The sequence below is a fragment of the Dendrobates tinctorius genome, unplaced genomic scaffold, assembly GCF_039654945.1.
Source record: "Dendrobates tinctorius isolate UK_male_01 unplaced genomic scaffold, ASM3965494v1 ptg000215l, whole genome shotgun sequence".
Classification (NCBI taxonomy): Eukaryota; Metazoa; Chordata; class Amphibia; order Anura; family Dendrobatidae; genus Dendrobates; species Dendrobates tinctorius.
The window spans coordinates 5070919-5215097 of NW_027361882.1; the positions used below are offsets into that span (position 1 = coordinate 5070919).

The 144179-nt window shown below is 45.3% G+C and overlaps 1 protein-coding gene across 4 annotated transcripts; it reads right to left on the reverse strand.

Annotated features, from left to right (window-relative positions):
* Positions 1-27550: 27550 nt before the first annotated feature.
* On the reverse strand, positions 27551-121063 carry OPLAH (5-oxoprolinase, ATP-hydrolysing). 4 transcript variants are annotated; one of them, XM_073555056.1, is made up of 29 exons: positions 120870-121063; positions 115794-116042; positions 115545-115604; positions 96862-97052; positions 96579-96770; positions 96297-96411; positions 96051-96174; positions 95769-95964; positions 95526-95691; positions 83782-83920; positions 83579-83646; positions 83154-83419; positions 81769-81881; positions 81514-81684; positions 80182-80319; positions 76510-76648; positions 65951-66063; positions 61196-61347; positions 60947-61107; positions 50789-50890; positions 48048-48222; positions 46362-46546; positions 39849-39995; positions 38881-39015; positions 38117-38266; positions 34886-35043; positions 30273-30433; positions 28457-28554; positions 27551-27870 (listed from the first exon to the last, which is right to left on the reverse strand). In XM_073555056.1, exons 4-29 carry the CDS (start codon positions 97027-97029, stop codon positions 27721-27723), a joined length of 3882 nt encoding a protein of 1293 aa, XP_073411157.1. In that variant the 5' UTR covers positions 97030-97052; positions 115545-115604; positions 115794-116042; positions 120870-121063; the 3' UTR covers positions 27551-27720. The 4 variants fall into 4 exon arrangements, with proteins under 4 accessions (XP_073411157.1, XP_073411158.1, XP_073411159.1 ...); XM_073555057.1 differs by lacking the exon at positions 120870-121063 and adding an exon at positions 116860-116995; XM_073555058.1 differs by lacking the exon at positions 115545-115604.
* Between the last annotated feature and the right edge of the window lie 23116 nt (positions 121064-144179).

Consider the following 144179-nt stretch of genomic DNA (forward strand, 5'->3'; position numbering starts at 1 on the left):
TCATGTGACAGATCGCTGATCTGACACATCGCTGATCTGTCACAGCGATCTGTGGTCTGACACATGCAGTGCAGAAGGCTTCCTCATGCCTGCGCTTTGCAGGCATGAGCAAGCAGGCTCCCTGCAGGCCCCCGAAGGTCCCGCCGCGATATTGGATCCGGGGACCTGCAGGGAAGGAGGCCCCCGCAGCAGCGCTGCACATCGCGCTGCTGCGGGGGTCTCGGGGAAGCACGGAGGGAGCCCCCTCCCTGCGCGCTTCTCTCCTATGCCACCGGTACACTGCGATCATGTTTGATCGCAGTGTGCCAGGGGTTAATGTGTCGGGAGCGGTCCGTGACCACCGCTGACACACAGCTGATTATCACAGCTGACACCCGGCCACGATCAGCTGCGCTCCCCCCGTGAGTGCTGCTGATTGCGCTAGACTTACTATTCCGTCCTTGGGACTTAGGTCCCAGGTCACATGGACGGAATAGTACGTCTAATGTAGGAAAGGGGTTAATAGCAACCTCAACTGAGGACATATTGCATTGTTGTTTTAATTACTATAGCACATTATATACCTCTGGGGGTGATTTTGATGTTTTGGAATGTCTGGACTATTTGTCAGACATAAAATTCCCCACATTGGACTCAGCGGGCCCTTTTGGATGCTGATTTTACTATAGAAGAAATTTGAAGGTGCCAAAACTCATATAAGATCGTCACAAGATGGTATACCACCCCAGTGGTAACTCATACATGGTACCCCAACATACCCCCAGCCTGTTGGAGATGTAATAAAGATAAAGGGGTGTTCCCGCACATTTGGTGGTCATGTGATACTATTCCAAAACTGTCTAATCTTGTCAAAAACCCCACGGCCGAACCTCATCTTTCTGAACTGGTCTAGCGATATTTCACAGACCAAGTACAAATCACTACTCCTTATCTGCGGCCAAACTAATTATTCCCACAAAATGGCGCTCTCAGAGTAGCCCGAGCGTTGTTGATTGGCTCCAAAAAGTTGATCAGCTTTATTATGTAGAGGAAATTGGAGCTTTCACAAACTTCTCAAGAGACAGGTTTGGAGTAATATTGGAGCCATGGGTTCAGTATAGAGAATCGGATGAATACTTCAGGGTGATGAATCAGCAGTCTCACACGACTTCTGAATGAATCCACCCTAAAAACTAACAAGCATTAACCTCATGAAAGATTGTTACATAGGTCTCATGAAGCTGTAGGGCACTAACTGCCGATACCACTATCCACTCTTACATGGTGGCCTCCCCTACTTCCCCCCCTCCCCCCTTCCTTCATCTGATTTTCCTCACCCTACTTTCTCTATCTGTCTTTGTATCGATGTTATAATTTAAGATCTATAGGTGTGTACACATTGGGTTAGACTCCTTCCTTATAAAACAGTTGGAAAATGAAGACAAATTTTTGTGGAATGGAAGATTAATCACAGTAGAAGTTACAATCTTGACATGTACTGTGACGATCTAATGAAGGAGCTTTTGACAACATTTTATTGAAAAAACATGCACACCCTGTTATATAATACAAATAAACAATATAAAATTACATAACCCAATAAAAAGATGTTTAAAAGGAAAAAAAGAAATTGAAGGTGCCATGATGGATATGGCCTCTGGGAAGGCTCCTGGACCGGATGGGTTCCCTATTGAACTATATAGAAAGTAAAAGAAGTGGCGCTAACGTATATTTATAGAGGTGTTTCAGGGCATCTGGAGGGGGGGATGTATGCCGGGTTCTTTCTACGAAGCAAATATTATTCTTAAAATAGGGAAAGACCCCCTTGACTGTGGATCATATCGCCCCATATCACTGGTAAATGTTGATTATAACATTTTCACTAAGGTTCTGGCCACCAGATTGGTCAGAGTGTATGAGATCTAATATAACCGAGTTCAAACGTGCTTTTGCCAGGCATGAAACCACTCCTTTAATATTAGGCGAGTCCAGTCGGTGGTTCAGTATAGTTCTTTGGTGCCGGACAATTCTTGGGCTCTGGCGTCGTTAGATGCTGCTCAGGCCTTTGACTCCCATGAGTGGCCTTTCCTATTTGCATGTTTACAGACATATGGTTTCGAAGATAGATTTCAAAAATGGATTGGTGCAATTTATGCAAGTTCTAAAGCCCGTATAATTATAAACAACTCCATGTCGGAATCACTTTGCCTGTCTAGAGGGACACGACAGGGGTACCCCCTTTCGCCTGCCCTCTTTAATATTCGGAGAGGACCTTGCACGTATTGCCAATGCCTCAGTCGCAAGGGCAAAGGCATAAACTTAGCAGATCGTCTAGATACTATCGGCCTCTACGCCGATGATATGGTAAAATTTAACAAAGTCTCCTCCACGCCCTCCATAAATATCATCAATGGTATCGATCACATATGGTAAATATTTGGGTTTATACATTAACTGGGAGAAGTCTGCCTTGCTACCCCTTTCTCATAACCCGGGAGCCCACCTTGATACTTTATCTTCATTGCCTATAGTGTCACATTTTAAGTATCTAGGAATTAAGCTTTGAGTAAATGGAATTAGGCAGTAGACTATCAGGCATCCAAGAGTCACTTTGCCCACGCTGTGAGAATTTACTGCCCGCTGTTTTATTTGGAAATGAATAAGCCTGGCATCCTCCAATTTATTGCCTTTTATTCCGATTGGCGAAGTCCGTTTGGAGACAGATTAAAAAGGTGGTCCACTTTGGGGATATTGTAACCGAAATGCCATTATGGAATAATGCTTATTTCCCGGTATTTCTGAACCACCCATCCACTGACTTCTGGACTGTGCATGGTGTTTCCTCGATGAGAGATATATATGTAGATGGTGTCCTAATGTCCTTTGAACAAATTCAATCTAAAAATGATATCCCGAAGTCAAAATTTTTTCGTTACCTTCAGCTTAGATCAGCTATTCAGTCACATCTGCGTTCTGTGGGCGGGGTCCAGGCTATCTCATCTTTTCCTTTAATAGGAATCCTTAATTCGCAAGGGCCCCGGGGTCTCATTTCAGCTCTATACACTTATATGCTGTCAGTGGGAACCGGCTCTGCCTTGATAGCGGTTAGAGGGAGATGGGAGGGGGGGGTCTTATTCCTGATACTCAAGACGAGGATTGGGAGGAGGTTCTTCAGGCTTCGTATTGATCGATGGAGACACACCAATCGAAGATGATTCAATTATATATGATACACCAGTCATATTTAACCCCATCAAGCCTCTTCAGGATGGGTCGACTCCAGTCCTCGGATTGTTTGAGATGCCACTCAGCAGACTTTATTCATATGATGTGGAATTGTCCTATTATCCTCTCCTACTGGAATGAGGTAACATTTGTTACTGACTTCACTAGTACAAATCCCGATTCCCCCTTAGCTCGCTGGTCTGTTTATTCGGGGTGTTGGACTGGGAGATGTGGGGACACTGTTAGAAATTTCTTGAGGGAGACACTCTTTCTGGCTAGGAAGATGTTGTTGCATGGGTGGTGTACATCCTTCTCTCATACCATTCGATCAAAACGGTATAACTGAATTTACCAATTCAATCCATGCTGTATCAGAACCGGGGCTGTCCAGGGAAGTTTGATAAAATTAGGAGAGGAGTTCCACCTATCCCACTCACCATTCTAGTGTGTAGTTCTTCAGTACCACCATAAATACTATGGTTAAAATAGTTTACCTTATGGCATCAAATGGTTGCCAAACCTATCTATGTAGTATTAATAGAGTGTTAGTAGTAGTTATACGATAATTAGATAGTGTCATTTTGAGATGTATATTGCCAAATGGAGATCAACAAATAAGAACATTTTGTTTATTTGGTTTCTTAATACTGCAACAATATTTGGACTTGTGCATTTGTTCATATTGCGCTCATATGTATTACTTTGGCTGTATTCATGTGTATATATGTTTTATGGTTAATAAACGAATAAAAAAAACTAATGTAAATACATTAATTAATAATCCAGTAAAATATTATTTTCCTGATTGATTGTCTCTAGTGTTTGTATGGTTGTAGTGTGAATCTAAAAATGGCTATTTTGAGTCCATATTGAAATATACAGAATGCATTCAGACCATTACATAGCTGCATTTCTGGTCATACATTTAGAGATAGACAATGCTCACAGTGACACAATCTTGAGAACTGTTTAGTTATTGGCTGAAGCCCTTTTACCTCACAAACAGTTCTGTGTCTGCTTATTATTGTAAAACATGAAGGTTTACATAACCACCACAGACAGAGGTCAAATAATCTTTGTGGCTTTTATATTCTATGGGTTTATGGCCCATCGTCCGATGTATGACTGGTATCTCGGTTCATCTTATCTTGAAAGCTGGCTACTTGAAAAGCGGGGTGAAACCAGAGTTATATATAGTGCAAATCACTATATAAGTCCAGAGAAACATGACTGAGACAGAAGCAAAAACTGGGGTACCTGTACAGTGTGGTGATACCTGCATAATTGGGGACACACATGCAGTGTATTGACTCTCCCAGGGGTTCTCTCTTGGTGTTGCTTCTCATTCCAGACGGATGATGTTTTAAAAGCCTCCTGGTGATAGATGATGTGAGTATATGTACTTAAAATACATTTAATTAACTTTGTGTACACTTTTAACAGACAAATCATACTAGTCAGTCGTACTATTCCTTTAATTTTGTACTTTAAGGTTCGGATACAGCTTTAAAGAAGGCTACTACTTGCAATATAACGCAATTTTACTTTAGTGTTTAAAACTTGGCAATATATAATTGGCGTAGTCGGCAGAATGCGCAGAAGGCTCTTTTTTTGGTTTTATTAACAGGACTTCACTTTGTGATAGTGTGATATGGCGTAAAACACGCCTCACTTTAAGAAAAAGGTGACTGTGAGTGAGTCTCTTGAGATTCCATGCTGGGAACAGGCTCCCTGTCATATTTTGGCAACCAAGTGGTTGTCCCATGCTTCACCCAAACCAGCACTCTGCAAATTTCTGAAGGACGCTGAACCTGCTGATGTTGCATGTTTACAGAAAGTGGAAAAAGGTAAAGAGTTGAGCGTTGTTGGTAGGTGCGGATGGATATTGTTGTCTGCATATAGAAAACAGCATAAGGAAAGAATATGTATACAAAGGTACAGGAATTGGAAGAAGAGTTGTGTGAGGCCCAGAATGCACTGGTTATAGCACAATGTCAGAATAAGTTATTAATGGACAGATGTGATGGTTATCAGCATGTTGCATAAAAGGCTGCAGTATGTGTAGCAGAGTATAAGAACAGAAGGAGGAAAGGCAAGGCCAAAGTAGCTTTGGCCATAGCCAAACCAGGGATAGAGTGGAACCCGGATCAGTGGGATGGCGATGTCTGGATCGGTGATGTTTTCGGAGTCAGTTGAATTCCAGAGTCTGATGATGAACATTTCCATAGGAAAAGGGAAATTCATCATCCTCTTAACCCAGTGAAAGTTCATCCTATATATCGGAGACAGATTGTAGAGACAGCTACATGTAAACAGAATGAGAATGTGGTAGAAGATTAGTCAGCAGGAGCTTAATCATCTTCATGATCGTTTTTCTCAAAAGCCAAATGAATCCCTGCTAGTTTGGGCAGTCAGATTATGGGAGATCATGAAGTACAGGTGGATGGCCGAAAATTTGTCCAACTCCGTCATGAGGCTGTAGCGAAGGAGGCATTCTGTAACTTGATAATCCAGCAAACCATATGTGGTGTGGAGTATTGATGTTGTGGCTATGGCATTGCAGCATAAAGCATACTAATCTGAGCACAATCTTTCAACATAAATCATGGTTTTTCACTGGGTGGCCAGTCCGCCTCAGAGGCTAAAGGAGGAAGTCATGAAAAATACTATTTTAGCAAACAACTATGATGATTATATGCAAGTTGTAGCTGTTAGAAATCCAGCTTATAAACATATAATGATGACGCTAATGGTAAATCAGACTGGGAATACAATCGCCAATACATTGGAGATAATGTGACAGTTAAGGGATCTGGGATATTGGGGTCTTAAACAAAAGGGTAATTTTCCCTTTGAAGAGCAGCATTACGATGTCAAGTCATTACAATCCTAGATCCCGTATTACCCAGAAATTTATGTTTAGGGCCAAAATAAAGGATGGCGTCCACAGGGATAAAATAGATGGGATTGGTACTGACAAGATGCGGAAATTGTATCAAAAGAGAGGACTTACCGTATATACTCGAGTATAAGTCGACTCCCCCCCCCCCCCCCCTAATTTTGCCACAAAAAACTGGGAAAACTTATTGACTCGAGTATAAGCCTAGGGTGGGAAATGCTCCATACATTCCCCCATATGGTGTCCCCAGAAGAAGCTCCATAGATTATTCCCCCATATGCTGACCCCATAAGAAGCTCCAGATTATTCCCCCATATGCTGACCCCCATAAGAAGCTCCATAGATTGTTCCCCCATATGCTGACCCCAGAAGCTCCAGATTATTCCCCCATATGCTGACCCCAGAAGAAGCTCCAGATTATTCCCCCATATGCTGACCCCAGAAGAAGCTCCAGATTATTCCCCCATATGCTGCCCCCAGAAGAAGCTCCATAGATTGTTCCCCCATATGCTGACCCCAGAAGAAGCTCCAGATTATTCCCCCATATGTTGCCCCCAGAAGAAGCTCCATAGATTGTTCCCCCAGAAGAAGCTCCATAGATCGTTCCCCCATATGCTGACCCCAGAAGCTCCAGATTATTCCCCCATATGCTGACCCCAGAAGAAGCTCCAGATTATTCCCCCATATGCTGACCCCAGAAGAAGCTCCAGATTGTTCCCCCATATGCTGACCCCAGAAGAAGCTCCAGATTATTCCCCCATATGCTGCCCCCAGAAGAAGCTCCATAGATTGTTCCCCCAGAAGAAGCTCCATAGAGTGTTCCCCCATATGCTGCCCCCATGCTGCTTCTGCTGCATATAAAAATAAAAAAATTACATACTCACCTCTCCGTTGCTGGGTGTCAGGTGCCGGTGTCACTGCTGGCACCTGAGATACTCACGTGTCCTGCGTCCATGGCTGCTCACCGCTATCTGCCATGTCATCAGTCAGTGACGTTCAGACTGCAGGTGGCGCGGCGCGCACTAACCACGTCACCGTGCCCTCTGCTGTCTGAAGTCACTGACCAATGACAGACAGCAGCAAGCAGCCATGGATGCAGGACAGGTGAGCATCACTATACTTACCCGTCCTGACGCTGTGTCTTGAGCCCTCAGCTTCTCCCCGTGCTCTCTCTTCCTGCCTTCAGCGGTCATGTGGTACTGCTCAATAAAACTCATGAATATGCGCATATTCATGAGTTTTAATGAGCGGCACCACGTGACCGCTGAAGGCAGGAAGAGAGAGCACGGGGAGAAGCTGGGGGCTCAAGACACAGCGTCGGGACGGGCAAGTATGACCTGACACATTTTTTGGGCAATTTTTTGGGCTGAAAATTTCGGCTTATATTCGAGTATATACGGTAATTAAAAGTCAGATATTTCATATAATAAAAAGGTTACAATAAAAGATTCTGAATCTTCACAGCAGGGGTGAGATGGGGAGAGGGCCCACTCCCTTTTTGTCTCCGTCAAAGCTCACAGCATCGGGGATTGAGGGTCTTTACGCTGAAATGAAATCCTTGATACAGGAATTCAAAGCCCAATTGAAGGTGCTATCATTTTATCCTTCAAAGATGTCTTCATCTGAAATGGAGGATCAATGGGGAAAAAGGTAAGTTATTGATTTGCTGGCCACATCCCACTAATGGATGGATACCCCCACATAGATTTGGTAATTAGCTGAAAAATAAAAACAGCCAACTAGTTTTAAAGCTTTGGTAGATACAAGAGTGAAAGACAGTTTGATTTATGTAAATCCAGAACAGTTCAGTGGGTGCAAGGTTATAGTTACAGGATTAGGAGATTGGTGTGCTTGTGCCTACTACTACTGAATGGGACAAAGAGTTGTGGCAAGATATCTGGCCAATTGTACAAAGAATTAAAGTGACTGTGTTTAATGTTGATGCTTATTGTGCTTCAGGTACACTGGAAAGACTTTTCAACTTATTAGCAGATGAACATCCTAAAATATCAGTTACTGAATCCAGTTCAAAGACTGATACCACTGAGAGACTGCTCGGATTGACTCAGTGGGCACACCAGAAATATGGACACCTGGGAGAAATAGCTGCTTACCAGTGGGCACAGACCAGAGGGGTGCCCATCAGGTTAGATTTGATAAAGGATTTGGATCCTCCCATCTTTTCAATGATGGTGTAAAAATCAGGGGACAAAGGTCCTCCAGAACCTGCTGAAGTAATTGCTCATGGAGCAGATAATGTGCTGATAGTTATGAAACCAAAAGATGTGTGAACACGTCCCAACTGACAGGTGATATCTCCGAGAATAATATATAGATTTCTCCGATTAGATCAAAATCTGGAAATGGTGCATTGTTGCAGCCAGTGTCATGGTCCTTTCAACTTCTGCCACTACCCAAGAGAACTTCAGATGAAAAGCCGAGAGACCAACCATGGAAAATGGGGCTTTATGGAAAACCAAACAGAATCTATGGATTTACTTGGCACAGCTGATGAACACTACTAGTCCTGTTTGTACGGCTAAGACTACTTCTGCTACCAATATATAAGAAACTTGTCTGGTGGCGGTACCGGCCCCTTTACAGTTACAATTGATAGGGGTATCTGCTCAAGATGAAGACATAGAAGATGTGACTCAAAACTTCACATACAACAGTAATTTTTGCTATAATTTGTGCATGCATTGCTTTGTGTTGTTGTATATAGTGTACTAGAGGTGAATCTAGCTTTTCCTGCACCCGGCTCAAAGGATCAGGTTGGCGCGCCCCCACCCCCCACCATTTGAACCTTAACTCTATTGAAACTCTATTTGACCAAGCCATGCTACATTCCTGTTTTTTCCACAATGCTTTATTTAAACTAATCAACAATATAATGCTATGTATGTATATATGACACACTATACATGTATATAAGGTATTTTAACAAAACAATAACGTATACTAAACTAAGCTAGTCTGTGGGTAGGACTAAAACTGCTGGTGTACCTGTGAGGCTGCTGGTGGTATAATAAGAATTGCTATGTTTCACAATAGAACTGTCTACAAATTTAATTTTATGAGCTTTTTTGGCTGCAAAAGGTTTTATAATAAAGTTTTGAAGCCAGCTCATGCTCTATGGAAATAATGCTTAAGCTCGTCAGCCGTTGTTGTCCCATGACGCTCCGAAGATAGGTTTTCAGCAACTTTAGCTTGCTAAAGCTTCTTTCACTGGAAGCAACCGATACTGCTATAGTCAGGAAGATTTTCAGAGCCGTGGCTATATTGGGATAGGCTTCTTGTAGTCCATTCTTGTATATCTCGATAAGCAGACCTTCAGGTGTGGCAGTTTTCATGCTCGTGTTTAAATTCAATGCATGATGTTTAAAACTTTCCACTTCTGGAATTATTTCATCTTTATCAAGATCCTTCTGATATATCTGGGCTAATTTTCATGGCCTGCTCCTTGAGTTCTTCTGCTGTTAATGAGTGAAACTGAGGTCCAGAGAGAGAACCTAATGTATTGCTAAGCTTGTCTATTGCGTCAAATCGGGTTCTCATTTCAAAAATAGGATTTTTCTTTTAGAAATCAGTGACAAAATCAAATTTGTCTTCCGGTGACAACTGAACACAGTCATCTTCACATTGTTCATCAAACATCTTATTAATCTTTCGCTTCCTTATGTGTCTGAAGTGCGGATCAAGGCCTCACCTTTCTGCAATCTGTTTTGCTTCACTGATTGCATCAGCTGCGGCACTTGTTCTAGTTGACTCATTCATGGTCTCTTGACCTTGTTAATGCTTTGCAGACCTATCAATACTGATTTTTTTTCATTTTGTAGAAGTTTGTTGATGCGATCAATGTGACTTGGCACTTTATACCAAAAACAAGACCTGGCAACAAAATCAAACTTTTTGATATTGTGCATCAGAGAGCCAGCCTCAACCTTTGTCTCCATATTGGCTACTCTATTGGTTTTTTTGATCACATAAAGCATCAATGATTTTGCTTAGATGCATATAAATAGGTCTTACCGCTCCTAGCTTCGACGACCACCTGGTTTTGCTTAGTGACTCGAAGTTAAACTGTTCATGGTTCTGTAAAACGTCCCATCTAAAAGTGGAGGCAACAAAGAACAAAGACACTGTACTGTTCCAAAGTAAGTCTCTGCTGCTAGTGTGTCGCGAGATGCATTTACACCAACCAGATTTAGGGAATGAGAGGCACAGGGTACAAAATACGCTAGGTTATTTTCTTGAATCAATCGTGCCTTAACCCCTTTGTACTTTCCAGCTATATTTGCGCCTTTGTCATAGGATTGACCCCCCTGCAATTTTTAATATCTAAGCCATCTTTTTTTTATATTTTTTTAAATAATTTCAGTGAGAGTAAGTCCAGTTTTCTCAATCACAGTAAAAAAAAAAAAAAAAAGTCTATGAAGCTTTCTACGATTTCAGGGCCAGATTTTGTTATTTTGACATATCTAATCACTTCAGACATTTGTTCCAAATGGTTTGTCAGGTGTCACAGAAAAATACTTAGCAGGCAAAATAAGGGAACACATACTTAATGATGTTGTGGAGGCTATGATGTCTAAAAATTCATTTTGAATATTAGGTGAGAAATAGCTCACTTGTCCTTTCTTATAACGCTGCAAATGTTTCTCGTTATAACGACCCTCTACGTGAACAAGTTCAATTGCATTTAGACATTTTCCACTTTTAGGGTCTGCAAAATCAAGACCTTTATGTGAGCCTCGCAATGCACTTCCGTTCCTTGTCTTGCTGCTAAGTACATGATTACATTAACAATTACATGAACTTCCTTCCAGTTGTTTTCTTCCTTCAATATCTGCTCTTGAGGCCTCATTAGGTAAGGGTGGCATTGACAAAGAACTTCAAGCGTTTTCCATGAACAGAAACACATTTTATGGTGTAAAGAATTTTCATGTTCAGGAATTCTCTTGTTTAACCCTGCTATTCTGTTCGGACCTAATAAAAAGTGTATAGTGGTAACGGTCATTTTTGACCGGACCTAATAAATTAGCTAAAAATCAAGACTTTAAGTGTTTTAATTGAATAATTTTTGCAGTATTATATTGTATTTAAACCTGGTTGTTTATAAACAAATAAAAAGTAAGTTTTTCTTTGTTTTGACATGAAAAATGGAAAGGGTGGTTATTAATGGAGCACACTCGGACTGGGTCACGGTTAGCAGTGGGGTACCACAAGGGTCAGTTTTGGGCCCGCTTCTTTTTAACATATTTATTAATGACCTTGTAGGGGGCATAGAGAGTAGAATTTCAATATTTGCAGATGACACTAAACTCTGCAGGGTAATTACAGAGGAGGACAATTTTATATTACAGGAGGATTTATGTAAACTAGAAGTTTGGGCTGATAAATGGCAAATGAGCTTTAATTAGGAAAAATGTTCGTTCTACCCAAGTGCATGACCTTACAAGTTTTACAATTAAGCACATAATTATACAACACTGGGCAAAACAGTCACTGAAAAACCTGGGTGTATGGGTGGACGACAAACTCACATTTAGTGGCCAGAGTCAAGCAGCTGCTGCAAAGGCAAATAAAATAATGGGATGCATTAAAAGAGGCATAGATGCTCATGAGGAGAACATAATTTTACCTCTATATAAGTCACTAGTGCGACCACACTTAGAATACTGTGTACAGTTCTGGTCTCCGGTGTATAAGAAAGACATAGCTGAACTGGAGCGGGTGCAGAGAAGAGCGACCAAGGTTATTAGGGAACTAGGGGGTCTGCAATACCCAGACAGGTTATTACACTTGGGGTTATTTAGTTTGGAGAATCGAAGGCTTAGGGGTGATCTTATTACAATGTATAAATATATGCGGGGACAATACAAAGACCTTTCTAACGATCTTTTTACTCTTAGACCTGTGACGGGGACAAGGGGGCATCCTCTACGTCTGGAGGAAAGAAGGTTTAAGCATACTCACAGACGCGGATTCTTTACTGTAAGAGCAGTGAGGCTATGGAACTCTCTGCCATATGATGTTGTAATGAGTGATTCCCTACTAAAATTTAAGAAGGGACTGGATGCCTTTCTTGAAAAGTATAATATTACAGGGTATATACACTAGTCTCCTTAATATTGCGTTGATCCAGGGAGCTAGTCTGATTGCCGTATGTGGAGTCGGGAAGGAATTTTTTTCCCCAATGTGAAGCTTACTGTTGCCACATGGGGTTTTTTTGCCTTCCTCTGGATCAACATGTTAGGGCAAGTTAGGATAGGATATGGGTTGAACTAGATGGACTTAAAGTCTCCCTTCAACCTTAATAACTATGTTACTAAAACATTTAACATGGCTTTATTGGAATATTTATGCATATTTGCACATACAAAAATAATTATTTATCCAACTAAACTATAACATAATTACATTTAGTTTATTGTAATTAATTATTTTCCAAAACAACAATTAACATTTATCATTTTACATAAAAAAACTGAACTAAGTCACGCTCTTTGCAATTGTCACAGGTATAATTGCAATGTCTTTTGCATAAATATTTTTCACATCTGTAACATCACATTTGATTTGTGACTGCTTGATGTTGGACAGAAGTCACATTGTTTCCGTTTTAGGCTGCTCTCTCCAGCTGGACTGAAAATGAAACTGGATAGACTACTCTGAGCTCTTATCCTAAAGGGTGGGGGGTGTTTTATTTTATCTTATCAGTAGACAATTGCCATAGTAAAGGAAACACACTTTTCAGACAGAGTTTATTAGTACTCTTTCAGGTCAGCATTTCACAGAAATTAGATTAGGGAACACAAGTAAAAAAAGAGAATATGTTCATTTACAATATGAAATGTTGAGAACTGAATTGAACTATTTTACATGAACAGCAGGGTAAAAATATTTGGCACATTACAATACTGCTGATGGATTACCTTCCAGTATAGTTAGGAGAAAATGTATGCATGTGTAAATCTACGTGGACCAAAAGGACCTAAAATAAATTAATAGTAGTAGATGTAATATATAGTCCAAAATTAGATTATAGCTCCTTTATTTTACTCATAAAATGGCTGGAGATCACTATAAAAGGCTATCGGTCATTTTTGACCGAACAGTACAAGTGTATAAAAAATTGTGGAGCAAAAAGTAACCCAAAAAAAAAAAAAAAAAATAGTACCCATAGTAAGAACCCCTCAAATGAGGAAAAGTCAATCAACCACAAGTTTCAGAACCGCATCTTGAATATTTTAAAAAATATTACAGTTCAAAATCGGTCGTTTTTGACCAAACATAACAGCGGGGTTAATTTTTTCCATTGTGTCAAACCTTCCTCCTTTGACAAAAATGACCGTTTTGGTTCTGAATTTGGAAACATTCTACATGGTATGCAGTATGCAGCATTTTTTTAAGCGGCTGGATTCTAGCCAAGACCGGCGCACTTTGTCCATTTGGCAGCTGTTTAAAAAAAACAAACAATCTACTGTGAGTTTTCGTCCATCTCTTTAGCTATTACTGATGTCAGGTTCATGTGTTGCGTTTGTCCTCATGCTGGTAACAAAACACCTTTGTGTATCTGAAAATTTGCTTGGCCATGTTCCTAGGTCATAACAGACAATGTCAAAATTCGACTTGCCATGAGAAGACGAAATAGCATTCAGTTCTTCTAGAGAATGTGTCATACTGCTCCAACACTGCAGAGTGTCTACATCAAACCCGTCATCTTCAGTGGTTTCATCTGTAGTGGCATCTGCAGGCGGTCTTGTTTCATGCTCCACCACGGTATTCTCAACACTCACGTTTCCTCTAACATCTAAAATAAAGCAAACCTAAAAAAATAAACATAATAATGTGACTCATGACATGCAACTAACTACAAAAAAAAACAGAAGATAGGCGTGTGTATACACACATTATATTTTTCACATTGTTTTTTATTTAGCTATGACATAGAAAGTCAAGAGCGATAGAAAGTCAAGAGCGATAGAAAGTCAAGAGCGATTGAAAATAAAAACTATCGCTCTTGACTTTCTATCGCTCTTGACTTTCTATCTCCTTTGCTCTTTTTTTGGAATTCTGCTCCGGATGGTTTTTTGGACATCGGTATTAGTAGCAGACAATGTTTTTTGCTTTTGTTTACAGGACGGGGGAAAAAAATTGAATATCTGGTGTCATATAATGTATATATACATATACTATACTACTGCATACATATACTATAACAACATTCAGTGTAAAACTGAGAGAAGCAGGAAGAGAAGCTCATTGTCATGTGACAGTAACTAGAAAAATCGCATATGAGTGAAGTGGCCATGTGATAACTGATGAAACCAGCAAGCAGAGCTGAATCCTGACAGTGAGTATATTACACGCTGTTAAAATGAAGCCCTGTAGCCAATCCTATTATTATAGGGCTGAATTAGTCTGAGACTGTAGGATTCTGAATTCTCACGGCGCATGCACTGCACACTTTCCGGGTTCTCCCTGGCCAGTGCCAAGAGTGGACTATCATGTGAGCCAAAGTATGTGATTTGTATACTTCTGGTCAAACATGTCCTGTCCATCCTTGCTCAATTCATTTTTTTTGAGCGAGGCCATGCATTCCTAGTTGGCAAGTGACTGTATGTATGCAAATTGCATACTTGCGGGTTCATGATCTCCCACTTTCATCGCTGGCACCAGAGGATCGTGACAGCATGCACTACTACGTATAAGAATGCAGAAGTCAGCTTCTGTTTAGTGGCTGGAGACTTTTATCACAAAATTGAATAATCCCTTTAATGCTCCTAATATAAATAAAAACAGGAGTAAGGGCCCCGTCACATATAGCGACTCACCAGCGATCCCGACAGCGATATCAACATGTCATCGCTGGTGAGTCGCTACATGATCCCTGGTGAGCTGTCAAACAGGCAGCTTCACTAGCGATCAGCACCAGCGACGCCGAGCGTGCAGCATCGCTGTGTACTTTAGTTACCAACGCGCTGATGCAGGGAGCTGGTAACTAAGGTACACATCGGGTTTCTAAGGGACGTGCGTCATTTAGAAACCTGATGTGTACCTTAGTTACCAGCTAGTTAAATTTCTGCACCGCTTCTGCATCTCTTGCCAGGAAAAATGCAGTGGCAAAAATGCAAATTTTTGCTGCCTCTTGACCTGCATTTTTGAACAGCAATGAATACTATAGAGAGAGACATATTCGTTAAAGGGAATCTGTCACCTTATTTTTCCCCTATGAGATGCGTCCGCCATCAGGGGCATTCTGTAATGCTGTAGATTTTATCTTTCAGGTCACATCGGGGCATATCTACAGCATTACAGAATGCCCCTGATGGCGGACGCATCTCATAGGGGAAAAATTAGGTGACAGGGCCGTTTAGCACAGCTACAAAGGGAATCTGATTTCAATATAAAGTGGTGGTGCAACAAGTAGGATCCTAGTCCGTAGTCAGATATAAAGATACAATTTGTGATTTCCAGTGAAAAGATAAAAAGATTTTTTTTTTTTTAATGTACAGTACATACAGTATAGACGTTTCAGTCACAGTGCCCTTTATCACAGTACTGTAAGGAAATAAACAAAATGATCAAAAAAACTAAAGTATATACATAGCAAGAGCGATATCATGTTTGTCCCCGAGATATTATATGTAGCCGCAACTGATGTCTATGACATACCAGACATTAAGGCACATATATGAATGTATTTTTAATGGAAAAAGGTACCCATAAGACCAAGACAATGATGGAATGAATCATTCATTAAAATGCAAAATAGCATACCTATCTATGTATTGTACTGTTGTTGTTTACATAATACTCTAACAAAGAGCCAAGAAATGTGGGGTCCTGTGAGGTGAGAGATAAATATCTCCTGTTAGGAAAAGTGGACTGAGTCAATTGAATTGGAGATAACCGCTGTTAAGTCATGACAACCGGGCAAAAATGTCCTGAAAAGATAGTGGAGGAGTAAGTGCTTACCAGTCCAGTGAGTGTGCAGCGTGTGGGGCAATGACACGGCATCCACCGCAGGTCCGTAGCGCTGTAAGCAGCGTCTGCTGCATCTATAAAAAGAGGCCAAGATGGCGGCCGGAGAGGAAGAGTAAAACCGGATGTGACGTCTCAGTGTGCTCCAGTGTATCTTCCTGCCTGTGGACCGCATCAGGCCAGAGTGAGGAGTCCCGAGAGTGACGTTACTGTGTGTTTCACCGGAGCCATAAGCGTGTCACCGACAGGAAGTGTCCTTTGTAATAGAATGAAGATCCTCCACTGTTGTATTCTTGAAGGAGGAAGGGTAAAGTAATCCTAGGGATACAGACAGAGCGGCAGTGAATAATCCAGCCTTTATTAGGGGCACTATCATGCACAGACGGCTCTATAGTATTCTTTAGGGATACTGTGTTCAGAGGAGGGTGATTTACTCTCCATCCTTTTAACCACCATATCTGTCCTCAAAAAGAAAAAAGTTCTATGTTAAATACTCATCCATACTTTCCCTAGTTCACAATGTAAAAAAAAAAAAATTCTGCCCCCATAATGTCCTCAGATTTCTGCCCCCCTATAATGTCCTCAGATTTCTGCCCCCTTCCCCCATATATTCCTCATATTTCTCTACCAGAATCATAGAATCGTAGAGTTGGAAGGGACCTCCTGGGCCATCGGGTCCAACCCCCTGCTCAAAGCAGGATTCGCTAAATCATCCCAGTCAGATGTCTGTCCAGCCTCTGTTTGAAGACTTCCATTGAAGGAGAACTCACCACTTCTCGTGGCAGCCTGTTCCACTCATTGATCACTCTAACTGTCAAAAAGTTTTTTCTAATATCTAATCTGTGTCTCTTCCCATTCAGTTTCATCCCATTGCTTCTAGTCTTTCCTTGTGCAAATGAGAATAAAGTTGATCCTTCTACAATGTGACAGCCCTTTAGATATTTGTAGACAGCTATTAAGTCTCCTCTCAGTCTTCTCTTTTGCAAACTAAACATTCCCAAATCTTGCAACCTTTCCTCATAAGACAGGGTTTGCAGACCGGTCACCATTCTGGTCGCTCTTTTCTGAACTTGCTCCAGTTTGTTGATGTCTTTTTTAAAATGTGGTGCCCAAAACTGGACACAATATTCCAGATGAGGTCTGACTAAAGAGGAGTAGAGGGAAATAATGACTTCACGTGATCTAGACCGTATGCTTCTGTTAATACATCCTAGAATTGCATTTGCCTTTTTTGCTGCTGCATCACACTGTTGACTCATATTCAGTCTGTGATCTATTAGTATACCCAAGTCTTTTTCACATGTGCTGTCACTTAGCCCTATTCCTCCCATTCTATATATGCTTTTTTCATTTTTATTGCCCAGATGTAGTACTTTGCATTTCTCCCTGTTAAAAACCATTCTGTTAGTTGCTGCCCACTTCTCCAGTTTATTTAAATCTTTTTGAATCCTCTCTCTCTTCTCTAGTATTAGCTATCCCTCCTAGCTTTGTGTCATCAGCAAATTTAATCAGTTTACCCTCAATTCCTTCATCTAAATCGTTGATAAAGATGTTGAACAATACAGGGCCCAGGACAGAGCCCTGTGGTACCCCACTTGAGACATTCTTCCAACTGGATGTGCAGCCATTTACGACCACTCTTTGGGTCCGATCACTAAGCCAGTTATGAATCCACCTAACAGTTGCCTTGTCCATTCCATACTTAGTCATTTTTTCAATAAGGATTGTATGAGAGACTTTGTCAAATGCTTTGCTGAAGTCAAGATATACTATATCTACAGCATTTCCTTGATCCACCCAATCAGTGATACCAAATGCATCTGTCTGCACCCATCCATCCCCCTGGTCTTGCTCCTCACCTCACACACTGTTTTCAATTTACTCCCCCTGCTCCCTCCCTATCCATGTGTCTGCAGCCATCCCCCAATCTCACACATTCCCTTGCACTGACTCCATATGGCGTCCCCGACCCCAACCATCCCTTCCTAGCTCCCAGAGCATGTCCTTAAATTTCCACCATTAATCTTTGGTGTCTTCAGCTCCATTACCCTGTCTGGAGCTGGAGCACTTACCACCAACAGCAACGCTGCCTGTGCCCTGTGTCGTCGCCTCTGAAGAGCCGGCGAGTGACGTCAGCAGCGTGATCATATGACCTTATCACACTGCTGGCGTTTCACTGAGGCGGAAGTGCCGGTGGCCTTCAGGGCTTTTTTTTTTTTACATTGTGAACTAGGGAAAGTATGGATGAGTATTTAACATAGAACTTTTTTCTTTTTGAGGACAGATACTGTGTTCAGAGGAGGGTGATTTACTCTCCATCCTTTTAACCACCATATCCCTAAAGAATACTATAGAGCCGTCTGTGCATGATAGAGCGGCAGTGAATAATCCAGCCTTTATTAGGAGCACTGTCAGTTTGACAGCAGGCTCAGAGAACGGGAGAATCTCCGTGTGGGGGCGCACACCCTCGCAGAAATCTTCAACACCTCGATCTACACTCACCTCCCTCTTACAGACATAAGTTCCCTACACAATGCGGATGCCGCTGCCGCTCTATATAACACCACAATAGCTGTAGCTTTGGAATCAGTTGCCCCTCTCAAACATACCAAAACTCGCAAAATCAACAGACAGCCCTGGCACACCAGTCTGACCAAAGAACTCAGGCGGGCTTCCAGGGCTGCTGAGCGGAGATGGAAAAAATCCCACTCCAATGAGGACTTCATCACATTCAAACAGTTCCTCACTACTATCAAGGCCACACTCGCTACAGCAAAACAAACCTACTTCTCATCTCTCATATCCTCCCTGTCTCACAACCCTAAACAGTTATTCAACACCTTTAATTCTTTCCTCCGCCCCCCAGCACCTCCTCCCTCTCCACTCATCTCAGCTGAAGACTTTGCCTCATTTTTCAAGAAGATTGATAACATCAGAGACAGTTTTGGTCAACAACCCCCAGTGCCCTTCCTCCTACCTGCCCTGCCCTCCTCCCCCCAAAACCAACTTCTCCACCATTACAGAAGATCGACTCTCCACTCTACTCTCAAGATCACATCTCACTACCTGTGCACTTGACCCGATCCCATCCCACTTCATCCCAAACCTCACCACAGTCTTCATCCCAACCCTAACCCATCTCTTCAACCTATCACTAACAACTGGTGTTTTCCCCTCAAGCTATAAACATGCCTCAATCACACCTATCCTCAAAAAGCCCTCTCTTGACCCATCCTCTGTATCTAGCTATCGCTCTATATCACTTCTCCCCTATGCCTCAAAACAACTGGAACAACACATCCATCTTGAACTAACCTCCCACCTCTCTTCTTGCTCCCTCCTTGACCACTTGCAATCCGGCTTCCGGCCACACCACTCCACTGAAACTGCCCTAACTAAGGTCACCAATGACCTACTAGCCGCCAAGGCCAAGCAACACTACTCTGTCCTCCTCCTCCTGGACCTGTCCTCTGCCTTTGACACAGTGGACCATTCCCTATTACTACAGACCCTCTCATCTCTTGGTATCACAGACTTGGCCCTATCTTGGATTGCGTCATACCTAGCAGACCGGACATTCAGCATCTCTCATTCGCACACCACCTCCTCACCACGCCCCCTATCCGTCGGAGTCCCGTAATGTTCAGTCCTAGGGTGTTAGGGTCGGCGGAACGCACCAGATATAAATAATAGGAGGTGCGTTCGCCGCCCGGGGTCCACCGTGCGGTAGGTGACAAGACCGCTGCTGAGTAATGGCGGATGCACCGAAAGGTTAGGTACTGCGCTCGGGTTAACGTCACCCGAACGCTAAGTACGGCTCTGTTCACACACAGAGTCGCTAAAACAACAGAGTTGTATGAGGACGCTGGCCCTGTTTACTTCACAGGATACCCAGCGAATGACGCTGCAACCGCAGACGCCAAGAACGCTGCAACCGCAGCGCGGCAATAACTATCGCTGCTGAGCGACGGCACCGGAACGACCGAGCACCGTGGGACGCTAGTGTGTCGTGCAGGAGGCACAGTGGCGTGTAGCTGGCCACAACCTGGAGCTGACTACCCAACAATCTGTCACCTTTCGTAATAACAGAGGGAAGGGGTTTCAAATGAGTCAGTCACCAGTCCATGCATCCATTACCATACACACACAGCATAATATGCTACACTAGCGCATGGCCGAGCCGCCATGCGGGCTTTTTATAGCCATGCGCTTCCGGGACCTTCCAGTACTATAGGAAGGACCAATCAGATCCGACATAGGACCTGCACATGTGACCCCTGCTCTCCACTGAGAGGACAAGTTGTGGGCATGCCTAGTAGCACGGCATGAGGACTTAGCCTCGGGAGCAGTTCCCTGCAAAGCAGGTTGCGTCACCATTGCTGCACCAGAGGTGGCAGCAACATCCAGGCTCACAGAACGAGTCAGAGGGAGATGCCTGGCCAGCCGAGATTGCTGAGCAGGAGTCCGCGTGGTCGGAGAGGAATGGGAGACCGCAGGATGTCTGGCTCTGGATTCCCGCTGTGCAGTGCCAGGAATCCAACGCCTAACATAGGGCCCCTGCTCTTCTCCGTTTATACCTTCGGCCTCGGACAGCTCATAGAGAGGATACTGAAAGCCATGAGATTCTATGCTGATGACACACAGATCTACATCTCTAGTAGGGAGGTGATATCTGGTCCAAACAGAATCCCTCAATGTTTAGTAGGGAGGTGATAGCAGACAGATCTACATCTCTGGACCAGATATTTCATCCTTCTCCGCTAGATTTCTAAAACTTAATATGGACAAAACAGAATTTCATCATCTTTTGCCCATCTCACGTGACCCCCCCCAACAGACGTATCCATTAAAGTAAACTGCTGCCCACTCTCTCCAGTCCCACAAGCTCGCTGCCTTGGGGTTATCCTTGACACTGATCTCTCCTTCAAACCACATATCCTAGCCCTTTCCGCTTCCTGCTGACTTCAACTCAAAAATATTTCATTCCTCAACCAAGAATCTGCAAAAACCCTAGTCCATGCCCTCATCTCCCGCCTTGACTACTGCAACCTGCTGCTCTGTGGCCTCCCCTCTAACACACTCGCACCCCTCCAATCTATTCTTAACTCTGCTGCCCGACTAATCCACCTGTCCCCCCGCTATTCCCCGGCCTCTCCCCTCTGTCAATCCCTGCACTGGCTCCCCATTACCCAAAGACTCCAGTTCAAAACCCTAACCATGACATACAAAGCCATCCACAGCCTGAGTCCTCTGTACATTTGTGACCTAGTCTCCCGGTACTTACCTGCACGAAACCTCCGATCTTCACAAGATCTCCTTCTGTACGCTCCTCTTCCCACAATCGCATACAAGATTTTTCCCGCGCATCACCCCTACTCTGGAACTCTCTACCACAACATATCGGACTCTCGCCTACCATGGAAACCTTCAAAAAGAACTTGTAGGCTTGTCGGAAGAGGTAGGTCTTCAACTTGCAGTAGCCACCGATCCACCAAACCACTGTGCGACCAGCTCTACCCTAGCCTACTGTATCCTCACCCATCCCTTGTGGATTGTGAGCCCTTGCGGGCAGGGTCCTCTCTCAAACAGTACAAGTCACGACTGGTACAGTATAAGATTACTGTACTTGTATGTATTATGTATACTCCTCCTCACATGTAAAGCGCCATGGAATAAATGGCGCTATAATAATGCCACTGACAGGGGGCGTCATCGGGCCACCTGATGCAGCGGTCCAAGAAGGAGGCACCCTATCAGCTGCACCCAGGGCACATGCCCCAGCTGCCCTCCCCTGAATACGTCTCTGTAGTGTACACTTCCATTATTATCCTTAAGCCAATTATTCACTAACACTGTCCCATTAGGATATGGTACCTTGTATAAATAATGTATGGCTCATAATAGCCATTTTTATATACACACTACAAGCCACCCTTGGCTATTTTGAGTCCATATTGAAATTGACCAGAAATGCAGCTATGTAATGGTCTGAATGCATTCTGTCTAACATTTACAGACAGACCATGCTCATAGTGACACAATCTTGAGAACTGTTTCGTTATTGGCTGAAGCCCTTTTACCCCACAAACAGTTCTATGTTTCTGCTTGTTATTGTAAAACATGAAGGTTTATTTGACCTCTGTCTGTGGTGGTTATGTAATACTTGTGGCTTTTATATTCTAAGGGTTTATGGCCCATCTTCTGATGTATGACTGGTTTCACCCTGCCCTTCAAGTGGCCAGCTTTCAAGATAGGATGAACGGAGTTACCAGAGTTACACATAGTGCAAATCAGAGAAACATGACTGAGACAGAAGCAAAAACTGGGGTACATGTACAGCGTGTTCATACCTGCATAATTGGGGACGCCTGTGCAGTGTTGTGAATTTCCCAGGGGTTCTCTGTCTGGAATGGGAAGCAACACCAAGACAGATGATGTTTTAAAAGCCTCTTGGTGATGGATGATGTGAGTATATGTACTTAATCATTAAATGTATTTAATCGCTATATGTACTTAACATATGCATGTTAAAATATACAAAAGTGTGATCATACTTTAATTTTGTGCTTTAAAATAAAATTGCGTTATCACAAGCAGTAGCCGTCTTTAAAGCTGTATCGGAACCTTAGTGTTAAAAACTTGGCAATACATAAGTTCATACTCTTCATACGGTATATCAATAAAGAGCTTTGCCTTGTTACGTTTCTGTGTTCTGTTCCTTGTTCACACATCAATAGAACTTACAAAATAAGTCTGTATTATTTAGCGGCGCCACTTACTGATTTTCATACAGTGAAGGAATATAGTCATGGACCATGTGAATGGTTTCCCTGAACCCTACGGTGGACTATTTTCTATGGCTGATATCAGGGAGGGAAAATGTTCCTAAAGTCTGAACCCCAATACCTCTGTATGAAAGTTTAAATTTGAGGTCCATTTATGGTGTTATCTTGTTACCCCATTTACAAAAAATTTTAATACAGCAAAAAAGGTGCAGCAGTATTTTACCTGCCCAGGTCTCAGAACTAATGTACTATCAGGATGCAGCAAACCTATACAGTACAGATGGCAGCAACACAGGTGCAAAATACTGATGAAGCAACCGATCACAACTTACCAATTCATGGAGGGGTGATTGCTTAGTATTAGATTGCACAAAATCTGCTGTATAGAGTGCTGGTAACACAGGTCGTAAACCAGATAGTGTGCATTACCTATTACTGAGCAGCCCGCCTAATCTAATAGTATGGACATCACTAATAACAAAGTGCATCCCATGACGACACACCTCAGTTTACAAGGCCAAAAATGCTGGGCTTGGCTACACACTGATGCGGTGAACAACAAAGAACAAAAAACTCGATCCAAAGAAATTACCGTATATAAATATGCAAAAAATTATTTTATTAAATAAAAAGGTACAAGGAGAGGAAGAGTTCCACCAAATAGCACATGTAGAAATAGGGCGCTCACAAGGACCAAATACAAAGTATTAAGCTAAGTGCACACATACCGGAACTCTCGCGGAAATTACCGCGAGAATTCCGGAATTCCATTCCGCGGGAAAATCACATTTTAAATTCCAGCTATTTTCCCGTGGAAAAACTAGCATTTTGTAAGCGTATTTAGCTTGCAGAATGCTAGCGTTTTCCAAGCGATCTATAGCATCGCTTGGAGAACTGATTGACAGGTTGGTCACACGCGTCAAACATAGTGTTTGACAAGTATGACCAACTTTTTACTACTGAGGCCGCCTATGCAGCATCAGTAGTAAAAGATAAAATGCAAAAAAAAATAAAAAATGGTGTTATTCTTACCTTCCGACGTCCCGCGCAGCCGTTCCCAGTAATCCTTTGCGAAAATGCCCGCGATGACGTCAGTTCTCGTGGGATTGCGATGTCTCGCGGTAATTCGCGATGACCGCGAGACTTCGCGATCCCGCGAGAACGGACGTCATCGCGGGCATTTTCGCAAAGGATTACTGGGAACGAGAGCGTGGAGAGAAGCGGGAAGGCTGCGCGGGACGCCGGAAGGTAAGAATAACAATATTTTTTATTTTAAATTCTATTTTTACAGGGATATGGTACCCACAGCCCGGAGGACAGTCTCCTCTCCTCCGGACCGTGGGTACCATCCGCAATTGTTCTGCTTACTTTTTGCATGGTGTGCACAGCCACATGCGGGAAGTAAGCGGAACAATGCATTCCTATGGGTGCGGGATCGCCGCGATTCCGCAAAATTAATGAGCATGCTGCGGTTTTTACCGCGAAGCGATTCCGCTGCGGTAAAAACCGCAGCATTAGCACAGCATTGCGGAATCCCATAGGAATGCATGGGATGCTTATTTTTCGCGGCAAAATCGCGCGGTTAAAACCGCCGCGGAAACGCGAAAAAAACGCCACGTGTGAACTTAGCCTTAGAATGGCAAAGAGAATGTGTGCTAGTACACAGAATCAACACAGATATTGCACATTCCCCTTCTAGCCTATTAAATCAATATTAAACCCCCTACATCAAATATATCATTTTGAATTTTCATAAATTCATGCCATTACCTATTGGAGGGTCAAGAGTAAGTCCAGGAGGATGCTGATTTTGTAAGTTTGCCCACTGACATGAACAGTCTATAATTTTAAGGCCGGGATCACACCACCGTGTGTGATGTGAGAAACTCGCACGAGTCTGCTGCATCAACACCTGGCGCTACCGCCTGCACTCAGGACCGGAGCTGTGGCTACTTTATGCATTTTCATGCAGCCGCAGCTCCGGTCCTGAGTGCAGGCGGTAGCGCTGGGTGTCGATGCGAGAGACTTGTGCTAGTTTCTCGCATTACACATGGTAAGTGTGGATTATAGACTGTTCATGTCAGTGGGCAAAGTTACAAAATCAGCAAAGGGTCAAATACTTCTTTATACAGTGGGTGAAATAACTACTGTTAGAAAGTTGCTAATGTGTACACATGGCCACTAGATTACAACATTTCACACGAAGTAAAGTGCTGGTGCTTATAAAAAAAAAAAAAAAAAAGTCAAGTAACATCAATAAAAAAAAGCTACTCATCCCCAATGGTTTGTGTGCACCTAAATGACAAAAGTACCAGGGAACAGCCAAATGTGAGTAGTAATGTATCTGTATTGTGTGCAAATTGAGAGGAGCTCCTGCCTCCAGCCCCGACGCGCACATTTTGCCCAGCTTCTTCGGGGGGAGTGTCAAGGCAGAAAGCCCACCGGTTTAAAAAACCCAGCTTATCCAATAAAAAATAACGTAGGACGCTGCAAAATTACACAAAAAATGTTTTCCTTAGGTTCTAACTTGGAGATTCCCCTGTAGTTTTATTACTATGGTAGGAGATATCTTCACTATACAACACCGTGTGTCATATTAATCTCAAAATGACTGGAGAATGAACTCTCTCAGTAGCCAACATTTTGATTATAGGGATGGAACCAGAGGCGACAAATTCACCTCCAATGTGCCAAATTATCTCCAGACTGTGGTAATCCTCATCTACACCTACTAGGTTTTTAGGGCTTGAAATGTTAAATGTAATAATGTCCATGCAGGAGATTACAACTGTGAAGATCTGAGGAGGTGGGTTGTAAAAATCACCTAGGCAGGTTAATCATAGAATCGTAGAGTTGGAAGGGACCTCCTGGGCCATCTGGTCCAACCCCCTGCTCAAAGCAGGATTCGCTAAATCATCCCAGTCAGATGTCTGTCCAGCCTCTGTTTGAAGACTTCCATTGAAGGAGAACTCACCACTTCTCGTGGCAGCCTGTTCCACTCATTGATCACTCTGTCAAAAAGTTTTTTCTAATATCTAATCTGTGTCTCTAATGATGCAACTATTTGTTCCATATGTGCATGGTTTTACAACACGGCCAGGAAGATGGCCAAATACACAATGTCTTCAGGCCACAAGATCCTGGGGCCGGTAGCCCCACTACCCCCGTACCAGGTGATACTCACTGTCTCCCAACTTTTGGTTGGACCACAGATTTCGTATCTCCCGCCAGTATAGTCTGTAGTCACAGTGTGCTGTTTTCCATCTGGAGGAGCCTGCAATCGACGTCTATGTATCCAGGACCAACAATCGTTAAGAGAGTTTGAAATCCAGATGCCAAGTCCCTCAACCATAGCAGGGGTATCTAGCCCAGCTGGCAACCAATCTCCAAAATTCCATAGGCCATCCATCCACCTCAGCCTGGATCCTCTCTCTTCAAAGTCACTCCAACTGCCTGACTAAACATGCGGTGTCTATTTCATTTCCCCTTAAATGTTTGCTTTTAGCTCAAAGAATGAAGCATATTCCATAAGCCCATCACTGAAACTGCACGTGAGACCCCCTGTAGTGATGGCTCCCTGGCTCTACTATCCCCAGCCACACAATGGACCCAGTTGTTAGATGCACAGTGGCTTGAGATACAGATGACATTAATAGGAAGATTGATTTACATTTACCTTTGGCAATCTCCTATTTGGCTTTAGTTATAAGATCCAGCCTGCACACCTTCCTCTGCTTCCTGTCACTGAATGGAAACATTGATTCCTGAGGATGATCAGACGAGCAAGCAAACCACTAATAAAACACAGCAAGAAAATATCTAATAAAAAACAACATCGATGCAACCGGTGCTCTGTGCTGAAAAAGTCTGCAGCCCTTAGAGCAGTGGACTCCATTCTACGCGCGTTGGTCCAATAGTCTTTAGTCTGTTGAATGTTGTTGTGAGGAACTGGCCATAATCAGCGCAAAAAACTGCAACACACGATATCCTTGGTCATTGCTTAAATCTTCTATGGCTTTCTTACCTGGTTTACAAGGGTGACCTTTTCATAATTCATCTTTATAGGAGGTTTCTCCATATCACATCACTATCATTTCCTTACGGTCTTGTCCTTTTCTTTCCTCTATCTTGTTCATGTAAGCTAAAACAAGACACTCACCTGTTACCGTTGTGCAAAAGTCAGGCACAACTCTAAATGAAGCATTGGTTCAATCCATCGGCTGCAGCAATGCCCGTTATTCCCTGGACAGAAGAGGCCGGAAATTACAGATGAAACTATAGAAAATCCACGGGCTAAATTGAGCGCTGCCAAGGAGTAGGTAGTCCAGGCGGGTAAGAAATAGAATTTAGCCAAACTACACATTACGGAGTCGATCAGAATCCTTCATCAGGTCTTTGATTTATGTGAAAAAGCTTAACTTACATGAATAACAGATATTTTATTTTAAAATAATAAAGGAAATCTATTCCTATGGCTGTGCTTGTCGACTCTGTCCATTCCAGATGGACACTGGATGTTGTTTCATGTTGGTCTTTGCCGCCACCGTTTAACCAAGATCTACGTTTTCAATTAACGTTATTGAATCAAAGTCTATTGGTTCTTGTTCTCCATTTACTCTGAGTTTTTGTGTTCAATTTTTTTAGATCATATCAAGAAAATGAAAAATAATACTTTTCATAAATCACTCACTTGTTATTTTTTATTCATAGAATTCTAAGAAATAAAATTTAAACATCATATAATTTTATACGACAGTGGGAGTGCATTGTCTCAAAAAGCGCTACGACTGCATCCATCGGCCCAGTCGTGGATCTCAGAGTCTCAGGGGCTCCTGGAGTTATTCACACAGTCTCCTGAGCCATGCGGTAATCGAAGACACTTCCTCTCTCTGCAAAACTGCGACTTTGACTCTTTATAGGCACCTGTGCATTGTCTCCATCCTTGTGATCGCCGTACCCTCCTCCTCCAGGGGTATGAAGAGTGAATATGTCCTGGGTGAAAAAAACACAACATACAATCTATTTTTCCACCATAACAGACCAATGTCCCTGGGGTTGTGATGTAGAAGAAAAACATCTGATAGATTTCCTGGTATGTCTGTTATGCCAAGTACAGACCCCCCAAAGCTGATACATGATATGAGGGGTATCCTTTCTAATTTTGAGTCATAGCAATGTAAAACCACCTAATATAGAGAGTCAATACCAAAGGTGAGTCCTGAAGATCTGCAACAGGGCCCATGCCCACCATTGGGTAGAGCCTGTAGCGCCCACTCTAACCATGTGTGATCGAGTCAGCTCCATATAGAGCGTGGATGCAGCCAGTGTCACATCGTTTCAACCTTTAGATGTCATCAATTGGGACAGAAGCAATTAACAGGATGGAAACTATAGAAGGTGCCCATTTTGTCACCCATCATCCCCAGCAATATGATTGTGAGGTGCTGATAACATGGTCATGACAACCAGGGAGTTGCTGGAAACTTCTTTGTCTGACATGTTTGTACACCTGAAGTATAGTAGAGGGGGCAACATTAATGTGTAACTTCAAGCAAAGATTAATCCTTCATTCTCTTACCCCAGGTTCTAATGAAACCGACGTTTTCCCACCCAAGTTAATGTTTTTCCCTTCACGTCTATGCAAGAAGTTGAGCCCACGGGCACCAGGAGATCCACCTAGAATTAAAGTGATTGATACATTGTTAAAAGCAATTGCCGTCTGATTGTTTTGTAAGGTGTGGCTTCTTGTGGATGTGTAACAAATCTAAGGCCCAACGACTTCATATCTGCTGATTCTGAGTCAGCCAGCAATCTGTAATAGGGCTCAACAAATCACTTTTCCCCTAAAAGTTGAGGCTACCAGAAGCCAGACCAGCACCTGTCAGTTCTTTAGGTCAGTTTCACAGGATATGCCATGTACGGCTGTCACTAGATTCATGTTCTCCAAACCACATACAGCGTGAATCAGAGCCTTACTGCTCGATTTTGCTTCCAGGTATTTCTAAACGACGTGGCATTTCAGAGAAAACATACACTCCTCAACACTGAAACTTCAACACCAAGAAGGAAAAGTTGTGAAATTTTTTAGATCACAGGATTGATGGACGAGTTACTGATCTGCAAATGATGAAAAAATGGAAACACAATTTTCATAACATGTTGAGTTATTCCAATATAGAGTATGAGCCACGTACAGAAATTCCGGCACTTCCAGCCTCGGTTGCTATCACTAAGATTATTAATGGTCGTCTGATGAATGTTTTGCTGCACTGAATGCTCTTGAGTAAATCATCAAGATCTGCTGCTGGCATCTCCGGTGCATTTACTGACCAATGAAGTCCAGCTGTGCCCGATAAGAGAAAAGTCTGGAAATGATGCAGCGGTGGCACGTTTAGGCCACGTAGGCGGCTCATGGTGGCACAGGCAACATGAGGGCATATTCTGTCATGTTTAAGAACTGCTCAAGGGACTCTAAAGAAATGGCCGCACCACTGGTTACACGACCACATCAACGCAAAGCCGAGCTGTTAATGTATCCGGAAGGGAGACTAGAAAAGTCCAGTTACCCCACACCATAATCCCGGGATTAGTGTGACATTCCCTCGTAAAAGCTCCTTCATGGCATTGCCCACATGGTCTTCTCAGCTTAGAAGAAAGACGTGTAGTGATCCTTTTTGTACTGCAAGCAAAAGTGGATGTCACATATCGAGTGTAGGACATCACAAACAGTGTCTACACAAACCATCAGAAGGCAGTGAGCTACAAGCCAGATGTCCATCTACAGGCATCCATAGATCTCAAGTCACCCTGCTCCAAAGGCATCGTGCGGCAGAGCAACATGGCAAGGGAGGCTGGAATGGAGGCCTCTCCTCCTCAGCGACGAGCCTCAGGTGGCCTAAACGTGACACCATGGCCTGCAGCATCTCTGAACTGGTCTCTCATGAAGCACATTGCAGATGTCATAGGTCAGTGATTATACAGGAGCTGCCAGAACTTTCTTCAAGCAACCATAAAAAAACCTCAGTGATACAAGAGTTGGTGTGCCACGTGCCTGTGTATCTGCACAAAAACATACCCGATACTGAATAACTACAAATGTTTTGAAAATGTGGTTTCCAATTTTTCATACTTAGACATGTTAATTACATGCAATTGATCTAGTGATTTTTTATAATTATATGACTTTTCCTTCTTGGTGTTATGATTTCAATGTTGAGTGTACTTTGATAGCCATCCAGGGCACACAGGTTGAGACATGGCTGGTCCAATGACGGCTTCACCCCTCCTCGCTCCAGTTGATTGACCGGTGTCTGCCATGTATGTACTGACTCCACAGTTCTGCTTTTAGGCACAGTGACATTAGGCAGTATCATGAGGATGATCTATAATGTCACCTTGGATGCCGTATGGTCGGAACACTCTTCGTTCTGTGAGAACTGACAAGATGACGCATTCTCTGAACAGCAGCTCACGAACAACGCCGTCACCACCACAGAACCTTCCCTGACCACCGGAGCCCGGACGTAACTGGAAACGCTTCAGGACCACTGGGTACCTAAATAAAGAGGCACAGGAACAAACTGAACAAAACAGCTTAGCCCCAACGTTTGAGCCCCATCTCTGCTAGATCTATAATATAACGCGCTAAGCGTCACTCTGTCCGAAGGCTTTATTGACTGCGCAAGCGCGACGCGCCTCCAGCAGAACATGACAGCGCTAGAGCACAGGAAGAAGGGTGAGTATAAATGTTTGTTTTTTTTATGTGTGTAGTTTAATAGGGGTGAGGGGTACCATACATATCAGGATAAGGCGGGGAGGGGACCATGCATACCAGGAAAGGGGGGGTGAGAGGGACCATGCATACCAGGAAAGGGGGTGAGGGTGACCATGCATAACAGGAAAGGGGGGGTGAGGGGACCATGCATACCGGGATTGGGGGCGGTGAGAGGAGCATACATACCACGAAAGGGGGGTTAGGGGACCATGTATACCGGGATTGGGGGGTGAGAGGACCATGCATACCACAAAAGGAGGGTGAGGGGACCATGTATACCGGGATTGGGGGGTGAGAGGACCATGAATACCACGAAAGGGGGGTGAGGGGACCACGTATACCACGAAAGGGGGGTGAGGGGACCATGCATACCATGAAAGGGGGGTGAGGGGACCATGTATACCGGGATTGGGGGGTGAGAGGACCATGCATACCACGAAAGGAGGGTGAGGGGACCATGTATACCGGGATTGGGGGGTGAGAGGACCATGCATACCACGAAAGGGGGGTGAGGGGACCACGCATACCACGAAAGGGGGTAAGGGGACCATGCATACCACGAAAGGGGGGTGAGGGGACCATGTATACCGGGATTGGGGGGTGAGGGGACCATGCATACCAGGAAAAGGGGGTGAGGGTGACCATGCATACCAGGAAAGGGGAGTGAGGGGACCATGTTTACCACGAAAGGGGAGTGAGGGGACCATGCATACCACGAAAGGGGGGGTGAGGGGACCACGCATACCACGAAAGGGGGGGTGAGGGGACCACGCATACCACGAAAGGGGGGGTGAGGGGACCATGCATACCGGGATTGGGGGGGGTGAGAGGAGCATACATACCACGAAAGGGGGGTTAGGGGACCATGTATACCGGGATTGGGGGGTGAGAGGACCATGCATACCACGAAAGGGGGGTGAGGGGACCATGCATACAACGAAAGGGGGGTGAGAGGAGCATACATACCACGAAAGGGGGGTTAGGGGACCATGTATACCGGGATTGGGGGGTGAGAGGACCATGCATACCACGAAAGGGGGGTGAGGGGACCATGCATACCACGAAAGGGGGGTGAGGGGACCATGTATACCGGGATTGGGGGGTGAGAGGAGCAGGCATACCACGAATGGGCGGTGAGGGGACCATGTATACCGGGATTGGGGGGGTGAGAGGACCATGCTTACCACGAAAGGGGGGTGAGGGAACCATGCATACCACGAAAAGGGGTGAGGGGACCATGTATACCGGGATTGGGGGTGAGAGGACCATGCATACCACAAAAGGGGGGTGAGGGGACCATGCATACAAGGATGAGGAATAGGGTGCCATGCTTATCAGGATAAGGGGGGTGAGGGGACCATGCATACCACGAAAGGGGAGTGAGGGGACCATGCATACCACGAAAGGGGGGGTGAGGGGACCATGCATACCACGAAAGGGGGGTAAGGAGACCATGCATACCGGGATTGGGGGGGTGAGAGGAGCATACATATCACGAAAGGGGGGTGAGGGGACCATGTATACCGGGATTGGGGGGTGAGAGGACCATGCATACCACGAAAGGGGGGTGAGGGGACCATGCATACCACGAAAAGGGGGGTGAGGGGACCATGCATACCACGAAAAGGGGGGTGAGGGGACCATGCATACCACGAAAAGGGGGGTGAGGGGACCATGCATACCACGAAAAGGGGGGTGAGGGGACCATCTATATCGGGACTGGGGGTGAGAGGGCCATGCATACCACGAAAGGGGGGTGAGGGGACCATGCATACAAGGATGAGGAATAGGGAGGACCATGCTTACCAGGATTGGGGTGGGTGAGGGTACCATGCATACCAGGATAGGGGGTGAGGGTGACCATGCATACCAGGAAAGGGGAGTGAGGGGACCATGCATACAAGGATGAGGAATAGGGAGGACCATGCTTACCAGGATTGGGGAGGGTGAGGGTACCATGCATATCAGGATAGGGATGAGGGGTGCCATACACATCAGGATAGGAGGGGGGCAGCACATACCAGGATGGGAGACCATATACCAATAAAAATGCTCGCCACCCGGGCGTAGAAAGGGTTCATAGCTAGTTATAATATATTTTCCTGCATGAAATTAGTAATAATGTCGGTCTGACATTAATCCAAGTGGGCGTCTTCCCTGAATGTCATGTGCTGCAAAGCATTGTAGAAGGAAATTATCCCCCAAGGGAATAAAGAAATAAAAGTATCCATAACTTGAAAATAAAAAAATAGTTCAGAACCCCTTCCCCACAAAAACATTGGCAGAGATTATCTTATTTTATGGGAGGGAGCGTGGAGGGTGTCTCAAAAAAAAAAAAAAAGTTGCCCCCAAATTTTACCAATAATAATTTTCGATAGTGTCCCAACATTCCCTGATACATTTATGCTTTTTGTTCTGGCTTTCGTGGCTTCAGCTACTGTTCAAAAGTGATGGGTTTATTTTGGAAAGGTACTAAATTGTAATAAAAAAACAAACAAACAGTAAAACAAACGCCTTCACTGTATTCCTACACACTTGTACGCAGCTGAGCTATTTTTCCCCCCACAAACTTAAAAAAAAATAATGAAAAAAAAACAAAAGCAATTTTAGATTTTTAGATTTGCTTTATACTTTTTCCTCTACGAGAGTAAATAATTAGTAAAGTCTTATTATCTCAAAATGATGTCTTTGAGAAACAAAACGCGTCCTGCAAAATGAAAGCGACCCTACAGCTATATCAACAGATAAATTAAAAGGTTATGGCTAAAAAACAAAACATTTGCTTGGTACGTAACCCCTTGGCAAATACTAACTACATCTGCATTGGGTCCACACATATGGTGTAAGGCTCAGGAGCGGATATAGACAGATGAAGCTGCTGTTAACTATTTAACTGACTCTGTCAATCACTGATCGCTCTTATGTGTACACACACCAGGCCCTGTCGGGCTCCCAGTCATGCATTTGTGGAGGGCTGATGCTTGCAGTAGACCCCAGCTGCCATGTTAACCCATGTGCCATCTTGGCACACCTGTGACCGAGCTTCATAGGAGACCATAACGTCCTCTATATACTGCAAGACTACAGTACCACAGGATCGCAGGCTCAAGCCCCATAGGAAGATTAATAAGTGAAGCAAAAATTATAAAATAATTAATCGCCCCCTCCATCATTTTTCCAGTTTAAATTAAAAAAATAAACATATTTGGTATTGCCAGGTCTGTGAAAGTCCAATCAATTTTTCACTCACTCAGCTATTTAAATAAAACTATAAAAAATGGTACGATGTGCAAAAAGGAAAAATATAGATGTTATGGGTCCCAGATTGTGGAAAGAAAACTTAATTTTTTTTTATTTTTTTTTAATGAAGTTCTGACATTTGTTCATCCTCCTAAATATATTTAAAAAAAAAAACAAACACAGAAAACGAAAGGAAACCTTGCTATCATAATCATACTAGTGTGGAGAATCAGGTCACTGGGTGATTTTTCCCTACAATAAACATTGTAAAAACACAAAAACAAAACAACCTGCCATTCTGCCACTGTTCTTTGGGGGTTTTTTTTTTTTCACCGTTTCACCCCACTTGGAATTTTTCCCTATTTTTCTTTCAGCTAATATAGTAAAGTAAATGGTGTTCTTCAAAACTACAATGCGTTTCACAAAAAACTAAGCTCTCATACAGTGATGCTTACTAAAAAAAAATTATGCAACTAGGAAGAAGAGGAAAAAAAATGAAAACTAGATGTTGCAGTCTAAGGCTACTTTCACACTTGCGTTTTTTTGCGCACACAAAGGTATGAAAAAAACGCATCATGCGTTTGTGTGCGTTTTTTTGCGCATACATGCGCATTACAATGCGCACATATGTGCACCCATAGACTATAATGGGTGTTTTGCTGTAAAAAAAAACGCATGCGTTTTTTGGGGGCAAGTCGGATGCATTTTGTGCGCCCGAGCGCACACTACAAAAAACGCATGCGCATACAAAGCGTACAAACGCATGTGTATGCGCACCTATGCGCACCCATGTAAAAGACAGGGGAAAAAAACGCATGCTTTTTTTTTGCACAAAAAAACAGCGCAAAAAAAAAACGCAAGTGTGAAACCAGCCTAAAACCTGAGATACTGAATGGTTATTGTCAAAACACAGTTTTCTCACAATCCAAGAAAAACACTCTATAACGACTCCCAATATCAATATCTGGCCTCCATATACATTATTCCCCGTACCGTTTCTCCAGAATCTCCGGGTCTGTAATGCGCGTATTGGTCATGTGACTATGAATTCCACTTCTCCCATCCCAGTGTGGACCGGCCCCGGCACCGCCAGCCACTGTCTCATAGTATCCAATGTTCTGGTTACCAAATGTGATGTTGTTCATACAACCCTGAAGAAAAGGACTCCATTGTGATGATGGCACCGCAGAGACGTGCTGCTTCTTCATACATCATGGGGAATTTCGGTGGAGTGGTGAAAATATTTTGGGAATATTATCAATTACAGTGGCTTGTGAAAGTATTCACCCCTTTGGCATTTTACCTATTTTTTTTACATTACATCCCGTGTGTAAATATTTTTGTAATCCGATTTGTGTGTGATTCATCAGCAATAAATAGTCTAAGCTGCTGAAGAGAAAAAAATAAGGCATAAATTAAATGTAAGGAGCAAATAACTAAAAATTGGCATGTGCATATGTATTCACCTCTTTGGTAGGAAGCCCCTAAAAATTTTTGGTGCAAGCAATTCCCTTCATAAGTCACATGCTTAGTGACAGGAAGTTCCCGTGTGTACAATATAAGTGTCACATGTCTGTCACTATATACACTTTACCTTTTCTGAAAGGCCACATAGGCTGCAACACCATTAACAAGAGGCTCCACTAACCAAATACCGCCATGAAGATCAAAGAGATTTCCAAACAACCCCATAAAGGCCAAGGATTTCTCCAAACAAAACCATGAAGACCAAGGAGATCTCCAAACAACACCATGAAGACCAAGGAGATCTCCAAAAAACCACCATGAAGACCAAGGAGATCTCCAAACAAGTCAGGGTCAAAGTTGTTGAGAAGTACAAGTCAGTGTTGGGTTATAAAAAATATCCCTATCACTGATGATCACCGTAGCACCATCAAATCCATTATCATCAAATGGAAAGAACATGGTACCACACCAAACCTGCCAAGAGAGGCTGCCCACCAAAACCCTCAGCCCGGGCAAGAAGTGCATTAATCAGAAAGGCAGCACAGAGACCAAAGGTAACCCTGAAGGAGCTGCAGAGATCCCAAGCGGAGAGTGGGGTATCTGTCCATATGACCACAATAAACTGTACACTCCATAGGGGTGACCTTTATGGAAAAGTGGGCACAAAAAAACCTTTACTTACAAACAAAAGTTGTAAAAATCCTTTGAGTTTGCCAAAAGACTTATAGAAGACTCCACAAATGTATGGAGGAAGGTGCTGAGTTTAGATGAGACCAAATTTGAACTTTATGGCCAACAAGGTAAACGCTATGTCTGGTGCCAAACCAATAGAGCTCATCACTCCAAGAACACCATCCCCACAGTGAAATGTGGTGGTGGCAGCATCATGCTGTGGGGATGGATGTTTTTTTGGCAGCAGGCACAGAGAAAATGGTCCAAGTCGAGGGGAAGATGAATGGTTCGAAATATAGGGATATTCTTGAGCAAAATCTGTTTTAATCTGTCAGTGATTTGAGACTGGGATGGAGGTTCACCTTCCAACAAGACAATGACCCAAAATATTACTGCTAAAGCAACACTCCAGTGGTTTAGGGGGAAAAGTGTAACTGTTTTTGAGTGGCCTAGATAAAGCCCAGACCTTAATGCACTGGAGAATCTGTGGTCAGACTTGAAAATTGCTGTTTACCCGAGGAAACCATCTAACTTGAAGAAGCAATTTTGCCTTGAGGAATGGGCAAAAATTCCAGTGGCAAGATGTGGAAAGCTCACAGAGACTTATCCAAAGCGACTTGCAGCTGTAAGGAGGCTCTACAAAGTACTGACTTTAGGGGATGAATAGTTATGCACACTGAAGTTTTCAGTTACTTTGCCCCATTTGTTGTTTGCTTCACAAAAGAAAACAAAACCAAATGTTCTCAGGTGTCGGAATGTCCTTCACATGAACTGACGCAAACCCTCAACAGAAACAATCTAAAAAAAACAGTGAAATTCCAGGTTGTGAGGTAGCAAAATATGAAAAATGACAAATGTGGGGGGAGGGTTGAATACTTTTGAAAGCCACTGTATATTCATCCCCTGACCATACCAAGTCCCACCAAAAAAAGCAGTAAAAAGTTGTATATACTGTAAAAAGGTATCAGAATAAGACCCCTTACTCAGCTTCATCGACGGAAGATAAAGTTACGGGTCTAAGACAATTTTTTTTTCATGAAATTCAGAATTTTTTTTAAAGTTTAGTAAAATAAAACATAACAAATTTGGTATCGCCGTAATCGTACTGACCTGGAGAATTAGGATTCCAGGTCATTCCTATCACATAATAAACACCATTGAAATTAAACCCAAAAAACAAAAGGTGGAATTGTGTTTTTTACAGGGAATCTGTCACCCTTTTTTTTGGCTTGCAGCTGCCGGCATAGACATCGGGGGCTTATCTACAGCATTCTGTAGTGCATTCTGTAGTGCTGTAGATAAGCCTCCGATGTAACCTGAAAGATAAGAAAAACACGTTATATTATACTCACCGAGGGGTGGGCGGTCCGGTCCGGTGGGCGTTGCGGTTCGGTCCGACGCCTCCCTTCTTCATGCGATGACATCCTCTTCTCCCGTCCCGTAATGGCTGCGGCGCAAGCGCACTGCTCTGCCCTGTTGAGGGCAGACCAGAGTCTTGCAGTGCGCAGGCGTCGGGAGAGGTCCGGCGCCTGCGCACTGCAGAATTCTGCTCTGCCCTCAACAGGGCAGAGCAGTGCGCCTGCGCCGCAGCCATTACAGGACTGGAGAAGAGGACGTCATCGCATGAAGAAGGGAGGCGTCGGACCGGACCGCAACGCCCATCGGACCGGACCGCCCACCCCTCGGTGAGTATAATATAACGTGTTTTTCTTATCTTTCAGGTTACATCGGAGGCTTATCTACAGCACTACAGAATGCACTACAGAATGCTGTAGATAAGCCCCCGATGTCTATGCCGGCAGCTGCAAGCCGAAAAAAAGGGTGACAGATTCCCTTTAACCATGTTATCCCACTTGAAACTTTTTCAGGCCATTATATGGTATAGCGAATTTTGTTATTCAGAACTACAACTCGAGCCCTTATACAGCTATGTCAACAGAAAAATAAAGAAAAGTGGGGGCTCTTGGAAAAAAAAAAGCATAAAAAAAAGGAAAAATGGCTGTAGTGGGTTCTGGAGTCTGTGGGCCAGAGTACAAGGTCTGCACTTGCGGCATAATAGTCTGAATGAGTCCCAACCCATCTCACCTGTGAAGCCGCACAAACTTGAAAGGCCTTAAATATGACATCAACAATCCTCTGTGATGTCAGCACATTGCCCCCAACAACGGCAGCGTCCGGAGAGGGGTCCAGGATCGATCCTTTTGGGATAATGACTCGAATGGGCACCAGGCAACCCTTAAAAAATTCCAAAAATAAAAACAGTAAGAACCATATTTACTCCAGAAAAGACAATGAATCTGGGCCTAATTGTGACTTTTATGTTTGTGTCTTATACATTATTTTATCTGCACTTTTATGTGAACTCGTCACAAGATACAAGTTGCCAAAACTACAAGCAGCATGAATCATACACAACTGCAGGCAGGTATAATGCTCTCCGAAATTCTCCGGCGTTTCAGAGAAAAAAGGGTTAGACGATCCGAACTGGAGACCGTAACCGGAAATCAGACTGGTCTACTGCAGTGCTGTCCCCAGCTGGCTACTTCCAGCACCGCTCTAGGCGATTGAGGTTTCTCCCAATTCAAGAGACCGGTCAATGACCTGGAGTGGCGCAAGGAACCAAACCTGGACTGGACTTTTGTATATTTCGTCTGAAATGCTGGAAATATTCAAGGGAAAACGTTCCAAGCTGCAGCCGTGCGGCCGGGCCCCGAGTCATGCTGCCTGTGATTTTGGCAGCATAAATCATCCAACAACCCATGGATTGTGCGTGCTTCTGGGGAAAGCAGCCATGTCTGTCTAATCCATGACTTCTCGTTTATTCCACGTGGAGAGATGTCTCTGCTGACCTGGTTTAGAGGAATATCTTGGCCGACCATGCAGCGTAGACAGTAGATGAGGGCGGAGAGGGTGATGGCTCGCGGGGCATTACAGTTCCCAAAGACTTCATAACCGGAGTCCGTGAAATCAAAGAGCGCGCTTCCCTGCGACAAGTGGAGAACATTTACTGTAATTTCTCCTAAAATTTCTGATTTAAAAAAGAACAAAAATAAATAAAAAGATCTGAGCCCGAGAGACGTATAAAGGAATGACACAATATTAATCCGCACATGGAGCTACGCGGACCAAAACACCTGGGCACAAGAGGAGTCGGAGAAAAGATATTTTTTTAGACTTGTAAATAGTTATAAAGACATAAAAATCACCAGCTGCAAAAATATGTGAGAAAACTACATGATTTATGCTTAAATCGTTAGGTCGAACGTCCTTACGTTTGGCTAAAGAAATATAATTGAGTTGTATGTAAATTAGCGATGAGCGGATCAGGCAAAATAAAAAAAACAAACAAAACAAAACTTCTTATACCGACCTCATCGGTGACCTCTACAATCGCTCGAAACTGCGCTCCGGTCCGCCACCACAACTCCAGCCGAGGCGCCAATCTAAGCCAAGGTGTCCGGCTGCGAGCAGTGAACTCCAGGGCTGCTCTCGGCTGACAGAGGACCGGGGGCAGCCGCAGAGGTTTTCTTCTCTTTTTTTTTTCATTCTTTTTAACGTTTTGTTGCCATTTTACTGAATTTGCGCCAAGTGAATTACCAAAAAATAATATTCTCCAGAAAGCAGAGAATTGTAGAAGCCGAGTACAGTTCAGTCCCATCAAAAAAAGTGTCCATCTCTAGTATAAGTATATCAAAAAGCTCCGGATGCAGGGAAGACACAATCCGAGCCTCCTCTCCATCACTACCACCAGGTAATTATACCAAGTCTGGAGACTGACAAACTACAGCTAATTACAGAGCGATAGGTCAGGTTTTACCTCCTCTTTGTTAATCTTCACCTTCAGCTTGATAGGAGACCCGTCATCCATGTAATCTACTGACTCCACCTCTAGTGCTCCTGTCTGCTGCTCCCACCGATGAGCAAACTCCTTCAGCATGTCTCTCACTGCAACCTCTGCGTTAGCCTAAAGAAAAAGAAAGTGCATCACATCACTCCAAAAATGATAAAAATACCAAGAATGAGCAAAGAAAAAATAGCATCATACAATAATAGTTATATGTAGTATAATACTGCTCTTATGTGGAAGAATATATTCTTGTACATAGGAGCAGTATTATAGTAGTTATATTCTTGTACATAGGGGAGGTATTATAGTAGTTATATTCTTGTACATAGGGGCAGTATTATAGTAGTTATATTCTTGTACATAGGAGCAGTATTATAGTAGTTATATTCTTGTACATAGGGGACAGTATTATAGTAGTTATATTCTTGTACATAGGAGCAGTATTATAGTAGTTATATTCTTGTACATAGGGGACAGTATTATAGTAGTTATATTCTTGTACATAGGAGCAGTATTATAGTAGTTATATTCTTGTACATAGGAGCAGTATTATAGTAGTTATATTCTTGTACATAGGGGCAGTATTATAGTAGTTATATTCTTGTACATAGGAGCAGTATTATAGTAGTTATATTCTTGTACATAGGGGACAGTATTATAGTAGTTATATTCTTGTACATAGGAGCAGTATTATAGTAGTTATATTCTTGTACATAGGGGCAGTATTATAGTAGTTATATTCTTGTACATAGGGGCAGTATTATAGTAGTTATATTCTTGTACATAGGAGCAGTATTATAGTAGTTATATTCTTGTACATAGGAGCAGTATTATAGTAGTTATATTCTTGTACATAGGGGAGGTATTATAGTAGTTATATTCTTGTACATAGGGGCAGTATTATAGTAGTTATATTCTTGTACATAGGAGCAGTATTATAGTAGTTATATTCTTGTACATAGGGGCAGTATTATAGTAGTTATATTCTTGTACATAGGGGCAGTATTATAGTAGTTATATTCTTGTACATAGGAGCAGTATTATAGTAGTTATATTCTTGTACATAGGGGACAGTATTATAGTAGTTATATTCTTGTACATAGGAGCAGTATTATAGTAGTTATATTCTTGTACATAGGAGCAGTATTATAGTAGTTATATTCTTGTACATAGGGGACAGTATTATAGTAGTTATATTCTTGTACATAGGAGCAGTATTATAGTAGTTATATTCTTGTACATAGGGGAGGTATTATAGTAGTTATATTCTTGTATATAGGGGGAATTATTATAGTAGTTATATTCTTGTACATAGGGGGCAGTATTATAGTAGTTATATTCTTGTACATAGGGGCAGTATTATAGTAGTTATATTCTTGTACATAGGAGCAGTATTATAGTAGTTATACTCTTGTACATGGGGCAGTATTATAGTAGTTATACTCTTGTACAAAGGAGTATTATAGTAGTTATACTCTTGTACATAGGTGCAGTATTATAGTAGTTATATTCTTATACATAGGGGCAGTATTATAGTAGTTATATTCTTGTACATAGGAGCAGTATTATAGTAGTTATATTCTTGTACATAGGGGCAGTATTATAGTAGTTATATTCCTGTACATAGGGGGCAGTATTATAGTAGTTATATTCTTGTACATAGGAGCAGTATTATAGTAGTTATATTCTTGTACATTGGAGCAGTATTATAGTAGTTATATTCTTGTACATAGGAGCAGTATTATAGTAGTTATATTCTTATACATAGGGGCAGTATTATAGTAGTTATATTCTTGTACATAGGAGCAGTATTATAGTAGTTATATTCTTGTACATAGGGGAAGTATTATAGTAGTTATATTCCTGTACATAGGGGGCAATATTATAGTAGTTATATTGTTGTACATAGGGGGGAGTATTATAGTAGTTATATTCTTGTACATAGGGGACAGTATTATAGTAGTTATATTCTTGTACATAGGAGCAGTATTATAGCAGTTATATTCTTGTACATAGGGGCAGTATTATAGTAGTTATATTCTTGTACATAGGAGCAGTATTATAGCAGTTATATTCTTGTACATAGGGGCAGTATTATAGTAGTTATATTCCTGTACATAGGAGCAGTATTATAGTAGTTATATTCTTGTACATAGGAGCAGTATTATAGCAGTTATATTCTTGTACATAGGGGGCAGTATTATAGTAGTTATATTCTTGTACATAGGAGCAGTATTATAGTAGTTATATTCTTGTACATAGGAGCAGTATTATAGCAGTTATATTCTTGTACATAGGAGCAGTATTATAGTAGTTATATTCTTGTACATAGGAGGCAGTATTATAGTAGTTATATTCTTGTACATAGGGGCAGTATTATAGTAGTTATATTCCTGTACATAGGGGGCAGTATTATAGTAGTTATATTCTTGTACATAGGTGGCAGTATTATAGTAGTTATATTCTTGTACATAGGGGGCAGTATTATAGTAGTTATATTCTTGTACATAGGGACAGTATTATAGTAGTTATATTCTTGTACATAGGGGCAGTATTATAGTAGTAAATATTCCTGTACATAGGGGGCAGTATTATAGTAGTTATATTCTTGTACATAGGTGGCAGTATTATAGTAGTTATATTCTTGTACATAGGGGGCAGTATTATAGTAGTTATATTCTTGTACATAGGGACAGTATTATAGTAGTTATATTCTTCCACATAAGAGCAGTATTATAGTAGTTATATTCTTGTACATAGGAGCAGTATTATAGTAGTTATATTCTTGTATATAGGGGCAGTATTATAGTAGTTATATTCCTGTACATAGGGGGCAGTATTATAGTAGTTATATTCTTGTACATAGGGGGCAGTATTATAGTAGTTATATTCTTGTACATAGGGGGCAGTATTATAGTAGTTATATTCTTGTACATAGGAGCAGTATTATAGTAGTTATATTCTTGTACATAGGGGGTAGTATTATAGTAGTTATATTCTTGTACATAGGAGCAGCATTATAGTAGTTATATTCTTGTACATAGGGGGCAGTATTATACTAGTTAATTCTTGTACATAGGAGCAGTATTATAGTAGTTATATTCTTGTACATAGGGGGGCAGTATTATAGTAGTTATATTTTTGTACATAGGCGCAGTATTATGGTAGTTATATTCTTGTACATAGGGGGTAGTATTATAGTAGTTATATTCTTGTACATAGGGGCAGTATTATAGTAGTTATATTCTTGCACATAGGGGGCAGTCTTATAGTAGTTATATTCTTGTACATAGGAGCAGTCTTATAGTAGTTATATTCTTGTACATGGGGGCAGTATTATAGTAGTTATATTCTTGTACATAGGGGCAGTATTATAGTAGTTATATTCTTGTATATAGGGGCAGTATTATAGTAGTTATAATCTTATACATAGGAGCAGTATTATAGTAGTTATATTCTTGTACATAGGGGCAGTATTATAGTAGTTATATTCTTGTATGTAGGGGCAGTATTATAGTAGTTATAATCTTATACATAGGAGCAGTATTATAGTAGTTATATTCTTGTACATAGGGGGTAGTATTATAGTAGTTATATTCTTGTACATAGGGGCAGTATTATAGTAGCTATATTCTTGTACATAGGGGCAGTATTATAGTAGCTATATTCTTGTACATCGGGGGTAGTATTATAGTAGTTATATTCTTGTACATAGGGGCAGTATTATAGTAGTTATATTCTTGTACATAGGAGCAGTATTATAGTAGTTATATTCTTGTACATCGGGGGTAGTATTATAGTAGTTATATTCTTGTACATAGGGGCAGTATTATAGTAGTTATATTCTTGTACATAGGAGCAGTATTATAGTAGTTATATTCTTGTACATAGGAGCAGCATTATAGCAGTTATATTCTTGTACGTAGGAGCAGTATTATAGTAGTTATATTCTTGCACATAGGGGGCAGTATTATAGTAGTTATATTCTTGTATATAGGAGCAGTATTATAGTAGTTATATTCTTTTACATATGGGGCAATTTTATAGTAGTTATATTCTTGTACATAGGAGCTGTCACAGATGTGTCAGAGGCTGCAGACTGTGGCACTGCATCTGTCTGCATTAAGTCTAGGTCAGTGGTGGCGAACCTATGGCACGCATGCCAGAGGGGGGCATGCGCAGCATTTCCTCAGCACGAGCAGGTGGTGCTCTGTGCCAGGGGTAGGGTAGCAGCTCAGTTTGGCACTGCAGTGCACAGTGTAAACCCGCATGATTTCCCCTCCAGCCAGGCGTACATGTAGCAGCATCCGAAGTTGGAGACCGCACCAGCTGCACACAGGCGGGGCGGGAGAAGGCTGCGGGCAGGTGGCCAAGAGCTCCGGGGTGCACTTCATGTAGCATAGCAGGACCTTCGAGAATGATGTGGTGACCACCGAGGATAAGAAGAGCATCAGGTGCCTGGGAGATACATTCTGCAGCGCGCACGTAGACCACTGGTTGGCAGCAATCTGACCTGATCTGCCCTGGGATCTCACTACGAACCCTCTCCCTGCCTGGCACTTGGTTCTGCCTGTTACCCTCTGCTCTTCTCTATCTCTGCTCTTCCATCCTCTCCAAACTCTCTACTTTGCTTTCTGCTACCACGGTATCTCCTCTGCCTGCAGTCTGGTGCCTGTACTTTATTCCTGCTTTATATCTGGAGTCTGCTACCCCAGCTCCTGTCTGTACTTTGTTGCCCCTGCCTCCCCTCTGTTGCCTCTGCCAGCTCTGGTATCCCTACCTGCTCTATATTGCCTCTGCTGCTTTGATACCCCTGCCTGTTCTCTGATACTCCTGCCTGGTCTGTGTTGTCCCTGACTGCTCAGATACCCCTGCCTGTTCTTTATTGCCCATCTGTTCTCTGTTGCCCCTGCCTCTGTGATACGGCTGCTTGCTCTCTGTTGCCACTGCCTGCTCTCTGTTGCCCTTGCATGGTCTGTTGCCCTTGCCTGCTTTATGACATGCCTGCTTACTCTCTGTTACCTGCTCTCTTACCCCTGCCTGCTTTAGGACATGCCTGCTTACTCTGTTACCTGCTCTCTTACCCCTGCCTGCTTTATGACATGTCTGCTTACTCTGTTACCTGCTCTCTCTTACCCCTCCCTATTCTCTCTTACCCCTGCCTGCTCTCTGACATGCCTGCTTACTCTCTGTTACCTGCTCTCTCTTACCCCTGCCTGCTCTCTGTATGAGCTGTTCTTTTCTAAAGGAAAACTTCAGTATTTGGGTTAAATTGCCGTGTTGGCACTTTGCAATAAGTAAGTGGGTTTTGGGTTGATTTTGGGCACTTGGTCTCTAAAAGGTTCCCCATCATTGGTCTAGGTTGTTTGCTTTGCACACTGGTGGCCACCTCCCCTGTGCTAATGACCACACCTGTACCAGGGTGCTTATAACTCCCTACTTCCTGCTGGGAGGTGTGGGTGCTATTTCCTGTTTGCAGTTCTCTGTGGAGGCTTGGAGCTGTAGCAGTCTGCAAGTGTCCTCTGGGAGTTTGGAGAGCGTCGGGTGTCTCTCTGAGTCTACTACAGATAAGTGTCCCCCTTGTTGCACTTATCCTTGATATCTTTAGTGTTAGTGGGATTGGCTAGTGCTTATCCTGTCCTTCTCAGTGCAAGGCTTATTGCCAGGGTCACACAGGGATCAGGTATCCTGCTCTGCGATAGGTGTGGAACCTATATAGGGATGGTAGGACAGACAGGGTTATGTTAGATCAGTTCAGAGGGTCTCCACTTCCTCCTTCCCTAGTGTTTGGTTCCCTAATCCCTTTGTGTTGCACTTAGTCAGTCCTGCACTGTGTGTGACAGGAGCACTATTATAGTAGTTACAGTGGGTATGGAAAGTATTCAGACCCCTTTAAAATTTTTCAGTCTTTTTTGAATTTACCAAATGGCTGCAATGAAACAAAGTTCATTTTTTTCTCATTAATGGACACTCTGCACCCCATTTTTACTGAAAAAAAAAATGGAAATGTAGAAATGTTTGCAAATTTATTTAAAAAGAAAAACTGGAATATCACATGGTCATAAGTATTCAGCCCCTTTGCTCAGTATTGAATTGTTTTTATGCATTGCAAGCTCACATACCAGTGAGCTGCTTAGGAAGGACTGGGGCAAGAGAATAAATAAACCTTCTTTTCGACTGACGGAATACTATTTTTTTCTCCAGCTTTAGTCCTCCGTACGCAGTCAGCTGAGGAGAAGATATATTTCTTCTCCTGTTACCTCACCGGTATGTTCGCTTACATATATCTCCTCTGACAGTTGAGACAGAGGTGTCAAGAGTTGTGTTTCTTCAGACTGCACCCCATCCTGACACGTGAAAAGAGTGGGCTGTGTGAATTAAGTGATGGGGGTCATTTTATTATATTCTAGAACACCTTTAACAATAGGCAAGATATATAATTAGTGACTGGCAGTGCCCAATGCTCAGGGCTTTGAAACTGACCTGAATATGTGCCATGTATGCCTGTACCACTTCCAGACCGTAGATGTCAATTAGCTCATTCACCAACTGGATGCCCTTCTGATTCGCTGCTACCTGTGCTCGCAGGTCAGATAAATTATCATGGAGATTACGGGTTCCACTGCTGCCAGGTATTAGTCCTGGAGCCATCAGAGCCTCAGTGACCGCTGTCAGGACACACAGGTGCAATCAAAAAGAAATATTTTAATGGGACTAATGTACAATGGCGTAATAGGGCTAGAAAATCCCAAAAACCAACAATCTTGTAATTAAAGCAAATATTCACTCCAGAGCTGCACTCACTATTCTGCTGGTGCAGTCACTGTGTACATACATTACATTACTGATCCTGAGTTACATCCTGTATTATACTCCAGAGCTGCACTCACTATTCTGCTGGTGCAGTCACTGTGTACATATATTACATTACTGATCAGGGGTTACATTCTGTATTATACTCCAGAGCTGCACTCACTATTCTGCTGGTGCAGTCATTGTGTACATTCATTACCTTACTGATCCTGAGTTACCTCCTGTATTAAACCCCAGAGCTGCACTCACTATTCTGCTGGTGCAGTCACTGTGTACATACATTACATTACTGATCCTGAGTTACCCCAGAGCTGCACTCACTATTCTGCTGGTGCAGTCACTGTGTACATACATTACATTAGTGATCCTGAGTTACCCCAGAGCTGCACTCACTATTCTGCTGGTGCAGTCACTGTGTACATACATTACTGATCCTGAGTTACCCCAGAGCTGCACTCACTATTCTGCTGGTGCAGTCACTGTGTACATACATTACATTACTGATCCTGAGTTACATCCTGTATTATACTCCAGAGCTGCACTCACTATTCTGCTGGTGCAGTCACTGTGTACATACATTACATTACTGATCCTGAGTTACATCCTGTATTATTCTCCAGAGCTGCACTCACTATTCTGCTGGTGCAGTCACTGTGTACATTACATTACTGATCCTGAGTTACATCCTGTATTATACCCCAGAGCTGCACTGACTATTCTGCCCATGCACTCACTGTGTACATACATTACTGATCCTGAGTTACATCCTGTATTATACTCCAGAGCTGCACTCACTATTCTGCCCATGCACTCACTGTGTACATACATTACATTACAGTATTATAATCCAGACCGGATGAGCTGAATTATCCCAGCATTCCCCGCTAGTTCAGTTTTGCAGAGAGGTATCATTGAAGATTTTAACACAGGAATATATTAATAAAATAGAAAGCAAAATACGTTTTGCTGCTTTGATGTTCAGTAGATTTCCTATTAGATGTTTCTGTTACCTGATTGTTGATGATTTCTAATAGTAATCAGAACAATAATGAGTTCAGCTCTGAAGTTTAATACAGTAACGTACCGCAGCTATTTATTACATTTTAGATATAATATAGGTTGAGACGTAGCTTAAAAATTATATGAAAAAGGAAAATTCTAGCAGTTGCTGTTGTCAAATATCAACGCTCCGTAACGCGTGAAGACGTCGTCCTCTGACACCTTCTCATCGTATATAAGCAGCGGGGTGAATCACAGCTGCTACTGGGGGGTCTCAGATTTACAGTCAGGAGCATTGCTGCCTTACCCAATTTTGCGGGTTTTCCCAGGCCCCTCAGTTGTGTATCGCCCGCTCACCTTCTTCTTGGAATCTTCCTTCCTTCACAAGTTTGAAGGAAGTAAAGACAGCTCCTTCCTCCTTCAAGGTCTTGGAATGGGGTGGCATGGAGCCGGGGGTGATGCCTCCAATGTCAGCATGGTGGCCACGGGACGCCACAAAGAAAACTGGGAGAGGGGCTTCTACCCGGAAAACCTGCAAAAGATCGTGTGAAGACAATGAAAACCGTCACCCACAAAGTGATAACAGGTATTCTGTGATCGTGGGAAAGTGTCTCAGGGCTTCCCGGCTGCCATGTGGAGTCCTGGGCAAAAGTCTGAGGCGGGTGTGAGGAGAAATGCTGCAAAGTAAGAAGGTTTCACTACAGGAGTGCCAATAGCTTATACTTATCAGTATACAAATGCAGATCCCCTCAGTATCTGGTGACTGCCCGTCACCTCCATCATCAGTATCTGGTGACCCCCCGTCACCTCCATCATCAGTATCTGGTGACCACCCGTCACCTCCATCATCAGTATCTGGTGACCACCTGTCACCTCCATCATCAGTATCTGGTGACCACCTGTCACCTCCATCATCAGTATCTGGTGACCGTCCGTCACCTCCATCATCAGTATCTGGTGACCGTCCGTCACCTCTATCATCAGTATCTGGTGACCGCCCATCACCTCCATCATCAGTATCTGGTGACCACCCGTCACCTCCATCATCAGTATCTGGTGACCGCCCGTCTCCTCCATCATCAGTATCTGGTGACCGCCCGTCACCTCCATCATCAGTATCTGGTGACCGCCCGTCACCTCCATCATCAGTATCTGGTGACCGCCCGTCACCTCCATCATCAGTATCTGGTGACCGCCCGTCACCTCCATCATCAGTATGCTGCCGGTTGCCCAACCACCACTCCATTTATTCTCTATGAAGCTACCGGAAAAAACTGAGTGCAGGGAAGAAATAGAGAAGCAGTTGAGCATGCGCAGTGCGGCTCCAGGATAAACATGCTCCGTTTTGCGGCTCAGTATAGATCCCAGAGGTCGGACCCCCATCGATCAGCTACTTATCACCAGACAATCCCTTAAATATCACGTTATTATGGCAGTACCACATTTTTTTTTGTATGGAATTTTTCAAGTTGCAGGAGCTGAGCTCAATATAAAAACAGCAGATGCCGGCTGTGTTATGCTGCCGGCATCAGCCTCTAGCAGCAGAGCCCGGAGTTAGGTGCCGGCTGTGTTATGCTGCCGGCATCAGCCTCTGGCAGCAGAGACCGGAGTTAGGTGCCGGCTGTGTTATGCTGCCGGCATCAGCCTCTAGCAGCAGAGACCGGAGTTAGGTGCCAGCTGTGTTATGCTGCCGGCATCAGCCTCTAGCAGCAGAGACCGGGGTTAGGTGCCGGCTGTGTTATGCTGCCGGCATCATCCTCTAGCAGCAGAGACCGGAGTTAGGTGCCGGCTGTGTTATGCTGCCGGCATCAGCCTCTGGCAGCAGAGACCGGAGTTAGGTGCTGGCTGTGTTATGCTGCCGGCATCAGCCTCTAGCAGCAGAGACCGGGGTTAGGTGCCGGCTGTGTTATGCTGCCGGCATCAGCCTCTGGCAGCAGAGACCGGAGTTAGGTGCCGGCTGTGTTATGCTGCCGGCATCAGCCTCTAGCAGCAGAGACCGGAGTTAGGTGCCGGCTGTGTTATGCTGCCGGCATCAGCCTCTAGCAGCAGAGACCGGAGTTAGGTGCCAGCTGTGTTATGCTGCCGGCATCAGCCTCTAGCAGCAGAGACCGGAGTTAGGGGCCGGCTGTGTTATGCTGCCGGCATCAGTCTCTAGCAGCAGAGACCAGGGTTAGGTGCCGGCTGTGTTATGTTGCCGGCATCAGCCTCTAGCAGCAGAGACCGGGGTTAGGTGCCGGCTGTGTTATGTTGCCGGCATCAGCCTCTAGCAGCAGAGACCGGAGTTAGGTGCCAGCTGTGTTATGCTGCCGGCAACAGCCTCTGGCAGCAGAGACCGGAGTTAGGTGCCGGCTGTGTTATGCTGCCGGCATCAGCCTCTAGCAGCAGAGACCGGAGTTAGGTGCTGGCTGTGTTATGCTGCCGGCATCAGCCTCTAGCAGCAGAGACCGGGGTTAGGTGCCGGCTGTGTTATGCTGCCGGCATCAGCCTCTAGCAGCAGAGACCGGAGTTAGGTTCAATCACTGCTGTTTAGTTCCTTTAATGCTCTCAATCTTTTACAGCGGCATGAAGGGATGTGATCCTGGGCGAACCAATTGTGGCCCCCACCCTACACACGACATGATTGTACTGCGGGCGAAGGTTGTAGCCAGGGGCCCACCGTAGAGCCCCGTCTCCCCCATCTCTGGCCCCCTATGACTCTCGGACACCGACTGGGCGCTACAGATCATTAGCACTGTTCACTGCCATCCTGCATCATTGTGGAATAAAGAACAAGCGATTAGTTTGATAAAAATGACCTGGTAACAAACGGTGAATGTCGGAAAAATCTACCATAAAAGGGAAGTAGCTAATTATCATATGAAGCATAATATGACCGATGGGGGATACAATGCCAATAATACTCTGTAAATCAGCAAAGTTTATATTCAAGTGACTACACATGGGCTGTAGTACCAGACACGGCCACAATGTTACGTAAGGCGCTGTGCATGTAAAATGAATACAGGTAATAAAAAAATTCCCATATAAAAGACACAAAATGATACTGTGAGACTATAACATACGGACAAAGATAATGCCGGGGTTGTGTGGGCACTTACTGGTGTGATCACTGTCAGATCCGGCAGGTGACTGCCGCCGGCACATGGGTGATTGCTCAGAATTACGTCGCCTAATTTCAGATCATCTTGCAAGTTTTTAATCTAAAACCAAACAAAAAATGTAAAACTCATTTAGGCAAATCACAAAAAATATCCTGAATTGTGCAACAGATGGAAATAATCAGGGCGGTCCAGGACTGGATGCAGCAAAGAAAATCAGCACAATCCGAGAGCCACACAGCCACGGAGCAGTGTGTGTATTCTTCCTGGGATGGGTTGCATTTTATATATAAAAATCAATGTATGTGTGTGTATCACCAACCAATCACGAAGCATCTTTCATTTCACCAGAGCTGTTCAAAAGAAGCTAAGCTGTGATTGGTTGCAAGGAAAACTGTTGGTCATAGCAACCAATCACTAAGCATCTCTTATTTCACCAGAGCTGGTTAACAGTAGCTGAGCTGTGATTGGTTGCTATGCGCAAGTTTTCCCACTTGACAACACCTCAGCAGGCACTGACATGGTGGGAGAAATCTAGCATCCCCAGGAACATAAGCTCCAGCCATCGTCTGTGCCCCAGAAAGGAGCAGTGAGTACATGACAGAAATGAATCCCCCCCTCCCGTGTGGTATCATTAAGTGACACTCATGAATGTAGGAAAGTGCACATATTAAATGTCATGTGGATTTAATATTTTCTCACAGACACTTTTATGCATTATTGATGTGTTACTGTGCTCTGATGCTGAGGTTTTTTTAAAGTGCTACTTTCCCCACAATTCACCTGAATATACCCGTATAACACGTAATGCTTTTCCCATAACAACCCATTATATATGATACTGTACTGCATACAGATGCTGTCCATCCATGAGCAACTCAGCCGGACAAATTACAAGTTGACCTGGGATCTTAGTGAACCATGTTTCGGTGCAATTTCTCTATTCTACTTTTACTGGCTTTGACGGGATGATGTGGGATATTAGGTGTAGTAGTCCGGTGGCTCTGGCTGACGGGATGATGTGGGATATTAGGTGTAGTAGTCCGGTGGCTCTGGCTGACGGGATGATGTGGGATATTAGGGGTAGTAGTCCGGTGGCTCTGGCTGATGGGATGATGTGGGATATTAGGGGTAGTAGTCCGGTGGCTCTGGCTGATGGGATGATGTGGGATATTAGGGGTAGTAGTCCGGTGCCTCTGGCTGACGGGATGATGTGGGATATTAGGGGTAGTAGTCCGGTGGCTCTGGCTGACGGGATGATGTGGGATATTAGGGGTAGTAGTCCGGTGGCTCTGGCTGACGGGATGATGTGGGATATTAGGGGTAGTAGTCCGGTGGCTCTGGCTGACGGGATGATGTGGGATATTAGGGGTAGTAGTCCGGTAGTTCTGGCTGATGGGATGATGTGGGATATTAGGGGTAGTAGTCCGGTGCCTCTGGCTGACGGGATGATGTGGGATATTAGGGGTAGTAGTCCGGTGACTCTGGCTGACGGGATGATGTGGGATATTAGGGGTAGTAGTCCGGTGGCTCTGGCTGACGGGATGATGTGGGATATTAGGGGTAGTAGTCCGGTGCCTCTGGCTGACGGGATGATGTGGGATATTAGTGGTAGTAGTCCGGTGGCTCTGGCTGACGGGATGATGTGGGATATTAGGGGTAGTAGTCCGGTGGCTCTGGCTGACGGGATGATGTGGGATATTAGGGGTAGTAGTCCGGTGGCTCTGGCTGACGGGATGATGTGGGATATTAGGGGTAGTAGTCCGGTGCCTCTGGCTGACGGGATGATGTGGGATATTAGGGGTAGTAGTCCGGTGGCTCTGGCTGACGGGATGATGTGGGATATTAGGGGTAGTAGTCTGGTGGCTCTGGCGACGGGATGATGTGGGATATTAGGGGTAGTAGTCCGGTGGCTCTGGCTGACGGGATGATGTGGGATATTAGGGGTAGTAGTCTGGTGGCTCTGGCTGACGGGATGATGTGGGATATTAGGGGTAGTAGTCCGGTGGCTCTGGCTGACGGGATGATGTGGGATATTAGGGGTAGTAGTCTGGTGGCTCTGGCGACGGGATGATGTGGGATATTAGGGGTAGTAGTCCGGTGGCTCTGGCTGACGGGATGATGTGGGATATTAGGGGTAGTAGTCTGGTGGCTCTGGCGACGGGATGATGTGGGATATTAGTGGTAGTAGTCCGGTGGCTCTGGCTGACGGGAGGATGTAGGATATTAGGGGTAGTAGTCCGGTGGCTCTGGCTGATGGGAGGATGTGGGATATTAGTGGTAGTAGTCCGGTGGTTCTGGCTGACGGGAGGATGTGGGATATTAGGGGTAGTAGTCCGGTGGCTCTGGCTGACGGGAGGATGTGCGATATTAATGGTAGTAGTCCGGTGGCTCTGGCTGACGGGAGGATGTGGGATATTAGGGGTAGTAGTCCGGTGGCTCTGGCTGACGGGATGATGTGGGTTATTATGGGTAGTAGTCCGGTGGCTCTGGCTGACGGGAGGATGTGGGATATTAGGGGTAGTAGTCCGGTGGCTCTGGCTGATGGGATGATGTGGGATATTAGGAGTAGTAGTCCGGTGGCTCTGGCTGACGGGAGGATGTGGGATATTAGGGGTAGTAGTCCGGTGGCTCTGGCTGACGGGATGATGTTGGATATTAGTGGTAGTAGTCCGGTGGCTCTGGCTGACGGGATGATGTGGGATATTGGGGGTAGTAGTCCGGTGGCTCTGGCTGACGGGATGATGTGGGATATTGGGGGTAGTAGTCCGGTGGCTCTGGCTGACGGGATGATGTGGGATATTAGGGGTAGTAGTCCGGTGGGTTTGGCTGATGGGATGATGTGGGATATTAGTGGTAGTAGTCCGGTAGCTCTGGCTGACAGGATGATGTATGATATTAGGGGTAGTAGTCCGGTGGCTCTGGCTGATGGGATGATGTGGGATATTAGTGGTAGTAGTCCGGTAGCTCTGGCTGACGGGATGATGTGAGATATTAGGGGTAGTAGTCCGGTGGCTCTGGCTGATGGGATGATGTGGGATAGTCTTAGTTACTCACCGGTTAACGGTATTTTTCGGAGTCCATGGCAGCACCACCTGAGAGAGGGGATCCGCCCTTCTTAGGAACAGGAAAACCTACAGATACAAAAGGGCGGCACCTCTCCCACGCATCAGTTGGATTACAGAGTATAAAAAAGAGGACCTCCAAGGTTAATGCATAATTATATGTACAACAATATCAACACTTAAATCTTTATCACCCGTGGATATGTACAAAGGGAAGACGTGCACACCCAAATTAACTAAGGGAAGGGAATCTATGGGTGCTGTCATGGACTCCGAAAAATACCGTTAACCGGTGAGTAACTAAGACTTTATTCGGTCGTCCATGACAGCACCACCTGAGAGAATTACAGAGAGTAATCACTACTTTAGGGGGGGGACTACAGCCTGCAGAACCCTGATACCGAAGGAGAGGTCTGCAGAGGCACCCAAGTCTAGTCTATAATGACTATAAAAAGTGCTCGGAGAGGACCAAGTGGCCGCCTTACAAATCTGGTCGATGGAGACTTCCGATCTCTCGGCCCACGAGGTTGCCACGGCTCTGGTGGAATGCGCCTTCAATTTCTCTGGAGCTACTCTACCTTTTGAGGCATAAGCTAACAAGATTGCTTCTCTAATCCACCTGGCTAGTGTACTTTTGGACACCCTAAGACCTTTCCTAGGGCCTTGGTAGGAGACAAAGAGCATTGTCTTTCTTCCAGGGATCGGTAGCTGCTAGATACTCCAAGAGGCATCTCCTAACATCTAAAGTGTGTAGCTTCTCCTCTTTCTCATTAGTTGGTTTAGGGAGGAAGGATGGAAGGACTATTTCCTGCGACCTATGAAAGCTGGAGGCTACTTTTGGTAAATATGCTGGGTCGGGTCTAAGTATTACCCTATCCTCCTTTACCTGAAGAAAAGGTGGGCGCCTAGACAATGCCTGAATGTCGCTTACCCTACGGGCTGACGTTATGGCTATTAGGAAAGCTATTTTGAGGGACAGGCTCCTAATAGAGGCCAACGAGATGGGTTCAAATGGCGCTTCTGTCATAGCTGTGAGGACTAGGTTCAAATCCCATGGCGTGAGTCTATTCTTTACTATTGGTCTGGATCTACTCGTTGCTTTGATAAATCTTTTGACCCAATAATTAGCCGCGATGTTGCAGCTAAAGAGGGCCCCTAAGGCGGATACCTGTACTTTAAGGGTACTGGTGGAGAGACCCAAGTCCAGCCCTTTTTGTAAAAATTCCAAGATCTGGCCTATGGGGACGGAATCACCAGTATTTACATTTGAGCTTTCGAGGAACCTTTTCCAAATTCTGACGTAAATCTTAGTTGTCACTACTTTCCTACTTTTTAGTAGAGTGTCAATTAGGTCTGGAGAGAAGCCTTTACTTTCTAGCAGTGACCGCTCAAATTCCACGCCGTGAGATGTAGGCCAGCCACCTGAGGGTGGAAGACCGGGCCCTGGGACAGAAGGTCCGGGATGTCCGGGAGAACCCAAGGATCGTCTACCGACATGATCCTGAGGTTCGAAAACCATGCTCTTCTGGGCCAGAACGGGGCGATGACTATGACCCTTGCCCTGTCTTTCCTGATCTTCCTCAACACTAGAGGAAGTAGAGATAGGGGAGGAAAGGCGTAGGCTAGCCTGAAGTCCCATTTTATCAGAAGCGCATCTACTGCCAGAGGAGTCTCCCTGGGATTTAGGGGGCAAAACTGTGTCGTTTTCGAGTTCTCCTTGGTGGCGAATAGATCCACCTCTGGCTGACCCCATCTCTGCACAATCTGAACGAAAATGGAGGTGTTTAAGGCCCACTCTCCTTGTTTTAACAGATTGCCGCTTAGGAAATCTGCCGCGATGTTCTCTTTCCCTCTTATGTGAAGAGCCGTGAGAGATAAAAAATGACGCTCTGCTAGCTGGAACAATTGTCCTGCCACATTCATCAGAGTTCTGGATCGAGTTCCGCCTTGGTGGTTGATATAGGCCACGGCCACTCGATTGTCCGATAGAACTCGTACGTGATGGCCCTGTAGATACATAAGGAGCTCTTTAGCTGCGAGTACTACCGCTGTTAATTCTTTCAAATTAGAAGACATTTGTATCTGATCTCGTTCCCATAGGCCCTGGACCAGAATTTTTTTCCATATGTGCCCCCCAACCGGAAGGACTTGCATCCGTGGTGACCACGCGGGTAATGTTATACTCCCAAGGGACCCCTCTAGACAAGTTATTTCTTTCTAGCCACCATTCCAGGGACTTTATTGTGTTTCTAGATAAGGTCAGTCGACCTTCTAAGTTACCCCCCAGGATTCTCTGATACCATAAAACTTCGCCCTGTAGAGTTCTCGTATGAACTTGGGCCCACTGGACTGCGGGAATGCAGGATGAGAGGGAACCCAACAGGGACATGGCTTTCCTGAGGGACATGGAGGGGTTGTTGGAAGCGTTCAGGACCCGGCCATGCAGGTGCAGCAGCTTCTCTGGGGGCAGACGGCATTCCTGCTTTTTTGAATCTAGGGTTAGGCCTAGAAATTGTTGAATTTTTAATGGCTGAAACGGGATTTTTTGATATTAAGTATCCATCCCAACCGCTCTAGAGCCGCCGTTGTTTTCTGTAATTGTTCTAAACACTGCTCGGCTGAACTGCCTATTATAAGGAGGTCATCTAAATAGGGGACGACTAGAATGTTTAGCTCGCGTAGATGGGCCATCACTTCTGCCATCACTTTGGTGAATACTCGAGGCGCAACCGCCACCCCGAAGGGTAGGGCCGCGTACTGGAAGAGCTGGATTGACCCATCCAACTGAACCGCCAGTCTAAGGAAAGATTGGTGTGCTAGACCTATGGGTATATGATAGTAAGCGTCTTTCAGATCTAGGACCACCATGAAGCAGTTTTGAAACAGTATCTTTATTGCGGTGTTGATTGTTTCCATTTTAAATGGACGTACAACCAGGAATTTATTGAGGGCTTTGAGGTTAAATATAGCCCTAAATGAGTCGTCCGGTTTACGGACCAAGAACAGGGGGGAATAGAAGCCTTTCCCCCTCTCTTCCTCTGGAACTCTCGTCAGGACTTTTTTGTCCAGTAGCTCGAGGACCTCGGTCTCCAGGGCAGCTTGTTCTAGCGGGGAAGATTTGAGTGGAGTTACCTTGAACCGATCTTGGGGAACGCAGGCGAACTCTAGGTGCAGTCCTGTAGCTATCACCCCCAGTATCCAGCTGCTATTCGAGATTCTGGCCCAGGCCGGGTAGAAGGCAGATAATCTTCCTCCTACCGGAGCCACTAGTCATTGGGGCGGCTTCTTATTATCCCGTGATGGACCTTCTTGGCGCCCCCCTCCTCCATACATGAAGCCCGTACCTCTGGTTTTTTTGTTGTCCCATCTGTTCTGATCTCTGGCCTGTCTCTGCGGGAATACCCTTTCCTAGAAAAGGGACGTCTCCAGGATGTATTCGGCAGACTCGGAAATTTCTTTTTCTCATCCCCGGCCTTCTCTAACAGTTCGTCTAGGACGGGGCCGAACAAGTATTCCCCCTCACAGGGGATAGAACAGAGACTGGACCTGGCTTGGATATCTCCCGGCCAGCATTTTAACCAGAGGGCTCTTCGGGCCGAATTAGACAAACTTGCAGACCTAGCCGCCATTCTTACTGAGTCCGCCGAGGCATCTGCCAGAAAGGCAGCAGCATTCTGGATAATTGGTAGAGACTTACGGATGGAGGCTCGAGAGGTTCCATCCTTTAGCTGAGAGTCCAATTGATCCAGCCAGACCATCATGGATCTGGCTGCGCACGTGGCTGCTATTGCTGGCCTTAGGGCGCCTGCTGACATCTCCCATGTGCCCTTTAAAAAGGAATCTGCCTTTTTATCTAGGGGGTCTTTAAGGGAGGCCATATCGTCGAAGGGTATAGATGACTTTTTTGAGGCTTTAGCTACCGCTGCATCCAGCTTGGGGGCCTTATCCCATCGACTTACTATTGGGTCCTCAAAGGGGTATCTACGTTTGAAAGCGGGCGGCATAGAACCCCTTTTTTCCGTTTTTTTCCACTCCCTGTCAATCAGGCTCTGGACTTTTTCGTTTAGTGGAAAAGTCTTTTGTTTTCTGGGGTCTAGACCCCCGAACATAATGTCCTGAGCAGACAGTTCTGTCTTTTTTTCTTCTACCCCCATGGTTGACCTTATGGTTTTAATTAATTTATCCATTTGGTCCAAGAGAAAGCAGAACCGGCTGGAATCCTCTTCGGAAGAAGAAGAGGAGGCCGAGGACTCTGAGGAGATATCTTCCTTCCTAGGGCCGACTGAAGACTCTGAGCCTGAAACACTAGCTCGTCTTCTTTTAGAAGAACCTTCTTTTGATAGGGCTTTTATTTCAGTCCTGATTAATTGCCTCAGGTCTGTAGCGAAGCTTGGAGCTTCTTCTGCTACCTGTATAAATAGGAAAGAGTGTAAGAGTCTGATACTCCACTCACGTTCTACCCCTCATCTCCGTCCCTACCGTCTGTCTCACGCAAGACTGACACAATCTCTTGGGGTGGCCATCTGGTAAGGGGCAACTACAGAGGGCACATTCCTTGTGCTTCTGCTTCCCTGTGGCCTTCTTCCCCTGAGAATCAAACACATAAGGGGACACTGCATCAGGGTACATTCTCGCAGATCTCTTACCCTTGCAGATGAGGACAGGTACCGGATCATGGGGGGCTGCGGGAGGATCCTTTGACCTAGAGGAACTGCTGTGGCTCCGTCCACTTGAACGTCCCTCCTTCCTCTTAGGTTGGTCACTGGGGCGCTTTGCCACGGGCTGCACCTCTTGTGGGTCCATGGGGGCTTCTGTTGTGTCCATCACTGGGCCTCCAGAAGCACCTCAGCAGCGATGCCTTCTGTCTTAAGAAGGCTCCCCCTCCGGATTAGCAGGACTCTGTCCGGTGTTCGGGCCCCCCTTTGGACCGCTCCCCGCGATCCTCCCCCTCCCCTTTAGGTGCCCGGCCCCCTCAGGCGGCGGGCGCGCATCGGCGCGCGTTCACCACACCCGGAAGTCGCCGGCATCCGACTTCCGGTTTCGGCGCTAGGCCCCGCCCCCTTCGCCGCGTCACTTCCCCGCGCGGCAAGGGACTAGAACTGCGCCGCCGGCTCGGAACCGCCGCTCCCTTTGTGGGACACCGCCGGCGGCGCCCGCCCGAACGGACCGCACCCCCGGGGGAAGGAGACACAGGGGGACCCGCTTACCTCACCGGTCCCGTGGAGAAGGCGACCGCCGGACCCTGTCTCCGCCTGCTCTTACCACTGCCATGGAAATCCTACCCGGACCCACCGTGGCGCATCCAGGGCCCCCAGCGAGACCGAGGTAGGAGAACCCCCCGCTACCTGAGTCGGTCCGCTGGCCTGGGATTCGGTTATCCATGACGGACGATCTGTAGGGAGTTCTGTCCTTGTTAGGAACAGGAAACCAACTGATGCGTGGGAGAGGTGCCGCCCTTTTGTATCTGTAGGTTTTCCTGTTCCTAAGAAGGGCGGATCCCCTCTCTCAGGTGGTGCTGTCATGGACGACCGAATAATTAGTGGTAGTAGTCCGGTAGCTCTGGCTGACGGGATGATGTGGGATATTAGGGGTAGTAGTCCGGTGGCTCTGGCTGATGGGATGATGTGGGATAATAGTGGTAGTAGTCCGGTGGCTCTGGCTGATAGGATGATGTGGGATAATAGTGGTAGTAGTCCGGTGGCTATGGCTGACGGGATGATGTGGGATATTAGTGGTAGTAGTCCGGTAGCTCTGGCTGACGGGATGATGTGGGATATTAGGGGTAGTAGTCCGGTGGCTCTGGCTGATGGGATGATGTGGGATAATAGTGGTAGTAGTCCGGTGGCTCTGGCTGATGGGATGATGTGGGATAATAGTGGTAGTAGTCCGGTGGCTCTGGCTGATGGGATGATGTGGGATATTAGGGGTAGTAGTCCGGTGGCTATGGCTGACGGGATGATGTGGGATATTAGGGGTAGTAGTCCGGTGGCTCTGGCTGACGGGATGATGTGGGATATTAGGGGTGGTAGTCCAGTAGCTCTGGCTGACGGGATGATGTGGGATATAATAGTGAATGTGGCTATGCGGCGTGGGTGGGGCTATACACTCAGCTTCGCACACTAACTAACTGTAACCGTAGTTAGTTACTATGCCCGGGCAGCGCCGGGCTCTTCAGCTAGTTTTTATATAAAATTGAAGAGGTTGTCCACTGCTTTTACTCCGCTGACCTATCGTTGGAATAGGTCATAAATGATTGATTGGCTGGGGGACGACCCCCGACACTCCCACCGATCAGCTGTTATTGTCGGCGGCCTCCAGCTGGAAGTACTCACTTGCCGAGCTGCTCCGTCTACTTGTAGTGGCCGCGGCAGGATACTGCTCATGCGCCTCCTATTGATTTGAATCGGAGGTGGATGTATATTACCCTGCGGCGGCCAATACAAGTCGATGGACCAGCTCGACCAGTGAGTATTTCCGGCCGTAGGCTTCCACCACCGCTACCAGCTGATCGGCGGGCGTGCCAGGTGTCTGACCTCGAACGATCAGACATTGATGACCTATCCCAACAATACGTTGATGTAATAGTAGTGGACAGTCTCTTTAAGGTTTCTTTTTTGTTAGTTTTCCCACGTGGTATGCAGGATTTTATTCTGCTGGTTGTTACCAAAACGGCAAGTATAAAAAATAAAAACTACACATTTGTAGGTTCTACTGTTTTGTGTTCCAAAAAACAGAAGCTTTAGTTCATCAGTATAGAGTTTAGGCGCAAAACTTTTTGAAATCTTGAAAAAAATGTTGTGACCTTTGCCATCTCCGCTCATTCCTTTCTTTTAAAGTGGGAATCACCCAGTGGGAGGAACATGGCAGAAAAAAATTCATCACTTTGGGCAAAAAAAAAGCGACATAAATGACAACAAATGTACTGAGGTCGGTGCGTGGACTGCACTCCTTGTGGTGGTGCACGGCAGGTGGAAGATGTGTCATATTCATTTAGAGGAACATGCCTCTTGAATTTGGCAAATCTCACTCCAGTGCCCACTAGAACAAGATTGGCGTCCTGAGGAGCTGGGGAATAGATGCTAAGAAGCCTCACCTGAAATTGGACAGTTTCCTGCATCGCCCCTAAATGCACTGGAATATGGGGGGCATTAGACACCAAACCTCCATCAGGACCAAAGAGAGCACAAGAAAAGTCCAGGCGTTCCTTGATGTTGGTGGAGATGGCCGTTCTTTGAAGGATACGACCCATTTGTTCTACGCAGAAAGAGGGGGATGTCCGATTAATAACAGAATGGACGTAGGTCTTATATTCACGTAATAGGATACAATATAAGAGTCTGACCGGCAATGCTCATAAAGCGGTGGGAAAAGATGGACAACTGGATGGTGTCGAGGTCCGGTCCAATCGTTTTCGGTTTTCCGCTCCCTACAGCGATGTGGATGTCACCATACTCCATAATTGAGGCTGTGCAGTCAGGCTCCACCAACACAGTGCTAAAGATACAATCGTATGTTATATCCGGATCCAGAAGTTTAGCATTCAGTCATAGGCTGGATTTCATACTAGAAAGCACGTGAACACCAGATTTGCAGCCTTGAGCGGCCATGCATAGACTCCCCTTAGTACATCATTTGCCTTCCCTAGAGTCTCAGTGATGCACAGATATCTCAAAATGATCATTGGGGCTAGTAATTGTGGCCAAGTGGTCAACAGTAGCATCCAGTTCCTTTAGCCCTGAGGACTTCTCAAAAGGCTTTATACTTGTGCTCAATTTGGAGTAAGAAGTACAAGTTACTGTCCAGTTGATAATGATGACTAGTCATTCCAGATACATGTTGGAGGAGCTCCTCCGACACCGGCTCATGCCTCTACGGCTGGTGGACATGCCTCAAAATCAAGACTATATGGGAAGGCACATTCTCCTTATTCAACTTCATGACCTTTTCCACCTTGTCTGACAAACCTGCCGTTTCCTTCTTCTCCCTAATCTCAGGTTCCACATCTTGAAGAAAGAGGCATCTTTAGACGAAACCAAGCAGCCACCATGTAATGTTAGATATGAGTGACCCGAGTCTCCCTCCACTCTCCCAGATTAAACACTCAGAAGTAGTAGATATAATAGATCGGAGCCTCACGATTCCACATGGCTGCCCAGGATACTCTTCAGTAGCTCATGCTCTCAGTACCCTAAATGTGCTCATTCCCCTCTTACTGTTTTGTCCCCACCCAGCCTTGTGAGGGGTTCTTCACCTCGCTCCTTGGATTTCTTCCCCCTCTTTTCCTTATTCTACAAGTTCCTTGTGCTTCTTCCTGTTCTCCGTCTCTGCCTCTTCCTCCACATGTTGAGTTTGTAGCAGTGAATTTTTAATGTTCTCTTTTTACTTGGAAGTTCACAAGCACTCGTTGTGCACTTTAATAGCCAAATATGACTTACGTAATGGTCAGCTACGTGAAGACGGATATAACTATAACCCGCTTGTATTTTCCCTTCCCTATGTAAAAGCACGGTCCTTTTGCCCTCATCCCCCTCAACAATTTAAACCTGCTTTTAGTGCACATACCAGTTTAAAGGGCACCTGTCACCCCCTGCAGGCGTTTTTAAGTATAAGAGCCACCTTGTGCAGCACTAATGCTGCATTCTGCCAAGGTGGCTCTTTTATTTAGCGTCCCTTCCACCGCCGAAATAATCGTTTTTAAAATTGGTCAGACATACCTGATATTTGTCAGGGGGCAGGGCTTTCCCCCTCTGAAAGACACCTCACATACGTCAGTCGTGTCCAGCTTTTGAATTTGGTTCCGCCTCCTTAGCGCTCATTTCTTCTTCTCCTGCCTGCTGCACCGCTGCCATGCTTAGCTCCGCCCCTACTGGTCACATGGTGCTGATGTCATCACAAATCCTGCGTGCACCCACTGCTCTGGTGAGCTCCGCCCCTACTGGTCACATGGTGCTGACGTCATCACAGGTCCTGCATGCACCCACTGAAAGAATATTACAGCACAGGTGCAAGAAAAAGAAATGAACGTTGCACCTGCGCTGTAATATTCTTTCAGTGGGTGCATGCAGGACCTGTGATGACGTCAGCACCATGTGATCAGTAGGGGCGGAGCTAAGCAGGGCAGTGGTGCAGCAGGCAGGAGAAGAAGATATGAACGCTGAGGAGGCGGCGCCAAATTCAAAAGCTGGACATGACTGACGTATGTGAGGCGTCTCTTTCAGAGGGGGAAAGCCCTGCCCCCCTGACAAATATCAGGTATGTCGGACCAATTTTAAAACCAATTATTTCGGCGGTGGAAGGGGCGCTAAATAAAAGAGCCACCTTGGCAGAATGCAGCATTAGTGCTGCACAAGGTGGTTCTTTTACTTAAAAACACCTGCGGGGGTGACAGGTGCCCTTTAATACGTCCAGGAACTGTCACATTTTCTATAACTTGACATTCATTGCTTTTCAGAGGGCAGTTCCTCCTTATCAGAATTCTACCAGCACTACAGGTCCTGGAACTAAATTCCCCTCTCACTCTCCAGTAAGACTTGCTCCTGGCATTGTCCAATGACTTGCCGATCCAAAGAGAACCTGTCACTTACCATAAAGGCGCATTCAGACATTCATATAAAATCCATCAGAGATAGGACCGCAATGCGCGGACTGGCTGGAGATTCTTCTGACCGGAGCGGGACAGGAACATATATTTCTATGAAGCCGACATGCTCAGGATGGGAGACCCACCAACCAGTCTGTGCGTTGCAGTCTGATCTCCAACAGATTTATATATAGATGTCTGAATGAACCCTAAATGTCATTTTTTTATCTCTTGTAAATGCCGCAGTTCTCCGTTATCTGACATTGCTTATATTCTGTTCCTGCGCCCCATTTCTGAGATATTCCCCCTATTATTGAAAACCTCAAAAAGAGGAAAAAAATCCTCCAAAAAAAATCAGGAAAAAACCAGACAGGCCTAAATGCATCTGCACTAATATAGGGTGCAGCGGACCAAGTAAAATGGCAGCTGCACAGGTGTAATAATACCAAATGAGTCAGCCAGCCTACAATCAGGGATTGGCCTTACATGTATTGATATGTTTTTGTGCACTTTTTATTTTTTCCAGGGTGCAGTTGGGCCCAAATAGTTCTGCAAACTGTGGCCTCTGTTCACACTGGATGCATTCTAGTTGGCACTGGGCAGCCCCCTATATGGTGTTACTAAGAGGCTGTGAACCAGAAGCCCTGCATTCCCTGTGTGAACACTGCCACATGCGAATTATTTTTCTACACTTGTGTACTACATGGCCAATCCCTGATTGTAGGCTGGCTGACTCATTTGGTATTATTGCACCTGTGCAGCTGCCATTTTACTTGGTCCGCTGCACCCTGTATTAGTGCAGATGCATTTAGGCCTGTCTATATTCCCCCCTTCTTCCAGTATTCAAAAGTAGTATTTTTATCTAACTGGGTGTGGTCCTTAAGACTGACATCCTTTAGTGAGACAAGAACCTGCCCCCACATCCTGTAAACTGATAAGAGTATTTCTGTTACTAGAAACACATTACACTTGCCAACATATTTTTTTTTTACCCTTTTGGCTAGGTTTTTTCCTTATGCCTACATGTGGTTGGACCAACAGAAAGAAAAGACCAGCCCTCACTTCCTGTAAAGAGACAAAGATCCGCATTCACTTCCTGGAAAGAGACAGACCCACCCTCACTTCCTGGAAAGAGACAAAGACCCGCATTCACTTCCTGTAAAGAGACAAAGATCCGCATTCACTTCCAGGAAAGAGACAAAGATCCGAATTCACTTCCTGTAAAGAGACAAAGATTAGCCCCCACTTCCTGTAAAGAGACAAAAACCCGCATTCACTTCCTGGAAAGAGACAAACATCTGCATTCACTTCCTGTAAAGAGACAGACCCGCCATCACTTCCTGTAAAGAGACAAAGACCAGCCCCCACTTCCTGTAAAGAGACAAAGACCCACCCCCACTTCCTGTAAAGAAACAAAGACCCGCCCCCACTTCCTGTAAAGAGACAGACCCGCCCTCACTTCCTGTAAAGAGACAAGGACCCGCATTCACTTCCTGGAAAGAGACAAAGACCAGCCCTCACTTCCTGTAAAGAGACAGACCCGCATTCACTTCCTGGAAAGAGACAAAGATCCACATTCACATCCTGTAAAGAGACAGACCCGCCATCACTTCCTGTAAAGAGACAAAGACCAGCCCCCACTTCCTGTAACGAGACAAAGACCCACCCTCACTTCCTGTAAAGAGACAGACCCGCCCTCACTTCCTGTAAAGAGACAAATACCCACCCTCACTTCCTGTAAAGAGACAAAGACCCGCCCTCACTTCCTGTAAAGAGACAGACCCGCCCTCACTTCCTGTAAAGAAACAAAGACCCGCCCTCACTTTCGTTAAAGCGATAAAGACTCGCATTCACTTCCTGTAAAGAGACAGACCCGCCCTCATGTCCTGTTAAGAGACAAAAACCGGCCTACACTTCCTTTAAAAAGACAAAGACTCACCCCCACTTACTGTAATTTGGGTCAGTACTTCTGTTGCTAGAAATGGATTACACTTGCCAACAGGCAGTGAGCAGGATACATTAAGTAGTCGGCACTTTTGAATGATTTTTGTTGGGGTTAAGACAACATGGCTTCCAAATAAAATGACTTGCTGCTTGTCAAGTTGTCTGACCGTACAGAACACTGTGTCTAGGCCCTTGTACACATTTGACTATAGTTCAACAAACCGATTCTGGCCAGAATGGCATCTAATGTGGATGGGAGCTTCCTGGCAAATAATATCGGGGGAGGTAAGGATTGGGTAACTTGAATTTAAGCCTTTGTTCTGCAGGTAAATAAGCTGCTCACAGATGAGTCTGGCATTGGCTAGCTCGCCTCTCCCCATAGGAAACACATGAATGCACAGCATGGCTTTAATGTGTATGGATGGGAGGGGTTGGAAATGGTAACTGTTGGGAGAATACCACATAACGTGTGTGGGCACCATACGGCCCGCAGCCGCTCCAGCAGTGGAAGCCACTTTTTTTTTTATAAGCTCATATTACACTCATCCACTGACAGATATTACTGATCCATACCTGTTTTTATCAATAATAATGGCCGGTCCATCAATTGTGTGGTCACAGGATAGGTCCTCCAGAAGATACACACTGGTGTCCATGTATCCTTCTTCAAAATAGCATTTAGTGACCTGCGAGGAGGTTACAGATGAAAAAAGTAGAAATAAAGTGTCAGATTAAGAACAGAGAAGACGATTGCAATAAAAAAAAAAGACATCATTGGTTTGGGGGATGTGTGTCCATTGGGCGAGTGGAGTGGGCAAGGTGTGTGCGCAGATGTCCAGTGTGGATGTGGTAGGTTGTCTTCAGTTCGAGTGGCATGTGAGTGTGAAGTGTGGCCAGCAAACAAGTGGCAGAAGTGTGATATGTGATCAGAAGAGAGTTTTCTTCAACAGGTAGGTGGAGTGTGTCCAGCTGTTGATTGGCACGTGAGGGTAAAATGTGCCATGCGGGCGGGATGTGTCTGTGTTGGGTGGTGTGTGCACAATTATTCAATGGTTGAGTGGGACACGGGGGTCCAGTAATTGCACTGCATAGAAATTCACTGGCATGGGATTATTGGGTATATTGCATGTGTGTGACATGTATCTAGCGGATAGGTGACGTGTGTGTGACATGTATCTAGCGGATAGGTGACGTGTGTGTGACATGTATCTAGCGGATAGGTGACGTGTGTGTGACATGTATCTAGCGGATAGGTGACGTGTGTGTGACATGTATCTAGCGGATAGGCGACGTGTGTGTGACATGTATCTAGCGGATAGGCGACGTGTGTGTGACATGTATCTAGCGGATAGGTGACGTGTGTGTGTGACATGTATCTAGCGGATAGGTGACGTGTGTGTGACATGTATCTAGCGGATAGGTGACGTGTGTGTGACATGTATCTAGCGGATAGGTGACGTGTGTGTGTGACATGTATCTAGCGGATAGGTGACGTGTGTGTGTGACACATTTTGTATCTAGCGGATAGGTGACGTGTGTGTGTGACATGTATTTAACAGATAGGTGACGTGTGTGTGTGACATGTACCTAGCGGATAGATGACGTGTGTGTGACATGTGTCTAGCGGATAGGTGACGTGTGTGTGACATGTATCTAGCGGATAGGTGACGTGTGTGTGACATGTATCTAGCGGATAGGTGACGTGTGTGTGACATGTATCTAGCGGATAGATGACGTGTGTGTGTGACATGTATCTAGCGGATAGGTGACGTGTGTGTGTGACATGTATCTAGCGGATAGGTGACGTGTGTGTGTGACATGTATCTAGCGGATAGGTGACGTGTGTGTGTGACATGTATCTAGCGGATAGGTGACGTGTGTGTGACATGTATCTAGCGGATAGGTGACGTGTGTGTGTGACATGTATCTAGCGGATAGATGACGTGTGTGTGACATGTATCTAGCGGATAGGTGACGTGTGTGTGACATGTATCTAGCGGATAGATGACGTGTGTGTGACATGTATCTAGCGGATAGGTGACGTGTGTGTGTGTGTGAGACATGTATCTAGCGGATAGGTGACGTGTGTGTGTGACATGCATCTAGCGGATAGATGACGTGTGTGTGTGACATGTATCTAGCGGATAGGTGACGTGTGTGTGTGACATGTATCTAGCGGATAGGTGACGTGTGTGTGTGACATGTATCTAGCGGATAGGTGACGTGTGTGTGTGACATGTATCTAGCGGATAGGTGACGTGTGTGTGTGACATGTATCTAGCGGATAGGTGACGTGTGTGTGACATGTATCTAGCGGATAGGTGACGTGTGTGTGTGTGACATGCATCTAGCGGATAGGTGACGTGTGTGTGACATGTATCTAGCGGATAGGTGACGTGTGTGTGTGACATGTATCTAGCGGATAGGTGACGTGTGTGTGTGACATGTATCTAGCGGATAGATGACGTGTGTGTGTGTGACATGTATCTAGCGGATAGGTGACGTGTGTGTGACATGTATCTAGCGGATAGGTGACGTGTGTGTGTGACATGTATCTAGCGGATAGGTGACGTGTGTGTCTGTGTGTGACATGCATCTAGCGGATAGATGACGTGTGTGTGTGACATGTATCTAGCGGATAGGTGACGTGTGTGTGTGACATGTATCTAGCGGATAGGTGACGTGTGTGTGTGACATGTATCTAGCGGATAGGTGACGGGTGTGTGTGTGTGACATGCATCTAGCGGATAGGTGACGTGTGTGTGTGACATGTATCTAGCGGATAGGTGACGGGTGTGTGTGTGTGACATGCATCTAGCGGATAGGTGACGTGTGTGTGTGTGACATGTATCTAGCGGATAGGTGACGTGTGTGTGACACATTGTATCTAGCGGATAGGTGACGTGTGTGTGACATGTATCTAGCGGATAGGTGACGTGTGTGTGTGTGTGACATGTATCTAGCGGATAGGTGACGTGTGTGTGTGATACATTGTATCTAGCGGATAGGTGACGTGTGTGTGTGACATGTATCTAGCGGATAGGTGACGTGTGTGTGTGACACATTTTGTATCTAGCGGAAAGGTGACGTGTGTGTGACATGTATCTAGCGGATAGGTGACGTGTGTGTGTGACATGTATCTAGCGGATAGGTGACGTGTGTGTGTGTGTGACATGTATCTAGCGGATAGGTGACGTGTGTGTGACATGTCTCTAGCGGATAGGTGACGTGTGTGTCTGTGTGTGACATGCATCTAGCGGATAGATGACGTGTGTGTGTGACATGTATCTAGCGGATAGGTGACGTGTGTGTGTGACATGTATCTAGCGGATAGGTGACGTGTGTGTGACATGTATCTAGCGGATAGGTGACGTGTGTGTGTGTGTGACATTGTATCTAGCGGATAGGTGACGTGTGTGTGTGATACATTGTATCTAGCGGATAGGTGACGTGTGTGTGTGACATGTATCTAGCGGATAGGTGACGTGTGTGTGTGACACATTTTGTATCTAGCGGAAAGGTGACGTGTGTGTGACATGTATCTAGCGGATAGGTGACGTGTGTGTGTGACATGTATCTAGCGGATAGGTGACGTGTGTGTGTGACATGTATCTAGCGGATAGGTGACGTGTGTGTGTGTGTGACATGTATCTAGCGGATAGGTGACGTGTGTGACATGTCTCTAGCGGATAGGTGACGTGTGTGTCTGTGTGTGACATGCATCTAGCGGATAGATGACGTGTGTGTGTGACATGTATCTAGCGGATAGGTGACGTGTGTGTGTGACATGTATCTAGCGGATAGGTGACGTGTGTGTGTGACATGTATCTAGCGGATAGGTGACGGGTGTGTGTGTGTGACATGCATCTAGCGGATAGGTGACGTGTGTGTGTGACATGTATCTAGCGGATAGGTGACGTGTGTGTGACACATATTGTATCTAGCGGATAGGTGACGTGTGTGTGACATGTATCTAGCGGATAGGTGACGTGTGTGTGTGTGTGACATGTATCTAGCGGATAGGTGACGTGTGTGTGTGACACATTGTATCTAGCGGATAGGTGACGTGTGTGTGACATGTATCTAGCGGATAGGTGACGTGTGTGTGTGACACATTTTGTATCTAGCGGAAAGGTGACGTGTGTGTGACATGTATCTAGCGGATAGGTGACGTGTGTGTGTGACATGTATCTAGCGGATAGGTGACGTGTGTGTGTGTGTGACATGTATCTAGCGGATAGGTGACGTGTGTGTGACATGTCTCTAGCGGATAGGTGACGTGTGTGACATGTATCTAGCGGATAGGTGACGTGTGTGACATGTATCTAGCGGATAGGTGACGTGTGTGTGTGACATGTATCTAGCGGATAGGTGACGTGTGTGACATGTCTCTAGCGGATAGGTGACGTGTGTGACATGTATCTAGCGGATAGGTGACGTGTGTGTGACACATATTGTATCTAGCGGATAGGTGACGTGTGTGTGACATGTATCTAGCGGATAGGTGACGTGTGTGTGTGTGACACATTGTATCTAGCGGATAGGTGACGTGTGTGTGACATGTATCTAGCGGATAGGTGACGTGTGTGTGACATGTATCTAGCGGATAGGTGACGTGTGTGTGTGACATGTATCTAGCGGATAGGTGACGTGTGTGTGTGACATGTATCTAGCGGATAGGTGACGTGTGTGTGACATGCATCTAGCGGATAGATGACGTGTGTGTGTGACATGTATCTAGCGGATAGGTGACGTGTGTGTGACATGTATCTAGCGGATAGGTGACGTGTGTGTGTGACATGTATCTAGCGGATAGGTGACGTGTGTGTCTGTGTGTGACATGCATCTAGCGGATAGATGACGTGTGTGTGTGACATGTATCTAGCGGATAGGTGACGTGTGTGTGTGTGACACATTTTGTATCTAGCGGATAGGTGACGTGTGTGTGTGACATGTATCTAGCGGATAGGTGACGTGTGTGTGACATGTATCTAGCGGATAGGTGACGTGTGTGTGTGACATGTATCTAGCGGATAGGTGACGTGTGTGTGACACATATTGTATCTAGCGGATAGGTGACGTGTGTGTGTGACACATTTTGTATCTAGCGGATAGGTGACGTGTGTGTGTGACATGTATCTAGCGGATAGGTGACGTGTGTGTGTGACACATTTTGTATCTAGCGGATAGGTGACGTGTGTGTGTGACATGTATCTAGCGGATAGGTGACGTGTGTGTGTGACACATATTGTATCTAGCGGATAGGTGACGTGTGTGTGACATGTATCTAGCGGATAGGTGACGTGTGTGTGTGACACATTTTGTATCTAGCAGATAGGTGACGTGTGTGTGACATGTATCTAGCGGATAGGTGACGTGTGTGTGACATGTATCTAGCGGATAGGTGACGTGTGTGTGTGACATGTATCTAGCGGATAGGTGACGTGTGTGTGTGTATGACATGTATCTAGCGGATAGGTGACGTGTGTGTGTGACATACTGTATCTAGCGGATAGGTGACGTGTGTGTGACATGTATCTAGCGGATAGGTGACGTGTGTGTGTGACACATTTTGTATCTAGCGGATAGGTGACGTGTGTGTGACATGTATCTAGCGGATAGGTGACGTGTGTGTGTGACATGTCTCTAGCGGATAGGTGACGTGTGTGACATGTATCTAGCGGATAGGTGACGTGTGTGTGTGTGACATGTCTCTAGCGGATAGGTGACGTTTGTGACATGTATCTAGCGGATAGGTGACGTGTGTGTGACATGTATCTAGCGGATAGGTGACGTGTGTGTGACATGTATCTAGCGGATAGGTGACGTGTGTGTGACATGTATCTAGCGGATAGGTGACGTGTGTGTGACATGTATCTAGCGGATAGGTGACGTGTGTGTGACATGTATCTAGCGGATAGGTGACGTGTGTTTGACATGTATCTAGCGGATAGGTGACGTGTGTGTGACATGTATCTAGCGGATAGGTGATGTGTGTGTGTGACATGTATCTAGCGGATAGGTGACGTGTGTGTGTGTGACATGTATCTAGCGGATAGGTGACGTGTGTGTGTGACATGTATCTAGCGGATAGGTGACGTGTGTGTGTGTATGACATGTATCTAGCGGATAGGTGACGTGTGTGTGTGACATACTGTATCTAGCGGATAGGTGACGTGTGTGTGACATGTATCTAGCGGATAGGTGACGTGTGTGTGTGACACATTTTGTATCTAGCGGATAGGTGACGTGTGTGTGACATGTATCTAGCGGATAGGTGACGTGTGTGTGTGACATGTCTCTAGCGGATAGGTGACGTGTGTGACATGTATCTAGCGGATAGGTGACGTGTGTGTGTGTGACATGTCTCTAGCGGATAGGTGACGTTTGTGACATGTATCTAGCGGATAGGTGACGTGTGTGTGACATGTATCTAGCGGATAGGTGACGTGTGTGACATGTATCTAGCGGATAGGTGACGTGTGTGTGACATGTATCTAGCGGATAGGTGACGTGTGTGTGACATGTATCTAGCGGATAGGTGACGTGTGTTTGACATGTATCTAGCGGATAGGTGACGTGTGTGTGACATGTATCTAGCGGATAGGTGACATGTGTGTGACATGTATCTAGCGGATAGGTGACATGTGTGTGACATGTATCTAGCGGATAGGTGACGTGTGTGTGTGTGACATGTATCTAGCGGATAGGTGACATGTGTGTGACATGTATCTAGCGGATAGGTGACGTGTGTGTGTGACATGTATCTAGCGAATAGGTGACGTGTGTGTGTGACATGTATCTAGCGGATAGGTGACGTGTGTGTGACATGTATCTAGCGGATAGGTGACGTGTGTGTGACATGTATCTAGCGGATAGGTGACGTGTGTGTGACATGTATCTAGCGGATAGGTGACGTGTGTGTGACATGTATCTAGCGGATAGGTGACGTGTGTTTGACATGTATCTAGCGGATAGGTGACGTGTGTGTGACATGTATCTAGCGGATAGGTGATGTGTGTGTGTGACATGTATCTAGCGGATAGGTGACGTGTGTGTGTGTGACATGTATCTAGCGGATAGGTGACGTGTGTGTGTGACACATATTGTATCTAGCGGATAGGTGACGTGTGTGTGACATGTATCTAGCGGATAGGTGACGTGTGTGTGACACATTGTATCTAGCGGATAGATGACGTGTGTGTGTGACATGTATCTAGCGGATAGGTGACATGTGTGTGACATGTATCTAGCGGATAGGTGACGTGTGTGTGTGTGACATGTATCTAGCGGATAGGTGACGTGTGTGTGTGACATGTATCTAGCGGATAGGTGACGTGTGTGTGTGACATGTATCTAGCGAATAGGTGACGTGTGTGTGTGACATGTATCTAGCAGATAGGTGACGTGTGTGTGACACGTATCTAGCGGATAGGTGACGTGTGTGTGTGACATGTATCTAGCAGATAGGTGACGTGTGTGTGACATGTATCTAGCGGATAGGTGATGTGTGTGTGTGACATGTATCTAGCGGATAGGTGACGTGTGTGTGTGTGACATGTATCTAGCGGATAGGTGACGTGTGTGTGTGTGACATGTATCTAGCGGATAGGTGATGTGTGTGTGTGACATGTATCTAGCGGATAGGTGACGTGTGTGTGTGTGACATGTATCTAGCGGATAGGTGACGTGTGTGTGTGACACATATTGTATCTAGCGGATAGGTGACGTGTGTGACATGTATCTAGCGGATAGGTGACGTGTGTGTGACACATTGTATCTAGCGGATAGATGACGTGTGTGTGTGACATGTATCTAGCGGATAGGTGACGTGTGTGTGTGACATGTATCTAGCGGATAGGTGACATGTGTGTGTGTGACATGTATCTAGCGGATAGGTGACATGTGTGTGACATGTATCTAGCAGATAGGTGACGTGTGTGTGTGACATGTATCTAGCGAATAGGTGACGTGTGTGTGTGACATGTATCTAGCAGATAGGTGACGTGTGTGTGACACGTATCTAGCGGATAGGTGACGTGTGTGTGTGACATGTATCTAGCAGATAGGTGACGTGTGTGTGACATGTATCTAGCGGATAGATGACGTGTGTGTGTGTGACATGCATCTAGCGGATACGTGACGTGTGTGTGACATGTATCTAGCGGATAGGTGACGTGTGTGTGTGTGACATGCATCTAGCGGATAGGTGACGTGTGTGTGTGACATGTCTCTAGCGGATAGGTGACGTGTGTGTGACATGTATCTAGCGGATAGGTGACGTGTGTGTGTGACATGTATCTAGCGGATAGGTGACGTGTGTGTGACATGCATCTAGCGGATAGGTGACGTGTGTGTGTGACATGTATCTAGCGGATAGGTGACGTGTGTGTGACATGTACCTAGCGGATAGGTGACGTGTGTGTGACATGTATCTAGCGGATAGGTGACGTGTGTGTGACATGCATCTAGCGGATAGATGACGTGTGTGTGTGACATGTATCTAGCGGATAGGTGACGTGTGTGTGACATGCATCTAGCGGATAGGTGACGTGTGTGTGACATGTCTCTAGCGGATAGGTGACGTGTGTGTGACATGTACCTAGCGGATAGGTGACGTGTGTGTGACATGTACCTAGCGGATAGATGACGTGTGTGTGTGACATGTATCTAGCGGATAGGTGACGTGTGTGTGACATGTACCTAGCGGATAGGTGACGTGTGTGTGTGACATGCATCTAGCGGATAGATGACGTGTGTGTGTGACATGTATCTAGCGGATAGGTGACGTGTGTGTGACATGTACCTAGCGGATAGGTGACGTGTGTGTGTGACATGTATCTAGCGGATAGGTGATGTGTGTGTGACATGTACCTAGCGGATAGGTGACGTGTGTGTTACAATCTAAAGTCATGAATGTGTACTGAGCGTATCTCTGCCAAGTTAATCACAAGGTGAATCAGACAAGCGACCATTCACTTCTAATTAGCCTCCAAGTCTTTGTGGTTTTTGGAAATAAGGCAAGGGGGTATATATTGTGGAAAAAGGGCACATACACCGAGGGGAGAGGGCGTAGACTTTGAGGTAAGAGGACACAGGAATGGAGGATCGGTTGCTCATACGTTGAGAAGAGTGGGAGCATACACTAAGCGGAAGGGGGCACATACATTGAGGGGAGAGGGCACATACAGTGCCTTGCAAAAGTATTCGGCCCCCTGGAACTTTTCAACCTTTTCCCACATATCATGCTTCAAAGATACCAAATGTAAATTTTTGGTGAAGAATCAACAATCCATTTTCCCATCAATTTTAACCATCTTCTCTGTCCCTGCTGAAGAAAAACAGGCCCAAACCATGATGCTGCCACCACCATGTTTGACAGTGGGGATGGTGTGTTCAGGGTGATGAGCTGTGTTGCCTTTACGCCAAACATATTGTTTGGTATTGTTGCCAAAAAGTTCGATTTTGGTTTCATCTGACCAGAGCATCTTCTTCCACATGTTTGGTGTCTCCCAGGTGGCTTGTTGCAAACTTTAAACGACACTTTTTATGGATATCTTTGAGAAATGGCTTTCTTCTTGCCACTCTTCCATAAAGGCCAGATTTGTGCAGTGTACGACTGATTGTTGTCCTGTGGACAGACTGTCCCACCTCAGCTGTAGATCTCTGCAGTTCATCCAGAGTGATCATGGGCCTCTTGGCTGCATCTCTGATCAGTCTTCTCCTTGTTTGAGATGAAAGTTTAGAGGGACGGCCGGGTCTTGGTAGATTTGCAGTGGTATGATACTCCTTCCATTTCAATATGATTGCTTGCACAGTGCTCCTTGGAATGTTTAAAGTTTTGGAAATCATTTTGTATCCAAATCCGGCTTTAACCTTCTCCACAACAGTATCACGGTCCTGCCTGTTGTGTTCCTTGGTCTTCATGATGCTCTCTGTGCTTCAAACAGAACCCTGAGACTATCACAGAGCAGGTGCATTTATACGGAGACTTGATTACACACAGGTGGATTATATTTATCATCATTAGTCACTTAGGACAACATTGGATCATTCAGAGATCCACAATGAACTTCTGGAGTGAGTTTGCTGCACTGAAAGTAAAGGGGCTGAATAATATTGCACGCCCCACTTTTCAGTTTTTGCATTTCCACAAAAATTTAAAATAACTAATAAATTTCGTTCAACTTCACAATTGTGTCCCACTTGTTGTTGATTCTTCACCAAATATTTACATTTGGTATCTTTATGTTTGAAGCATGATGTGTGGGAAGAGGTTGAAAAGTTCCAGGGGGCCGAATACTTTCACAAAGCACTGTACACCGAGGGGAGAGGGCACGTGCCCCGAGGGGAGAGGGCACGTGCCCCGAGGGGAGAGGGCACGTGCCCCGAGGGGAGAGGGCACGTGCCCCGAGGAGAGAGGGCACGTGCCCCGAGGAGAGAGGGCACGTGCCCCGAGGAGAGAGGGCACGTGCCCCGAGGGGAGAGGGCACGTGCCCCGAGGGGAGAGGGCGAGGAGAGAGGGCACGTGCCCCGAGGGGAGAGGGCACGTGCCCCGAGGGGAGAGGGCGAGGGGAGAGGGCACGTGCACCGAGGGGAGAGGGCGAGGGGAGAGGGCACGTACACCGAGGGGAGAGGGCACGTGCACCGAGGGGAGAGGGCACGTGCACCGAGGGGAGAGGGCACGTGCACCGAGGGGAGAGGGCACGTGCACCGAGGGGAGAGGGCACGTGCACCGAGGAGAGAGGGCACGTGCACCGAGGAGAGAGGGCACGTGCACCGAGGAGAGAGGGCACGTGCACCGAGGAGAGAGGGCACGTGCACCGAGGGGAGAGGGCGAGGAGAGAGGGCACGTGCCCCGAGGGGAGAGGGCACGTGCCCCGAGGAGAGAGGGAGTAGACATTGAGGTAAGAGTACACATGAAAGGAGGATTGGTTGCAAGTGCGATGAGAACAGTGGGAGCATGCCTTGCCTGGTGAGAAGTGGGGGAGTATACACTAAGTAGAAGGGGTCACATACATTGAGCGGGCAGTGGAATATCGTACATGTAGGGACACATACAGTGAGTGGGGGGAGCAGACATAATCATATACTTCTATCACTTGGTAATGCCGCCTGCAGGAGTCACTCACAGTCTCCACACGAGCCGGCCGTCCACTGGGCACAATAGGAGTTTCGCAGCGGATGCCGGTGCTCCCAGTTCCACGCACACGGATGTCGTCCACCACAATATTCCGGGACGGGATGGTGAATCCGAACTCCTTCATATACCTGTCAAGGGTCACATTTATACTAACAAATCAAAAATATCACTGGTGGTGTGCGAGGGGGGTGGGCTTTTTTTCTAATTATTATGTTAACTATTTTACTCCCATCTTGTCTTTTTCATCCTTACATTTACTAGAAGAGAAGGCGATATCTTAAAAGGGGTGCAGACTTTCGCAATATTTTTTTTCAATGCATCTAAAACCAACACAAAAATGTCCCACAGATTTCCGTATATTCCGCATAGAGATGAGCGAATATTTCAATGTTCAGTTCAGCTCACGATCGCCGAATTTCCAATATTCGCTGATTTAATCATCGATTAAATCGCCGAATATAGCAGAACATGCAAACCACAAAAGCCGGTGTTTCCCAAACTGTGTGAGAGCGTGGGAAGACACCAGCATAGCGCTTCTGATTGGCGGTGAAATCATCCCCACCAGTCAGAAAGCTGCGGTTCCCATGTTGTAAGACAGCGTGAGCACTCAGCTGTGATCGAAGGTATAAAGCTTACCTCCGGTCACTGGTGTCAGCTGATGGGACTACAGCTCCCATCATCCGACACCTGCAGCTGCTAATAACAATGAGAGCAGGAGCGGAGGATGGGAGGATTTATTAGCTGCTCCTGCACTCTAAATAAAAAAAGGGTGCGGGTTCCCCTGTATTTTTGATAACCAGCCAGGCAAAACTCACAGCTGGGGCTGCAACCCTCAGCTGTCAGCTTCAGCAAGGCTGGTTATCAAGAATAGAGGGGTCCCCTCAAAAGCCGGCAATTCATGTGCCGCGATCAGCAAAATCACAGCGTGACAGGTTAGAATAGAAAGGATAGATATATATACTGTATATACACATAGAATGGATAGATATATAGATGTCAGTGGCACACACGTGTGTGTGTATCTATTTATACAATTGCCTTGTAATGTTTTCCTGTTCTGTCCAGATGTCACCGTATCCCAGAATTCCAAGTGGAGGAAGTTCACCGACCGCCATATTGGGACACCCAAGTGATGGTTGTCTCAATATGGAAACTGCTGCTGGTACCAACCTATTGCACAGTACCACCAGCGGAACACCGTCGCACCACACACACTCTCACCCTCATGCAGTCTCTTGGGCGGTACCACCAGCAGAACACCGTTGCACTGCGCCTGCATGAATTCAGTGCAGGCGCAGTGAATTATTCGGCTGATCCCGGCGGCAGATGCGCGACGTGTCTACAGGCAGAGGAAGCCGGTCACATTAAAGGAGTTTTTCCACGAACGAAAGTTCATTTTAAAAATTGTCTGTGTCTGACTGTGTACGGAGCATACCACATCTCCTGGGCAGGGGAGGAAGCAAAAGACAATACCGACATTACAGCAGGAGATCGCAGAGGAGACATTTTGTGAGGTAAAATATTTCACTGACTGCTGTAATGTCAGTATTGTCTTTTGCTTCCTCCCCTGCCCAGGAGCTGTGGTATGCTCCGTACACGGTCAGACACAGGGGTGAGAGAGACAGCACAGGGGGGAGACAGCTCAAACGGGACAGCACACGAGGGGAGAACACAGCACAGGAAGGAGAGAGACAGCAGACAAGGGGGAGAGCACATGGGGTAGACAGGTCAAAGAAGAGAGCACAGACGGGAGAAGTCAGCACATGGGGAAAGGGAGAGTGGATAGGTGGGTGAACACATGGGGGGAGAGATTCTCAACGCTACAAAGCCTGCCCCCATCGTGACATTACCGCCCTCCTGATGCGATAGCATCGGGCCTCCATGTAGTGTATATATGTGAAAAGCCAGCAATTCAGCAGCCACGGTAGTGTAAAATCACAGCAGGAGCCAACAGGATAGAAGAGATGGATTATACACAGTAAATACACATGGAATAGGTAGATATACAGATGTCTGCTAAAAATACAATCAGTACAGTGTGTGTGCAGCTCACTGTACTTGTATTTAATTACTAAAAGATTATATTTCTGAAAAAACTGATGTGGGCTCCCATGTAATTTTTGTAACCAGCAGAGGGAAAGCCAATGGCTGGGGTCCTATGTTTATAGCCTTGGAAGGGGGTAATACCCATGGAGCTTGCCAAGCTATTAATATCAGCTCACAACCGAATACTTAGCCTTTACTGGCTAATAAAATGGGGATCCCCCCAAAAACGTGACGACCCTTCCCCCTATATTTAATAACCAGCAATGGTTACTCATGCTACCACGAGTTTGAAAGCACAACCAACCTTCGAAAGTGACAGAAACATCAGCCAGAAAGCATTGGTACTGAGATGTGGTCTGTGGTCCCCACCTGCAGGACCACTCCTTTATTGAGGGTCTTGATAATTGCCGATAATTTCCATCTGTTGTCTATTCCATTTGTCAATCAGTGTTGCTTCCTAAGTGGACAGTTTGATGTCACAGAATTTTGATTTACTTGGAGTTAGATTCTGTTGTTTAAGTGTTCCCTTTATTTTTTGAGCAGTGTATATATGTCTAGTCTAACCTGTCACGCTGTGATGTTACTAAACGCGGCACACATATTGCCGGCTTTTATTAAATCTTTTACTGAATGTTGCCAACTTTACTTTTCCCGATTTTAAGAAAAATGTTCGTGTTACCGATCACGAATCCGAATGTACCATATTCGTGCCGAATTTATGTTTGGCGATCATCTTCCGAATATATTCGCTCATCTCTACTTCTCTCCCTCTTCTTCATAACTTAAGATACATTGGACGGGAAGACATAAATGGAGGGAATATCACGTAACAAAAGGATTTGTTTGCACAGGGTTGGTGTGAAGATTGCAGAGACGCATAACTCTGCATAACAGCTGCCGACACGTAACGAGAGGAGAGTTGACTTCTTGTTCATTTTTTGCAATGCATGTTGTTACGTGTTACGGAACCACTCAGCACCCAGAATATGTTGTGCAGTTATATGTATGTATAATAGGTTCCATGGGAGATGCATGTCCCTAATGCATCAGCCCACAGGCTGCGCCCAGCCGCCCCCCCCCCACCTTTGCTATTCCCACAGTAAACATCGGCAGGCTCCGGCCACCTGCGACTATTGTAATGTATGTCTGGCCTGCCGCTTTTCTATTGGCCTGCCCTCTGTATCTGTGTGATATATTCTGTGTCCTGTGAGTAAAGTGTTGTCAGACTGGAAATACGTGGAGAAGCAGTGATCTTTTATATGCGCCCATGTAACCAAGGAATTCCAGCCAGCGTCTTTCATTCAGACTCCAGCCAAAGCAGAGTGGACCTCCGGAAAAACGGGGTGGTACTGAAAGAGGTACCCGAGATAGGAAGACCCCGTTACACATGTGAATTATGGTGTCGCGTGGATACAAGTAGAAACTCAGCAAAACTCGACATGGTCCATGCAAGGTTATAAACGCAGCTCTGGATGTGACTGGAGGACATTATAATTATATTACTGGGGATAACTATGAGAGAAGGGAAGGACTTTCAATGTGAAGTTTGGCATTACGGGGACACAACAGAGAGGTCGCACATATATGTAGAATCCAATGAGTTTCCGGATTGTACCTGGCAGTGAAGGCCTCCTTGAAATCTCCCACACGGCAGGAGTTGGGGGTTCCAGGGTATCCTCTTGCGGAGCACATCAGTGCACAGTCAGTCCGCTCGTACCGCAGATGGAGGAAGGGCTCAGTGTCGATTTGTGACCTGTATGAGATGATATAAACACTGTATAAGCTGCAATTTCTGGGGTCCTCCTGATCCAAGAACCCCAAAGTGCGAGAAGCCTAAAATGTCACCGCTTTGCTTTTATTTTTATACGTGGCAAGAGCAGTGCCAAAGTCAGATCACAAGAGAAGCGGACGTAGAACAAGGGATGAGGACATTAAAGGTTAATCTAAAAAAAATAAAGTAGTTCTTTCCACTATGAATGGTGGATAAATTGCTGATCATTGGGGGTCCGACAGCTTGGATGCCCCCTGGTGATCCTTAGATGGGAGTTATGTATCCCTGAGAACATGTCAGGAATGGAGCAGAGAAGCCCATGCTCGGCCTCCGCTCCATTCACTGTCTATGGCACTGCCAGAAATAGTGGAGTGCTGTACTCAGCAGTCCCATAGACAATGGATGGAGCAGAGAATCAGCATGTGCACCTCCGATCTCTTCCTGACGGGGATGCAGAGCTCAGTTCTGGGGGTTCTAGAGCACTGATTTCAGGATCACTGGGGACTCCAGGGGTCCATTCCAGTTATTCCCTCGCCTATGGGTTGAGGGTAACTTTTGATTCTACAACTTTTCTAGACCACCAGAGAAAAAGGCACCAACCTCTCCAAGACAACAAGAGTGACCTAGATCACAGAGGATGGTGGCATTACATTTTCACCTGCTCTAGACCACCAGGTATGAAGAGATTGACTTACCTGCTGTTCTAGCCCATCAGGGGTGCAAGCACTGGCCTCTTTACTAACTGAGACCAGAGGGATGGTGACACTATCATCTCTTTTGCTCCAGACCACGAGGTATGGTGACATTACCTCCTCTGCTGCCCTAAACCATCCAGAAAGCTGGCACTAACAACTAAAGAGAACGGGACCATGAAGACTGGGACATTAGCCTCTACATTGCCTGGCATAAAATCAGGAATTAGGGGCCATGGAATGTAACGAGGGAAAGGTGTGCAGTATCCCACCACCAATAATGGAGGGACCGCTAACAAAAGGAGACGTCAGAAGATAAACCCCTGTACCATGGCGACTACCCCAGAAATACAGCAAGGACTGAAATACTTTACTTTTGTGGGTGGGGGTAACCTTGGGTGCATTGTAAAAACTGAGAAACATGGTAAATTTTACAACTAATACTTCAGTACCATGGACTAATATCTACGGCGCCATCAATTACCGGTGAAATCCTTGTTGCTGGAGGGATTCTATGCACTGCGTCTCCAGGGCTGCGATTCTCTCCTCCAAAAGCAGAAAGGAGTCTTTACTGTACAGCACAGAACACGGCTCCTGAGCCTCGTGTACCACATCTGCCAGCGCCATGCCGAATGCCGACAGAACGCCGCCGTATCTGGAAACAACCGACATAAAGTCCGGGGTCAAGAAACCAACTTATTGCATCTAGAGCAAGTAGGGAACAACACGAGCCGCTCACTTGTGGATAAACACGGTCTTCATGCCGAGGGAACGAGCGATAGCACAAGCGTGCTGCCCCCCGGCCCCTCCAAAACACGCCAGCACGTGACGAGATGTGTCGTGACCCTTGGCCTGTAGACACAGAGGATTCCAAAAGTAAAACTTGCTACATATTATTCGCAGATTTCGCAGGAACTTTTGTTCATTTTTGTTTTTTCACCATTTCTGGATACAATTTTTTTTTAATCTTTCTGCTAATATCACATTGCGGGCTTGTTGTTATATGAGGGATGAGCAGAAGCCTAAAATGCAACTATTTAATTTGCTATATAAAATGGTAAAAAAAAAACCCAAAATCGTCATGGATTGGAATGGTGAAGAAAAAACAAACAATTCCGACATTTTTAGAACATTCGCTGCGGCAACTTTCATTCTGCAGCTCAGTACGATCGCGACAAGACATTTACATCTTCATAGATTACTCTTTAAAATAATTATTATATCTAGATTTTATTTTCTGAGCCTTGCTTTCTGTGGCATGACACACAGGTTTCCTTGCTAGATGTGGAGTTTTGATTGTTTGCTTTTGTTTTTAGAATTGACCATAAAAGACAATTCTAATGTTTGGGTTTTTTTTTATGGTTTTTTTTTTCCAGATTTTTTTTACATGGCGACACCAAATAAGTACACCAGTTTTCACAGAATAGTAATGGAGTCGATTGGAACCTTTAAGCCGTGTTCACATCACGTTTTGAACTCACGTTAGTGGCTTCTGTCTGATGCCTGAAAAACTGGATGTGGATAAGAATGGTGACGCAGCCAATGACTTTAATGAAGCAGACGGCGTTATTTTCTGACCTCGTTTTCTGCAGTGTCCACCTCATCGAGGAGGGCAGCAAAGGGTGGATGACTGCGCTCAAAAAGGCAGACACTATGGAAAATGAGGCCAGACAACGCACAAAGTGACTTCGTATGCGGTTTCGCCTTATTACGCTTTTTCAGGGACTAAAGACGGAATCCCCGACAGAGTCACTAATAGGAGTTTAAAGCGTGATGTGAACATAGCCTTATGCTTTTATGTACACAGTAAATTAGTTTAGTTTTTTAAATTTTTTGTTTAGCTAGTTTTCATATTTTTTTTGACTCCCTTTTGGGGACTTGAACCTCACTTGTACAGCACACTGCAATGCCTGTGTATCACAGTGTGCTGTAAAGCTAACAATCCCCTATGAATCCCATGTGAAGAGGGGTGGACAGGCAATGGGCTGACAGAGGTAGCACAATTTCTTGGTCTAACCACGGTTGCAGCTGATGCAGCATCTAAGGGGTTAAACATCAGTGCTCGCTGAGATTAGAGGTTCACCTCTCATGAATACGGATATTACAGTCGCCATCAGTCCACACCTGAGTGAGTGATCGGATTGGGCGACACATGGCTTCGTTGGCGACTCGGATGAAACCCATGGCCACCTCCTCAACGCTAAGTGAAACTCCGCCCCCTTGTCGGCCATCCTGGAACTGGTTGATTTCCAAAGTGAGTTCCTTAAACATTCGTGTGGTGTCTTCCTTTGAGAGAGGCTGGTCCTCAGATGGACCGAAGATCCGGGGAAAGTAATCAGGTAGGACACGGCCTAGACAGAGGTTGGCGTCGGTTACCGTCAGGGGTCCCCCTAGAGAAGGACGGGTGTGTTTACTAACGGTTTAGGAAAGGGTCACGTAAATGTCTTGAAAGTTCCAAGTAATCAGGACATTTGGCCTTTGAATAGATACAAGAAATGATTCCAGTCGCTTCCATATATGACTGGAATCCCCATCCTAAAGCCCTTTACCCTTCCTGTAGCACGTGGGTCCAGGGTGGGCTCCTGCAGACTCCGGACCAACAACAAATAATCCCGATCTGAAAAACAGATCAGAGTCCACTATTATTATAACATTGGGTCAGATGAACGGCCGTGTGAACGAAGCTCTTCAGGTAAGGACGGGAGTCGCTGCGGTCCTCTAATGACTGGCACAAATGTCTCTCTACACCCACCTAAAGAAAAGCATAGAGCCCCCGCCAGCAGCCACGGTGTTCACATCCAGCTGCGGGGCCTGGATGCTGATTCCCGCGGTGGTGGCCTCAAACACATGTTCATACTCTCCAGCATAGCGGCTGACGTCTGTGGAGGTCCCTGGTAAGGAGAGAGGAGCGATGGTGAGAAGTATCTCTGATCTCCTAGTGCCCTACAGCAGCAGGTACTACAACCCTCAACACTGCAACTCCAAGAAGGAAAGTGGTGGAATGATGGAAATCACAGGATGGAGACATCACTGATCTGGAAATAATGAAAAGTGGAAACTAAGCTTTCAAAATCTCTCATTGTATTTAGTCTGGAGTATAAGCATCATGTGCAGAAATCTCCGCACTTATAGCCTCAGCTGCTGTCACCGAGGTTACATAATCCTGAGTTACATCCTGTATTATACCCCAGAGCTGCACTCACTATTCTGCTGGTGCAGTCACTGTGTACATACATTACTGATCCTGAGTTACATCCTGTATTACACCCCAGAGCTGCACTCACTATTCTGCTGGTGCAGTCACTGTGTACACACATTACATTACTGATCCTGAGTTACATCCTGTATTACACCCCAGAGCTGCACTCACTATTCTGCTGGTGCAGTCACTGTGTACTTACATTACATTACTGATCCTGAGTTACCTCCTGTATTATACCCCAGAGCTGCACTCACTATTCTGCTGGTGCAGTCACTGTGTACATACATTACATTACTGATCCTGAGTTACATCCTGTATTATACTCCAGAGCTGCACTCACTATTCTGCAGGTACAGTCACTGTGTACATACATTACTGATCCTGAGTTACCTCCAGTATTATACTCCATAGCTGCACTCACTATTCTGCTGGTGCAGTCACTGTGTACATACATTACATTACTGATCCTGAGTTACATCCTGTATTATACCCCAGGGCTGCACTCCCTATTCTGCTGGTGCAGTCACTGTGTACATACATTACTGATCCTGAGTTACATCCTGTATTATACCCCAGAGCTGCACTCACTATTCTGCTGGTGCACTCACTGAGTACATACATTACTGATCCTGAGTTACCTCCTGTATTATACCCCAGAGCTGCACTCACTATTCTGCTGGTGCAGTCACTGTGTACATACATTACTGATCCTGAGTTACCTCCAGTATTATACGCCATAGCTGCACTCACTATTCTGCTGGTGCAGTCACTGTGTACATACATTACATTACTGATCCTGAGTTACATCCTGTATTATACTCCAGAGCTGCACTCCCTATTCTGCTGGTGCAGTCATTGTGTACATACATTACATTACTGATCCTGAGTTACATCCTGTATTATACCCCAGAGCTGCACTCACTATTCTGCTGGTGCAGTCACTGTGTACATACATTACATTACTGATCCTGAGTTACATCCTGTATTATACTCCAGAGCTGCACTCACTATTCTGCTGGTGCAGTCACTATGTACATACATTACATTACTGATCCTGAGTTACATCCTGTATTATACCCCAGAGCTGCACTCACTATTCTGCTGGTGCAGTCACTGTGTACATACATTACATTACTGATCCTGTATTATACCCCAGAGCTGCACTCACTATTCTGCTGGTGTAGTCACTGTGTACATACATTACATTACTGAACCTGAGTTACATCCTGTATTATACTCCAGAGCTGCACTCACTATTCTGCTGGTGCAGTCACTGTGTACATACAATACTGATCCTGAGTTACATCCTGTATTATACCCCAGGGCTGCACTCCCTATTCAGCTGGTGCAGTCACTGTGTACATACATTACGTTACTGATCCTGAGTTACATCCTGTATTATACTCCAGAGCTGCACTCACTATTATGCTGGTGCAGTCACTGTGTACATACAATACTGATCCTGAGTTACATCCTGTATTATACCCCAGGGCTGCACTCCCTATTCAGCTGGTGCAGTCACTGTGTACATACATTACATTACTGATCCTGAGTTGCATCCTGTATTATACTCTAGAGCTGCTCTCACTATTCACTATTCTGTTGGTGCTGTCACTGTGTACATACATTACTGATCCTGAATTACCTCCTGTACTACACCCCAGAGCTGCACTCACTATTCTCCTGGTGCAGTCACTGTGTACATGCATCATATTACTGATCCTGAGTTACATCCTGTATTATACTCCAGAGCTGCACTCACTATTCTGCTGGTGCAGTCACTGTGTACATACATTACTGATCCTGAGTTCCATCCTGTATTATACTCCAGAGCTGCACTCACTATTCTGCTGGTGCAGTCACTGTGTACAAATATTACATTACTGATCCTGAGTTACATCCTGTATTATACTCCAGAGCTGCACTCACTATTCTGCTGGTGCAGTCACTGTGTACATACATTACTGTTCCTGAGTTACATCCTGTATTATACCCCAGAGCTGCACTCACTATTCTGCTGGTGCAGTCACTGTGTACTGTTATGAATGGGTCACCGAGGAGGAGAGCAGGCCCAGGCTAAGCCACAGAACACCAGAGAGGTTGGTGTGTTGTGAGTTCATTTTCCCCTTCGTCACTGGGGTCTGGTGAACTCCCTATTCTGGTGAAGGAAGGTAGTGAGCCTGATTATCAGGCACCTGAGTCTAATGAGGATGACTGGCTGAGTGGAGTCACGGACTGGATATAAGGCTGCCGATGCCCTTCTGCCCTGCGGGTGATTTCTCTGTGGACTTCTAGGACACCAGTCTGATTCCTGCTCCTCTCAAGCTAAGTTTTCTGTTTTGCCTGTTAAGCTTTTGGTTTTGTTTTTTGTTTTCCTTGCTTTTCTGTATTCTGCCATTCCCTGCTGGGGTGAGCTGAATCTCCTTTTGCCTGTAGCTCTGTCTTCAGTATATTCCTGAGTACTGACATAGCTTTTTGAAGCCTAGCGTCTTCAGGGCCTTTTTCACTGTCAGTCTGTTGGCTTTTATTTTCATAGGTTTTTTTCACGGATTGTAGACAGCAGCCTTCCTGTCCTTTTCTGTCTAGGTAGTTTGGGCCCCGTCTTTGCTCAGTCTATCTTTCTGTCTGTGTTAGCGTTTTCATCTTGCTTCACCGTCATTATATGTTGGGGGCTGCCTATTGCTTTGGGGTCTGCTCTGGGGCAGTTTAGATTTCCCCATTCTTTCTTTAGGCCTATTTAATTCTCCGGCTGTGATCGAGGGGTCTAGGGCATCGTAGGAACCCCCCACGGCTACTGCTAGTTGTGTTGATAGGTTCAGGGGTCTGCAATCCGATAGCTGCCAACTTCTCTGGTTTTCTGGACTTAGCTAGCATTTCTGTTTTTTGCCTCCTACGGTGACTCAATCTTAACAGAATCACCCGCCATACCGCAGATCCTAGGGTACTCAAAAGCAGGAAAGAATTGTGTTTAAAAAAAAAAAAAAAGTGTGTATATTCTTTCCTCTATATCTCTGAGGCCGTAGGGGGAATTTTTTTTTTTTTCTCTCTCAATGGAGATAAAGCAATTGTCTGATCGTGTGGAGCAGCTCGCTGCGGAAGTGCGGGGAATTTCCGCCTACCTTGCTCGTTCGCATGCTGTTGAACCAAAGATCCCTACACCTAATGTATTTTTTGGGGATCGATCTAAATTTTTGAGTTTCAAAAATAATTGTAAATTATTTTTTGCCTTGAAGCCTAACTCGTCAGGGAGCTCCGCGCAGCAGGTTAAAATTGTCATCTCTTTGCTGCGTGGCGATCCCCAGGATTGGGCGTTTTCTTTGAAACCAGATGATCCTATTCTGACTAATGTGAACGCATTCTTTCAAGCTTTGGGGTTGTTGTATGACGAAACTAATGCTATTGATCAGACTGAAAAGACCCTGCTGGCATTGAACCAGGGTCGAGATTCTGCAGAGTTGTACTGTCAAAACTTCCGAAAGTGGGCGGTCCTTACTACCTGGAATGATAATGCCTTGGCTGCTCTCTTTCGGAAGGGTTTGTCAGAAGCCATAAAAGACACTATGGTGGGATTTCCTGTTCCCTCTGGTCTGGACGATTCTATGTCATTAGCCATTCAGGTTGATCGGCGTTTACGTGAACGCAGGATTGCACGAGAGGTGTTGCCACCGGTTGAACAGACGTCTGAACCTATGCAATGTGATAGAGTTTTGTCTAAGGCGCAACGTCAGGAGTTCAGAAGGCGTAATAAGCTGTGTTTTTTCTGTGGAGATGACTCGCATATTATTTCTGTTTGTCCTAAACGAGAGAAACGATTTGCACACACGTTTTCTGTTGGTGGTGTTCAACCTAAGTTTCTTCTGGCAAGCAATTACTCTGATCTGCTCCCTGTCCACATTTTCCGCCAAGGCTTTTGTGGATTCGGGAGCAGCGCTAAACCTCATGGACTTGGATCTTGCTAAACGTTGTGGATTTCCGATGACACCTCTGCAGACGCCTATCCCTTTGAGGGGGATTGATGCTACTCCTTTGGCTAAAAATAAACCTCAGTTTTGGACCCAGTTGGTCATGCGGGTCGCCCCAGACCATCAAGAAAATTGCAGATTTTTGGTATTGCATGGTCTGCATGATGCCGTTGTTCTGGGGTTTCCCTGGTTGCAAATTCATAATCCAGTTTTGGATTGGAAATCTGTGTCTGTGGTGAGTTGGGGTTGTCGGTGTGCCTTTAGTGAGGCTCCGGTTTTTTCCACCTCTCCTCAGTCGCATGATGTTCCTGACTATTTGGCGGACTTTTATGATGTATTTAGTGAGAATGAGTCTGCGTCCTTGCCTCCTCATAGGAGTTATGACTGTGCAATTGAACTAAGCCCGGGGTGTAAATTTCCCAAGGGTCGGCTCTTCAATTTATATGTACCCGAGCACGAGGCTATGCGGTCCTATATTAAGGAGGCGTTGGAGAAGGGTCATATTAGACCATCCTCTTCACCCTTAGGTGCCGGGGTTTTTTTTTGTGGCCAAAAAGGATGGTTCTTTAAGGCCTTGTATTGATTATCGTGCCCTCAATAAAATTACTATTAAATATCAGTATCCGTTACCCCTGATTTCGGATCTATTCTCTAGAGTTAGAGGTGCTTGCTGGTTTACCAAGCTTGACCTCAGGGGGGCGTATAATCTTATCCGCATTAGGCAGGGGGATGTTTGGAAGACGGCGTTTAATACTCCGGAGGGACATTTTGAGTACCTGGTGATGCCTTTTGGGCTCACTAATGCCCCTTCTGTCTTCCAGTGCTTCATGAACGATATTTTCCGAGACTTTGTTGATAAATTTTTGATTATCTATCTGGATGATATTTTGATCTTCTCCAAGGATTGGGATTCTCATGTGGAACATATTCGGACTGTGTTCCGGATCTTGAGGGAGAATTCCCTGTATGTCAAAGGATCGAAATGCCTTTTTGGAGTACAGAGGATTTCATTTTTGGGATTTATTTTGTCTTCGTCAACTATTGAAATGGACCCGGCCAAGGTACAGGCCATTTATGATTGGGTTCAGCCCACTTCTTTGAAGGCCCTCCAGAAGTTTTTGGGTTTTGCTAATTTTTATCGGAAATTTATAGCAAAATTTTCTAGTATTGCCAAGCCATTGACTGATCTGACTAAGAAGGGTGCTGATGTGTTGAATTGGTCTCCTGAGGCTGTTGCTTCCTTTCAGGAGCTGAAGCGAAGATTTACCTCCGCCCCGGTTTTGCGGCAACCTGATGTCTCACTCCCGTTCCAGGTAGAGGTGGATGCTTCTGAGATTGGTGCAGGAGCTGTTTTGTCCCAAAAGGATCCTGTAACATCTAAAATGAATCCCTGTGCTTTCTTTTCCCGAAAGTTCTCTCCATCTGAACGTAACTATGATGTGGGGAATCGGGAACTGTTGGCCATGAAATGGGCATTTGAGGAGTGGAGACATTGGTTGGAGGGAGCTAAACATCAAGTTGTGGTCCTCACTGACCACAAGAATTTGATTTACCTAGAGTCGGCTAAACGCTTGAACCCTAGACAGGCTAGGTGGGCCTTGTTTTTTTACACGTTTTGATTTTGTGGTCTCTTTTCTTCCTGGAACTAAGAATGTCAAGGCAGACGCCCTCTCTAGGAGTTTCTTTGCTGATTCTCCTGTGGTGACCAAGCCTGCTACCATCTTAGGCGAAGGGGTAGTTCTTTCTGCCATCTCGCCCGATTTGAGACTTGCTCTGCAAGAGTTCCAGGAGGACAAACCTGAGCGTTGTCCCAGTGGAAAGTTGTATGTTCCTGACCAGTGGAAGAAGAGAGTGATGTCTGAAGTTCATTACTCTGCATTTGCTGGTCATCCAGGTATTTTTGGTACTAGAGATCTGGTGAGTCGCTCTTTTTGGTGGCCCACCTTGTCTCATGATGTCAGGAATTTTGTGCAGTCCTGTGGGACTTGCTCCCGGTCTAAATCTTGTTCTCGCTCTAGTGGGTTGTTGATGCCTTTGCCGGTCCCCAGGAGGCCATGGACCCATATTTCAATGGATTTCATCTCTGATATGCCGGTCTCTCAAAGAATGACTGTTATTTGGGTGATTTGTGATAGGTTCTCTAAGATGGTTCATCTTGTACCACTCCCTAAGTTGCCATCTTCCTCTGAGTTGGTGCCCCTGTTTTTGCAACAGGTGGTTCGCTTACACGGGATTCCTGAGAACATTGTATCTGACAGAGGAGTTCAGTTTGTGTCTAGATTTTGGAGGACTTTCTGTTCCAAGCTGGGAATTCAGTTGTCCTTCTCCTCTGCTTTTCACCCTCAGACCAATGGGCAGACAGAGAGAACAAACCAGACCTTGGAGTCGTATTTGAGATGTTTTATTTCCGCTGATCAGGATGATTGGGTTTCATTTTTGCCCTTGGCCGAATTTGCTTTAAATAATAGAGCTAGTTCTGCCACTTTGATGTCACCTTTTTTTTGTAATTTTGGGTTTCATCCTCGATTTTCTTCAGGGCAGGTGGAGCCTTCTGCCTGCCCAGGTGTTGACACTGTGGTGGAGAGAATGCACCAGATCTGGGACCAAGTGGTGGATAAGTTATCCCTCTCCCAGGAAAAGGCCCAGCGGTTTTCCAATCGACATAGGACCATTGGTCCCCAGTTTAAGATTGGTGATATGGTGTGGTTATCATCAAAAAACATTGCTATGAAGGTGGCTTCTCCTAAGTTTAAGCCTAGATTTATTGGACCTTACAAGATTTTGGAGATTATTAATCCGGTCTCTTTTCGTTTGGCTCTTCCTGTCACATTTAAAATCCATAATGTGTTCCATAAGTCCTTGTTGAAGAGGTTTGTTGAACCAGTTGTTCCTGGGGTGGCACCTCCAGACCCTGTATTGGTTGAAGGTAACATGGAAGATGAGGTAGAGAAAATACTGGATTCCCGTCTGGCTAGACGGAGACTCCAGTATTTGGTTAAGTGGAAGGGTTATGGTCAGGAGGATAATTCCTGGGTCTCTGCCTCTGATATTCATGCCAAAAGATTGGTGCGTGCATTTCATCGGGCTCACCCTGATCGCCCTGGTGGCGTGGTTGAGGGTTCGGTGACCCCTCCTCAAGGGGGAGGTACTGTTGTGAGTTCATTTTCCCCTTCGTCACTGGGGTCTGGTGAACTTCTATTCTGGTGAAGGAAGGTAGTGAGCCTGATTATCAGGCACCTGAGTCTAATGAGGATGACTGGCTGAGTGGAGTCATGGACTGGATATAAGGCTGCCGACGCCCTTCTGCCCTGCGGGTGATTTCTCTGTGGACTTCTAGGACACCAGTCTGATTCCTGCTCCTCTCAAGCTAAGTTTTCTGTTTTGCCTGTTAAGCTTTTGGTTTTGGTTTTTGTTTTCCTTGCTTTTCTGTATTCTGCCATTCCCTGCTGGGGTGAGCTGAATCTCCTTTTGCCTGTAGCTCTGTCTTCAGTATATTCCTGAGTACTGACATAGCTTTTTGAAGCCTAGCGTCTTCAGGGCCTTTTTCACTGTCAGTCTGTTGGCTCTTATTTTCATAGGGTTTTTTCACGGATTGCAGACAGCAGCCTTCCTGTCCTTTTCTGTCTAGTTAGCTTGGGCCCCTCTTTGCCTAGTCTATCTTTCTGTCTGTGTTAGTATTTTCATCTTCCTTCACCGTCATTATATGTTGGGGGCTGCCTATTGCTTTGGGGTCTGCTCTGGGGCAGTTTAGATTTCCCCTTTCTTTCTTTAGGCCTATTTAATTCTCCGGCTGTGATCGAGGGGTCTAGGGCATCTTAGGAACCCCCCACAGCTACTGCTAGTTGTGTTGATAGGTTCAAGGGTCTGCAATCCGATAGCTGCCAACTTCTCTGGTTTTCTGGACTTAGCTAGCATTTCTGTTTTTTGCCTCCTACGGTGACTCAATCATAACAGGTTGGTAACTAAGCGGATTGCAGACCCCTGGTCCTATCCACACAACTAGCAGTAGCCGTGGAGCGCGCCTACGATGATCCTAGACGCCTCGGCATAGCTGGAGAGCTAACTAAGCCTAAAGCAAGAAAGGGGAAATCTAAACTGCCCCAGAGCACACCCCAAAGGAATAGACAGCCCCCAAACATATATTGTCGGTGAGACAAGATGAAAACACAAACACAGATAGGAAAATAGACTGAGCAAATGATGGGGCCCAAACTGACTAGACAGGACAGGAAAGACACTGTCTGAAATCACGCAAAAAACCCTGCAAAAAGTCCAACACGTCTGATGCAAAAAACTACTGAAATCACACGACTTTGCCCCCCACTATATCAGCACTCTGGTATATTCTGAAAGCAGAGTAAAAAGAGACCAATCTAACAGGGGATGAAACAAACTGACACAAGCAGTAACATATGGTCGGTGATTCAGCACAGCCCCAGCCGGAGCTAGCTGACCCACACCAAGAAGAGATAGACAAAACCAGATCAAATGCAAACAGAATAGCAAATAAACCACTTAGCTGAACATGCAGGGACAGAGCGGGAGATATCAGACCTCAGGAGGCACAGGAAGAAAATCACCAGCAGTGATAGAGGGATAGAGGGAATCGGCTGTCTTAAATCCCAATCTGAAACCCCAGATCGCCAATCGTCATCATCATTATCAGGTGGCAAGCCTCTGTCAATCAGAACAGCTCCATCACCTCCAGTAACCATCAGAGGGAGCCCAGAAAGAGAACTTGCAACCCCTGTTGATCTGACCAGCTCTACTACCTTCAGCAATAACCAGGTTGAGGCCAGAAAGCGAATTCACAACAGTGTACATATATTACATTACTGATCCTGAGTTACATCCTGTATTATTCTCCAGAGCTGCACTCACTATTCTGCTGGTGCAGTCACTGTGTACATACATTACTGATCCTGAGTTACATCCTGTATTATTCTCCAGAGCTGCACTCACTATTCTGCTGGTGCAGTCACTGTGTACATACATTACAATACTGATCCTGAGTTACATCCTGTATTATTCTCCAGAGCTGCACTCACTATTCTGCTGGTGCAGTCACTGTGTACATACATTACATTACTGATCCTGAGTTACCTCCTGTATTATACTCCAGAGCTGCACTCACTATTCTGCTGGTGCAGTCACTGAGTATATACATTACATTTCTGATCCTGAGTTACATCCTGTATTATACCCCAGAGCTGCACTCACTATTCTGCTGGTGCAGTCACTGTGAACATACATTACATTACTGATCCTGAGTTGCCTCCTGTATTATTCTCCAGAGCTGCACTCACTATTCTGCTGGTGCAGTCACTGTGTACATACATTACATTACTGATCCTGAGTTACATCCTGTATTATTCTCCAGAGCTGCACTCACTATTCTGCTGGTGCAGTCACTGTGTACATACATTACATTACTGATCCTGAGTTACCTCCTGTATTATTCTCCAGAGCTGCACTCACTATTCTGCTGGTGCAGTCACTGTGTACATACATTACATTACTGATCCTGAGTTACCTCCTGTATTATACTCCAGAGCTGCACTCACTATTCTGCTGGTGCAGTCACTGAGTATATACATTACATTTCTGATCCTGAGTTACATCCTGTATTATACCCCAGAGCTGCACTCACTATTCTGCTGGTGCAGTCACTGTGAACATACATTACATTACTGATCCTGAGTTGCCTCCTGTATTATACTCCAGAGCTGCACTCACTATTCTGCTGGTGCAGTCACTGTGTACATACATTACATTACTGATCCTGAGTTACATCCTGTATTATTCTCCAGAGCTGCACTCACTATTCTGCTGGTGCAGTCACTGTGTACATACATTACATTACTGATCCTGAGTTACATCCTGTATTATACCCCAGAGCTGCACTCACTATTCTGCTGGTGCAGTCACTGTGTACATACATTACATTACTGATCCTGAGTTACCTCCTGTATCATACTCCAGAGCTGCACTCACTATTCTGCTGGTGCAGTCACTGTGTATATACATTACATTTCTGATCCTGAGTTACATCCTGTATTATACCCCAGAGCTGCACTCACTATTCTGCTGGTGCAGTCACTGTGTACATACATTACATTACTGATCCTGAGTTACATCCTGTATTATACCCCAGAGCTGCACTCACTATTCTGCTGGTGCAGTCACTGTGTACATACATTACATTACTGATCCTGAGTTACCTCCTGTATTATTCTCCAGAGCTGCACTCACTATTCTGCTGGTGCAGTCACTGTGTACATACATTACATTACTGATCCTGAGTTACCTCCTGTATTATACTCCAGAGCTGCACTCACTATTCTGCTGGTGCAGTCACTGAGTATATACATTACATTTCTGATCCTGAGTTACATCCTGTATTATACCCCAGAGCTGCACTCACTATTCTGCTGGTGCAGTCACTGTGAACATACATTACATTACTGATCCTGAGTTGCCTCCTGTATTATACTCCAGAGCTGCACTCACTATTCTGCTGGTGCAGTCACTGTGTACATACATTACATTACTGATCCTGAGTTACATCCTGTATTATTCTCCAGAGCTGCACTCACTATTCTGCTGGTGCAGTCACTGTGTACATACATTACATTACTGATCCTGAGTTACATCCTGTATTATACCCCAGAGCTGCACTCACTATTCTGCTGGTGCAGTCACTGTGTACATACATTACATTACTGATCCTGAGTTACCTCCTGTATCATACTCCAGAGCTGCACTCACTATTCTGCTGGTGCAGTCACTGTGTATATACATTACATTTCTGATCCTGAGTTACATCCTGTATTATACCCCAGAGCTGCACTCACTATTCTGCTGGTGCAGTCACTGTGTACATACATTACATTACTGATCCTGAGTTACATCCTGTATTATACCCCAGAGCTGCACTCACTATTCTGCTGGTGCAGTCACTGTGTACATACATTACATTACTGATCCTGAGTTACCTCCTGTATCATACTCCAGAGCTGCACTCACTATTCTGCTGGTGCAGTCACTGTGTATATACATTACATTTCTGATCCTGCGTTACATCCTGTATTATACCCCAGAGCTGCACTCACTATTCTGCTGGTGCAGTCACTGTGTACATACATTACATTACTGATCCTGAGTTGCCTCCTGTATTATACTCCAGAGCTGCACTCACTATTCTGCTGGTTATTATTGGGAAAAGTCAGCAAGGTTATATACAGATAGCCGCTAACACTGACATCTGCAGATTATGTGGAAAGTTAATAATCGTGTTCAGCGGTGAATTTCCCCAGTGATCTTCCATCTCACCTCCCATATCAAAGCCAATAACCGGCTGAGGATTTTCAGGTTGGTAGGTGGTGATTGCGTAGCCTACTACGCCCCCTGCTGGTCCAGAAAGGATGGCACGTGACCCATTGAAGCTGTGCATCGGCGTCAGTCCTCCATCTGAGCGCATAAACAGAACTTGGAGATCCTGAAAAAAGTGACAAATCACGTGAATTCTGCATCACTGCCAAAGGGGTTGTGATTAAAAGATATTCTAAGTCTCACCCTGAGATGGTCCTGAAAGCCGCTGCGAAACCCATCCAGATACCTCTGTATACACGGGGTCAGATAGGCGTCAGCACAAGCCGTGAAGCCCCTGGGCACCATTCGAATCATCGGCATTACCTCCGAGGAAAGAGACACATGGGTGAAACCCAAGGAACGTGCCAGCTCCCCGATCTGATGCTCATGAGACGACCATCTGTGGGCGACAAAGTGACATCTCTATAATCAAAAAGAATAAAAATTGCTAAGGAAAGTATCCCAAAAAGTGACTCCTCCACTCACGCATAAGAGTGCATCAGAACCACCGCCAGACTGCGGATACCCCTGGACAAGACACCTTGCAGCAGGATCCTCAGCTTCTCCAAGTTAATTGGCTCCCAGACTTCTAGGGTGTCACCAGTGGACCCTGAATACGGGAAGACACCCACATCTATCACATTAGGTTCCAAGGTTGTTAAAGCAACCACCAAACACCAGACAGGTGTCATGTGAGATATCTGCCAGGCGTCCGACAGCATCTGATCTCACCTATGACGGTCTTCAGAGAAGGATGTTTAGGAAGCTGACAGTCTCCCTGATGCAAAACAACTCTCTCCTCCACCTCAATCACTTCTTCATACAGAACCTCAGGCATACGAATTTCCTTAGAAGAAAAACATGGACAGGAGTCACATCTACCACGTACCAACTATAATATAAGGGTCACATAATACGTGACAAAAGGACTTTTATTGGTACCAGGGCCAAGATTCAATTGTTATCGCTACAGCCCTGAATATGGTCCATGGTCCACATGACGTGGAGGCTCACCAGGTCAAAGATTTTGGGCCGGGCTTGGTTTCCAATATGCAGCAAATCTCTGAAACCTTTTGTAATCAGCAGAGCGATCCTCTCTCCTTTTCGTTCCAGAAGAGCGTTGGTCGCCACTGTTGTTCCCATCCGTATCCATTCTATCTGCTGTGTGTCCAGAGGATGGTCCCGGGGATACGTACACCCAGTCTCCTGGAGATGAAAAAAAAAACAAAAAACAAAAATTAAGTTATACAATATACAATGCTCCATCTCGGTGAAATCAGTTGTTTTGGCCTCTTACATCTTCTAGGATCCGCCGGATTCCCTCGGTGGGAGCGTCCTTGTAATTTGCTGGATCCTCAGATAATAATTTCATGACACGAACCTTTCCTCCAGGGCATCGCGCAAAGACATCGGTGAAGGTGCCACCACGGTCTATGGCAAACTGGAACTTTTGAAGTTCGTCCATTATACGTTGGGCACCTCACAGCCCTAGATGAAAAGCAAGAAAAGTTTTCTTAATTGGTAATGTTTAGAAATGTTGCTGCAAGCCTAGATATTGCAAGCCTGATTCTTGCTGTCAATATTCTGGTTCCAATAGAAGCCTGAAGAAGGATACTGTCGGAAATATTGCTTTGTCATGAAACCCTTATGATGCCAATAAAATTTCAGCGGAAAGCAGAAAATTGCCAATGCGGTTTGTGTTCTATGGACTTTGCTGTAACTTACTTGTTATGGAGCCCCATCAATAATGGAATGTCCACCTAATATGTCCATGGCTATTGGTCACACGTACTTAGAAGGTAGATGATATGTTGCAAAGGCCGGGGAACTACTATGGCTGCTCACATGATATTGTGAGTTTTGATATATACTGCAACGCACGTGTATTACAGAATATAGGCTTCGAAAACTCTTTGAAATCTTTTCCTACTAATTTCTATGGGAAATCACTTTGAGGTGCATATGAACTTTTTGAGTGTTTTCTGTTTCCTGAAGAGGTTTTGAAAAAAAACACCATGTGGATAGAGAAGAAAGATGCACGTTACGTGAATACTTGCAGAATCAGAACCAAAACTAAGCGTGATTGAGTCAAGTGGGTGTAGTCACTATGATTGATAGGACCGTCCACTGGACTCCGAACCCAAGTAAAAAAATGGATTACTCCTTTTCTTCAAAAACTATATATCCTTCTGCTCTATAAAATGATGTCTGTAGATGGGACATGCTCACTGAGACAACAGAATGGAAAGGTCCATGAGTAGACTGGGGATGAGGAGAAGGTGATGTGACAAGGCAAAGTCTGAATCGGAGTTTCAAACAGCTGACAGCAGAATTCTTTGGCACATTCCTCGGAGATAATCATTAATCTACTTATTTCTGTTCTTGGCTATGAAAAGAAAATTTTATGGTTCAATGAGGACGATGACTTTTAAAGTCCAAATAAAAAAAACTGTCTGGAAACATCCACAGCCTTGAGAAGAAAATCATCCCTGGAGAGAACACAGAAACATGTAATTATACTGCTCAAAAATATAAAGGGAACCCTTAAATAACACAATGTAACTCCAAGTCAATCACACTTCTGTGAAATCAACCTATCAAGTTATGAAGCAACAATGATTGTGAAACAATTTTTCCCGCTGTTGTGCAAATGGAACAGGCAACAGGTAGAAATTATCTCAATTAGCAAGACAACCCCTATAAAAGGAGAGGTTCTGCAGGGGTGACCACTTCTCTGTCCTCATCCTTTTTGGCTGTTGTTTCGGTCACTTTTGCATTTTGTGATTGCTCTCAACCCTATAGGTATTGTACAGTAGCATTAGGTGTTGTCTACAACCCACAGAAGTTGCTCAGGTAGTGCATATCATACAGAATGGCACATCAAAGCGAGCTGTGACAAGAAGGGTACCTTTGTATTTGCACAGTGTACAGAGCATGGACCAGATACCAGGAGACAGGCCATTACACCAAGAGATGTGGAGGGGATTGTAGGACAACAACCCATCATCAGCACTGATACCTGCTTCCAGCAGGCCACTAACATCCATGTGTCTGCTCAAACTGTCAGAAACAGACTCCATGAGGGTGGCATGAGGGCCCGACCTCCACAAATGAGTGCTGTGCTAACAGCCCAACACTGTGCAGGGTGATTAGCATTTACCAGAGAACAACAAGATTGGCAGATTTGACACTGGCGCCATGTGCTCTTCACAGAACAGTGCAGCTTCTCACTGAGCACATGTGACAGACATGACAAGAGTCTGGATACGTCATGGAGAACATTCTGCTGCCCGCAACATCCTCCAGCATGACCGGTTTGGAATTGAGTAAGTAATGGTGTGGAAAGGTATTTTTTTGCAGGGCCACACAGCCCTCCATGTGCTAGCCAGAGGTACCCTGAATGCCATTAGGTACGTTGATGAGGTCCTCAGACCCATTGTGAGACCATATGCAGATGCAGTGGGACCCGAGTTCTGTCTGATACACATCAAGGCTACGCCTCATTTGGTTGAAGTGTGCCAGCAGCTCCTGCATAATGAAGGAATTGATGTTATGGACTGGCTTGCCCATACTCCAGACCTGAATCCAATGGAGCACATCTGGGACATCAAGTCTCATTCCATCCACCCACGCCACATTGCACCACAGACTATCCAAGATTTGACACATGTTTAAGTTCAGGTCTGGGAGGAGATTCCTCAGGAGAACATGTGGTCGCCTCATCAGGAGCATGCCCAGGCATTGTAGGGAGGTCATACATGCACGTAGAGGCCACACACACTACTGAACATCATTTCCTTGTCTTGAGGCATTTCCACTGAAGTTGGATCAGCCTGTAATTTGATTTTCCATTTTGATTTTGAGTATCATTCCAAATCCAAACCTCCATGGGATATTAATTTTGATTTACATTTATTGTTCTCAACGCATTCCACTATGTAATGAATAAAGATTTGCAATATTTGATATCTAGGATGTGGGATTTTAGTTTTCCTTTATTTTTCTGAGCAGTGTATTTCAAGGTTTTCCAAGATCACAATATTAGCAAAAATCAGATTAGTGGACTCCGACTGTCTGAATCTGTGTCGATCAATCGTATGTCATTAAACCTTTTACCTGTATGTGAGAAAACTGATGTAAAAATGCTTTGGAAAGTTGCAAACACTGCCAAATTCATTACGTGATGTGCACAATGCCAGTCTCCATGATTTTTTTTTTATTAGTTTTTCACCAAACAGAAACTGCTGCATTAAATAATTTTTTGGGGGATGTTTTAAGGCGAGTTTTTCCCATCTTAACTCCTTAAGGTCCAAGTCACTTTGCAGGTTAATGACCAGGCCTTAATTTTGAAATCTGACCACTGTCACTTGATGTGGTTAGAACTCTGGAACACTTCAACGGATCCCACTGATTCTGAGACTGCTTTTTCATGAAATTTTTTACTTTATGATGGTGGTAAAATTTCTTCAAAATTTCTTGTGTTTGTTTGTGAAAAAAATGTAAATTTTGCAAAAAAAAACTTGAAAATTTCACAATTTTCAAACTTTTAATTTTTATGCCTCTAAATCAGAGCATTATGTCACACAAAATTATTAGTAAATAACATTTCCCACCTGTCTACTTTACATTAGCACAATTTTTGAAACATAACTTCCTAACAAAAAAAATTTATAAGGGTTAAAACTTGACAAGCGATTTCACATTTTTCCAACAAAATTTACAAAATTCTTTTTTTATTTTCTTCTAGGGACCGCCTCACATTTGAGGCCACTTTGGGGGCTTATATGGCAGAAAATACCCAAAAGTGACACCATAAAGTGGCTTATATGGCATAAAATACCCAAAAGTGACACCATTCTGAAAACTGCACCCCTCAAGGTGTTCAAAACCACATTCAAAAATGTATTAACCCTTTAGGTGCTTCACAAGAATTGAAGCAATGTGGAAGGAAAAAATGAACATTTAACTTTTTTTTCACAAAAATTTTACTTCAGGTTTTTTTATTTTATCAAGGGTATCAGGAGAAAATGAATATTTGTTGTGCAATTTCTCCTGAGTACATCGATACCCCATGTGAGGAGTAAGACCACGCTTTAGGTGCATGGCAGGGCTAGGAAAGGACGGAGCACCATTTGAGGTTTTGATTGTAAAATTTGCTGAAATCGAGAGCGGACGCCATGTCGTGTTTGGAGAGCCCCTGATGTACCTAAACAGTGGAAACCCCCATAAGTGAACCCATTTTGGAAAATAGACCCCCCAGGGAACTTATCTAGATGTGTCGTGAGCACTTTGAACCCCAAGAGCTTCACTGAAGTTTATAACGTAGAGCCGTGAAAATAACAAAAATGATCTTTTTGCCCCCAATTTTTTTTATTTTCCCAAGGGTACCAGGGGAAACTGGACCCCAAAAGTTATTGTGCAATTTGTCCTGAGTATGCTGATACCCCATAAGTGGGGGTAAACCACTGTTTGGGCACATGTCAGAGCTCGGAAGGGAAGGAGCGCCACTTGACTTTTTCAACGCAAAATTGGCTAGAATTGAGATTGAACGCCATGTTGCATTTGGAGAGCCCCTGATGTATCTTAATAGTGGAAACCCCCCACAAGTGACACCATTTTGGAAACTAGACCCCTCAAGGAATGTACTTAGATGCACTGTAAGCACCTTGAACCTCCAAGTGCTTCACAGAAGTTTATAACGTAGAGCCGTGAAAATGGAAAGAAAAAAAAACATCACTTTTTTTGTCAAAAATAATCTTTTAGCACCATTTTTTAAAGGTAGCAGGAGGAAATGGACCCCAAAAATTGTTGTGAAATTTCTCCTGAGTTCGCCGATACCCCATGTGTGGAGGAAGACCACTGTTTTGGCGCACAGCAGGACCCAGAAGGAAAGGAGAAAGGTTTGAGTTTTTGAACACAAAATTGTCTGGAATCGAAAGCGGATGCCATGTCACCTTTGGAGGGCCCCTGATGTGCCTAAAAAGTGACACTATTTTGGAAACTAGACCCCTTAAAAAACTTATCTAGATATGTGGTGAGCATCTTGACCCACAAGGTGCTTTACACAAGTTTATAACAGAGCTAAGAAACTTAAAAAAAATACACGTTTTTCGACACAATTTTTTCTTTTAGCCCCAATTTTTTTATTTTCTCAAGGATAATGGTTGAAAAAAGTCTCGAGAATTTGTTGTGCAATTTCTACTGAGTATGCCAATACCCCATGAGTGGGTTAAAACTACTTTTGAGGCACAGCGCAAAGCTTAAAAGGGAAGGAGCGCCATATTATAGAACAGATTTTACTATTATGGTTTGAGGGTGCCATGATCCACTGGGAGAGCCCCTGAGGTGCCAGAACAGTAGAATGCCCATAAGTGACCCCATTTTACGAACTACACCTCTCAATGAATTAATCTAGGGGTGTAATGATCATCTTGATACCAAGGGTGTGTCACAGAATTTTATACCATTGAGCAGTGAAGAAAGAATAATTACATGTTTACCACAAAAATGTTGTTTTAGCTCCAAATTTAATATTTTCACACAAGAAGTGGGTAAAATTGGCACCAGAAAGTATCCCACAATTTCTGCTGAATATAAAGATACACCATATGTGGCTGTACAGTACTGCTTAGCCATACGAAGACTAGAACAGGTTACGGACTCCATATACAGAGCACCCTAAGTGCTAGAGAGCAAAATCCCCCTTCCCCCCTAAGTGACCTCATTTTGAAAATTATACCCCTGCCAAATGTGAATGCTAAAGGTGGTTTATGGACACTGGGGCTCAGAAGCAACGGGGGCATTTGGATTTAGGAGCGCAGAATTTGCTGAATTTCTTTTGGCTTTTCCAGAGCCTTTGTGCTGCCAGTAATGTGGAAACCCCTATATTTCTGATAACAGATGACAGACCTGAGTGGGGACTTTTTTTGTGGATTGAGTGGAAGCTTTTATTGGGAACATTTTTCATAACATTTGTGATCACATTTATCTGGCGCTCTATGCTGAGCACATACTTTGGAGTTTCCATCTAAATCTCAGAGCTATGTGATAGATTAAACAGCAAATTAAACATCAGACTCATAATCAAAGGCACCGGGTGTACAAAATACCCATGTGGTTGCGACCAACTACTCAACTGCCTATAGCATAGTGAAACACCAGAGAAACGCAGGAGTTTTTCAATAAAAAATATATCAAATCTTTATTACCGTATACAAATGGTTAAAAACATTAGCATATTAGACAATGTGTTACAATAGACACCAAAAAAGCAGGACATGTGCCACCAAGCATTTGGTAATAAATCCAACAAGTGAGAGGAAAGATGTTACAATAATAAGTATCCCCTATATATTAACCCTCCATTGAGTTTCATAAACCCACAAGTGTTCAAATGATAGCCCATATCAATTAATTGGACCCGCATGAGAGTTCATGCTCCATAGTGTCCCGCATTATATCCAATGCAATGTAATAGGTCAAATCCTAAAAGTAGAAGGAGGGGGAAGAGGAATACTCACACCCAATCACCTTGGCAGCCACGTCCCTGGACCCCGACGCGCGTTTCATTACTGTGTTTCGCTTTATCGAGGGGAATTGTGTGGTAGGTGGCTGCATAGGACCTTATGTAACCATGGTGATTGGTCATATGACCATCAGCTGACTCTCCTGAGCCGCGCTGTGTGTAAGCGGCGCATGCGCCATTCCCCCACCCCCGCAAACCCCGACCACCCGGCGGTGCACTGGGTCCTAGTCACACAATAATACAGAATGAAAAACAGTCCTATACATATAAGCATCAATTGGATCCATCCATGATAGAATCATCAGGGGATATTATGATAAGTTTCCATATTTCTCTGATCCTCATATATATTTCCATATGGATTCATATTTCATTCTTAGATTTAATTATGAAAAGAGCTAAATAGAAAAAGCATAAAATTAAAAACAAAATAAAAAACACCACACCTAAAATTACAAAGAGGAGGATATCTTAAGGGGTGATGCTTACAGAAACGGGCCAAAATTAAGAGAATCATTCAAGCCAGCAGGCCTCATAGTACCCAGTGTCACGATCCATTTTAATTCTCGCTGAGCGAGTAATTTTTTAACATTACCCCCCCTTATCCCTGCATGCACGATTTCAATCCCTCGCACCATAACCCAGAAGGGTCACAATTATGCACTGCCCTAAAATGTCGTGGGATTGTTTTTAGGTCCAAGTCATTGTCCACCTTCCTGGCTGCAACAATATCCCGAACGTGCTCTCTCACACGTACTCTCAGCTCCCTTGAGGTTAATCCTATATAAATTAGAGAACAGCTACAAGTGGCGTAATAGATTACGTTTACGCTACTACAGGATATATATTCGTTAATGGTATAATTTTCAGTGTTGTCAGCTGAAGAGAAAGAGCAGGTTCGAAGGACATTGCTGCAGGCCAGACAGTGACCACATTTGAAGCATCCCTTTATCTGTTTAGTATATCCCAATAGGTTATCTTTTGGGGGCACGTAATTACTTTTTACCAATAAATCCTTGAGATTTTTAGATCTGCGTGGAGTCATCTGTGATTAGTTAGAAAAGATCTCATGGAGGGTTCCGTACAAAGAATGGGCCAATACTTATGGAGAATATCCCTCATACTATCCCATTCATGATTGTATTCCGAAATAAAGCGTATCACCTCATCATCCTTTTCCGGCTTCCTTTTGGAATACAACAATTGATCACGTGTTGTTGATTTTGCCCTATTATACCCTCTCCTTATGCATCTCCTACTATAGCCCCGCTGCCTAAATCTTTCTCTTAAATCCATGGCCTGACTTTCGAACTTCTGGTCAGTTGAGCATATCCGTCGCATCCTCAAGAACTGTCCGACCGGGACGGCCCTCACCGTGGCTTGGCTATCTGCAGATTCTGCATGTAACAAAGTGTTAACTGAAGTTGTCTTTCTGAACACATCAGTCTGAACCAAGGACAAAGAGTCCACCTCCAGACTAATGTCCAAAAAATCCATTTTGGCAGAATCATATTTATATGTCAGTCTTATATTAAAACAGTTAGTATTCAACATAGCCATGAAATCCTCCAACTGCTGCACCGTTCCCTGCCAAAATAACAAAATATCATCAATATAACGCAACCACTGCAGCACGTGGTCCGCGGCCTCCACACCCGCGTCCCCAAACACCAACCTTTCCAAATTACCCAAAAAAAGGTTGGCGTATGCAGGTGCACAGGCCGCGCCCATGGCCGCACCACGTCTCTGCTGATAAAACTGATCTTAAACGTAAAAAAAATTATGCGTCTGGACAAAGTGAAGCAGTTCAAGGACCAGCTCACATAGAGGAACGTCCAGGTTGGAGGCCTCGAGGATGAAACCGACAGCTCGTAGACCATCTTCATGGTTGTTGCAAGTATACAACCTCTCCACATCCGCGGTTACCAGTAGTGTCCATGCATCAACACAGACTCCGTCAACCCTTGCCAAGACGTCTGTTGTGTCTTTAACAAAGGATGGCAATGTTTCCACCAACCCCTTGAGATAGTAATCTATAAATTTACAGATTGGATCACACAATCCATCTATTCCAGGCACAATCGGACGCCCTGGGGGGTTGACGGAGTCTTTATGTACCTTAGGAAGTAAATAAAATGTAGGCACTTTTGGAAAGGCAACAGTTAGACCATCCAACACTTTTTTTATTAATGATCCCTAAATCAAAAGCTTTATGGAGGATCTTTTGGAGAGCCACCGAGAAGGCCACCGGGTTATGGCTCAATTTGTTATATACTTCGTTATCACGAAGCTGACGGTAAGCTTCCCGTTCATATTTTGCCACAGGCCAAATCACGACATTTCCCCCCTTGTCAGATGCCTTAAAGAGAACATCATTTAGGGATTGTAACTTCCGTAACCCCTGTCTTTATTTGTATGTTAAATTATCAAACCGACGGTTTGTTGGTAACTTTTTTAGATCTTCAGTCACCATTTTAGTAAAAACTTCTACCGCAGGGCATAGTGACAAGGGGGGAAAAGTCGTGGACTTTGGAAATATCGTTTTGGGCCACCCAACTTCTTTTATGGGATTCTGCTCCTCCAGTAGCTCGTCCAGAATCCCAATGGCATTCCTCTCAGCCGCAGTCCAATCCTCCTGTGCACAATCACCCTTAGAATGTAATTTTTTCAAGATCAATTTTCTTGAGAAAAGATGGAGGTCTTTCAGTGCTATAAAATAATTAAAGCTAAGCTCCTGCAACAGGTGAGTGGACTTCTTATATATCTTTTACATTAACCCGGATAAGACCCTATTTGCGCTTTTCTGTTCCTATAGTGTATTATATTGGCTATAATGCGGGACACTATGGAGCATGAACTCTCCTGCGGGTCCTATTAATTGATATGGGCTATCATTTGAACACTTGTGGGTTTATGTAACTCCATGGAGGGTTAATATATAGGGGATACTTATTACTGTAACATCTTTCCTCTCACTTGTTGGATTTATTACCAAATGCTTGGTGGCACATGTCCTGCTTTTTTGGTGTCTATTGTAACACATTGTCTAATATGCTAATGTTTTTAACCATTTGTATACGGCAATAAAGATTTGATATTTTTTATTGAAAAACTCCTGCGTTTCTCTGGTGTATCACTGTGATAGATTAAACCCCTGAGGGATCCATTCGCTATAATGAGGCAGGAGAGTTACTCTGGACTCCGTCTGGCCTCTGTTCAGCGTCGTCCTTCCTTTCAGAGGTGCACAAAACTATGGTGGACTGACTTTTTATGCACGCGGATAAAGATGGACACAGCCAGATCACAGATTATATGGCGTTCACAGTGCCTCCATCTGCTTCATTATAGGGAATCTTCCGCTGGTGGTTCTGTCTGAATCACGTATTTCAGACATTTACATGGAAACCCCGATGCAAGTGCTCAGCATAGAGTGCAGGATAAATGTGCACAGAGCCTTACTCCCATCTATGGGAGGCAGAATAAACAAATCCACAGCAGGAGAAGAATTGGTTTTATTTATTTTTTTACACTGTTCCTCATGCGGTATCAGTGATTAGGCGACTTTATTCTTTGGGTTGGTCCGATTACAGCGATACCAATTTTATATCCTTTTTTATGTTTAGCTTCTGTCACACACTAAAAGATGCTTTTTTGCAAGAAGTTTTTGCATTGCCATAATTTGAGAGCTATAATTTTTTCTATATTTTGGCCCACAGAGACATGTGAGGTCTTGTTTTTTGCGGGATGAGCTGCTGTTTTTATTGCTACCATTGTCGTGCACCTGACATTTTTAATCGCTTTTTATTCCGATTATTGTTGCGGCAATTCAGTAATTGATATTTTTACTCTTTTCTGCGTGTGTCAAAATTGATAAGGCAGCTTTATTCTTTGGGTCAGTATGATTACAGCGATGCCACATTTTTTTTTTTATGTTTTGGCATTTTTACACAATTTTTTTTATCTTAAAATTATTATTTTTGCATTGCATTATTTTTCAGCTGATGGAGCTGTATGGGGACTTGTTTTATGTGGGACAAGATGGCGCTTTCAGTGATACTATTTCTATTACCATTCATTTTTTTGATCGCGTTTTATTCCACTTTTTCAAAGTGATATAGTGATAAAGTATAATTTGCTACTTTTTTGTGCGTTTTTTATTATGGCGTTCACTGAAGGGGTTAACTAGTGTGACGCTTTTATAAATCGGATTGTTCAGGATGCAGCGACACCAAACACGTGTACTTGTTTTATTTTTTTTTACATAAAATGTGTATTTATTAGTACTTTTTTTATTATTTTGTATTTTTTATACATATTTTTTTAATTTTTTTTTTCTTTTTTGCCTAGTCCCTTTATTGGACTTTCACTTTTTTTTTTTTTTTTTTAACTTTATTGCAGGTATAATGCATTGCAATGCTCCAGCATTATACCTATACTGAAAGCTTCTGACACCATGGTGTGAGAATGGTCTTATGGTCTGAGGCTTTCCGTAGCTTGACGACCTGGGGGTCATCATGACGACCCCGGGTCATCATGACAACGATTGGGCTCCACGATGATGTCAAAAGGATGCTGATCTTAAATCAGAGGGAGCTCCCGTCCCTCTGCCTCGCTCCTGAACGCTGCGATCGCTTTCGATCGCAGCAATTAGGGGGCTAACAGCCAGGGGCGGAGCGGACACTGCTCCTGGCTGTTAGTGCAGAAGATCGGCCACCGGCAGCGCTGAGCTCCTGCACTGACTGGGAGGGAGGTGCTGATATTTCAGCATCTCCTGCGCCGTCATGCTGTGATCGGTCAGATTGACTGCCCCCGATCACAGCAATCGGTCAGATTGACTGCCCCCGATCACAGCGATCTTGTGCTGGGACCGATGGCATGGGTCCCCACACCTCTTCCCGTGCCTCTTAACTGTCTGTGACAGCTGTCGGCATGGAACTGTCACTGCGTGTAAACAGTTTAAATGCACAACGGGCATAGTTCGACAAGGTGCAGGAACTGACATCCTGCCATGATTCAGTTTCTGCTCCAAAAACTCAGGATAAAGTCATTGGCCCCGATTCATCAAAGATTTTACGCCATCGTTTTGGTGTAAAAAAAAAAAAGCTTGGATAAATTGAACATTTTAACACAACATGATGTTGTGCTAAAATTTTGAAACTCTTTCATCATTTTCACACCATTTTCGCTCCGCTACAAGTCAGTAGTCAGAGCCAGGACAGAGTCATGGCAACTTTCGTTTGTCAAATTCATGACTTGCGGCGTTCCTACGTGCACACGCTGCGGAATGCGCTGCGGATTTGGCCTCGCGGATTTTGTAAAATCCGCAGGTAAATCTGCAGGTCAAAAGACGTGAGGTTTTACATGTGGATTGCTCTGCGGGTTTTAATCTCCACAATGGAGGAGATGGCAAACAGCAGCGGAAACGGCAGGAAACCCGCACGGAAAAATCTGCACCGTCTGCACTGGCAGCTTCCTCAGGGTCCCCGAGCCGCCACCATTTGTGGCCATCTTTTTATTGTGTCGATTACTGCATATGGTAAAACACTCCTGTTATAACCTCTAAGCCTTAGGGGATTGTCACAAACTGCAATTCAAAAACATCGTGACGTTTTCATTTTAACTTTTCAATAAGTTTTCTAAGCAAAAACGAAAAGTATATTCAAAAGCAGAGTGAAATCTGAAGAAAGGACACAAGTATGGAACTTATTCCTGCCGGTTCACATTTTGGCTTTGTCTCAAAACCCTTCACTAAAGCCTGTCTCTGTCTGAAGCTCTCATCAAAAGTGGAGAGGTGGTGCACATAATCACACAGGGATCTCCAGAGCCCCGATTCTGGGGATTCATTGGGGGGAGGGGGTCACCAGAATAAAAGCGCCAGGGCTCAGAAAGACCGGCCATAAACCAGTGTTCTGCAACACCAGCCTTCAAGAGCCCCAGGAGCAGGGCATGCCTGCAGGATTTCTTCAGATGGAATTATCATCTGGACAATAGATATAAATACTTATGCCCCCCCCAAAAAATGTGAGAAAAGTATTCAAGGAGTGATTCCTTTATTGGCTAACCAGAGAAATTATATTCCAAGCTTCTTTTCTCAATTTTTTTGGGGGGATATAAGTATTTACATCTATGTTTCTGGCTAACACGGCACCACAATATTATTTTGTATTGTACATCTGGACAATACTCCGGAAGTCGTGAAGACATGACCTGGTGGTGGCTCTAGAGGACCAGAGTGGGGAACCCTGCCCTATACCATGAATAGGGGATAAACCTGTGGACACCCCTTTCATTATCACCGCTCCTCCTTGTGCTCTGTATCTAAATACCCTGACATAAGACCACTGTGGACTGCTGCCCCCCGACCATCACAGCACCCAGAAGGCAGGGCCCACCGCCCCATCCCCTGCACACCACACCCTTCACTTTCTAGGACTCACATGATCAGTTTGTATCTAGAATAAGTTTTGGCAGCAGAAGTTTATGATTTCCACTTTAACAACTTGTTATCATCTGCAGTCCTGCAAGGTGTCAAGTCCGAGCCGCCAGCTGCTTGTTTAGATAGATAATACAAGAAATAGACGCTGATCACCCCCCCGACCGTAAAATGTGGCGAGAGCACAAAGGAAAACCGCCTGCAGTCCTATGTAACACCACAGGTAACTGAGTACAGCTAATGTAGTAGATGTCACCTGCAGTCCTATGTAACACCACAAATAACACAGTGATAACTCTCTGAGTACAGATAATGGAGTACATGTCAACTGCAGTCCTATGTAACACCACAGATAACACAGTGATAACTCTGAGTACAGATAATGTAGTAGATGTCACTTGCAGTCCTATGTAACACCACAAATACAGTGATAACTCTCTGAGTACAGATAATGGAGTAGATGTCACCTGCAGTCCTATGTAACACCACAGATAACACAGTGATAACTCTCTGAGTACAGATAATGTAGTAGATGTCACTTGCAGTCCTATGTAACACCACAGATAACAGTGATAACTCTCTGAGTACAGATAATGTAGTAGATGTCACCTGCAGTCCTATGTAACACCACAGATAACAGTGATAATTCTGAGCACAGATAATGTATTAGATGTCACCTGCAGTCCTATGTAACACCACAGATAACAGTGATAACTCTCTGAGTGCAGATAATGTAGTAGATGTCACCTGCAGTCCTATGTAACACCACAGATAACAGTGATAATTCTGAGCACAGATAATGTAGTAGATGTCACCTGCAGTCCTATGTAACACCACAGATAACACAGTGATAACTCTCTGAGTACAGATAATGGAGTAGATGTCACCTGCAGTCCTATGTAACACCACAGATAACACAGTGGTAACTCTATATATACAGATAATGTAGTAGATGTCACCTGCAGTCCTATGTAACACCACAGATGACACAGTGGTAACTCTATATATACAGATAATGTAGTAGATGTCACCTGCAGTCCTATGTAACACCACAGATGACACAGTGGTAACTCTATATATACAGATAATGTAGTAGATGTCACCTGCAGTCCTATGTAACACCACAGATAACACAGTGGTAACTCTATATATATACAGATAATGTAGATGTCACCTGCAGTCCTATGTAACACCACAGATGACACTGGTAACTCTATATATACAGATAATGTAGTAGATGTCACCTGCAGTCCTATGTAACACCACAGATGACACAGTGGTAACTCTATATATACAGATAATGTAGATGTCACCTGCAGTCCTATGTAACACCACAGATAACACAGTGGTAACTCTATATATACAGATAATGTAGTAGATGTCACCTGCAGTCCTATGTAACACCACAGATGACACAGTGGTAACTCTATATATACAGATAATGTAGTAGATGTCACCTGCAGTCCTATGTAACACCACAGATAACACAGTGGTAACTCTATATATACAGATAATGTAGTAGATGTCACCTGCAGTCCTATGTAACACCACAGATGACACAGTGGTAACTCTATATCTACAGATAATGTAGTAGATGTCACCTGCAGTCCTATGTAACACCACAGATAACAGTGATAACTCTATATATACAGATAATGTAGTAGATGTCACCTGCAGTCCTATGTAACACCACAGACAACACAGTGATACCTCTCTGAGTACAGATAATGTAGATGTCACCTGCAGTCCTATGTAACACCACAGATAACACAGTGATAACTCTCCGAATACAGATAATGTAGTAGATGTCACCTGCAGTCCTATGTAACACCACAGATGACACAGTGATAACTCTATATATACAGATAATGTAGTAGATGTCACCTGCAGTCCTATGTAACACCACAGATGACACAGTGGTAACTCTATATATACAGATAATGTAGTAGATGTCACCTGCAGTCCTATGTAACACCACAGATGACACAGTGATAACTCTATATATACAGATAACGTAGTAGATGTCACCTGCAGTCCTATGTAACACCACAGATAACACAGTGGTAACTCTATATATACAGATAACGTAGTAGATGTCACCTGCAGTCCTATGTAACACCACAGATGACACAGTGGTAACTCTATATATACAGATAATGTAGTAGATGTCACCTGCAGTCCTATGTAACACCACAGATAACACAGTGGTAACTCTATATATACAGATAATGTAGTAGATGTCACCTGCAGTCCTATGTAACACCACAGATAACACAGTGGTAACTCTATATATACAGATAATGTAGTAGATGTCACCTGCAGTCCTATGTAACACCACAGATGACACAGTGGTAACTCTATATATACAGATAATGTAGTAGATGTCACCTGCAGTCCTATGTAACACCACAGATAACACAGTGATAATTCTGAGTACAGATAATGTAGATGTCACCTGCAGTCCTATGTAACACCACAGATAACACAGTGATAACTCTGAGTACAGATAATGTAGATGTCACCTGCAGTCCTATGTAACACCACAGATAACACAGTGGTAACTCTATATATACAGATAATGTAGTAGATGTCACCTGCAGTCCTATGTAACACCACAGGTAACAGTGATAACTCTATATACAGATAACGTAGTAGATGTCACCTGCAGTCCTATGTAACACCACAGATAAGACAGTGATAACTCTCCGAGTACAGATAATGTAGTAGATGTCACCTGCAGTCCTATGTAACACCACAGATAACACAGTGATAACTCTCTGAGTACAGATAATGTAGTAGATGTCACCTGCAGTCCTATGTAACACCACAGATAACACAGTGGTAACTCTATATATACAGATAATGTAGTAGATGTCACCTGCAGTCCTATGTAACACCACAGATGACACAGTGGTAACTCTATATATACAGATAATGTAGTAGATGTCACCTGCAGTCCTATGTAACACCACAGATAACAGTGATAACTCTATATATACAGATAATGTAGTAGATGTCACCTGCAGTCCTATGTAACACCACAGATAACAGTGATAACTCTCTGAGTACAGATAACGTAGTAGATGTCACCTGCAGTCCTATGTAACACCACAGATGACACAGTGGTAACTCTATATATACAGATAATGTAGTAGATGTCACCTGCAGTCCTATGTAACACCACAGATAACACAGTGATAGCTCTCTGAGTACAGAGAATGTAGTAGATGTCACCTGCAGTCCTATGTAACACCACAGATAACACAGTGATAACTCTCTGAGTACAGATAATGTAGTAGATGTCACCTGCAGTCCTATGTAACACCACAGATAACACAGTGATAACTCTCTGAGTACAGATAATGTAGTAGATGTCACCTGCAGTCCTATGTAACACCACAGATAACACAGTGGTAACTCTATATATACAGATAATGTAGTAGATGTCACCTGCAGTCCTATGTAACACCACAGATGACACAGTGGTAACTCTATATATACAGATAATGTAGTAGATGTCACCTGCAGTCCTATGTAACACCACAGATAACAGTGATAACTCTATATATACAGATAATGTAGTAGATGTCACCTGCAGTCCTATGTAACACCACAGATAACAGTGATAACTCTCTGAGTACAGATAACGTAGTAGATGTCACCTGCAGTCCTATGTAACACCACAGATGACACAGTGGTAACTCTATATATACAGATAATGTAGTAGATGTCACCTGCAGTCCTATGTAACACCACAGATAACACAGTGGTAACTCTATATATACAGATAATGTAGTAGATGTCACCTGCAGTCCTATGTAACACCACAGATGACACAGTGGTAACTCTATATATACAGATAATGTAGTAGATGTCACCTGCAGTCCTATGTAACACCACAGATAACACAGTGGTAACTCTATATATACAGATAATGTAGTAGATGTCACCTGCAGTCCTATGTAACACCACAGATGACACAGTGGTAACTCTATATATACAGATAATGTAGTAGATGTCACCTGCAGTCCTATGTAACACCACAGATGACACAGTGGTAACTCTATATATACAGATAATGTAGTAGATGTCACCTGCAGTCCTATGTAACACCACAGATGACAGTGGTAACTCTATATATACAGATAATGTAGTAGATGTCACCTGCAGTCCTATGTAACACCACAGATAACACAGTGGTAACTCTATATATACAGATAATGTAGTAGATGTCACCTGCAGTCCTATGTAACACCACAGATGACACAGTGGTAACTCTATATATACAGATAATGTAGTAGATGTCACCTGCAGTCCTATGTAACACCACAGATAACACAGTGGTAACTCTATATATACAGATAATGTAGTAGATGTCACCTGCAGTCCTATGTAACACCACAGATGACAGTGGTAACTCTATATATACAGATAATGTAGTAGATGTCACCTGCAGTCCTATGTAACACCACAGGTAACAGTGATAACTCTATATACAGATAACGTAGTAGATGTCACCTGCAGTCCTATGTAACACCACAGATAAGACAGTGATAACTCTCCGAGTACAGATAATGTAGATGTCACCTGCAGTCCTATGTAACACCACAGATAACACAGTGATAGCTCTCTGAGTACAGAGAATGTAGTAGATGTCACCTGCAGTCCTATGTAACACCACAGATAACACAGTGATAACTCTCTGAGTACAGATAATGTAGTAGATGTCACCTGCAGTCCTATGTAACACCACAGATAACACAGTGGTAACTCTATATATACAGATAATGTAGTAGATGTCACCTGCAGTCCTATGTAACACCACAGATGACACAGTGGTAACTCTATATATACAGATAATGTAGTAGATGTCACCTGCAGTCCTATGTAACACCACAGATAACAGTGATAACTCTATATATACAGATAATGTAGTAGATGTCACCTGCAGTCCTATGTAACACCACAGATAACAGTGATAACTCTCTGAGTACAGATAACGTAGTAGATGTCACCTGCAGTCCTATGTAACACCACAGATGACACAGTGGTAACTCTATATATACAGATAATGTAGTAGATGTCACCTGCAGTCCTATGTAACACCACAGATAACACAGTGGTAACTCTATATATACAGATAATGTAGTAGATGTCACCTGCAGTCCTATGTAACACCACAGATGACACAGTGGTAACTCTATATATACAGATAATGTAGTAGATGTCACCTGCAGTCCTATGTAACACCACAGATAACACAGTGGTAACTCTATATATACAGATAATGTAGTAGATGTCACCTGCAGTCCTATGTAACACCACAGATGACACAGTGGTAACTCTATATATACAGATAATGTAGTAGATGTCACCTGCAGTCCTATGTAACACCACAGATGACACAGTGGTAACTCTATATATACAGATAATGTAGTAGATGTCACCTGCAGTCCTATGTAACACCACAGATAACACAGTGGTAACTCTATATATACAGATAATGTAGTAGATGTCACCTGCAGTCCTATGTAACACCACAGATAACACAGTGATAACTCTATATATACAGATAATGTAGTAGATGTCACCTGCAGTCCTATGTAACACCACAGATGACACAGTGGTAACTCTATATATACAGATAATGTAGTAGATGTCACCTGCAGTCCTATGTAACACCACAGATAACACAGTGGTAACTCTATATATACAGATAATGTAGTAGATGTCACCTGCAGTCCTATGTAACACCACAGATGACACATCCTTTTCTGTGATTGTTACTAAAAAGCAGCGAATGGAAAAATAAAACAACCCCGCAGAACACAAGCGCCCAGGTTAATTACTGTTCTGGACAGTCCGATCAGTGCGCTCCCGGCCGCGATCTGCGCTGTGTCAGTGTCTGGGATGTAGAAGGTGCAGACGCATTCGATGCGCTCCGTCAGTGTGAATGCGCTCCGTCAGTGTGAATGCGCTCCGTCAGTGTGAATACGCACCTGTGTGCTCGCTTCCCACCTACCTGCTCCGTGTCCGCAGCCGGATGACGACTCTCCAAGATCTGCCGGTGAAATCCCGGCTCCTGGAGGAGGAAGGACAGATCTTCAGTGATTGGGGGGAACCCGGCCGACAACCTGGAATGGCTCAGGCTGGGATCGCAGATCCGCCTGTACTGAGGACGCGCCCTCACGGATCGATGGACTCTCCTGTCTATTCCCTTCCTGCAGATTCCTCACCTCCTGGTGTCATGTGCCTGGGAACACTCACTAACCTGATGAGCTGAAGGGGTTAACATTCCTGTATGCAGATTTATCCACACGCCTCCTAATCCTCCAATGAAAACCAGGAGGAATGAGCAGCCGCCTGTGATTGGCCAGGACAGTCATTCAGATGAACGGTGCAGCCGCATGGCCTGGGGCTGGGCATTGTGCGGGTCATGTGACCCGAGAGCAGGTATATAAGGGCGGCCGGTGTGTGTATACAGCGGGAGAGCAGGAATTGGGATTGCTCTGGTTCCGACCTGCAGAAAGGGAAAAAGGTGATTTTTAGAAGAGATGTGATGAAAACTGAATGAAAAGCCGTCTCTGCGCTGTGTAGTGTGAACCTGCGCGGAACACAGTCCTAGAAGATGCCGTCCACACTGATCTCCGTCAGCTGTGCACAGGCCTGCTTGATAACGAGAAGCGACAGTCACACATAGCAGATTGCAATAACAAAAGGCTATCATTACTATATAATATAAATATATATCAATATGGTTATTTATATTATATACTGTATAGAATATATTAGGCTGGTTTCACATTTGCGCATCGTGCGCATGCGCACCTATGTTTAACATGACGTGCGCATGGTCTTGCGCACACTTGCGTTTTCGTGCGCATGCTTTTTTTTGTCTTTCGCACCAGACGCAACATGTTGCATTTTTTGGTGCGCCCTGTCTCGGCAAAAAAACGAATGCGCAAAAACAACACATTGAAGTCTATGGGAACGCATGCGTGCGCATGGTCTTGCGCACGGTTGCGTTTTTGAGTTAAACAAGTTTAGAATGTTCTCTAGACAATGGAAAAAATGACACACCTAAAAACGCATGTGCATAAAAAAACGCAAACGCATGCAAAAACGCAAGCAACGCTGCGTTTTTTGTTGACGCATCAGCGTGCGCATGACGTTAAAAAAACGCGCGTTTGCTTTGCGTTTTTTATGCGCCCGATGCGCTGCGCAAAAAAACACTAATGTGAAACTAGCTATATATATATATATATGTATATATATATATCATCTATAATATTACTATAATTACTACTACCCAACCATCATCCCATTTGTCACGGCACCTGGGCAAGCGGGAGGAGCCGAGGTTAAGCACCAGAATAGGCAGCTGAGGACTGAGGTTCTTGGTCTGGGAGGGGGCCAATATCCATAGCCCTTTCCTACACTATTAATATCCATCTGCATCTGTCTGCCTAGCATTTGCTGATTATTAACAATAGAGGGACTTTGTCATTTTTTAGGGGGGGGGGTCACCCCTTGTTAACAAGTAAAGGCTAAATAGACAGCTGTGAGCTGATATTAACCCCTTCTTGACCTTGGACGTACCCAGTACATCATGGTCGGTTGGTACTTACCAACCTTTGACTGCAGTCACGGTGATCGCATCCATATGCCTGAGGCATCTTGCAGCATTTGTCATCCTGGGGGGGTGTCGCTGCCTCCCCAACCCCTCACAACTACGATCGCTGTGATTCTGAACAGTCCTGAACAGCAAATCACAGCGTTTTCAGTGTTTCAGGCAATCCAATTGCCTGAAACATTGATGTCCAACCTACGATCTGTAGTGTAAAAGCACCGATCACAGGCTAAAGCTTAGCAACCACGGCATCACAAGGGCCAGCTGTGATGGGTGCGATCGACAACGATGTCGATCGCACCAGAGCACACAGGCACGATCTGACCCACATTGACGGCTCTGAACTTCCTCACTCCAGCTTGGGGACGTTACAAAGCAGTCACTGTGCTGGGCCTTGTAGTGCCACAGACATTTTAAAGCCTGTGCATCACTGCTGGTGCTCATACTCTTGTACCTGCTTCTGAAGAGAGACGACTTCCTGATCCCTCCTTGATCCTTGCATGATCATTCCTATTCCAACCCAATCCCTTTCTCCCCCCTTCTACTCCCCCCCCCCTTTTTGTGAAAAAAATTTGCGTAAAAAATAATTTAGATGAGTTGAAAGAAGTTGATTAGGGATAGTAAAAACATACTGCAGTAATCATTGTCTGCTACACTATTTTTTCTAAATTGAGTAATCAGTAGAGTTGAGCGATACCGTCCGATACTTCAAAGTATCGTATCGGATGGTATCGGCCGATCTTTAAAAAAAGTATCGGTATCGCCGATTCCGATACCGGAAGTCCCATTCAAGTCTATGGGACTTCCGGTATCGGAATAAGAAAAACCCTTTCCTGCCCTTGTACAGCCTCTCTGGGGTCTGTACGGGCCTTTCGGGGGGCTGTGCCGGCCTGCCAGGGGGTCTGTGCAGGCTCCGGTGGTCTGTGCCGGCCTGCCGGTGGTCTGTGCAGGCTCCGGGGGGCTGTGCCGGCCTGCCGGGGGGCTGTGCCGGCCTGCCGGGGGGCTGTGCAGGCTCCGGGGGGCTGTGCCGGCCTGCCGGGGGGCTGTGCCGGCCTGCCGGTGGTCTGTGCAGGCTCCGGGGGTCTGTGCAGGCATCGTCCGATGGGACTACAAGTCCCATCGGGCGATGCCTGCTACCATGACAGTGATTGACACATTAGCCAATGATGGGATAGTAGTAGTCCCATCATCCGGCTAATGTGTTAAATGTAAAAAAAAAAAAAAAAAATTACATGCTACATACATACAACATGCATACTACATACATGCTACATTCATACTACATACTACATACATGCTACATTCATACTACATAAATACTACATGCAACATACATACTACATATATACTACATACATACTACATACATACTACATACATACTACATACATACTACATGCATGCTACATACATACCACATACATACTACATGCTACATACATACCACATATATACTACATACATACAATACATTCATACAATACATACATAGACATACAGTACATATAACATAGAGTAACATACTTACCAATACTTGTCACATTGTTCCCCGAAGCCATTGTCTATTCCGGGATAAATATTAACATAACAAACCACAAAAATACTCACCCACGATCCGAAGCAGTCCACGAGTGTGTCCCACGACGATCTTGGGTAGAGAACTGCAGCATCAGATGATGCTGCCGTTCTCTACGGGCTGCAGGAATCCAATGACGGAAGGTAGGTATCCTTCCGCACTGTATTCCTCCGCCACTTAAAAAAAAAAAAGTCCCTAGTCTCACTTTATGCCATTGCTGTGTGGGAATTTCCCACGCAGCAATGGCATAAAGTGAGACTAGGGACTTTTTTTTTTTAAGTGGCGGAGGAATACAGTGCGGAAGGATACCTACCTTCCGTCATTGGATTCCTACAGCCCGTAGAGAACGGCAGCATCATCTGATGCTGCAGTTCTCTACCCAAGATCGTCGTGGGACACACTCGTGGACTGCTTCGGATCGTGGGTGAGTATTTTTGTGGTTTGTTATGTTAATATTTATCCCGGAATAGACAATGGCTTCGGGGAACAATGTGACAAGTATTGGTAAGTATGTTACTCTATGTTATATGTACTGTATGTCTATGTATGTATTGTATGAATGTATTGTATGTATGTAGTATATATGTGGTATGTATGTAGCATGTAGTATGTATGTGGTATGTATGTAGCATGCATGTAGTATGTATGTAGCATGCATGTAGCATGCATGTAGCATGCATGTAGCATGCATGTAGTATGTATGTAGTATGTATGTAGTATGTATGTAGCATGTATGTAGCATGCAGTATGTATGTAGTATATATGTAGTATGTATGTAGTATATATGTAGTATGTAGTATGTATGTAGCATGCATGTAGTATATATGTAGTATGTATGTAGCATGCATGTAGTATGTATGTAGCATGTAGTATATATGTAGCATGCAGCATGTATGTAGTATGTATGTAGTATATATGTAGTATGCATGTAGTATGTATGTAGTATGTATGTAGCATGCAGTATGTATGTAGCATGTATGTAGTATGTATGTAGTATATATGTAGTATGTATGTAGCATGCATGTAGTATGTATGTAGTATGTATGTAGCATGCAGTATGTAGCATGTATGTAGTATGTATGTAGTATGTATGTATGTAGTATGTATGTAGCATGCAGTATGTATGTAGCATGTATGTAGTATGTATGTAGTATATATGTAGTATGTATGTAGTATGTATGTAGTATGTATGTAGTATGTATGTAGCATGCAGTATGTATGTAGCATGTATGTAGTATGTATGTAGTATATATGTAGCATGCATGTAGTATGTATGTAGCATGCATGTAGTATTTTTTTTTTTTTTTTTTTTTTTTTTAACATTTAACACATTAGCCGGATGATGGGACTACTACTGTCCCATCATTGGCTAATGTGTCAATCACTGTCATGGTAGCAGGCATCGCCCGATGGGACTTGTAGTCCCATCGGACGATGCTTGCACAGACCCCCGGACATCAGCACAGCCCCCCGGCAGGCCGGCACAGCCCCCCGGCAGGCCGGTACAGACCCCCACAGGGTGCACAGACCACCGGCAGGCCGGCACAGCCCCCCGGCAGGCCGGTACAGACCCCGGGCAGTCCACACAGCCCCCCGGCAGGCCGGCACAGCCCCCCGGCAGGCCGGCAGAGACCCCCGGAAGGCCCGAAATGACGGCGCATCATGATGCGCACACACCGCGCATCATGATGACGTCAGGCCGTCAATCAACTGAACTTCCGATTCCGATGCCGAATTCCGATATTGAAAAAATATCGGAAGTCGGTATCGGAATTCCGATACAGCAAGTATCGGCCGATACCCGATACTTGCGGTATCGGAATGCTCAACACTAGTAATCAGTGATCAACCTTGTTAGGATTGGCAGAATGCACCAAATATAAGTTATAATAAGGTGCGATCGCAACCCGGGGTCCACCGTGCGGTGATGGCAAAACCGCAGCTAGAGGACACTGGCGGAGCGTAGCCGCGAGCAAGCACCATAAACACATCGAGCTAAACGTCACTCGGTGTGAGCAGAGCGCAACGTGCCTGACTGTTACTCCACAGAGCAGTGCGGAAACAGAGCACGCTAAGCTGTGGCCTGTTCAACGTCACAGGAGCATAGAGGGATGAACGCTCGTGGGGTCCCTATAACTCACCCCCTACTACGCTGGTGATTGAAGCTGCTCTGACACACGGTGGCTTTTTAGCCTGCACCTGAGGACGCCAGATACAGATGCTAAATTCAAGCGGGAGTTCCCACCCTACACTGCCTGTCTAGAAACGCACTTGCAGTGCTATTAGCAGCACAAGTGCACACATGGTGGTCGCTGTTTCACCTAAACACCCAACAAATAAGCATGACACTAGCACACAGGCGTGCGCCATTGAGAGCCTTTTATACCTTTAGCTCAAGTCCAGACAGACAGGAACTTGTCTGTGGACCAATCAGAAGCTACCACCTCATCAGAGCAGCTGACATCCGAGCACCAATGAGAAGGCTCCACATCATGGACATGCTCTGTAGGGTGAAATCCGGACATAGTCTCCAGAGCACAACTCTGCATGTGTATACCGATAGTCACCATAGGCTTAGCTGGAGAGCCAGCAGCAGCTACACATGCAGCATGAACTTGGGCAAGGCGCTAGGTTCGGAGTCTGTGCTGAGCAGTCATCTCAGTGGCCGAGCCTGAATGAGAGACTGCTGCACCAGACAAGGCTTGAGATCCATCCTGTGCAGTGGGAGGATCCTAACATTAACCGCCCCTCTAATACCCCCTTCCCTGGCGACATTTGCCATGCTTAGAAGCCGCCATACGCTGGGAGGCATGGATGTGCATTTGTTGATTGGCTAAAGCTCTAGATGGAACCTGGGCCCTCAGACTCTCACAAAAGCTGCCCCATTTTTGCATACTGCCCGTTACCCAATCAATCTGGGGGGGGGGGGGAATGGAGGTGCAGCCACGGTATCCCCAAAAGTACCTCATTGATACCCTCCGGAATAACCAGAAAAGAGATTATCTCCTGATGGTTTGGAGACACAGTCAAGGAAAGGGGCACTGTCCGATGGGAAATTCGGGTTGGCAAAACAGACCCATTAGCTACCCGAAAAGACATGGGCTTAGGTAGCATCACCAATGGGATAGCGTGCTGTTGGGCGAAGGTAGCGGACGTGAAATTACCCTCCGCCCTGGAGTCCACGCAAGCCTGTGCTGTAAGAGAAACCCCAAAAGCCAACTTGGGTGACACCTGAAGAGGAACTAGTGAACCTCTCCCCAAGGCCACTTGACGCTGTGACTCTGTCGTTTGGGACATTTATTGGCAAAGTGACCGACTTCCCCGCAGGCAAAACGAGTCATCTGAGGACGTATAGAGCAGGAGATTGGCTCCACTCTAGAGACGTCCATGGGCTATACAGGGTCATCAACCTGAGTTGGGGGACACATGGGATTGACGAAGTTAGGATCCAAAAGAACCCTAGATTTAGTATGAGCTCGCTCCAAATCACGTTCAGCATGCCGCAGATCTATGCAAGTGGCCACCGATATTAACTCTTCCAGGGAAGTTGGCGTCTCCCTAGTGGCCAAAGCATCCCTGACATGATCTCCTAAGCCCCTCCAAAAAAATAGGTATCAGGACTTTATCTGGCCACTCCAACTCGGTAGCCAAAGTACGAAATTTGATGGCAAACTGGCTAACCATGGTCAAACCCTGAGTTAGAGCCAGGAGCTACAGTGCGGTATCGTGGGTTACTTGTGGCCCCCAAAAAAACTTTCAGGGCCCCCAAAAAATGAGTGGCGCTAGGGATCAGATGATCATCTCGTTCCCATAATGGCATAGACCATTCCAACACCCTGCCTGACAATAGGGAAATAATAAACCCCACCTTGGTGCGCTCTGTTGGGAATTGTGAAGCCAGTAACTCCAGAAGGATTGAGCACTGATTCACAAATCCTCTACAAGCCTTGCTGTCCCCGGAAAATATTTCGGGCAGCGAAAAACGTGGTAAAGAGGAAACAGGAGCCGCAGCAGTAACCTTAGTAGCAGCTTCGGCTGCTTTTGCTACCAAAGCAGCAAGATCTACAGCTGAAGTCACCAGTTCAAGAGCGGTCAACTTGCTCTCAACTGCTGGATGTATGTGGATGTACTGCCACTCTGAAGCAGGTCTTCTTGGGACCCCGAGTCACCCATGACACCGCGCTCCGGCTGCTGGCATTATCGCAGGGCTCGTCTTTGGTAAGCCACTTCGCCATCCAGATCAGGACGCTGGCCTCTGACTTAGAGTGGCCAGATAAGGTCCTCATTCTGGCGTTCTGGAGAGGTTTGGCTGACCATGTGAAGGACGCCCTGGCCACCAGGGAGGTTCCAGCCACACTGGAGGAGCTCATCACAGTCTCCACCCGTATTGACCTTCGCTTTACCGAGCGTCCCAGTGTAGGCAGAGGTTTAGGTTGGCACCTAGTTTTGCTAAACCTCTGGATTCTTCCGATCAGACGTCTGAGCCTCAGGGGGCCATGGGGTCTTCTCGCGCAGGATCCAGGTCCCGGTCCGCTCGAGTACCTGTGGTCCGTCCGGTTTGCCAGCTGTCTGGTCACCTTGCCAACTGGTGCCCACAACGGCCGGAAAACACTCACCTCTAGTGGTCATAGGAGGGGGCTCACTAGAATCAGCGGCGTTTTCCTCCAAGCTGATCTTTAAAGGAAACGCTTGAGGCTGGTTCGTCCACTCTGGCAGTGGAGGTTTGCGTGGACTCCGGAGCGGAAGGCAATTTCATGTCTTCAGCCTTTGCTCAATGGCACGCAATACCCCTGGTTATGATGGCCAAACCATCATAACCCACCAGACCACCCCGTTAAGACTCTCGGTGTCTCTGTCTCATCAGGTGACGATATCCCTCCTCGTCATGACCGAGGGTATCGATCAGGTCCTCTTAGGGGTTCCCTGGTTGCGGTTCCACTCTCCCCATATAAAGTGGTCCTCAGGGTGGATTCTCGGTTGGGGTAAAGCTTGTGAGGGTAGATGTCAGAGGGAGTGCGTTCAGGTTGCTTCCACCAAAGTCCCCGCAGATCTTTCCTCTCTCCCCAAACACTAGCAACAGTATGCAGACGTGTTCTCCAAAAGAGCGGCGGAGACTCTTCTGCCCCATCGCCCCTACGACTGTCCCATTGACCTCTTGCCTGGTGCTGAGCCTCACCGGGGTCGAGTCTATACCCTTTCTCTCCCAGAGACAGTGGACATTTCTCAATATATCAGGGAGAATCTGGCATGGGGGTTCATTAGGAAGTCGGTGTCACCTGCTGGGGCAGGATTCTTCGTCCAGAAGAAGAAGGGAGAACTACGTCCCTGCATCGATTACAGGGGTCTTAACGCCATCACCGTTAAGAATAAATACCCTCTGCCTCTGATATCGGAGCTGTTTGATAGGCTACGGGGAGCGAGAGTTTTTACCAAACTCGATCTGCGGGGGACTTACAACCTGATTCGTATCCGTGAGGGGGATTAATGGAAGACAGCATTTAACACCAAGGATGGGCACTATGAATACCTGGTGATGTCCTTAGGGCTCTGTTATGCTCCGGCTGTCTTCCAAGACTTTGTGAACGATATCTTCCGGGATATGCTCACCACCTCGGTTGTAGTCTATCTGGATGATATTCTCATCTACTCTCCAGATATCGACTCCCACCGGAGAGATGTTCGCAAAGTTTTCGACCTTCTGCGGGCAAACTCCCTCTATGCCAAGTTGGTGAAGTGTGTGTTTTGAGCAGGAGTCCTTGCTTTTCCTGGGCTATATTATCCCTGCCCAGGGATTGGTTATGGATCCTGCCAAGCTACAGGCGGTGATGGATTGGCAGGAGCCCCATTCTCTCAAAGCGGTGCAGTGCTTTATGGGGTTCATAAACTATTATCGCCAATTCATCCCCCACTTCTCGACTTTGGTAGCCCCCGTGGTGGCCCTCACCAAGAAGGGCGCATTCCCAAGTTGTGGTCGGTGCCTATCTGCATGGCCTTCTCCTCCATTAAGTCCCATTTTGCTAGCGCTCCCATTCTACATCGCCCCGATGTAGATAAGCCCTTCATACTGGAGGTCGATGCCTCTTCCGTCGGTGCTGGAGCAGTCCTTTTCCAGAAGGATACGCAAGGTCGGAAGCAGCCATGCTTCTTTTTCTCCAAGACCTTCACACCAGCGGAGAGGAATTATTCCATCGGTGACAGGGAGTTGCTAGCGATGAAGTTGGCCTTATCGGAGTGGAGACACCTCCTAGAGGGGTCTCGCCACCCTTTCCAGGTGTTCACCGACCACAAGAACTTGGTGTATTTGCAAACGGCCCAGCGGCTGAACTCTCGCCAGGCCAGATGGTCCCTGTTTTTCTCCCAGTTCCACTTTACCCTACATTTTCTCTCCGGGGAGAAGAACATCCACGCCGATGCTCTTTCTCGCTCCGTGATGTTATCGGAGGAGGAGGAGCCTCGGCTGATTGTCCCATCTGAGAGCCTGAGGACCGTGGCTCTGGTCACCCTTGAGTCAGAACCTCCGGGCAAGACATTTGTCCCTGCCCGTCTTCGGCCGGAGGTCCTCTCTTGGGCTCACTCATCCAGGGTGGGTGGACATTTTGGGACAAAACGGACCTCTGAGCTTCTGGCGAGGACGTACTGGTGGCCGCATATGGTCAGTGACGTCAGGGACTATATTAAGGTGTGCTTCTCTTGCGCCCAGAATAAGTCTCCTTGACAGCGGCCCGCTGGGCTACTTTACCCCCTGCCGGTAGTGGACAGGCCCTGGGAGATGGTCGGTATGGACTTTGTGGTGGGACTGCCCAAGTCCAGGGGCAACACCATCATTTGGGTTGTCACCGACCATTTCTCCAAGATGGTGCACCTGATACCAATCTCTCGGTTACCTTCTGCACGGGGCCTGGCAGCGTTGTTCATTAGTCCCCAATCCCCACAATTTTAAGCATGCCCTAAAAATACATTTATTCAGACTGGCCTATCGCCTCAACACATTAACCTAATCTATCCCTGTGTGGCACAGCTAAAAGTTTTAGCATAACCAGGTTCCCCGCATCATGTTCCCACATGCTTTATGCATCCATTAGCCCTCTGTGTCTGTACCGTTACACACTTAACATTATGGCTGGTCCATACAATCAGGGCAACTGTTACCACCCACCTTTCGTGTCTACCTCTTTCCTCATAGACTGTAAGCTTGCGAGCAGGGCCCTCATTCCTCCTGGTATTTGTTATAATCTACTGTATGTGATTATTGTTATGCTGTAATGTCTATTGTCTGTACAAATCCCCTCTGAAATGTAAAGTGCTGCGGAATATGTCGGCGCTATAGAAATAAGATTTATTATTATTATTAATAAGAACGTTTTCTGCCTGCACGGTATGCCAGACAAGATTGTCAGTGACCGGGGTCCTCAGTTTGCATCTCTGTTCTGGAGAGAGCTCTGTAGCCTGCTCGGCATTGAGCTAAATCACTCCTCGGCCTATCATCCCAAGACGAACAGGTTGGTAGAGAGGGACAACCAGACCCTGGTCACATATCTGTGACATTTTGTCTCATTCAGGCAGGATGACTGGACATCCTTGCTGCCGTGGGCGGAGTTCACTTTGAACAATGCTGTGGCCGACTCCGGGCATCGGTCAGACCCCATTCCTCAATTACAGCCAGCATCCGCGCGTTCCTGTGCCCATGCCCGTGTCGTCCACCGACTCTAGGGTGGCAGACTGGGCGGTGGAGGCACGTGACATTTGGGACCGCACTCAGGATGCCATCTTGGCCTTCAAGGAGAGAATGAGGTCCTCCGCTGATGCACACCGGCGCCCCACTCCCACCTTTGCTTCCGGCGACTTGGTGTGGCTCTCCGCTCGTAACATCAGGCTGCGGGTTGAGTCCACTAAGTTTGTGTCTTGCTTTATAGGTCCCTTCAGTATTACAGCAATGTAAGGGCAGGGGCTTCGGACTTTCACAAAATGTCGGCGGAGCCCCCGCACCACCAAACATTTCCAAAATTGCTGTGCACCAACATGGGATGGATGTGTGGGAGCTCCAGGATTTCACAAAATGTCGGCAGAGCCCCCGCACCACCTAGCATCTGCGAAACTACTGCTCATCAGCTTGGGATGAGAGTCCTGGTAAGTACAACCGGACTATAAGATGCACTCCCAGTGAAGAAGCCAGAACTTCGGCAATATTGGAGTGTTGATGTTTTAGGGTGTGTGCACACGCTGCGGATTCTGCTGCGATTCCACAGTGGTTTTTACCATTGTAGTCTATGAGAATTAAAAACAACTGTGCACATGCTGCGGAAAAAAACGCGCGGAAATGCTGCGGGTTTTTTTCCGCAGCATGTCAATTCTTTGTGCGGTTCTGCAGCGGTTCCGCACCCAGACTTTCATTGATTCTGTAAAAACCGCAGATTTAAAAAGATCTGCGGTTTTTCGTGCAGATTGGGTGTAAAAACCGCTGCAGAATGGGGGGAAATGTAGTGTGTGGGCGGAGTATAGTGAGCAGCCACCATATTTCCTGGAAGATGGAGAGCTACCGTCGCATGGAGATGGACGTGGGACGTCTGATAGATTTGGTATGTATATATGTATGTTTGTATGTATGTATGTATGTATGTGTCTGTCTGTGTGTGTCTCCATGCGACGGTAGTGTGACAATTGTGCTCAATCACCGCATGGGCCTGCAGCTCCCATCCGGCTATGGGATGGGAGAGTAGGCCCTGCGGCGACTGAGCACAATTGTACAGTGCTAAACACGTAACAAAACACTTAACATACATGTAACATACATTACATACAACATACATGTAACAGACATGACATACAACACAAAACATATACTATATACTCACCATACAGGTCCGGCCATCTTGTTCCCAGAAGCCCTCGCTCCCCTCGGTGGTTAATAAAGTAAAAAAAAAAAAAAAATAATCAAATCCAAAAAAAAAAAATACTGTCCGCCGAAAAAAGGGAAAAAAATAGTGTCCCACGGTGATCTCGGCTGTTTTCGGGCGATACACAAGCAGGAGCACCGCTCCTGCTGTGTACCGCCGAGTTTCCCGGTGTTCGGGTGCTCCGGGACCTCGCTTTACGGCACTATAGCTGCGTGTGATCTTTCCCATGCAGCAGTGCCGTAAAGGAGGTTACCGGAGTTAATGAACTCAGGTAAACTCTTGGGCATGCACAGTACACACTACAGGAGCTTAGCTCCTGACAGTGTGTTTGTGCAGCCATGGAGAATGGTCACGTCTGCTGATATGACTGTTCGCCATGGCAGATCGTCGCGGGACCCTCGTTTAATGGACTGCGATGGAACGGTAGGTATATAATTGGTTTGTTATTTTTATTTTTCTCTAGGTGATCGAGGGCGTCACATTGGATTGAGCGTTCAATAAAATATTGTCAAAAACACTGTTTTCTATTTCATTACATTTTTTTTTTAATGTGTCTGTGTTTTTTTTTCACTTTCTAATAACATTGGATTAATAATGGATTGGCGTCTTATTGACGCCTCTCCATTATTAACCGGGCTTAATGTCACCGATCAAAGGTGACATTAACCCCTTTATTACTCCACATCCCGCCGCCACGGTGCAGGAGTGGGAAGAGAGGGGCTAAGTGCCCGAATTGGCGCATCTTATTGATGCGCCATTTCTGGGGCGGCTGCGGGCTGATATTTGCAGCCGGGGGGGGGGGGGGCAATATCCATGGCGTCTTCCTAGGCTATGAATATCAGCCCGCAGCTGTCTGCGTAGCCTTTCTGGCCCTAAAATATGGGGGACCGAAAGGCTACGCAGACAGCTGCGGGCTGAAATTCATAGCCTGGGAAAGGGGACATGGATATTAACCCCTTCCCAGGTTGGAAATATCAGCTTTCAGTTGTCTGCTTAGGCCTGTTTCACACATCAGATTTTTCAAATCAGTCAAAATCCGCCAAAAAGTGAAAATGGCGGATCCGCTTAAAATGTGTAAAAACGGATGCCAGCTTATGGTACGGATCTGTTTTTTGACAGATCCACTTATACGGATATTTGTACGGATCCGTCAAAAAGCGGATCCGTTCCATCCGCTGGCATCCGTTTTTTCCATCCGTTGGATCCGTTTTCTTGCGGATCCGTTTTTCCACACCTCCAAAAAGGGATGCTCCCAAATTTGATTGGCTCTTGGAAAATGCTCCCAAATGTGATTGGATCCTGGAAACTAGGGAAAACTATATCTAGGGTGTTGTAATACAATATCTTTGAAAGGTTTTAGAGCTAGTGGCAGCGATGGAAGGAGTTATTGCGAGTATTAACAGCTTCTGTGTGGACTTTGATCTTCACTGCAATCGGTTGGCAATTATTACTCTCCAGAGGGAGAAAAGAAGACTGCGAATCCTGCGTCAGAGGAGACGACGGCAGTGGATTCATCTGATAAATGCGCAGAGGTTTACCCTTGGCGTGTTTTCTACACTATACCTGGAATTGAAGGATAACCCGGACAAGTTCTTCATCTATGTGCGTGTAGGGTTCAGCAGATTCGCAGGATGCAGTGACGAGACTGAGTATGGTTTGTGGAATAAACTTTTATAAACTGTAGCCGCTGGGGCTATCTTGAGCAAACCAAAAGCTTTAACAACAACTAGTCCACGCAGGGACTCAACAATCCTGCCAACACTTTCTTATTACAATGCGATTAACCCGGTTTGCCCGGGTGCTATAGGCCACATATGACCAAACTACAGGTCCTTAGCTCCTATATCAAACTTATCCTTCCAGGGGGTCTGTTAGGTTCACAAGCGTGGCCACATTGAGATCACTGATGCGGCTGCCTTGACGCCTCAATATTCCGGGATAGAACTGGGCTCGACCGGCCCTGAAGAGCCGATACCGGTGGGGTGCAACAGGCCCTGAAGAGGCGAAGCCGGTGGGGCGCAACAGGTCCTGAAGAAGTGATGCCGGTGGGGCGCAACAGGCCCTGACGAAACTATGCCGGTGGGGCGCAACAAGCCCTGAAGAAACGATGTCGGTGGGGCACAACAGGCCCTGAAGAAACGATGCTGGTGGGGCGCAACAGGCCCTGAAGAAACGATGCCGGTGGGGTGCTGCAGGCGTCTCCTTGCGGCTCTCATGCCTCCGCGGAGTTATGACGCAGTCTCTAAATATAACCGTTCACTAACCTCTGCCTGAGGGTCCCTTAGCAAACCGGACGGGGGCCTCTACTACCGCCTGTAGCGAGGTGGCGCCCCCTGGGGCCGGTGATGACAAGGCCGCAGCTGTGGGAGAAGGCAGGGGGGCAGTGTCCTGACCGCTGTAAAGGAATGGTCTGTCGTCGCAGTGGTCGCCTGAGGTAGCCGCCTTGTCACAACAGGGTGGGAAGCAGTGGGAGTGGCTGTATGGGACCGTATGCGGGGAGTGGCTGTATGGGACCGTATGCGGGGAGCGGCTGCCGGTGCAAATCTCTCACGTGTCACTAGTCGGTGAGTCCGCAGCTTTCCCTTCACAGGCCCCTGTCGGTCTCTCCACAACACTTCGTCTGCTCCCTCGGTCCTCTCTGTCTTACACGGCTTCCTGTCTGTTGTCCTGCTCTCTGTCAACTGCCACTTCAGCGCGCCCCCTGCTCCTTTTAAGCTTGCCCCACCCCGTTTCCCTGACAACTTCAGTCAAGTCTTTCCTTTTACTGTCCTCCCAGTATCGTTCCCTCAGGAACCCTGATGGCGGTCCCCTGGGTACCTGTCCTTTCACTGTCTGGGAGTACTCCTCCCCACACTCCCCCACCCTGTAAGCTCGCCAGTCCTCGGGCGAGGGCCTTAGTCTATTGAGATCGGTCTGTAGAGGTTTCAATGTTCGTTGCCATATGAATTGATCTTGCTCATATCGTTCAGGGGGTTTGCCGGCTGTTGACCGGTCGGAGCGTCTAAGTTCGACTGAGGTAGAGCCATCAGGGGTGGTGGACATCGGTGGGCTGATTGGTGCGGGCGGGCTAATTGTGTCATATGATTCATTACTGAGTGGAGGGCCTCTGGGTCCTGGGAGACAATCTTCGTCGTCGTCCGGGTGCCAACATACGGAAGATGGTTCAGATGTCGACAGGATAGGCTCCGGTTGCTTCTGGTCGGAGGAAGTACATGGGCGTAACATATTACGATGCACAACACGAGTGGGCAGTGTTTCATCCTCCTCGGGTCATATTTCGTACACCGGTCCGTCCGGATGGATACGGCGTAAGACCCGATAAGGACTTTCTTCCCAACGCGGCTCCAGTTTGTTCTGGGGGTGTTGATCTAGTACAAGCACCCAGTTCCCGCTTTGGAGGTGAGGAGGCGGGGTTGCATTCTTCCCTGGGTGCTCCCAGACTTGGAGCTTGGTGTGTACAATTTGGTGAAGAGTTTGCAGCCGATGGCGATGATTTCGGACCCAAGACGACACTCCAGTCCAGGGCTGAGGCTCTTCGGGGTCTAACTCCACGTCCGTGATTCCTTTACCTTCTCACCCAAACAGGGAATAGGGGGTATAGCCAGTCACTCGATGTACCCTATTGTTATAGACCCAAACTAATTTGGAAACATATTCGGGCCAACGGGCCTTCTTGTCACTCTCCAGAGTGCGCAACATCTGAATCAATGTCCCATTAAATCGTTCTCAAGCCCCATTCCCTTGCGGGTGATACGGTGTGGTCCGGGATTTGTCAATTCCATAGAGGTGATGTAGTTCTTCCATGACTTTTCCCAAAAAACATACTCCCTGATCAGAATGTATTCATTGAGGACAGCCGTATACTTGTATAAAGTTTCTACAAATGGCGAAGGCAGCTGACTCTGCGGTCTGATCCCGAGTGGGGGTGACCACAGCGAACTTGGTGAAATGATCTACCATAACGAGACAGTGTTCGTATCCCTGAAATGCGGGCCCAATGGTCAGATAATCCACCGTCAGGAGCTCAAGGGGTGCTGAGGTCACAATAGTTTGTGTTGTGGCTCACTGAGCGGGTGATTTGGCTAGTTCACACAAGCGGCAGGTCCGGCAAATTTCGTCCACAACATCCAGCAAGCGCGGGTAGTAAGCTTTCTGTTGCAGCCATTGCAAAGTTTTTTTCCCGAAATGGGCCCCTTTTTCGTGAGCCTCCCGAGCCAGTATGTGAAGTTGGGCTCCTGGCGTAACCACCTGCCAAACCGACATTGAGGTTTGTGATGTTATTTTACGATACAATAATCCCTTTCGGATAACCAACCTCTCCCATTATCGCAGCATAAGCAACAGGTCTTGAGTCAAATTTTGCCGTTGAGAGTCAGGGGGTAATTGTCCAGCAGCGACCCATGTCCTGAGAAGGCCAACCTCTTCGTGTTCTTGTTGCTGTTGTATCCACTTATCCCGGGATTGTTCTAATATGCCCCTTGGGGTCTCAGAGGAATTTTTTTTATTGTCAGTTGTGAGCACGGCAGCAGTGAGAGCGAACGGTATTTCCTCTCCTTCTAATTTTTCGTCTCGATTCTGTCCTGGAGTTGTATGTCGAATCTTACGATAATCCACACAGAATCGTAGTGTACCATCTTTCTTCCGGACCAACACGATTGGGGCCGCCCAGGGGCTTTGACTTTCCCGTATCACCCCTTTTCGCAGCATTTGGGCCAGCAAAGTTTTCACCTCTTGATAGAGTTGTGGCAGAATCTGTTGATATCGTTCCCGGAAAGGGGCCACTCCTGCTGTGGGGATTTCATGAGTGATGGCGGTGGTACACCCAAAATCGTCCTCATGACTAGCAAATACTTCATGGTACTGTCCCAGCAATGTTTTTATCTGTGAGAGTTGGGCTGAAGTTAATCCAGAAAGCTCAGCCCGCATCTGCTCCAAAATCTTTCGGCCCTTCTCTTGTGCCGAGACTTCGTGGGCCTGTAAGGTTCGTATTGTTACTTCCCAAGGAACCTCGGGGTGTACTTGTAATTGAACCGCAGGAGCTGGCAGCACTTCTTCTAAAGGCCTTACTAGTTTGGCCAGCACAATCCGTGCTTTCAGTACGGAGTCTTGGTCTTCAAGGTTAACGCAGCACACCAGGACGGCTCCTTTTTGCATGGTAGCCAAGGAACGGGCCACCAGTATGCCAGGAGGTAAGCGCTCCGAGTGACACGGCTCCACCTGCACCTCCACGCTCTCCAAGGGTATCGGGGCTCGAATGGGCAGGGCCACCACAGTCTGTCCAGGAGGTAACACAAGCCGGGGAGTCGCTGGTGTGATGACCTTACCCAGAGCCTCGCCTTCCTGGCGGTCCTGATGTACCTGTGCTCCCCGCACCAGCTGCTGGAATATCTGTCCCTGGGCTGTGCGAGAACCCCACTGCTTCAGAATCCTGTGTAGGGTCATTGAGCAGTAGGTTGCCGAACTCTCGTAGAACATTCATGCCTAGGGTGACGGGGTGTTGCTTATCAGCTTCTCCTTGAGTCAGTACCACTCCTCTACGACCAGCGTCACTTGCACCCACACCACCCCGGCAACTGGGACCGGTAGTTGGTTGGCAGCTACTAGTCTGATCACGCGCCCCCACTGAGGCCTTGCTGCTTCCGGAACGTTCTGTAGAAAATAAGTTGCGGGCATAGTGGTTACTTGTGACCCCGTGTCCACCAGGCACCGGACGGCCCGGCCCTCCACTTCTGCTCAAACCACCGGGCATTTTGCTACCAAATCTTTGGGACTTCCACCACCCCTTGTTGTGGTTTTCGACTCCGAGCGGCATCCCCCCAGCCCAGAGCCCTTTAGTTTAATGGAGGCCGGGGTGGGTATCTCCCACGCCGCGGACACTCTTGGGCAAAGTGGCCTGGTTCTCCACACTCAAAACACCGGGCCTGTGTAGGTTGACCACCCTGCGGGGAGCGTGATCCCCAGAAGACGGGGTTAAAGCCAAGTCGTCCAGTCCCAGTCTCGGTTCTTCGTCCAACTCGCCCTTAATACTTTTCAGCTCTTGCTTCATCTCTTCCACCCACTGAGGCTCCTTGACTACATTCGTGGAGGTTTCCACACCTCGGACTTTCCCCATGGGGACCGCCATCCCCTGCTCCTGCTCTCGAGCATGTGCCTGACTTCCCAGCTCTGAAAAATCTATTCGGGGATTCATCCTGATCTGTTCCCGCAGTGCCTGTTTGACTATTGGATCTCGCAAACCAGTCACCAGTAGGTCGCGTAGGGTGATGTCAACAGGTCCTGCCCCTACCCCGTCCTTTCTTTCTATAGCGTATGCAATTCTTGGAGGACATTCATATACTCTGTGATCATCTCCCCCTCTACTTGCATCCGACTAAACAAACGAGTTCTTAACTCTCCCACATCAGTAGGGTCCCCATGGGTCTGTTCTACTATCTGTAACACTTTTTCAAAAGTGTTGCGGTGACCCGGAGGTTTCAACATCACTGACCTCCGCGCCTCCCCGTCCAGTGCCATCTCAGCCTCCAGATCAGGGGTCATTGGGTGCATCCGAAAGAGCCCCCGCATCCGCACTGTCCAGCTCCATAACATAGTATTGGAGCCGGAAAATCTAGGCAGGTTGTTCAGCATGGACCCCAATGATATGTTGGTACAGGGACCCTCATCATTTGCAGAGTTTACAGCTCTACCCTGATCTGGGGCACCACTGTCTGTGCTCAGAGACTGCATCCTGCCGACTACGCCAAGTGTAGGGTTCAGCAGATTCCCAGGATGCAGTCACGAGACTGAGTATGGTTTGTGGAATAAACTTTTATAAACTGTAGCCGCTGGGGCTATCTTGAGCGAACCAAAAGCTTTAACAACAACTAGTCCACGCAGGGACTCAACAATCCTACCAACACTTTCTTATTACAATGCGATTAACCCGGTTTGCCCGGGTGCTATAGGCCACATATGACCAAACTACGGGTCCTTAGCTCCTATATTAAACTTATCCTTCCAGGGGGTCTGTTAGGATCACAAGTGTGGCCGCGTTGAGATCGCTGATGCGGCTGCCTTGACGCCTCGATATTCCGGGACGGAACTGGGCTCGACAGGCCCTGAAGAGACGATACCAGTGGGGTGCAACAGGCCCTGAAGAGGCAAAGCCGGTGGGGCGCAACAGGCTCTGAAGAAATGATGCCGGTGGGGCGCAACAGGCCCTGAAGAAACAATGTCGGTGGGGCGCAACAGGCCCTGAAGAAACCATGCCGGTGGGGTGCAACAGGCCCTGAAGAAACGATGCCGTGGGGCGCAACAGGCCCTGAAGAAACGATGCCGGTGGGGCTTAACAGGCCCTGAAGAAACGATGCCGGTGGGGCGTAACAGGCCCTAAAGAAACGATGCCGGTGGGGCGTAACAGGCCCTGAAGAAACGATGCCGGGGGCGCTGCAGGCGTCTCCTTGCGGCTCTTGTCCCACCGTGGAGTTATGACGCAGTCTCTAAATATAACCGTTCACTATCCTCTGCCTGAGGATCCCTTAGCAAACCGGACGGGGGCCTCTACTACCGCCTGTAGCGAGGTGGCGCCCCCTGGGGCCGGTGATGACAGGGCCGCAGCTGTGGGAGAAGGCAGGGGGGCAGTGTCCTGACCGCTGTAAAGGAATGGTCTGTCATCGCAGTGGTCGCCTGAGGTAGCCGCCTTGTCACAACAGGGTGGGAAGCAGCGGGAGTGACTGTATGCGGGGAGCGGCCGCCGATGCATGTCCCTCACGTGTCACTAGTCGGTGAGTCCGCAGCTTTCCCTTCACAGGCCCGTCGGTCTCTCCACAACACACCGTCTGCTCCCTCGGTCCTCTGTCTCACACGGCTTCCTGTCTGTTGTCCTGCTCTCTGTCAACTGCCACTTCAGCGCGCCCCCTGCTCCTTTTAAGCTTGCCCCGCACCGTTAACTTCAGTCACGTCTTTCCTTTTACTGTCCTCCCAGTATCGTTCCCTCAGGAACCCTGATGGCGGTCCCCTGGGTACCTGTCCTTTCACTGTCTGGGAGTACTCCTCCCTACATGCGCATGAGGCAGGACTTGTTCAAGATATTGGTGGAGCGTGTTGGAGCCCAAATCCGGAGAAGGGACACCTACATGCGGTTTTCTATTTCACCGGCGGAGCGTTTGATGGTGACCCTTCGGTAAGTTATCTATTTTTTAAAAGGGTTCAGATTCTGCAGACCTTTATTGTTATGCTATGGCTTGTATTTTGTATTAATTTTACTTTTTTCCCTTTTTTTTACAAGTTTCCTGGCAACTGGAGAATCCTTCACCTCCCTCCATTACCAGTTCCACCTTGGGATTTCAGCTAGATCTGGAATTGTACAACAGACCTGCCGGGCGTTGTGGGATTGTCTACAGGAGGAATACATCCCACAGCCAACACAGGAGAGGTGGCTGGAGATTGCCGATAACTTTCAACAAATCTGCCAGTTTCCAAATTGCATTGGTGCTGTAGATGGGAAGCATATCAGGATTGTGAAACCCATTGGATCTGGATCAGAATTTTACAACTACAAGAAATTCTTCTCTATTGCGCTTATGGCCATTGCAGACGCAAAATGCAAGTTTATTGCCGTGGACATTGGTGCATATGGTCGATCAAATGATTCTCAGGTGTTCAAGATGTCCACAATGGGCCGTTGTTTGCATGGAGACAATTTTGATTTCCCACCTCCAAGACCACTCCCTGGAACAACAGGCCCACCAATGCCATTTGTGTGTTGGTGATGATGCATTTCAGCTGTCCAAACACCTTCTCAAGCCATATGGTAGTCATGGATTGACACACTGCAAAATTTTTTTAAACTATCGATTGACCAGACCGCGAACAGTGGTGGAGTGTGCTTTTGGGACTTAGAGTGCTGTTGATGGCCATAAAAATGAAAACTGACACTGTGGATGAGGTGGTGAAGGCCTGTGTCATCCTGCACAACTTTGTACTTTCAAAGGAACTTGTTTCCATGGAAGAAAATCTTTCTGAAAACACCGTGTGGGATTATCAGCAGCCAACTGTTCGGAGTACTGGGTCAGTGGCAAGAATGAGGGACACATTTGCAGATTATTTTCTGACACCACAGGGAAAACTTGACTGGCAAGATGACATGGTATAATTTTTTTTAAAATTTTTTTGTATACCAATTGTGGGCAATAACAGTGTTGTGTTTTCACCTTTAGACCACCGGTGTACTGTGAAATGTTACCAAGTGTTGTGTATTTTTTACCTTTTACACCACTGGTGTACTTTTGAAATGTTACCAAGTGTTGTGTATTTTTTTACCTTTTACACCACCGGTGTACTTTAAACCTTTACCAAGAAATAATGAAAAAAAAACTACACAATAGAATCATAGAATCGTAGAGTTGGAAGGGACCTCCTGGGCCATCTGGTCCAACCCCCTGCTCAAAGCAGGATTCGCTAAATCATCCCAGTCAGATGTCTGTTCAGCCTTGTGTATAAAAATACACAAAGAAAATGGGAGACGTTTATTAGCATCCTGAATAGGACCTGTACACAATATATACCGTATAGTTCCTTTGAAAAAAAAAATGTTTATTTCTGAAATTTTTTTCAAAATTTTATATTTGACAACATATATTAATTTTTTTGGTATAAATTTTTTTATTGTTTTTGTAGAATTTTTTTTTTTTTAGAAAATACATAAATATTTATTTACATACAATACAAATGCTGGTAGTGTTGGGTGGAGATACTATCAGAGGGGTTAACAGGGTTGACCACATCGAGGGGGGGTGGAGGACTGGGAACGGAGTTGGTGAAGATTGGGTGGGGTTAGAACAGTTAATTTAAGAAAGAATAGAGGTACAGAGAGATACATAAAGTGCATGTATACTAATGCCAGAAGCCTCGCCAACAAGATGGAGGAATTGGAGTTAATGTTGTTGGAACATAATTATGACATGGTGGGGATATCTGAGACATGGCTGGACGAGAGCCACGCCTGGGCGGTTAATTTACAGGGCTATAGTCTGTTCAGAAATGACCTAACAAATAAGCGAGGGGGAGGCGTGTGTTTATATGTAAAATCATCCTTAAAACCCATCCTGCGTGATAATATATATGAATCTAATGAAAATGTAGAGTCCCTGTGGGTAGAGATAAGGGGAGGGGGAAAAAAATAATAAATTACTGATAGGGGTTTGTTATAAGTCTCCAAAAATAATGGAAGCAACAGAGAATATCCTCATAAAGCAAATAGATAAAGCTGCGACTCAAGGAGAAGTCATTATTATGGGGGACTTCAACTACCCTGAAATACATTGGGGAACAGAAACCTGCAGTTCAGCAAAGGTAATAGGTTTTTGACTACTATGAGAGACAATTACCTTTCACAACTGGTTCAGGACCCAACAAGAGGGGGGGCACTGCTAGACCTAATATTAACCAACAGGCCAGACCGCATATCAAATGTAAGGGTTGGGGGTCACTTGGGTAACAGTGATCACAAATTAATAAGTTTTCATGTATAATTTAATAAGATGTGTAGTAGAGGGGTTACAAGGACACTAAACTTCAGGAAGGCAAATTTCCAACGGATGAGAGATGATCTTGGTGGAATTAACTGGGACGATATCCTGAGACATAAAAATACACAAAGAAAATGGGAGACGTTTATTATCCTCCTGAATAGGACCTGTGCACAATATATACCGTATAGGAATAAACATGCGAGAAATAGGAAGAAACCACTATGGCTAAATAGAGCTGTAAGGGGCGCAATAAGGGACAAAAATAAAGCATTTAGCGAATTAAAGCAAATAGGTAGTGATGAGGCATTAACTAAATACAGAAGATTAAATAAATTCTGTAAAAAGCAAATCAAGACAGCAAAGATTGAGACAGAGAGACTCATTGCCAGAGAAAGTAAAAATAATCCCAAAATATTCTTTAACTACATAAATAGTAAGAAACTAAAAAATGATAGTGTTGGCCCCCTTAAAAATAGTCTGGGTGAAATGGTGGATGAGGATGAGGAAAAAGCCAATATGCTAAATGACTTTTTTTCAACAGTATTTACACAAGAAAATCCCATGACGGATAACATGATCAGGGATAAAAATTCTCTGTTAAATGTCACCTGCTTAACCCAGCAGGAAGTACGGCGGCGTCTAAAAATCACTAAAATTGACAAATCCCCGGGCCCGGATGGGATACACCCCCGAGTACTGCAGGAATTAAGCACAGTCATAGATAGACCATTATTTTTAATCTTTAAAGATTCCATAATAACAGGGTCTGTACCACAGGACTGGCGTATAGCAAATGTGGTGCCAATATTCAAAAAGGGGACAAAAACTGAACTTGGAAATTATAGGCCAGTAAGTTTAACCTCGGGGGCGTGGCCTAGCACCTAATGTGAGCGGTCGACTGATAAGAGAGGTGAATGACAACAGCGGATTGGTTATGGGTTATTGTGTTAAGAAATATGGGGGGGGAGGTGGGAGGGGAGGGTTGGGGATTGTTATGGGGAAGTGAGACTTACAGTTTGCTGGGAACAGTGTCCTATCTTGAGGAGTCGGGAATTGGTACTTGGGAGGTTTCATGGTGAGAGACACAATTAAAGTCGTTAGTTGGAATATAAGAGGACTGTCGGAGGGGAACCGGAGAACGGCAATAATGGAGTATGTGAGAAAACGGGGCCCGGATGTCATTTGTCTCCAAGAGACACATTTGCTTGCAGGAAAAGTAGATGTGCTAAGAAGAAGGTGGATAGGGAGGTCTTACCATTCTACCTATTCCTCGTATTCTAGGGGGGTATCGGTGTTGATTGGGGCGTCCACGCCCTTTGAAGAAATTGAGTGCCATATAGATAGGGATGGGCAATATGTTCTGTTATTTTGTAAACTTTATGGACAGCCAATATGTCTTGCGGCTGTTTACTTCCCACCCCCATACTCGGGGAACAAGGTGAAAGAAATATTTGAATTGTATAAACGGGGTATGGGGTTTCCCATGTTAATCATTGGAGATGTCAATAATGTGATGGATGAAGGGTGGGATAGACATAAGAAAGATTCAAGCAAAGGTATTAAAAAACTGTCGAAGTTTGGGAATTATATGATGGAGATGGGGATGGTAGACCTTTGGAGGGTGAGGAATGAGAACGTAGTTTGCTACTCCTGCTATTCGGCATCTTATGGCTCCCTCTCCAGGATTGACCTGGCACTGGGAAATGATTTAATGACACGTATGGTTTGTGGAATTGAGTATCTGCCGAGGGTGATTTCAGACCATAGGCCTATAGAGCTCTTGGTTAGACGGGCAGGGGGGAGGCATGGACGGGGAGTGGGATGGAAATTTCATCCCTTGTGGCTTGAACATATTGATATGGATATCATTAAGAGGGAGATCACAGAATACTGGCAGTTTAATGAGGAAAGTGCGGAGAGACGGGTGGTGTGGGATGCAATGAAAGCTTTTCTGAGGGGCCTTCTTTTTAGGGAGATTTCTAGATGTAAATCCAGGACTAGGTTGGAGGATAGGGAGGTCATAGAGGATTTGGAAAGAGCAGAAAGGGATATGGTGTCGGACCCATCAGAGATAACTAAATGTAGTTTAAAAGAAGCTCAAGAAGCGGTTAATAAGCTGTATATAAAAAAGGCGGAGAGAAGGAGAGCTTTTCAGAAAGTGCAGTTTTTTGAGGATGGGGAGAGAGTGGGACACTTACTATCGGTGGTAGCTGCTGCACAGAGGGAATCGGGATACGTATACAAAATAAGAACGGGAGAAGGGACTGTACTGACGGAAGTAGAGGATATTTTGGGGGAGTTTAAAAGTTTTTATGAGCAGCTGTATTCATCGGGGGTGGGAGATATAACGGTAAATATTGAAAGTTTTCTGGGTGAGGCGAGACTGCCTAGGATTGGGGAGGAAGATCGGGGAAGGCTGGATGAACCTATAACGGAGGAGGAGATTAGATCTGCTATTATGTCAATGGCTAACAACAAGGCTCCTGGGGCTGATGGACTCCCGGTTGAGATATATAAGAATTTAATGGACATCTCAGTGGCCAAATTAAAAAAAGTCTTTGAGGAGGCGTTACGGGTGGGAGAGCTGCCGGCGTCCATGAGAGAGGCGATAATAGTGGTTATTTTAAAGGAAGGAAAGGACCCGGAGTTGGCGGAATCGTATAGGCCAGTTTCGTTGTTGTCGGCGGACGTTAAGATTTTGGCTAAAGTTTTGGCCGGCCGGCCGGCAAGTGTGGTGCAGGGTTTGGTACATCCAAATCAGTCTGGCTTTATGCCAAATAAGTCCACAGCGATAAACCTACGTAGATTATACTTGAACTTGCAGTTGCCGTCGGATAATGAAGGGAATAGAATTGTAGTCTCCTTGGATGCGCGTAAAGCGTTTGATAGTATTGAATGGTGTTATCTTTGGGAAGTGTTGAGATCTTTTGGATTTGGACCAATCTTTGTCTCGTGGGTGAGGTTACTGTATTTCTCTCCGACCGCTAGAGTGAGAGTTAATGGGGAGGTTTCTGGGAGTTTCGGTTTGCACAGGGGGACCAGGCAGGGGTGTCCGCTGTCGCCGCTGCTTTTTGCGTTGGCAGTGGAGCCCCTGGCGCAGACAATCAGGAACTCGACCTTGGCTAAGGGGTTCCGATATGGTATGATAGAGGAGAAAATAGCCTTATACGCAGATGATATACTATTATTTTTAGAAAACTCTGGAAGGGCCCTGGAGGGTGTGATGAACATTCTTGGGGTATTTGGGGAGGTATCGGGTCTGGAGATTAATTGGACAAAGTCAAATATTTTGTTGGTGGATGAAGGGGGCGGGGAGATTCCGACGGCACTGGAGGGTAGTAAGTTGCCGGTGGTTCAGCGGTTCAAATATTTGGGAGTGTGGGTGTCCCTTCCTCTTTCGAGCTATATTGATTTAAATCTGTCCCCTTTACTGGACAAATTTAGGAAGAAAGTAGGGGTGTGGTGTAGGTTGTGCCTCTCTGTGGTGGGTAGGATAAACTTGGCTAAGATGATTCTTATGCCCCAATTGCTATATATATTGCATAACTCCCCTGTTTGGATGGCCCGAAGGTGGATTCATACCATTGACTCTATATTTCGAGACCTTGTATGGGGGAAAAAACAGCCAAGAATCAGGCTGGAACTTATGCAGAGGCCTAAAGATGGGGGGGGGGATTGGCTCTTCCGAATCCCTGGATTTATTTTTTGGCGGCACAGGGTCAACAGTTAAGGGGATGGAGAGAGGAGAGGGGACTGGGCTCGGTCCAAAGGATTATGGTTTGGTTGGTGGGAAGGGACCCATTGGTTCAAGGTCTGGAGGCAGGGAGTTTTGGGAAGTTGGGTGTGACCTATCCTACTTTGATGCTAATCCACAGGGTTTGGGAGGCAATCAAAAGGACGAGAGAAGTGGGAACATTAACAAATCTCTCCCCAATTTGGAACAATGAAGTACTACCTGAATTTGTTAAAATGGGGGAATTTAAAAATTGGATATCACTGGGTATAATATATGTGGATCAGATTCAGGATGGTGGGGGGCTGTTGTCCTTTGAGACACTACAGGGGAGGTATGGGTTGCAGGAGACCAGTAGGTTTCAATATGGACAGCTGAGACATGCCTATCAGGCGCAGAGTAAAATGGTCGATATGAAAATTTGTAGAGATATTCTGGTGGACTATGTGTGTGCGGTAGGTGGAACGAAGGGGGTAGTTTCAGACATTTACAGGGATTTGTTACATACCTTTCTCAATAGATTTCCCATTAAAGCAAAAGAGAAATGGGAGGAAGAGTTGGGAAGGATAGAGGAGGATACATGGGAAGATATTATGGCGTATATTCCTCAGTTATCATTAAGTGAGCCGGGTAGACTTTCACAGTATTATGTACTTCACAGAGTATATAGAACTCCAGATAGGCTTTATAAAGCAGGGCTGAGACAGACTTCTGAATGTCCTAGGTGTCGGTCTGAGGGAGCGGGGATTTTGCACATGTTATGGCAATGTACGAGACTGAATGAGTATTGGGTGGAGGTGGGAGAGGCGATTGGGAAATCGTATGGATGTACAATCACATGGGACCCTGTGGTATGCATTTTGGGGTATGTAGAGGAAATCCGAGTTCCAAATCATCATAAATTGGCCATAGCTAGATTATTGTATGTTGCACGTAAATTGATTGCCAGACACTGGCTGAGTGGAGAGCCGCCGACTCTGCGGGAATTTTATAGACAGTCTGATGTGGTTATTAAAATGGGAAAAAGATATTTATAGGAAAAGGAAAAGTGTGAAATCTTTTGAATCACTTTGGAAACCATGGGTGGAGAGAAACTGATTCCGGAGGGATGCTGTTTAAAAGTGTAAGCTTTGGATACTAATGTCTCATTATTGGTATTGAGGATCTACGGGAAGGAGGGTGGAGGGAGGGAAATAGGGGATTGGGTTTATAATGTTTGTAAACATGTTTATGCTCCTTTTTTTTTGTGGACACAATTGTGTGCAATGTCGCTTTGAATCTTGTTAATAAAAATTATCTGATTTAAAAAAAAAAAAAGTTTAACCTCAACTGTGGGTAAAATCCTGGAGGGTTTTCTAAGAGATACTATACTGGAGTATCTGGAGAAGAATAACCTCATGACCCAATATCAACATGGGTTTACAAGGGACCGTTCCTGTCAGACTAATCTGATAAGCTTTTATGAAGAGGTAAGTTCCGGACTGGACCAAGGGAATGCAGTGGATGTGGTGTACATGGACTTTTCAAAAGCTTTTGATACGGTGCCACACAAAAGGTTGATACATAAAATGAGAACAATGGGGATAGGGGAAAATATGTGTAGGTGGGTTAAGAGCTGGCTCAGGGATAGGAAACAAAGGGTGGTTATTAATGGAGCACACTCAGACTGGGTCACGGTTAGCAGTGGGGTACCACAGGGGTCAGTTTTGGGCCCGCTTCTTTTTAACATATTTATTAATGACCTTGTAGGGGGCATAGAGAGTAGAATTTCAATATTTGCAGATGACACTAAACTCTGCAGGGTAATCAATACAGAGGAGGACAATTTTATATTACAGGAGGATTTATGTAAACTAAAAGCTTGGGCTGATAAATGGCAAATGAGCTTTAATGGGGATAAATGTAAGGTCATGCACTTGGGTAGAACGAACAAGATGTATAATTATGTGCTTAATTGTAAAACACTGGGCAAAACAGTCACTGAAAAAGACCTGGGTGTATGGGTGGACGACAAACTCACATTTAGCGGCCAGTGTCAGGCAGCTGCTGCAAAGGCAAATAAAATAATGGGATGCATTAAAAGAGGCATAGATGCTCATGAGGAGAACATAATTTTATCTCTATATAAGTCACTAGTGCGACCACACTTTGAATACTCTGTACAGTTCTGGTCTCTGGTGTATAAGAAAGACATAGCTGAACTGGAGCGGGTGCAGAGAAGAGCGACCAAGGTTATTAGGGAACTAGGGGGTCTGCAATACCAAGGCTGGTTATTACACTTGGGGTTATTCTTAGGGGTGATCTTATTGCAAT

Coding starts and splice junctions, on each gene's coding strand:
- OPLAH (XM_073555058.1), bottom strand. CDS start 97,029: ATGGACGAACTTCAAAAGTTCCAGTTTGCCATAGACCGTGGTGGCACC. Junction 83,921..95,525: donor TATTGGCTTTGATATGGGAG/GTGAGATGGAAG, acceptor TCTCCTTACCAG/GGACCTCCACAGACGTCAGC. Junction 28,555..30,272: donor CCGACCATACGGCATCCAAG/GTGACATTATAG, acceptor CTTTAATTCTAG/GTGGATCTCCTGGTGCCCGT.